General features: G+C 43.9%; 1 long non-coding RNA gene across 1 annotated transcript; it reads right to left on the reverse strand.

Moving 5' to 3' along the window:
* Positions 1 to 24206: 24206 nt before the first annotated feature.
* On the reverse strand, positions 24207 to 104122 carry LOC143818094 (uncharacterized). The gene is made up of 3 exons (XR_013224305.1): positions 103808 to 104122; positions 67964 to 68045; positions 24207 to 24341 (listed from the first exon to the last, which is right to left on the reverse strand). It is a non-coding gene; the product is annotated as an uncharacterized LOC143818094 (long non-coding RNA).
* Positions 104123 to 144179: the final 40057 nt, after the last annotated feature.

The following is a 144179-nucleotide window of genomic DNA, read 5'->3' on the forward strand; positions in this document are numbered from 1 at the left end:
CAGAGTGTCTGTCAGCCATATCCTTCTTCTTCTCCTCTCACTTCCTCAAACTCAATGTGGACAAATCTGAACTAATTATCTTTCCTCCATATCACACACCTTCCCTACCTGATCTATCTATCACAATAAGTGAATTCACACTTTCCCCTGTCCCTGTAATCCACTGACTTGGTAACCGTTGACTCTGCCCTGTCCTTCAAACCGCACGTCCAAGCTCTCGCCACCTCCTGTTGCCTCCAGCTCAAAAATATTTCCAGAATCCATCTTTCCCTCAATGCTCACTCTACCAAAATGTTTGTGCATGCCCTAATCATCTCCCACCTCGATTACTGCAACATCCTCATTTTTGGCCTACCTTCTAACACTCTCGCACCCCTCCAGTCTGTCCTTAACTCTGCTGCCTGACGAATTAATCTCTCTCATCACTACACTCCTGCTTACCCTCTTTGAAAATCTCTTCACTGGCTTCCAATTTCCCAGCGTATCCAGTTTAAACTACTAACACTGAGCTACAAAGCCATCCATAACCATTCTCCTCCTTATATTTCCAAACTAATCTCTCAATATCTTCCCTCACATAATCTTCAGTCCTCCCAAGACCTCCTTCTCTTCTCCATGCTTATTCGCTCCTCACCCAATCGCCTCCAAGACTTCTCTTGAATATCCCCAATCATCTGGAATTCTGTGCCCCAAGACTTTCGGTTATCCACCACATTTGGATCCTTCAAATGGAACCTGAAAACCCATCTCTTCAAAAAAGCTTACAACCTGTAATGACCACACGGCCACCTCAACACCATCGGATCTAATGCAACCCCCGGCCTACTGTCTCCTTCCCCATAATCCTGTAGAATGTAAGCCCGCAAGGGCAGGGACCTCTTCCCTCTGCACCAGTTTGCCATTGTTAGTTTTGTTTACTGTAAGTGATATTTGCATTTTGATGAAACCCCGTCTAATGTACAGCACCATGGAATTAATGGTGCTATACAAATTATTAATAATAATAATAATAATAATAATATGGTAAAAGTGATAAGACAGTGTATTTTCCCACGGTCCAGAGTTCACAGAGGTTCAGGCTGTAAGGGAATGCAGGCTCAGTGACATCACCACGAGTCACTGAAGCTTGACTCGCAGCATCTCCTCATTCACCAGCGGTTTTCAGCCAGGACGGTCTCATCTTGGCACCGGCCAGGTTGAAAACTGTATATTCCCCAGATATGGATTATTGCATGTGACACAACGATGGACAGGTATGGTATATTATTTTACTTTTACTTCAAGAGATCGAGGGCTTCGCAGGAGTTAGGTGTAGTTGTAAGTATGGTTTAATTAATAATATTAAAGGAGTCTGTGTGTTTCTTTCAAATAAAGGACTTTTTTCTGGGTGCCTGTGTTTTCTTACAGTACAATATGACTATGGGGTTTGTAATGGGGGCATCTTATTGACACCTCTCTATTACTAACCTTGTAGCTTGATGTCACCTGACGGTGACATCAACCCCACAAATATGAACCCCACTTGCCATCGCTACGGGGCAAGTGGGAAGCGTGAGGCCAAGTGACAGAATTGGCACATCTTAGAGATGCGCCTTTTCTGGGGCGGCTGAGAGCTGATGTTTTTAGTCTGGTGGGGCAATATCCATGGCCCTTTTATAGGCTATTAATATCAGCCCACAGGGGGACCCCACGTCATTTTTGGGGGGTCCCCCATATTAATAGCCAGTAAAGGCTAAGTATAAAGTTGTGAGCTGATATTAATAGCCTTGGAAGCTCACTGAATAGTATCCCCTTCCCAGGCTATAAACGTCTGCCCCCAGTCACTGGCTTTCCCTCTGCTGGATTTGAAGATTGCATTGGAGACCACTCCATTTTTTCTGGAAAAAAATACTTTAATTAATTAAATATATGGTGCAGCAATTTGCACACACACTGTACTAATTGTATTTGTCACTGACATCAATATATCTACCTATTCTATATGTAATTACTGTATGAAATCCATCTTTTCTATCCTTTCGGCTCCTGTTGTGATTTTACACTACCGCAGGTGCTGAATTACTGGCTTTTCTTTTATCTATGTAATATAAATACATATATATGTGTCACTGACATGTACAGTATATATATATATATATATATATATATATATACAGTGCCTACAAGTAGTATTCAACCCCCTGCAGATTTAGCAGGTTTAATAAGATGCAAATAAGTTAGAGCCTTCAAACTTTAAACAAGAGCAGGATTTATTAACAGATGCATAAATCTTACAAACCAAAAAAGTTTTGTTGCTCAGTTAAATTTTTATAAATTTTAAACATAAAAGTGTGGGTCAATTATTATTCAACCCCTAGGTTTAATATTTTGTGGAATAACCTTTGTTTGCAATTACAGCTAATAATCGTCTTTTATAAGACCTGATCAGGCCGGCACAGGTCTCTGGAGTTATCTTGGCCCACTCCTCCATGCAGATCTTCTCCAAGTTCTCTAGGTTCTTTGAGTGTCTCATGTGGACTTTAATCTTGAGCTCCTTCCACAAGTTTTCAATTGGGTTAAGGTCAGGAGACGGACTAGGCCACTGCAACACCTTGATTTTTTGCCTCTTGAACCAGGCCTTGGTTTTCTTGGCTGTGTGCTTTGGGTCGTTGTCTTGTTGGAAGATGAAATGACGACCCATCTTAAGATCCTTGATGGAGGAGCGGAGGTTCTTGGCCAAAATCTCCAGGTAGGCCATGCTATCCATCTTCCCATGGATGCGGACCAGATGGCCAGGCCCCTTGGCTGAGAAACAGCCCCACAGCATGATGCTGCCACCACCATGCTTGATTGTAGGGATGGTATTCTTGGGGTCGTGTGCAGTGCTATCCAGTCTCCAAACGTCACGTGTGTGGTTGGCACCAAAGATCTCGATCTTGGTCTCATCAGACCAGAGAACCTTGAACTAGTCAGTCTCAGAGTCCTCCAAGTGATCATGAGCAAACTGTAGATGAGCCTTGACATGACGCTTTGAAAGTAAAGGTACCTTACGGGCTCGTCTGGAACGAAGACCATTGCGGTGGAGTACGTTACTTATGGTATTGACTGAAACCAATGTCCCCACTGCCATGAGATCTTCCCGGAGCTCCTTCCTTGTTGTCCTTGGGTTAGCCTTGACTCTTCGGACAAGCCTGGCCTCGGCACGGGAGGAAACTTTCAAAGGCTGTCCAGGCCGTGGAAGGCTAACAGTAGTTCCATAAGCCTTCCACTTCCGGATGATGCTCCCAACAGTGGAGACAGGTGAGCCCAACTCCTTGGAAAGGGTTTTGTACCCCTTGCCAGCCTTGTGACCCTCCATGATCTAGTCTCTGATGGCCTTGGAATGCTCCTTTGTCTTCCCCATGTTGACCATGTTTCAGTGCTGTTCACAAGTTTGGGGAGGGTCTTAAATAGTCAGAAAAGGCTGGAAAAAGAGATAATTAATCCAAACATGTGAAGCTCATTGTTCTTTGTGCCTGAACTACTTCTTAATACTTTAGGGGAACCAAACAGAATTCTGGTGGGATGAGGGGTTGAATAATAAATGACCTTCTGAAAATACTTTTCCCAATTTAAAAAAAAAATAAACAAAGAAATAACATTCTTTTTTGCTGCAGTGCATTTCACACTTCCAGGCTGATCTACAGTCCAAATGTCACAATGCCAAGTTAATTCCAAATGTGTAAACCTGCTAAATCTGCAGGGGGTTGAATACTACTTGTAGGCACTGTATATATATATATATATATATATATATATATATATATATATATATATATATATATATATTCTATGTGTATATATCGATAGTATCTATTCTATTCTAACACGTCAGTGTGATTTTACTGTACCTGCATATGAATTACCAGCTTTTCAAATGTGAACGGTGTGTAAAAATCGGACAGCACTCGCATGGTCCAAGTGTTCTGCAATTTTTTTCTCTCACCCATAGGCATCTATTGCGGAATGCTATCCTAATTCTGATTACAATTGCAGCATGCTGCGACTTTTTTACAGTCCGATAGTGATCCAATCTGAGCTAGGAAAATAAAACGCAGATGGAGACACAATCATAGACCAACATTGGTCCGAATTCAATCCGATTTTTTATTGCATTCGTCCGATTTCATTGCAAGTGGGAATGAGCCCTTAAAATGGCATTATAGTTTTTAGGAATGTATAGAAGAAAAGTAATCTTTCTTTTTTCCTCCCTCTAGAATACAGATACATAGAACTACACTGTAACATTTTGTGGGCAGGTATGTAATAGGGTTAAATACGGGTATCTGTAGTCAGAAGAAAAATATTAGCTGGTGAATGACTACATATGAAGTAGCTGAAAGTAGGGCAGCAAAGCAGATGGATTAAGGGATCCAGGTTTGATGCCAGTGTTGCATCATATGGACACTACAGTTAGGGGCCCAATTTGGAGTTCCATTTCATGCTGGATAAACGTATTGCAAGTGGATAATTCTTGAAGATGATAACCTTCATTGATATACAATAAAAAATATGTTTTATCTACCAAGAAAATTCAAATAAATTACGTGAGAATTTTTTTTGTATATTGTGAGATATACCCCCTCTCTGTTTGAATGGGCAGCCAAGTAACCCATTAAAAAATGACTAAACACTAAAGTTTGGAAGCATTTTTTGTTCTGAAAATGTAAAGCTTCAATCAATTTCAATTGCATAGTTAAATATAAAAAAAAATAAAGACATTTTATTCAGTTTTATTTTAATTAGATTGCTTTTCTGAGTTAGATTGTAATTTTTCAATTAGCAATTAGAAGCTGAAATTCGTCAGAAAGGCTTACGTGATGCTTGAGATGATAATTACTTTGCTGGAAGTGGGGGGGGACATTTATGAGGAGATTGAAAATAAAGAGAGGAGGAGGTTGAACTAACAAATAGCCTAAAATATTACGAGAATGGTTGTGTTCCATAATCAGGCCTCTGATATGAATCTAATTAGACAGAGAAATCAGGAAAAAAAAGAATGATTAAAGAATGCATTATATTTAGATGCCCATGGGTTATAATTTGGATTTTAACACAGATTCAAGTTTTGTGCAGCATTCACAAATTTGAATGAAATTATTTAATAGTCTTTTTATACAGAATATTATAAAATTGTTGTTTCTGTATGCCAAGTTAATTAGAAAAATAGTATACAATTATGGTTTTAATTAGCCATTGGGGCCACTATTTATATAGATAGGAGCTAGTTATGCATGCATATGGATTGGAGCCTCGATGAGGTATAATAGGTAAAATCAATTAACTAAAGGAGAAATTTTGCTTCTTAGCAAAGTTAATAATATAGAAAGACAGACCAAATGCTTAAAAAAAACCTTAACGAAGGTTTTCTGGATTTTTTCCATAACTCACCATCAATGTAATGTTTCATCCAAGCTCAGTTGCATTTGTACTTATGACTACATGAAATGTAATCTCCCGTAGGATAGTCAGTCCAACAAATGCTCTACTTTGTAGATAAGATTCAGTCTCTTACTTCCTAAAGGCCCCGTCTCACATAGCGATTTACCAACGATCACGACCAGCGATACGACCTGGCCGTGATCGTTGGTAAGTCGCTGTGTGGTCGCTGGGGAGCTGTCACACAGACCGCTCTCTCCAGCGACCAACGATCAGGGGAAGGACTTCGGCATCGTTGAAACTGTCTTCAACGATGCCGAAGTCCCCCTGCAGCACCCGGGTAACCAGGGTAAACATCGGGTTACTAAGCGCAGGGCCGCGCTTAGTAACCCGATGTTTACCCTGGTTACCAAAAAAAACAAACAGTACATACTCGCCTTTCGGTGTCCCTTGCCGTCTGCTTCCTGCTCTGACTGAGCCGCCGTACACTGAGAGCAGAGCACAGCAGTGACGTCACCGCTGCGCTCTCACTGTACGGCGGCTCAGTCAGAGCAGGAAGCAGACGGCAAGGGACACCGAAAGGCGAGTATGTACTGTTTGTTTTTTTTGGTAACCAGGGTAAACATCGGGTTACTAAGCGCGGCCCTGCGCTTAGTAACCCGATGTTTACCCTGGTTACCAGTGAAGACATCGCTGGATCGGTGTCACACACACCGATTCAGCAATGTCAGCGGGGCCTCAACGACCAAAAAAAGGTCCAGGCCATTCCGACACGACCAGCGATCTCGCAGCAGGGGCCTGATCGCTGGTACGTGTCACACATAGCGAGATCGCTACTGAGGTCGCTGTTGCGTCACAAAACTAGTGACTCAGCAGCGATCTCGCTAGCGATCTCGCTATGTGAGACGGGGCCTTAAGAATCGGAAGTGACATAATCACTTCTCAGATCAAGAATAGCAGCTTCAGTCTTGCCCAACCTCATCCAGCTCCATTGTTCTTGTGACAAATATATGATTTACAAACTTATGATCATATTCCGACTACAAGTGCTCGGGTCTGCAGAGTTCCCTTTTACTAAGTGAGATTGAGCATGTCTAGTCTGCACGTGACTACATGTAAGCAAATTACATATTTGTGATTACATGACCACATGTTCTCACAGGCAATACCAGAGAGTCCTGACAGCATGTGGTGCATACTTTATAAGGATTCAGAAGTCTGCAGTCAAAAAAAGAGACATACTTGCAGACAACCCCTTTAAAGTACTCAAAAATCTTTTACACACTACATTAAAATTATTAACTGAAGAAATTAAAAGATTTTAATAATCATTATTACAGGAAAAAAAGCTTTCTAATATAGTATTTTAATGACATTTAAATATCAGATATTTCTTGAAGTTTATCAAGGAGCTTAATATGTTATAAAAATAGTGATCAGAAATTGGTGCATCTTATGTATCATTCCTGCAAAGTACAGACCTTTAGCTTTATAGGTAATATGAAGATTTTGATTCATACTTCTAAGTTTTATTTAATACAGTTTCAGTTAGCCATTAAAAGGTATCAACCACTGAGGACTCTCAATTCTAAAAAGTTTTATTTAAAGTTTTCTTGAATATATATATTTTTTTTTTAGAGTTTTTTTCTCCTGGTATTGATGTAGCTTTAATTTGTAGAATGTATAGAATGTATGTAGAATGTATAGAATGCAAAATATCAAGAATATCATCAGGCTTTAGTACAGTTCTTCTAGCCATATGAGCAATTAGAAAAACTGCAGGCCTTTTTCTACAGAAATTATGTAGTCCACTCGAGAGTTCACTGGTTGACTGACGGATGTCCTGTATATGTCCTGTGTATGTCAAGCATATTTGAAAAAATGCTAATTATTTTAAGTCAAAGCCAACATTTATTCTTAACATACAAGTAAATGAAAACTAAACGAAATAATAACATTCAGCGACAAGGACTTGAATAATATAGTAGGGAGTCAAAATGACTCCTTTTGGCAAGTAAAGGTAAATTTTGAACAAAAGGTACTTTTTTTTTATCCAAAACAATTTATTGTCACAAAATCTTTTTTCACATCCTAAATGAGCCGAAATTCAGAAAAATGGAGTCACAGAAGAGAAATAAAAATCGCTAGGAGTCAAAATGACTAGTGCAACTAGTTTAACACCTTAATGACTAGAGTTAAATTTGATTTTGCATTTTTATTTTTTGCTCCCCTTCTTCCCAGAGCCATAACTTTTTTATTTTTTTGTCAAAATGGCCATGGCCATGTGAAGGCTTGTTTTTTTGCAGGACAAGTTGTACTTTTGAAGAAGATCATTGGTTTTACCTAGGGTTGAGCGAAACGGATCGTTCATTTTCATAAGTCGCCGAGTTTTGGCAAAGTCGGCGTCTCATGAAACCCGACCCGATCCCTGTGTGGGGTCGGCCATGCGGTACGCGACTTTCGCGCCAAAGTCACGTTTCAATGACGCTAAAAGCGCCATTTCTCAGCCAATGAAGGTGGATGCAGAGTGTGGGCAGCGTGATGACATAGATCTCAGTCCCCACCATCTTAGAGAAGGGCATTGCAGTGATTGGCTTGCTTTCTGCGGCGTCACAGGGGCTATAAAGGGGCGTTCCCGCTGACCACCATCTTACTGCTGCTGATCTGAGCGTAGGGAGAGGTTGCTGCCGCTTCGTCAGAAGCAGGGAGAGCGTTAGGCAGGGTACATTCACCCCCAAACCGCTTGTGCTGTAGCGATTTCCACTGTCCAACACCACCTTTTGTTTGCAGGGACAGTGGAGGCTAGATTTTTTTTTTCCTCAGCGCTGTAGCTCATTGGGCTGCCCTAGAAGGCTCCCTGATAGCTGCGTTGCTGTGTGTACGCCGCTGTGCAAACCAACTGCTTTTTTCAAAGCACAAATCCTGTTGTTCCTTCCTTTCTGCGCAGCTATCATGTTTGTTTGTCCACACTTTTGTGTGCAGCAGTCCTTTTTATAGCTGCCTGCCATACTTTTCTGAGATTACTGCAGGGGGATAAAGATTGGCAAGTCTGCCTCTGTGCCATTGCTGTGTGTGGCATCTGTCTCTCATAGTGTGCCACAGAAAACCAGTGTGTAATACTGGGCCATTTTTTTTTTTTTTGTAAATTCTCCCTGAAAAAAAAAAAATAAATAGTGGGAAATAAAGATTGGCATGTCTGCCTCTGTGCCATTGCTGTGTGTGGCATCTGTCTCTCATAGTGTGCCACAGAAAACCAGTGTGTAATACTGGGCCATTTTTTTTTTGTAAATTCTCCCTGAATAAATAAAAATAAATAGTGGGACTGGGAGATAAAGATTGGCAAGTCTGCCTCTGTGCCATTGCTGTGTGTGGCATCTGTCTCTAATAGTGTGCCACAGAAAACCAGTGTGTAGTACTGGGCCATTTTTTTTTTTTTGTAAATTCTCCCTGAATAAAAAAAAAAAATAGTGGGAGATAAAGATTGGCAAGTCTGCCTCTGTGCCATTGCTGTGTGTGGCATCTGTCTCTCATAGTGTGCCACAGAAAACCAGTGTGTAGTACTGGGCCTTTTTTTTTTTTTTGGAAATTCTCCCTGAATAAAAAAAAATAAATAGTGGGACTGGGAGATAAAGATTGGCAAGTCTGCCTCTGTGCCATTGCTGTGTGTGGCATCTGTCTCTCATAGTGTGCCACAGAAAACCAGTGTGTAATACTGGGCCATTTTTTTTTTTTTTGTAAATTCTCCCTGAATAAAAATAAATAAATAGTGGGAGATTAAGATTGGCATTTCTGCTTGAGTGCCGGTCGTGTGTGTGCCATCTGTCTCAAATTATTGGGGCACAGAAAACCTAGTGTGTAACATTGGGCCTGGTTTTCCTTTCAGTGTCAGCCACCTATAAAGGTGTATATAAATCCTACAGAAGTTAGAGTTCACCTTATAAGTTGTTTTACAGTAACAAATACCGTTACTTTGGTTACGTTTTGCAAACAATGAGGAAGTCTGGTGGAAGAGGTCGTGGCCTTGGGCGGTCATTGTCAGCTGGTAATGATGGTAGTGGTGGTGGAGCATCAGGTGGTCATGGTAAAAGCAGTACAGCACCTAAGTCTCGAGTTGTTGAGCCAGGTTCGTCGTCTGGCTACACAAGGCCTCGAACGCTCCGTTTTCTGGGAGTAGGAAAACCGCTTTTAAAGCCGGAGCAGCAAAAACAATTTTTGGCTTTCCTTGCTGACTCAGCCTCTAGCTCTTTTGCCTCCTCTTCTGAAAGTGCAAAATGTAAAAGCAGCGCGTCGTTAGTGGATGTTCACGGTCAGGGACAAGTCGCTTCCTTGTCTTCTTTACCCAGAACAAGAGAGAAGGATGCATCAGGAGACACAACGGGTTACTCCATGGAGTTCTTTACACATACCGTTCCTGGGTTAGACAGTGAAACAGTTAACAGGCCATGCCCATTAGAAGTTGAATCGGACATGGAGTGCACTGATGCACAGCCACAGCCAGATTACTATGCTGTTCCTTTGACTCAGACCAGAACATTGCCCTCGCAGTGTACTGAGCCAGAATAAAACCCAGCTGAGACTATGGTGCCCCGTCACGAACGCTACACCACCGGCTTACACGGTGACACAGACGAAGTTGCACACGAGATAGAAGAGGAGGTCATAGATGACCCAGTTGTTGACCCCGATTGGCAGCCATTGGGGGAACAGGGTGCAGGCGGCAGTAGTTCTGAAGTGGAGGAGGAGCCGCAGCAGGAATCAACATCACAACAGGTTCCATCTACCGGGCCCGTATCTGGCCAAAAACGCGTGGCAAAACCAAAACCAGTTGGAGGACAGCGTGGCCATCCGGTTAAAGAAGCTCAGTCTGCAATGCCTGAAAAGGTATCCGATAGTAGAAAGAGTGCAGTCTGGCATTTTTTTAAACAACATCCAAATGATCAGCGCAAAGTCATCTGTCAAAAATGTTCAACTACCTTAAGCAGAGGTCAGAATCTTAAAAGTCTAAATACAAGTTGCATGCATAGCCATTTATCCACCATGCATGTGCAAGCCTGGACTAACTACCAAACGTGCCTAAAGGTTGCAGCACCCTCAGCCAATGAAGCTAGTCAGCAACGCTACATCACTTCCCTCACTGTAAGCCCATCATTTCCTGCAACACCTGCAGTATCTGTGCAGCTTTTGTCTCCAGGCCAAAGCAGTCAGGGAATCACCAGGTTCGTAGTAAGAAACACTGCATGTAGGGCACTGGCAAGAATACCATCTCCAACCCTCTCTGTCTGCCATGTCCACCGGCACCACCGCTAGTTCCACGATCTCCAGCTCTCCAGTCCAGCTCACCCTACATGAGACTCTTGTTAGGAAAAGGAAGTACTCATCCTCGCATCCGCATACACAGGGTTTGAACGCCCACATTGCTAGACTAATCTCATTAGAGATGATGCCCTACCGGTTAGTTGAAAGCGAAGCTTTCAAAGCGCTGATGGACTACGCTGTACCACGCTACGAGCTACCCAGTCGACACTTCTTTTCTAGAAAAGCCATCTCAGCCCTCCAAGAGCATGTTAAAGACCGCATCGTCCATGCACTCAGGCAGTCTGTGACTACAAAGGTGCACCTGACAACAGATGCATGGACCAGTAGGCATGGCCAGGGACGTTATGTGTCCATCACGGCACACTGGGTGAATGTGGTGGATGCAGGGTCCACAGGGGCCAGCAATATTGGGACAGTTCTGCCTAGCCCACAGTCAAGGAAAGAGTTGGCTGTAGGCGTTCGCCCCCCCTCCTCCTCTTCCTCGTCCTCCTGCAGAAGCGAGAGCTCGTCCAAAGACCGCAGTCGCACATCCACTCCATCCGCAGCTGCCACTGTTGCACACCAGGTGTGCCATTCTGGGACAGCTAGTGGCAAGCGTCAGCAGGCTGTATTGGCAATGAAGTGTTTGGGCGACTACAGACACACCACAGAAGTTCTGTCCAAGTTCTTGCAGAAAGAAACTCAGTCATGGCTGGGCACTGTACATCTTGAGGCAGGCAAGGTAATGAGTGACAATGGAAGGAATTTCATGGCTGCCATAGCCCTTTCCCAACTGAAACACATTCCTTGCCTGGCTCACACCTTAAACGTGGTTTTGCAGTGCTTCCTGAAAAGTTATCCGGGGTTACCCGACCTGCTCCTCAAAGTGAGCAGACTTTGCCCGCATATCCACCGTTCGCCCATACACTCCAGCCGTATGCAGAACTATCAGCGGTCTTTGAACCTTCCCCAGCATCGCCTAATCATCGACGTTGCAACAAGGTGGAACTCCACACTGCACATGCTTCAGAGACTGTGCGAACAGAGGCGTGCTGTTATGTATTTGTGGGAGGATACACGGGCAGGCAGTTGGATGGCAGACATGGAGTTGTCAGGTGTGCAGTGGTCGAAGCTACAAGACCTGTGTCAAGTCCTTCAGTGTTTTGAGGAATGCACACGGCTGGTTAGTGCAGACAACACCATAATAAGCATGAGCATCCCCCTAATGCGTCTGCTGATGCAAAGTTTGACGCACATAAAGGAGCAGGCGTCTGCAGCCGAGGAAGAGGAAAGCCTTGATGAGCGATGACGATTACTAGTTGGCCTGCATCCTTGACCCTCACTATAAAGGCAAATTGCAAAATATAATGCCACATGAGAACCTCGAACAAATATTAGCAACCAAACAAGCAACTCTTGTAGACCGTTTGATTCAGGCATTCCCAGCACACAGCGCCAGTGATGGTTCTCACACGAGCTGCAGGGGGCTACAGGGCAGAGGTGTTAGAGGTGCACAAATCAGAAGTGGCGTTGGACAGAGGGGTTTTCTGACCAGGTTGTGGAGTGATTTTGCAATGACCGCAGACAGGACAGGTACTGCAGCATCTATTCAAAGTGACAGGAGACAACATTTGTCCAGTATGGTTACAAACTATTTTTCATCCCTTGTCGATGTTCTTCCTCAACCGTCATTCCCATTTGATTACTGGGCATCCAAATTAGACACCTGGCCTGAATTGGCAGAATATGCATTGCAGGAGCTTGCTTGCCCAGCAGCTAGTGTGCTATCAGAAAGAGTATTCAGTGCTGCTGGTTCAATATTATCCGAAAAAAGGACTCGTCTGGCTACCCAAATGTGGATGATCTAACCTTCATTAAAATGAACCACTCCTGGATTTCAAATTATTTTGCCCCACCTTTCCCGGCTGACACCTAGCTTTCCTATAAAAAGGTCTTGCTTGTGGACTGGTCTTACTGAGTGTTCCAATCTCTTAATTAGCAGCAGCTGTTTGTCCAGCATACGACATGTTTACACCTCCCTCAATGGGGAAAACTCCCCCCACGGGGCTGTGGTCTCCCCACTTGGCGCAAGCACCCGTTAGAGTGCCGTTTGTCTGAAGAGGTGGGTGTGCCTTCTTTTGGTCGACGGCACTGCCACTGGGTCCCTCATAGTACAATAAAGTGTCTCTGGCGGTGGTGGCGCGCACCCAGTGTCAGACACACCGTTGTAAAATGAGGGGCCCTGGGACGGTACCGCCGGCCACAAGAGAGTTCACCCCCCCCAGCTCAAACTGTGCTCTACCACGTGCAAAATTATCTCTCACAGCTCCACCAATGTTTAGTCTATGCGCTGACATCATTCAATGCCTGGCACTGACAATACCAATATGTTGACATCTATGATGCTAGTTAAAGTAGTCTGGGTCAGTGTCCTATATTGACACCAGTAAATACTTACTGCCAAATTACTATGTCAGAAACTCAGCAGATGAGCCCACCCCTGTACCTAAGTATGCCACACTTTTTTTTTTGTTGTTGTTGTTTTGCGAGACATTAACATCTATTTATTTTTTGTGAGTACTAACTGTGTCAGACACTCCTTGCAATCGTCCTCCGCTGACCACACCAATGCTGCCTGTGTACCCCTGCGAGATAACTCTTAGCGCCTTGAGCCTATTTTTATTTATTTTAGGCCTAGTAAGCCTGTCTGCGGTCCCTCCTTGCAATCCTCCTCCACTGACCACAACAATGCTGCCTGTGTACCCCTGCGAGATAACTCTTAGTGCCTTGAGCCTATTTTTAGTTATTTTAGGCCTAGTAAGCCTGTCTGCGGTCCCTCCTTGCAATCCTCCTCCACTGACCACAACAATGCTGCCTGTGTACCCATGTAACCTATTTAAAACTGCATAGAGCCTATTTTTATTTATTTTAGGCCTAGTAAGCCTGTCTGCGGTCCCTCCTTGCAATCCTCCTCCACTGACCACAACAATGCTGCCTGTGTACCCCTGCGAGATAACTCTAAGTGCCTTGAGCCTATTCTTAGTTATTTTAGGCCTAGTAAGCCTGTCTGCGGTCCCTCCTTGCAATCCTCCTCCACTGACCACAACAATGCTGCCTGTGTACCCATGTAACCTATTTAAAACTGCATAGAGCCTATTTTTATTTATTTTAGGCCTAGTAAGCCTGTCTGCGGTCCCTCCTTGCAATCGTCCTCCGCTGACCACACCAATCCTGCCCGTGTACCCCTGGAACCTATTTAAAAGTTCATAGAGCCTATTTATATATTTTATTTAATATTAATAAAGCCATGATGGACTACGCTGTACCACCCTACAAGCTAACCAGTCGACACTTCTTTTGCGAGAAAAGCCATCCCAACCCTCCACCAGCATGTAAAAGACCGCATTGTCCATGCACTCTGGCAATCTGTGAGTATAAAGGTGCACCTGATAACAGACACATGGACCTGTAGGCATGGCCACAGAAGGTTACGTGTCCATTACGGCATAATGGGTTAATGTGGTGGATGCATGGTCCACAGGGGACAGCCTACTAAATCTGTCTGCAGTCCCTAATTCAAATTGTCCTCCACTGTATAAATCTGAGCTTCAACCTTCTGGCTCTCATTAAGTGCTGTTTTTTAAAAATTTGGTGGTTGGGGCCTACTAACGGTGTCTGCCGCTCCCTGGTGTTGACCTCCACTGTATAAATCTGAGCTTCAACCTTCTGGCTCTCATTAAGTGATTTTTTAAAAAAAATTGGTGGTTAGGGCCTACTAACGGTGTCTGCCGCTCCCTGGTGTTGTCCTCCACTGTATAAATCTGAGCTTCAACCTTCTGGCTCTCATTAAGTGCTGTTTTTTAAAAATTTGGTGGTTGGGGCCTTCTAACGGTGTCTGCCGCTCCCTGGTGTTGTCCTCCACTGTATAAATCTGAGCTTCAACCTTCTGGCTCTCATTAAGTGCTTTTTAACAAAAATTTGGTGGTTGGGGCCTTCTAACGGTGTCTGCCGCTCCCTGGTGTTGTCCTCCACTGTATAAATCTGAGCTTCAACCTTCTGGCTCTCATTAAGTGCTTTTTAAAAAAAATTTGGTGGTTAGGGCCTACTAACGGTGTCTGCCGCTCCCTGGTGTTGTCCTCCACTGTATAAATCTGAGCTTCAACCTTCTGGCTCTCATTAAGTGCTGTTTTTTAAAAATTTGGTGGTTGGGGCCTACTAACGGTGTGTGCCGCACCTTGGTGTTGTCCTGTGTTATTTTCCTGACCTTTAATCTTCAGGCTTTCGGCCTTCATTTGTAATATTAAACTGCATAGGGCCTACTAGTTGGGTTGGGCCTACTAACGGTGTCTGCCGCTCAAAGGTGTTCTCCTCCACTGAACAAAGCAGTGCCGCCTGTTTACTCCTGTTACCAATTTTGAACTTTATTTTGCCCACTTTATTATTTGGGCCTACTAACTGTGTCTGCCTCTCATTACAGTTGTCCTCCACTGAACTAAGCAATGCTGCCTGGTTAGTCCTGTTACCAATTTTGAATTGCATTTAGCCCACTTTATTATTTGGCCCTATATCAGTGTTTCCTCCTCATCCTGCCCATTGCCCAGCCGGTGCTACATGAGTCTTGTGGTACTTTGACCCAGACCACTACATTCCCCTTGCACGCTACACAGCCACAATCTGACCCTGCTGAAAGTCAAGTTCCCCTTCCCGCATACTATACCACCTTACACAGGGACAAAGAGGAAGGTGCAGATGAAAGTGCAGGTTTCTTTAACAGGTAGGGGGCATACTCGTTGGCGACGTCACAGGCACAGGGCCCCTCAGAGTACGCAAAAGTGTCCCTGCCGGTGGGAGGCGCCCCCACCGTGCAAACACACCGCTGTACTTTGAGGGGCCCTGTGCCAGTGCCAATGCGAATGAGTGGACCCCCCTGCTTGCTCAGGATCACAGCACTTGCAACGTTGAAATACTTACCTCTCCCTGCTCCACCGCCGTGACGTAGTCAACGTATCCTGGGCCCACTAAAACCTTGAACCAGCCCTACCCCCCACAACTTTGGCCAAATGACCCCCAAGTTCCATTGAACAACTATTATTATAAAGTTAATTAAGATTGACAAGCTTCAGAAACAAGAATGGATGTTTTTGGCATTAAAATGGGCACTGTAGGTGTTTTCCTGGCCTCCACTCACTGCCGACTATGCTTCCCCATTGACTTGCATTGGGTTTCGTGTTTCGGTCGATCCCCGACTTTTCGCAATAATCGGCCGACTGCACTCGACTCGACTTTGGACAAAGTCGGGTTTTGCAAAACCCGACTCGATCTTAAAAAAATGAAAGTCGCTCAACCCTAGTTTTAACATATCTTGTACTGGAAAACTGGAAAAAAATTCTAAGTGCTGTGAAATTGAAAAAAATTGCAGTCCCTCAGTTGTTTTTTTTTTTTACCATGTTCACTAAATGCTAAAACTGACCTACCAATTTGATTCTCCAGGTCTTTACGAGTTTATAGACACTAAACATATCTATGTTCATTTTTATTTAAGCAGTGAAAAAAATTCCAAACTTTGTTAAAAAAAATGAAATTGCGCCATATTCCGATACCCGTAGCGTTTCCATTTTTATGATCCCGGGTTGGGTGTGGGCTTATTTTTTGCGTGCCTAGCTGACATTTTGATGCAGATACGATCTTTTGATTACCTGTAATTCTGGCATTTTAACTTTTTTCTTATTACACCATTTAACGATTGGATTAATTATATTTTATATTGATAGATCGGGCGATTCGGAACACGGCGATACCAAATAAGTTTATGTTTGGTTTTTTTATTGTTTTATTTGAATGGGAAAAATGGGGGAGGATTTGAACTTTTATATTTTTTAAAATACAATTTTTTTAACTTTTTGCATACTTCAATAGTCTCCATGTGTTAGGCGCCATGATTCTTCTGCTGCACAGGGTAGATCCAAGTCTTTACTGCCTCGCCAGTCTCCCATTCAGGTTCAGTGCTGCTGAGCATAGACTTCGGTCCCAGCGTCTGGCTCAGGCTTGTAGTGTACCCTTGGTTACTGCTGGCTCTCCAGCCAAGCCCTTAGTAACCAGTAGTATTCAGGTGCAGTCCAGCACTCTGGAGTCTAAGCCTGGTGATCACTGTAATGAGCATGTCTGTGTGGTGGCATCTTCTCATTGGTGGTCAGACATCAGCTGCTCTGGTGATGTGGCAGTGCCAGATTGGTGCAAGGGCAAGGTTCTGTCCAACTGGACATGAGCCTAGTGTATAAAAGGCTCTCAGAGGCGCTCGCCAGTGCTCTAGTAGCATTTTTGTGTGGCAGTTGCCAGTGGATACTCTACCACTCTGTCTGCATGTGTTGTGTGTCTGTCTAGCCTTGGGACTGTACACGTAGGCAGGAAGCTAGCGTCAGTGGGGGCAATTAGCCTTGGCTTAGCATCTGGTTCCTACATTGGTGCGGTTAGCACAGAAGAGTTCCAGAGCACAACCCTAGTTAGAGTATTATGCAGAGCATCTGTTCCGTCTCTGTGTGTGAGTGGCACAGCTCAGTTGCAGAGCATTTCTTTCATTTCTGTGTGCGAGTGACACAGCTCAGTTTCAGAGCATCTCTTTCATTTCTTTGTGCGAGTGACACAGCTCTGTTGAAGAGCATCTGTTTCGTTTCCATGTGTGAGTTCAGTTCATGTGCTGTTCACACTGGCGTTCAACTCAGTGTGTACGGGTAAACGCTCGCTGTGTATTCCGTCATTTTTCACTAGCATCAGTTTCCCATCTCTGCACGGTGGACCCCGGGTTGCAATTGCGCTTTATAATTTGTTTTCCTTAGCGCAATCCGCTAACCCTAACACCATAGGAGACTAGAAGCTGAACTTGTCTGATCGGCTCTTCTACATTCAGGCGATGATCAGATCAACTGTATGTAGCAAAAATGCTCACTTTCTATGAGCGCCAACCACTGGGCTATGACAACCATAGAGTTCTGCTGAAGACCTCTAGTTGTCATGCCAACCCATTGGTAACACGCGATCACGTGACAGGGTCACCGATGGGTGGGATTTCTGGGGCGCTTGCCGGATGGGCAAGTTAAATGCCACTGTCAAAGATTGACAGCGGCATTTAACTAGTTAACAACCATGGGTGAATCGTGATTCAACCCAGGACTGTTGTGGGCACATGTCAGCTGTATATATCAGCTGTCATTTGCTTGAAAAGGTGTGGGCTTAGCGTCGGAGCACGGACAAAACATGAAGTCCAACATCGGTGTACCATTACGCCCGATGTCGGAAAGGGGTTAAAGTATATGTATCACCTTATGTAAATAAAAATAATAAACACAAACACCCTTTTGAAAAAATGTATAAGGAGGATTTGTGGATAATCTGCGCTGCTGTTATCCCATATGATTAATCCAAATCTAGACCCACAGACTAACGAAAATGCTTTTCCTATCCTGATGAAGAAGTCTGTAGTATTTTGAAAGGCATTGACTAAATAAAGATTTTTGTTTATTACTTGATGTATAAGCGATTGTAATATTGTGCATGCACAACTAAATCAAGTTAGTGTAACCTTACATAATGAAAAAAATATAAACAATAAAAGTACACATATTTGGTATTCCCGCATCCGCAACGACCCAACTTATAAAATTATCCCACTAATTAACTAATTAACCCCTTTAGTGAACACCATAAAAAAATAAAAAACAAGGCAAAAAACAATGCTTTTCCATCATACCGCCGAACAAAAAGTGGAATAATACGTGATCAAAAAGACGATATAAATAAACATGGTACCAATGAAAACGTCATCTTGCACTGAAAAAATTAAGCCACCATACAGCTCCAACAGCTGGAAAATAAAACGTTATAGCTTTCAGAATAAAGCAAAGCAAAAATAATTATTTTTTCTATAAAATAGTTTTTTTATTGTATAAAACCACCAAAACACAAAAAAAATAACATAAATGAGATGTCGCTGTAATCATACTGATCCATAGAATAAAACTGCCTTATCAATTTTGCCACACATGGAACAGCATAAACCCCCAAAGGAAATTCCTAAATTGCTGGTTTTTGTTCATTATGCCTCCCAAAAATCAGAATAGAAAGTGATAAAAAAATGTCATGTGCCCAAAAATGGAACCAATAAAAACTTCAACTCATCCTGCAAAAAACAAGAACTCACATGAGCCTGTGTGCCAAAATATGGAAAAATTATAGCTTTCAAAATGTGGTGATGCAGAAACTATTTTTTGCAATAAAAAGCATCTTTTAGTGTGTGACAGCTGCCAAACATAAAAACCCGCTGTAAGGCCTTTTTCACACTTCCTGATATTTCCAGTACCGGAGATGTCAGTGGCCATGTGTGCAAAACTTGCAACACATGTGTGGAATCTGTGTGCTGCCTGTGTGCCACATCAGTATCACACAGACAAGTGCCAGGGAACAAGGATACAGTAAGCGCTGTTCCCTGGTGCCGGGTGCTGAACACAGCTCTCATCATTCTCCCCTGCTTTGCCTGCGATCATTGCAAGCAGTGGAGGATGATGAGAGTTATATTTAAGTGTTAAAATAGACAGCAGGTGGTGGCTGATGGGACTATTACTTCCATCAGCCTACCCTTGCTGCCGCTAATAACAGTGACAGCAGGAGCAGCTGGTGGGGGTAATTGGAGCGGCCCCTAAATGCAGGGCAGCAGGGTACTCGGTACCGGGTCCCTTGGTCTCGGTTCTAGGGGTGTCACGGTGGCCCGACCCGGTCAGTGGCCCTGCCAAGGGGCGCCCAAATAAAGATGTAGGTGAAAGTTTGTCAAGTGTTCGTGACGCCACCTGTGGTATTCGGTCAGGGTGACCGACGCTGGTAGGGGTCCGCTGGGGTGGTGTAATGGCAGCTAGATGGTGTAACTTCCCACAGGTGAAGTATGTCCCCAGGGCTTCCCTTGATGAGTAGATGGTAATGGTGTAGGTCGCAGTAAATGACGAGGACACAGGGTTGCAGTCTCTTTACCGAAGGCTTCGGCATCCGCAATCCAGGGCACTGCTAACAAGGCTGGCTGAGACTGGCCGGTCCGAAGGCACATCCAGAGTTCCCTTTGCAGGTGGAAATCAGTAGCCTTCCTACTAGCGTCTGTGTGTTGTAGTACCTCCCTGCTGAGCACCACGGGATAGTCCTCACAACTGTTGTGTCTGTTTCTGATATTCCTTCTCTAAGTCCCCCAGATGGTTTGGATAGGACGCACCCGTATGATGGGGTAGGCCTGGAGTTATTTTATAGGGACCCTAGAGACGCCCCTCTCCCACAATTGCCTCCGTTGTCTTCATTAGGTGTAAAGGTGAGACAGCCAACCTAGAGTTAACTGCCCTGCCATAGTTCAAAGTAATGCATAGAGCCTATTACTTCCTCGGCGTTCCGGCCACCGGCTACGAGCCTCAGAAGGATCTTGCCGATCTTGGGGCACGACTCCTCCTGGTTCTATCTCCTTTGTGCTGTGATCTTGTTTCTCACTTCTCCACAATATACTTCGCTTCGTGTCCTTTCTTAGGATGCCGCCACAATGAGGTGCAGGCACGGCTCCATAACGATCTGTCTTGTGCTAGGCCACTGCCAGGATCCCACCCCTGACAGGGACCTCCCTGAATCTTCCCAAGCAACTCTCTCTCTCACTAGATGTTACCTGGGCAAAACCCAGTCAGCTTCTCTCTAACTTCCTATCCGACTCCCAGTTTTACCAGAGTGTGAGGAGTGGCCTAATACATAGAACCTTTTGCTCCCCCTGGTGGCCGGAGTGTGAAGTGTAGTGTGTGACTGTGATACCTGGTCAGGTGAACTCCTTTAGTGCCATCAGACGTACCATCACTCCCCCTTGTGGCAGAGCGACAATACTGCAACGACCAGGACTCTGGGGCGCTGCACTATCATCAGCAGAGGCTTGCGCTATTTAGAAATAAATAAATTTAAAAAAGTCTTGGATTCCCCTGTATTTTCTAGAACCAGCCAGGCAAAACTAACAGCTGGGGGCTGCAACCCTCATCTGTCAGCTTCAGCAATGTTGGTTATTATTTATTTAAATAAATTATTTAAAAAAAGGCTTGAGGTCCCCCCCATTTTTGACAACTAGCCTTGCTAAGGCTCACATCTAGGGGCTGGTATTCTCAAGCTGGTAAGTGGCAATAGATATTGACCCCCCAGCCTAAAAATAGCAGCCCGCAGACGCCCAGAAAAGGCACAACTATTAGATGTACCAATTCTGACGCTTTGCCCAGTTCTTCCCATTTGCTGTGTAGTGGTGGCAAGTGGGGCTCATATTTGTGGGATTTCTGTGACCTTTGTATTGTCAGATGACATCAAGCCCACGGCTTAGTAATGGAGAAGCGACTATAAGACACCTATCCATTACTAATTGTTTAGTTATATGGTAAATAAAGACACAGTCAGAATAAAGTATTTTTTTTATAAATAAAACAAAACACGCTTTATTTGAAATAAGACTAAACACAGTTTTCCATTTTTATTTAAAAATAACAAACACAGTAATACTCACCTAATGCCTATTCCACCAAAGCCCTTGCTCTCCTGTAATAAAACATAAATAAAAACAACCATATCCCTCACCTGTCAGTCATTCTGTCACATGCCGTAATACATGTCTGGGGGATAAACAGTTTTATACCTGGATGGTGCCAAGATGTGACAATCCAGGCTGAGAACAACTGGTGAATGAACTGCTGCAAGTGCAGCATCAGTGACCGGCGGTGACGTCATAGTGATTACCACTGGTCACTGAGACTGCACTCCCAGCCTGTCTGAACTGCTGTGAGATCTGGTGAGATCCCCGCTAGCACCGTGAGCACTCACAAAATGGGGTCACTTGTGTGGGGTATTTCCATTGTTTAGGCAAATCAGGGGCTCTCCAGATGCTACATGGCGTCCGATCTTAATTCCAGCCAATTTTGGTTTGAAAAAGTCAAACGGCACTCCTTCCATTCTGAGCTCTACATTGCGCCAAAACAGTGATTTACCCCCACATTTGGGGTATCATAGTACTCAGGACAAATTGAACAACAACTTTTCAGGTCCAGTTTCTCCCGTTACCCTTCGTAAAATAAAAAAATGATGGTAAAAAGATCATTTTTGTGGAAAAAATATGATTTTTTATTTTCGCAGCTCTAAGTTATAAACTTCTGTGAAGCACTTGAGAGTTTAAAGTGCTCATCACACATCTAGATAAGTTCCTTATGGGGTCTAGTTTCCAAAATATGGTCACTTGTGGGGGATTTTCACTGTTTAGGTACATCAGGGACTCTCCAAACGCAACATGGCATTCGATCTCAATTCCAAACAATTTTGCGTTAAGAAAGTCAAACAGCACTCCTTCCCTTCCGAGCTCTACCATCGCCCAAACAGTAGTTTACCCCCATATATGGGGTATTAGCATACTCAGATCAAATTGCACAAAAACTTTTGGCATCTAATTTCTCTTACTACCCTTGGAAAAATAAAAAAATTTGGATCTGAATTAAATATTTTGAGAAATTTTTTTTTAATTTTCATTTAAAACATTCCAGAAAATTCATGTGAAGCACCTGAAGTTAGAAAACTTCTTGAATGTGGTTTTGAGTACCTTGAGGGGTTCAGTATAATTTTTAGAATCGTGTCACTTTTGGGTATCTTCTATCATATAGACCCCTCAAAGTGACTTCAAATGTGTGATCCCTAAATAAATGGTGTTGTAAAAACGATAAATCACTGTTCAACTTTTAACCCTTATAACTTCCTAACCAAAAAAAATGTTGGTTCCAAAATTGTGCTCATTTAAAGTAGACATGTGGAAAATGCTGCTTATTAAGTATTTTGTGAGACAGTACTCTGTGATTTAAGGGCATGAAAATTTAAATTTGGAAAATTGAGAAATTTTCCACATTTTCGTAAAATTTCCAATTTTTTAAACAAATATATGCAAATCTGTGGCACCTCAGGAGTTCGGGTACCACAGTGGTGCTGCCTTCCTCTTGGAGACGGAAATGCCATTCCTGGAGACAGGAGGGAATCCATTGGCAGGTAATCTTACATGCAACACTTTCTGACTCCAGGCCAGAAGGGGGAGCTCTAAACCTGGTTTAAGGGGAACTTCCTTATATACATCCTGGTCTGGAGGAGGAGTTAGACAGTTTGGTAGCAGATAGTGAAGGAGCACAAAAGGACCTAAGAGCTGGAGGAGGGCTGCGATTGGGCCCCTCTAGCTGAGCGCAGAAACCGGGCACCGGGAGCCCGAGGCTGTGTGGAACTGCAAGTCCCACAGCCGAAACGGAGGGCAGGAGGCTAAAAGTGACTTGTCCACATAATACCTGAGGTACAGCAGCATCCAGGGCCTGGAGTCACCATGTATAGAGACCCCACGAGACGGCTCAAGTTGCCTACCATGCCTGGACTGTCCCAGGACAGAGAGTAATCGAGGACCTTGTCTTGACACTACAGGCAGCAAGGGACTAGTAACCAGGGCTCCCAAACTGACCTGGCAGGTCAAGACTGCTACCCTGTGTCCTCCATTTATTTGCCAGCATTCATCATCCCTGCCAAACACACCGATAGCCCTGGGGACCCCGCTTCACCTGTGGGTAGCGTCACCATCTTTGCTGCAGTAACATTGCCCCAGAGGACCCCTTTTATCAGCATTGGTCCCCTCTGACCAAGAACCCAAGGTGGCATCACGAATACAAAGTTTATTCCTACAACTCTCTTACAAGACTTTTCCCCTTTTATTTGGGCGCCCAGGGTCACGGACTGAGTTGCTGCCACCGTGACCACACCTTTAATTGTGACCGGACCCGGTACCAAGTACCCCCAGGCCCTGGCGGGCGACTCAACTCATATCAAATAAATTTAGCCACTATTTTGAAGTACAATATGTCACGAGAAAATCTCAGAATCACCAGGATCTATTGAAGCATTCCAGAGTTATTACCTCAAAGGGACAGTGGTCAGATTGTAAAAATTGGCCTGGTCATTAAAGTGCAAATCGCCCTCAGGGGTAAAGGGGTTAAACAAGGTAATTTAAATTTCAAAATATTCAACTCTCTTTAACAGAAAATATTCTATTTTTCTTCTACTTTTTCCCTTTACATCTTTCTACATACAGTTTTTGTTTAAAATATTTTCCTGCTATTTTATTCGTCATACTGAAAAAATATGTAAAGAGAGGGTTTTAAAACATATTAATACATTCAGGCCATGAAACTGAACATAAGAATGAGAATGCATTTTTATGCTGATGTCTGGCATTTGAATGTCCAAGGATCTGTTTTTCTCAATCTAGACCAAATAGTTGAGTTTTGTTTAAATATTCTTTCATTTTACTTTTCAAAAACTTTAAAAAATAACTGACATAACAATGTCTAACACAGACTGTTTCAATAATACAAAAGAAATAATCATAAACATTCATTATAAACTCATTTAATAGTAATTTAATAATTAATACCATTTAATCTCTTATTTGAATAGTCTTACTGCTTCACACCTTCAATTTTTCCATGTTATTTTCTTTTTCTGTATTTCATTGAGATTTAGTGTTTGTTTTTCCTCATCAGCTTTTCTTCTCATTACCAGTCTGTGATTATGACTTGTAATTTTTGATTATTTTCCTGTGAAAACATTACCACAATCAATTTTCAGGTCAGAGCAAAAGGACAAATCTAGACAATAGCCTCTATTATGAATAATATACTGATATTTCACATTTGTGAATGTTCCAGGAGCATTATTTTTAATGAAAATAACACATACAATCCATCCTTCTGCTTTCTTACTAGTAAGGCCGGAGACACACTGGTGCGAGATACGGCCGAATCTCGCTGGTTAAAAGCAAGCTGTGGCACCTGCACTCCGGAGCGGAGCGTGCAGCTGCATAGCAATACATGGAGCTGCACGCTCCGCTCCGAGCGAGACTCGGCCGTATCTCGCACCAGTGTGTCTCCGGCCTAACAATGAGTTAGCATTCATTAACAAGATATTCCTCATCATAGACATGGATTTAGGGTTGAGTGAAACGGATCGGTCATTTTCATAAGTCGCCGACTTTTGGCAAAGTCGGGTTTCATGAAACCCGATCCGATCCCAGCGTGGGATCGGATATGCGGTACACGATCTTCGTGCCAAAGTTGCATTTCCTATGATGCTTAAAGCGCCATTTCTCAGCCAATGAAGGAGCACGCAGAGTGTGGGCAGCGTGATGACATAGGTCCTGGTCCCCACCATCTTAGAGAAGGGCATGGCAGTGATTGGCTTGCTTTCTGCGGCGTCACAGGGGCTATAAAGGGGCGTTCCCGCCAACCGCCATCTTACTGCTGCTGATCTGAGCTTAGGGAGAGGATGCTGCCGCTTCGTCAGAAGCAGGGATAGTGTTAGGCAGGGTAAATTAACCCCAAAACCGCTTGTGCTGTAGCGATTTCCACTGTCCAACACCACCTTTTCTTTGCAGGGACAGTGGAGGCTCAATTTCTGTGCAACAGCTCTGTAGGTTATAAGGCTCCCTGATAGCTGCATTGCTGTGTGTACCCCGCTGTGCAAACCAACTGCTTTTTTCAAAGCACAAATCCTGTTGCTCCTTCCTTTCTGCACAGCTATCTTGTTTGTTTGTCCACACTTTTGACTTTTGTGTGCTGCAGTCCTTTTTATTGCTGGCTGCCATACTTTTCTGAGATTACTGTAGGGAGATAGTAATTGTAGTACAGTTTTTTGTTTTTTTTTGCTATATCTCTTCAAGCCACTTTCTGCCACAGAAAATATAATACAGTGGCCCAGATTTATTCACTAGTCTCCCTGAAAAAAAAAGGGGCAGATTAAGATTGGCAAATCTGCATCAGTGCCAGTCCTGTGTGTGGCATCTGTCTTTGTTTTTCAGCCACAGAAAACCTACTGTATAACAGTGTGCCTGATTTCTTCACAATTCTCCCAGCAAAAATAAAACAAGTGGGAGATTTAGATTGGCAAATCTGCATCAGTGCCAGTCCTGTGTGTGGCATCTGTCTTTGTTTTTCTGCCACACAAAACCTACTGTATAACTGTGGGCCTGATTTCTTCACAATTCTCCCAGAAAAAAAAAGTGGAAGATTAAGATTGGCAAATCTGCATCAGTGCCAGTCCTGTGTGTGGCATCTGTCTTTCTTTTATTATTATTATTATTATTATTATTATTATTATTATTATTATGCTGTTCCTTTGACTCAGATCAGAACATTGCCCTCGCAGTGTACTGATCCAGAATCAGACCCCAATGAGACTATGGAGCCCCGTCACGAACGCTATAGCACCGGCGTACACGGTAACCCAGAAGAAGGTGCACAGGACATAGAAGAGGAGGTCATAGATGACCCAGTTGTAGACCCCAATTAGCAGCCATTGGGGAAAAAAGGTGCAGGCTGCAGTAGCTCTGAAGCGGAGGAGGAGGAGCCGCAGCAGGCATCAACATCGCAACAGGTTCCATCTGGCAGGCCCGTATCTGGCCAAAAATGTGTGGCAAAATCAAAAGCAGTTGTAGGTCAGCATGGCCATCTGGTTAAAGTTGCTCAGTGTGCAATGCCTGAAAAGGTATCCAATAGTAGGAAGAGTGCAGTCTGGAAATTTTTTAACCAAGATCCCAATGATCAGCGCAAAGTCATCTGTAAGAAATGCTCAAGGACCTTCAGCAGAGGACAGAATGTTAAAAATTTTAATACAAGTTGCATGCGTAGACATTTAACCACCATGCACTTGCAAGCCTGGACAAACTACCAAACGTCCCTTAACGTTGTAGCACCCTCTCACAAATAAGCTAGTCAGCAACGCGACATCCCTTCCCTCACTGTAAGCCCACCGTTTACCACAACACCTGCAGGTAATGTGGCAGTTTCGTCGTAAGGCCAAAGCAGTCAGGGAATCACCAGGTTCATGGTAGGAAAAACTGTATGTAGGGCAACAGCAAGAATACCATCACCAACCCTCTCTCAGTCACCCATGTCCACCGGCACCACGGCTAGTTCCACCCTATGCAGCTCTCCAGTCCAGCTCACCCTACATGAGACTCTCGTTAGGAAAAGGAAGTACTCATCCTCGCATCCGCGTACACAGGGTTTGAACGCCCACATTGCTAGACTAATCTCGTTAGAGATGATGCCCTACCGGTTAGTTGAAGGCAAAGCTTTCAAAGTCCTGATGGACTAGGCTGTACCACGCTACGAGCTACCCAGTCGACACTTCTTTTCTAGAAAAGCCATCCCAGCCCTCCAACAGCATGTTAAAGACCACATTGTCCATGCGCTCAGGCAATCTGTGAGTAGAAAGGTGCACCTGACAACAGATGCATGGACCAGTAGGCATGGCCAGGGGCGTTATGTCTCCATCACGGCACACTGGGTTAATGTGGTGGATGCAGGGTCCACAGGGGACAGTAATATTGGGACAGTTCTGCCTAGCCCACGGTCTAGGAAACAGTTGGCTGTAGGCTTCGTCACCCCTCCTCCTCCTCGTCCTCCAGCAGAAGCGAGAGCTTGTCCACAGACCGCAGTCGCACGACCACTCCATCCGCAGCTGCCACTGTTGCACACGAGGTGTCCAATTATGGAACAGCTAGTGGAAAGTGTCAGCAGGCTGTATTGGCAATGAAGTGTTTGGGTGACAACAGACACACCGCGGAAGTTCTGTCTGAGATCTTGCAGCAAGAAACTCAGTCATGGCTGGGCACTGTACATCTTGAGGCAGGCAAGGTAGTGAGTAATAACGGAAGGAATTTTATGGCTGCCATAGCCCTTTCACAACTGAAACACATTCCTTGCCTGGCTCACACCTTAAACCTGGTGGTGCAGTGCTTCCTGAAAAGTTATCCGGGGTTACCCGACCTGCTGCTGAAAGTGCGCAGACTTTGCTCTCACATCCGCCGTTCGCCTGTACACTCCAGCCATATGCAGAACCATCAGCGGTCTTTGAACCTTCCCCAGCATCGCCTAATCATCGACGTTTCAACAAGGTGGAACTCCACACTGCACATGCTTCATAGACTGTGCGAACAGAGGCGTGCTGTTATGTATTTTTGGGAGGATACACATACACGGGCAGGCAGTTGGATGGCAGACATGGACTTGTCAGCTGTGCAGTGGTCGAAGCTCCAAGACCTGTGTCAAGTCCTTCAGTGTTTTGAGGAATGCACATGGCTGGTTAGTGCAGACAACACCATAATAAGCATGAGCATCGCCCTAATGCGTCTGCTGATGCAAAGTTTGACGCTCATAAAGGAGCAGCCGTCTGCAGCCGAGGACGAGGGAAGCCTTGATGACAGTCAGCCATTGTCTGTTCAGGGAAGTCTACAGGACGAGGTGGCGGGCGAAGAGAAGGAGGACATGGAGGATGATGGGGATGAGTATTTTTTGGATGAGGAAGCTTCTCAGGGGGCAATAGAAACTGCTGGCGGTGCAAGGCCGGGTTCAGGGTTTTTGAGGGAGACAAGTGACGTTGATTTGCCAGAAAGTGCTCCTCAACCCAGCATATGCACTGACTTGACAACTGGAACATTGGCCCACATGGCGGATTATGCCTTGCGTATCCTCAAAAGGGACCCACGCATTATAAAATTGATGACCGATGACGATTACTGGTTGGCCTGCCTCCTTGATCCTCGCTATAAATGCAAATTGCAAAATATCATGCCACATGAGAACCTCGAACAGATATTGGCAACCAAACAAGCTACTCTTGTAGACCGTTTGATTGAGGCATTCCCAGCACACAGCGCCGGTGATGGTTCTCACACGAGCTGCAGGGGGCAACAGGGCAGAGATGTTAGAGGTGCACAAATCAGAAGTGGCATAGGACAGAGGGGTTTTCTGACCAGGTTGTGGAGTGATTTCGCAATGACCGCAGACACGACAGGTACAGCAGCATCCATTCAAAGTGACAGGAGACAACATTTGTCCAGTATTGTTACTAACTATTTTTCCTCCATTACTGATGTTCTCCCTCAACCGTCATTCCCCTTTGATTACTGGGCATCCAAAATAGACACCTGGCCTGAGTTGGCCGAATATGCATTGCAGGATCTTGCTTGCCCAGCAGCTAGTGTGCTATCAGAAAGAGTACTCAGTGCTGCTGGTTCAATACTGACAGAAAAAAGGACTCGTCTGGCTACCCAAAATGTTGATGATCTAACCGTCATGAAAATGAACCACTCATGGATTTCAAATTATTTTGCCCCACCTTTCCCGGCTGACACCTAGCTATCCTGTAAAAAGGTCTTGCTTTGGGACTGGTGTTACTGACTGTTCCAATCTCTTAATTTGCAGCTGCTGTTTGTCCAGCATACAACATGTTTACACCTCCCTAAATGGCCTAATTTCCCCCACGGGACCGTCAGAGTGCCGTTTGTCTGAAGAGATGGGTGTGCCCACTTTTGGTTGACGGCACTGGCACTGGGTCCCTCATAGTACAATGAAGTGTCTCTGGCGGTGGTGGCGCGCACCCAACATCAGACACACCGTTGTAACATGAGGGGCCCTGGGCTTGTACCGCCGGCCAGGAGAGAGTGTCCCCCCCAGGGCAAACAGTGCTCTACCACTTGCAAAATTATCTGTTGCTGCTCCACCACTGTTTAGTCTATGCGCTGAAATCCTTCAATGCCTGGCACTGACAATAACAATTTGTTGACATGTATGATTCTAGTTAAAATAGTCAGGGGCTCTGTACTACATTTACACCAGTAAATACTTTGCGCCAAATTACAATGTCTGAAAGTCAGCATAGGAGCACACCCCTGTACCTAAGTATGCCACCTTTTTTTTTTTTTTTTTTTGGTTTTGTTTTTTTTTGGGATACATTAACATCAATTTAGTTTTTGGGACTCGGAGTACTTACTGTGTCAGACACTCCTTCCAATTGTCCTCCGCTGACCACACCAATGCTGCCTGTGTAACCCTGTAGCGAAATTTTAGCTGCATAGAGCTTATTTTAGTATTTTGGGCCTAGGAAGTCTGTCTGAGGTCCCTCCTTCCAATTGGCCTCCGCTGACCACACCAATGCTGCCTGTGTACCCCTGTCACATAATGGAAGCTGCATAGAGCCTATTTTATTATTTTGGGCCTAGGAAGTCTGTCTGCGGTCCCTCCTTCCAATTGGCCTCCGCTGACCACACCAATGCTGCCTGTGTACCCCTGCCACATAATGGAAGCTGCATAGAGCCTATTTTATTATTTTAGGCCTAGGAAGTCTGTCTGTGGTCCCTCCTTCCAATTGGCCTCCGCTGACCACACCAATGCTGCCTGTGTACCCCTGCCACATAATGGAAGCTGCATAGAGCCTATTTTATTATTTGAGGCCTAGGAAGTCTGTCTGCGGTCCCTCCTTCCAATTGGCCTCTGCTGACCACACCAATGCTGCCTGTGTACCCCTGCCACATAATGGAAGCTGCATAGAGCCTATTTTATTATTTTACGCCTAGGAAGTCTGTCTGCGGTCCCTCCTTCCAATTGGCCTCCGCTGACCACACCAATGCTGCCTGTGTACCCCTGTAACAAATTTAAAAATGCATCGAGACCACTTTTTTAGTTAACACATACTACCTTTGTCTGTCTGCGCCACTCAATCACGCTGTCCTCCACTGAAAAAGCTGAGCTTCAACCTTCAGGCTCGCATTAAGTATTTTTTTAATGTAACACTGCAGTTGCCCTACTACTTTGGTTGGGGCCTAGTAACGGTGTCTGCCGCTCCTTGGTGTTCTCCTCCTCCTTGGTGTTCTCCTCCAGGTTCCCTTGTCTGAGCTTCAACCTTCAGGCTCTCATTAAGTAGTTGTTTATATAAGACAGCAGTTGCCCTACTACTTTGGTTGGGGCCTAGTAACAGTGTCTGCCGCTCCTTGGTGTTCTCCTCCAGGTTTCCTTGTCTGAGCTTCAACCTTCAGGATCTCATTAAGTATTTTTGAATGTAACACTGCAGTTGCCCTACTACTTTGGTTGGGGCCTAGTAACGGTGTCTGCCGCTCCTTGGTGTTCTCCTCCAGGTTCCCTTGTCTGAGCTTCAACCTTCAGGCTCTCATTAAGTAGTTGTTTATATAAGACAGCAGTTGCCCTACTACTTTGGTTGGGGCCTAGTAACGGTGTCTGCTGCTCCTTGGTGTTCTCCTCCAGGTTTCCTTGTCTGAGCTTCAACCTTCAGGCTCTCATTAAGTAGTTGTTTAGATAACACTGCATCAGGCCTACTAGTTTGGTTGGGGACTTCTAACGGTGTCTGCCACTCCTGGGTTTCCTCCTGTTTGTTTTTCTTGACCTTCAACCTTCAGGCTCTCATTAGGTAGTTGTTAATGTAACACTGCAGTTGGCCTACTAGTTTGGTTGAGGCCTAGTAACGGTGTCTGCCGCTGCTTGGTGTTCTCCTCCTCTGAACAAAGCAGTGCCACCTGTTTCCTACTGTTACCAATTTAGAACTGCATTTAGCCTAGTTACTTATTTGGCCCTACTCACTGTGTCAGCCTCTCATTACAGTTGTCCTCCACTGAACAAAGCAATGCTGCCTGGTTAGTCCTGTTACCAATTTTGAACTGCATTTAGCCCACTTTATTATTTGGGCCTAGATCTGTGTTTCCTCCTCATCCTGCCCATTGCCCAGCCACTGCTAGATGAGTCTGCTGGTACATTGACCCAGACCACTACATTCCCCTTGCACTCTACACAGCCAGAATCTGACCCTGCAGAAAGTCAGGTTCCTCTTCCCGCATACTATACCACCTTACACGGGAACAAAGAGGAAGGTGCAGGTGAAAGTGCAGGTTCCTTCATCAGGTGGGGGGGCATACTCGTTGGCGACGTCACTGGCACAGGGCCCCTCATAGTACGCAAAAGTGTCGCTGCCGGTGGGAGGCGCCCCCGCCGTGCAAACACCGCCGTACTGTGAGGGGCCCTGTGCCAGTGCCAATGCGAACGAGTGGGCTCCCCTTGCTTGCTCAGGATCACAGCACTTGCAACATTGAAATTCTTACCTCTCCCTGCTCCACCGCCGTCCACGTTTCCTGGGCCCACTAAAAACTTTAACTAGCCCTACCCCCCACAACTTTAGCCAAATGACCCCCAATTTCCAATGCCTAACTTTTTATAAAGTAAATTATTTTTTGACAAGCTTCAGTAACAAGAATGGATGTTTTTGCCATTAAAATGGGCACTGTAGGTGTTTTCCTGGCCTCCACTCACTGCCGACTATGCTTCCCCATTGACTTGCATTGGGTTTCATGTTTCGGTCGATCCCCGACTTTTCGTGATAATCGGCCGACTTCACTCGACTCGACTTTTGACAAAGTCGGGTTTCGCAAAACCCGACTCGACCCCAAAAAAGTAAAAGTCGCTCAACCCTACATGGATTATTTCTACATTACTCTTAAAGCACACCACTATCATTAATGCAATAATTGCTGATATTGTGTGAATATGACATATTGTAAATGTCTAAAAAATTGTGGGTTTACTCCTATGATTTGTTGGGGATCCAGTGTACAATACGCTGCAGGAAACTATTTATAAAGAACTAGATGGTGGCCTGATTCTAACACATCGGGTATTCTAGAATATGTATGTAGTTTATTTATGAAGTTTTCAGAATAATGAAATTTATACACAGGATTCGGCAGTCCGGGCTCGACCAATTAGCGAAGCGTGGTTCAAATTACGTGCCAATTCGCGGCTGGACTGCGCCTGTCACTGATTGTTCGCGGCCAGCCGGGCGTGACCAATCAGTGAAGCCAGGGCCATCTCCAGGTTTTTGAGGGCCCCGGGCGAAAGAGTCTCAGTGGGCCTCCCTCTTTAACACATAACACGATTCATGATGCACAGATACAACACAGAAATATACCACAGCCAAGTAGCATATAAAACATCCCACATAGCATATAACACAGCCCATGTAGCATATAGCACAGCCACGTAGCATATAGCACAGGTCACATAGTGTATAGCACAGGTCACGTAGTATATAACACAGCCCATGTAGCATATAGCACAGCCCATGTAGCATATAGCACAGCCCATGTAGCATATAGCACAGCCCATGTAGCATATAGCACAGCCCACGTAGCATATAGCACAGCCACATAGCATATAGCAAAGCCACATAGCATATAACACAGCCACGTAACATATAGCACAGCCACGTAGTATATAGCACAGCCACATAGTATATAGCACAGCCACATAGTATATAGCACAGCCACATAGTATATAGCACAGCCACGCAGTATATAGCACAGCCATGCAGTATATAGCACAGCCCACGCAGTATATAGCACAGCCCATGCAGTGTATAACACAGCCCACGTAGTATTTAGCACAGCCCACGCAGTGTATAACACAGTCCATGTAGTATATAGCACAGCCCACGTAGTATATAAGTATATAACACAGCCCACGCAGTGTACAACAGCCCACGTAGTATGTAGCACAGCCCACGCAGGGTATAACACAGCCCACACAGTATATAGCACAGCCCACATAGTATATAACACAGTCCATGTAGTATATAACACAGCCACGTAGTATATAACAGCCACGTAGTATATAACAGACACGTAGTATATTGCCAGCCATGTATATTGCACAGCAATATAGTATACAGCACAGATCATGCAGTATATAACACAGCCACGTAGTATATAACACAGCCACGTAGTATATAGCACAGCCCACGCAGTGTATAACACAGCCCATGTAGTATATAGCACAGCCCAGGCAGTGTATAACACAGCCCACGTAGTATATAACACAGCCCACGCAGTGTATAACACAGCCCACGCAGTGTATAAAACAGCTCACGCAGTATATAGCACAACCCACACAGTGTATAACACAACCCATGCAGTGTATAACACAGCCCATACAGTAAATAGCACAACCCATGCAGTGTATAACACAGCCCATGCAGTACATGGCACAACCCACGCAGTGTATAACACAGCCCACGTAGTATAAAGCACAGCCAAAGCAGTATATAGCACAGCCCATGTAGTATATAACACAGACCACGTAGTATATAACACAGCCACATAGTATATAGCAGAGCCACGCAGTATATAGCACAGTTCACGCAGTATATAACACAGCCCACGTAGTATATAACACAGCCACATAGTATATAGCACAGCCCATGTAGTATATAGCACAGCTCACGCAGTATATAACACGGCCACGTAGTATATTGCCCAGCCATGTAATATATTGCACAGCCCACATAGTATATAGCACAGAGACGCAGTTTATAACATAGCCATAGTATATAGCATAGCCACATAGTATATTGCCCAACCATGTATATTGCACAGCTATATAGTGTATAACACAGCCACATAGTATATTGCCCAGCCACATAATATATTGCACAGCTACGTAGTATATAGCACAGCTCACATAGTATATAACACAGCCACGTAGTACGTTGCCCAGCCATGTATATTGCACAGCTACATAGTGTATAACACAGCCACGTAATATATTGCACAGCTACGTAGTATATAGCATAGCTCACACAGTATATAACACAGCCACGTAGTATATTGCCCAACCATGCAATATATTGCACAGCCCACGTAGTATATAGCACCGAGATACAGTATATGACACAGCTCATGCAGTATATAACACAGCCCACGTAGCATATAGCACAGCGATATAGTATACAGCACAGCCCACGTAATATATAGCACAGAGACGTAGTATATAACACAGTCCACGCAGTATATAACACAGCCCACGCAGTATATAGCACAGCCCACGTAGTATATAACACAGCCCACGTAGTATATAGCAATGTGGGCACCATATCCCTGTTAAAAAAAGAATTAAAATAAAAAATAGCTATATACTCACCTTCAAGCGGCCCCCGGATCCAGGTGAGGCGTTTAGCGATGCTACTCGCGACGCTCCGGTCCCAAGAATGCATTGCAGTCTCGCAAAATGATGACATAGCGGTCTCGCGAGACCGCTACGTCATCATCTCGCAAGACCGCAATGCATGGCCCGGAGCATCGCAAGGAGCGAGAAAGGCGCCGGTAGGTGAGTATATAATGATTTCTTATTTTTTAATTATTTTTAACATTAGGTCTTTTTACTATTGATTCTGCATAGGCAGCATCAATAGTAAAAAGTTGGTCACACAGGGGTAATAGCAGCAATAACAGACTGCGTTACACCGTGGCATAACGCGGTGTAACGCAGCCATTAACCCTGTGTGAGCGCTGACTGGAGGGGGCACTGACAGAGAGTAGGAAGGGGCGCATTCGCGGCCGGACTGTGCCCGTTGCTGACTGGTCAATCAGTGACGCGGGATTTCCATGACAGACAGAAAAACAGACGGAAGTACCCCTTAGACGATTATATATATAGATTGCAAATATAATTTTATACACATTGGTTCACTTAGATGTTGAGTTGCAATAGAATGTAAGCGAAGGGCCACAATTAAATAATATGCACTCCTTTTGTCTAGTTTTTGATGTTTTTTTCCTGATTTTTATTTACTCCCTAATCTTCTTTTAATCTTCACCTTTTTAAATGTCTATGTCACATGTGTTCATCTGTTTTGCATTTATTATTTTGTCATTTGTGGGTAGAGCATGGGATTTCCAGATGTTTTTATTTAATTAATCAATTGCAACTTTTCAAAAATTCACAAACTTTTTACTGCAGTTTTCCTTTGCGCTGTTTTATCTATGCCTGAATTTTAATTTTTCCACAAATCTTTTGAAATTGTGTTTTTCATCTTGCTTTATTTGTGCCATATTCATATTTTAATTTATGACCTTTTAAACACTTTTTTATGTGTTTGTTTGGTGATTATATTTGTCATTTTGATCAGGTTTAAAGTTTTCAAAAATATTCGGCTGATTGATTAATTGCAGCTTTATAAAAAGTTAAAGAAATCTAAAATGCATTATTTAGTAACTTGAATTTTATAGGCTTAGATTTTGCTTTGACGTTAAAGGCCCCCTTGAGATTCTGCTTAGGTGTTTCAACACTGAAGATGCACCTTTCTTAAAACATATGTGAACCTATTCTTGATGTCTCAAGAAGCCACAGATCTTTTCAGATTTCAATGCAAGCTTTGAAAGATCAGCAAGGCTTTTGAATATATATCAGTATGTGTATTGCCCATGTCGTCTCTTGAATTTACAATGTAAATCCTTTCCAGTGTGGTTTTAAAGAGGAAAACATATAAAAACACTGAATAAACAGCTGACTACATATTTCAATAGCCTTGATTAGTGAAACATTTTAAAATCCTCTTTCATTTTTTAAATTGCAGTATAGTTCTTGTGAATTGTATAACAGAACCCTTTTTACTATTTTTTTATTCTTGAACTTTTGTTTTCTACTCTTTTTAAAGAGCCATATGAGGGCTTGTTTTTTCATCATAAGGTGTAGTTTTGAATGACACTACTCATTTAAACATACATTGTGCTGAAATATGGCAAAAAATACAGATTAAGGGAAATGATGAAAATGCAATTTTTGCTTTGTTTGCATGGTGTACATTAGGTGGCTAGAATGATCTGGCAACATGATTATTTAGAATCATATAATTATCAGTCTTTTATTGCTTTTTTATTAAGTGGTGAAAAAAATAATCTATTATGGCAAAAATTAACATAGAAGAGCATATATTATCCACAACCACTCCAATTGCTAAACATTTCAAGAAAGAGTATACCGCATTTTTCAGACTATAAGACGCATCGTACCATAAGATGCACCTAGGATTTAAAGAAGGAAATAAGAAAAAAGATTAAGCAAAAAGTGTGGTCAATTCTGCACTTAATATCCCATATCTTGGTATATATGGTCCCCTCATCCCCATTATGGTGTGTATTGCCCCCTCATCGCTACCCTGGTATGCATGCCTTCTCTGGCATCCATTTTCCCCCTCATCTCTATGCTTGCATGCAAGGCCCCCATATCTGTCCTGGTATACATCGCCCCATCCTTATCCTGGTATTATTAGACCACCGTTGCCATTCTGTTATGCATGGCCCCCTCATCCCCATCCTGGTATGCATGGCCCCCACCTCTGTCCTGGTATGCATTGCCCCATCTTTATCCTGGTATGCAGGAACCCCATCTCTGCCCTGGTATGAATGGCCCCATCTTTATCCTGGTATTATTGGTCCCTATCCCTATCCTGGTATGCAGGGCCCCCATCTCCATCCTGGTATGCATGGCCCCATCGCTAAACTGGTATGATTGGTCCCCATCCCCATCCCTCATCAAAAAAATGAAAAAAACATAAACCATTATACTTACCTTCCTGTGCTCCCTCACAGCGTTTTGTTCTAATGTCAGCAGCTGCTTTATGCTTGTAAGCAGCACATGGCAGAAATGTCATACGCTGCTTACAAGCTGAGGGCAGCTGCTGAAATACTCACTGCTTGCCATGCTGAGACTATGCGTGTGGTGGACAGTGAGTATTCATTGCTCTTTAACAGTCAGCACAGTGTTATACACAGCCGCCAGCTTCTTGCAGCTGCCAGGAGTTCACGTGTGCTACTACTAAAGGGAATGAATATTCACTGCATTCCAAACCTATAGGAGAGGAGAGCAGTGAATATTCATTGTCTTAAGTAGCAGGCACACGTGAAAGCCCGTTAGCTGCATGAAGATGACAGCTCCAACAAACAGCATGTCCGAAATTAAAGAAAAATGAATATTCACTGCCCATGGGCGTGGAATGCAGTGAATATTGATTTCTCTTTAGCAGTGGGCACATGAGGCTCCTGCCTCCCATGACCCGCTGCTCCACTGCTGCCGCTCCCCCACCTCCCACCACAGCCAGACAGGTACATCCTGACTATAACACACACACACCCATTTTCCTTCAAATTTTAGGAGGAAAGAGGTGCACCTTATAGTCCAAAAAATATTGTAATCTATATTGGAAGGATTTGAAAGGATGTGCCATATGCCAAATATAATTGAGAATGAGAGGAAGTGATGTATAAGCATTTTTATTAAAAAAAAGAAAGCAAGTAGATTTTTAACTTAAATGTCAATTAAAGCATGATCCTTAAATGAACACATACCTAGCCAATACCACCGCTAGAAAAAGAGGGGGCACCCCAGAAAAACATGCATCGTTCCTGATATTAGTGCTAAGATGAAAAAAGGGTTGGATGTTTTCCTTGCTACACATAACATTATGAATAACAGTTAAATTAGTGATAAAACGTACAATTGGTGGAGAAAGTTTGAACTTGATGGACCTATGTCCTTTTGTAACCTATGTAACTATTAGGAATGAGCGAATATTTTTGGTACTATTCATTATTCACACGAGTAGTATGCTATTTGGGCTATTAGTTACCCAGCAAATAATTTGGTATTCGCCTCAGTATATTCTAGTGACCCACCAAGCATGTTTGGCAATTTATTTGCAGCCAATAAACATCCTGGGCTGGCTTGCCAATCACAATAATGCCAGCGCCATCTTTGGTGTCTCATTACTGTGATTGGCTGGCCTTACAGCGTCATAGGGGATATTTAATCCCTGCCGGTACCATCTTGCGCACATTGCAGCCAGAAACAGTGCAGGAAGTATGTAGTGTGAGCGTAGGGAAAGTGAAAAGATCATATAGGGAGATTTTTTTTCCAAAAAGCACTTTTAATATTAGTCCTTTGTTGGGTGGAGATAGCGTAGGGAGAGATTTAATGTGAGGGAGAGTGAAAGGCAGGCACCTGGGTCTTATCAGTTCACATTATCATTGCAAGTACATGCTGGAGATCTCTGCTATTTTGCATTGTGTTGTATAGTTTAAAGGTACCTTCACACTGAACAACTTAACAACGATATCGCTAGCAATCCGTGACGTTGCAGCGTCCTGGATAGCGATATCGTTGTGTTTGACACGCAGCAGCGATCTGGATCCTGCTGTGATGTCTTTGGTCGGAGCTAGGAGGCCAGCACCTTATTTCGTCGCTGGATCTCCCGCAGACATCGCTGGATCGGTGTGTGTGTGACACCGATCCAGCGATGTCTTCACTGGTAACCAGGGTAAACATCGGGTTACTAAGCGCAGGGCCGCGCTTAGTAACCCGATATTTACCTTGGTTACCAGCGTAAAAGTTAAAAAAAACAAACACTACATACTTACCTTCCGCTGTCTGTCCCCCGGCATTCTGCTTCTCTGCACTGTGTAAGTGCCAGCCGGAAAGCAGGGCACAGCGGTGACGTCACCGCTCTGCTTTCCGGCCGCTGTGCTTACACAGTGCAGAGAAGCAGAATGCCGGGGGACAGACAGCGGAAGGTAAGTATGTAGTGTTTGTTTTTTTAACTTTCATGCTGGTAACCAGGGTAAACATCGGGTTACTAAGCGCGGCCCTGCGCTTAGTAACCCGATGTTTACCCTGGTTACCCGGGGACCTCGGCATCGTTGGTCGCTGGAGAGCTGTCTGTGTGACAGCTCTCCAGCGACCAAACAGCGACGCTGCAGCGATCGGGATCATTGTCTGGATCGCTGCAGCGTCGCTAAATGTGACGGTACCTTAAGCCAGGGATGGACTGGGACTAAAATTCAGCCCTGGCATTTGAAAAAACACAGGCCAAAGACGTACCCGCCTGGTTCCCCAGATTAACGTCTCTATTCCTTATAGCACCATGCATGCAGGAAATGAAAGCTACCGTCAGTGTCTATATTTCAAATAATAACTTCATATAAGATTTAATAATGTTGTAATATAACAGATAAATATCACCAGATATACAGTTGTGCGCAAAAGTTTACATACCCCAGCAGAATTTTTGCTTTCTTGGCCTTTTTTCAGAGAATATGAATGATAACACCAAAGCTTTTTCTCCACTCATGGTTAGTGGTTAGGTGAAGCCATTTATTGTCAAACTACTGTGTTTTCTCTTTTTAAATCATAATGACAACCCAAAACATCCAAATGACCATGATCAAAAGAATACAATGGCCATATATTATTAATATTAGTTCTTAAGGAAATTAATATTCACTGCTCTCCACTGTCATTGGCATGGAAAGCAGTGAATATTCATTACCTTTAGTTGCGGGCACAAGTGATCACCCCGCCGCTGCAGTAAGTCAGCGACTGAGGTTACTGTGCCCACTTTTTAGGAGCAATGAATATTCACTGCTCTCCACACACATAGGCCTGGCATGGAGACCAGTGAGCATACTGGCAGCTGTCCTCTGCTTGTAAGCAGCACATGATGTGTCTGGTTACAACCATAAATCAGCTGCTGGCATCGAAGAGAACGCTGTGAAGGAACACAGGAAAGGTAAGTAGGATTTTTTAAATATTTTTCCTTTAGGGGTCATATATACCAGGATGAGAATGAGGGGGGCATGCATGCCAGGATAGTAATGAAGGGGCCATGCATAGAAGAATGGGATGAGGGGGTCATGCATATCAGGATAGGAATGAGGAGCCATGCATACAAGGATAAGGATGATGAGGCCATGCATACCAGGATGGGGATCATGAGACCAGGCATACCAGGATAGGGATGAGTAGGCCATGCTTACCAGGATGGGGATGAGGAGACCATGCATACCAGGATAGGGATGAGGGGGCCATGCATACCAAAATTGAGTTAAGGAGGCCAAGCATACCAGGATGGTGATGAAAGGGCCATGCATACCAGGATGGGAATGAGGTGGCATGCATACCAGGATAGAGATGATGGGCCATGCATACCAGGATAGAGATTATGGGCCATACATTCCAGGACAGGGATAAGGGGGCTATGCATAGAAGGATAGGAATGAGGGGGCAAGCATACAAGGATAGGGATGAGGGGGCCATGCATAGAAGGATAGGGATGAGGGGGCTATGCATAGAAGGATGGGGAGGAGTTGGCCATGCATACCAGGATGGGAATAAAGGGGTCGTGCATACCAAGATAGGAATGAGAAGCCATACATACCAGGATAGGGATGAGGGGAGAATTCTTACCAGGATGGGGATGAGGAGACCATGCATACCAGCATATGAATGCGGAGGCCATGCATACCAGGATGGGGATGAGACCATGCATACCATGATAGGAATGAGGGGGCCATGCATAGCAGGATAGCAATGAGGGGCCATGCTTACAAGTATGGGGATGGAGCCATGCATACAAGGATAGGGATGAGAGGGCCATGCATACCAGGATGGGGATGAGGAGAGCATGCATACCAGGAGAGGGATGATGGGGCCATGCATATGAGGATAGGGATGAAGGGGCCATGCATACCAGGATGGGGATGAAGGTGCAATGCATACCGTTTTAGGGATGTGGGGCCATGCATTCCAGGATAGGGATGAAGAGGTTCTGAATACTAGAATGGTGATGAGGAGACCATGCAAATCAGGATAAGAGATTATGGGGCCATGCCTACCAGTATAGGGATGGGGCATGCATACCTGGATGGGGATGAGGAGGCCATGCATACCGGCATGGGGATGAGGGAGCCATGCATATCAGGCTTATACTCAAATCAATAAATTTTTCCATTTTTTTGTGGTAAAATTAGGTGCCTCGGCTTATATTCGGGTCAGCTTATCCTTGAGCATATGCAGTAATTCCCCTCTGTGCCCTGTACAATAATCACTCTCCTTTCATGCCTCACAAAATAGCAGTGGCTCCTACACAGTAATAATATTCCCTCTAGAGTTCCTCACAGTGACAATATCCCTCTCTACAGTTATACAGCACCCTATAGTATTAATGTCTGTTGTGAAATTGGATTTTGGGCTCCCCCGGTGGCCACTGGTGGAATTGAACTGGTGTGCATCATCCCCTCTGTTCACCTGTTTCCATCAGGATGTGGGAGTCGCTATTTAACCTTGCTCCTCTGTCACTTCCATGCCGGTCAACATTGTAATCAGAAGCCTTTCTGTGCATGTTCCTGCTGCTAGACAACTCCCAGCTAAGTTGGACTTTGTCCTCGTTTGTTTTTGCATTTTGTTCCAGTTCACAGCTGTAGTTTCGTTTCTGTGTCTGGAAAGCTCTTGTGATCTGAAATTGCCACTCTGATGTTATGAGTTAATACTAGAGTCTTAAAGTAATTTCAGGATGGCGTTTTGATAGGGTTTTCAGCTGACCATGAAAGTGCCCTTTCTGTCTTCCTGCTATCTAGTAAGCGGACCTCAATTTTGCTAAACCTATTTTCATACTACGTTTGTCATTTCATCTAAAATCACCGCCAATATATGTGGGGGTCTCTGTCTGCCTATCGGGGAAATTTCTCTAGAGGTGAGCCAGGACTATATTTTCCTCTGCCAGGATTAGTTAGTCCTCCGGCCGGCGCTGGGCGTCTAGGGATAAAAAACGTAGGCAACGCTACCCGGCTACTGTTAGTTGTGCGGCAGGTTTAGTTCATGGTCAGTTTAGTTACCATCCTTCCAAGAGCTAGTACTTATGTTTGCTGGGCTATGTTCTCTTGCCATTGAGAACCATAACAGTTTGACCGGCCAAAAAGGGTTAAATTAATTGACAGAGAAAGGAGAGAAAAGAGAAGTCTGCTGAAGATTTTTTTTTTTTTTTTTTCCCTTCCCTTCAGTTCTGAGTGTGCTTGTAATTGAATCTCTTGCAAGTCTGCCTATATTGCAGCCTTTCTCTCTCTCTCTCTCCTTCTAATCCTGGAATGGCTCTGTGTTCACCTGTTTAAAATGGATATTCAGAGTTTAGCTGCAGGTTTGAATAATCTCACCACGAAAGTTCAAAATTTACAAGATTTTGTTGTTCATGTTCCTATATCTGAACCTAGAATTCCTTTGCCTGAATTTTTCTCGGGAATAGATCTTGCTTTCAAAATTTCAAAAATAATTGCAAGTTGTTTTTGTCCCTGAAATCTCGCTCTGCTGGAGATCCTGCTCAGCAGGTCAGGATTGTGATTTCCTTGCTCCGGGGCGACCCTCAGGATTGGGCTTTTGCATTGGCTCCAGGGGATCCTGCGTTGCTCAATGTGGATGCGTTTTTTCTGGCCTTGGGGTTGCTTTATGAGGAACCTCAGTTAGAGCTTCAGGCGGAAAAGGCCTTGATGTCCCTATCTCAGGGGCAAGACGAAGCTGAAATATACTGCCAGAAATTCCGTAAATGGGCTGTGCTTACTCAATGGAATGAGTGCGCCCTGGCGGCGAATTTCAGAGAGGGTCTCTCTGATGCCATTAAGGATGTTATGGTGGGGTTCCCTGTGCCTGCGGGTCTGAATGAGTCCATGACAATGGCTATCCAGATCGATAGGCGTCTGCGGGAGCGCAAACCTGTGCACCATTTGGCGGTGTCTACTGAGAAGACGCCAGAGAATATGCAATGTGATAGAATTCTGTCCAGAAGTGAACGGCAGAATTTAAGACGAAAAAATGGGTTGTGCTTCTATTGCGGTGATTCAACTCATGTTATATCAGCATGCTCTAAGCGTACTAAGAAGCTTGATAAGTCTGTTTCAATTGCCACTTTACAGTCTAAGTTTATTCTATCTGTGACCCTGATTTGTTCTTTATCATCTATTACCGCGGATGCCTATGTCGACTCTGGCGCCGCTTTGAGTCTTATGGATTGGTCCTTTGCCAAACGCTGTGGTTATGATTTGGAGCCTCTTGAAACTCCTATACCCCTGAAGGGGATTGACTCCACCCCATTGGCTAGTAATAAACCACAATACTGGACACAAGTAACTATGCGGATTAATCCGGATCATCAGGAGATTATTCGCTTTCTTGTGCTGTATAACCTACATGATGTGTTGGTGCTTGGATTGCCATGGCTGCAATCTCATAACCCAGTCCTTGACTGGAAAGCTATGTCTGTGTTAAGCTGGGGATGTAAGGGGACGCATGGGGACGTACCTGTGGTTTCCATTTCATCATCTATTCCCTCTGAGATTCCTGAATTCTTGACTGAATATCGTGACGTTTTTGAAGAACCTAAGCTTGGTTCATTACCTCCGCACCGGGAGTGCGATTGTGCCATAGATTTGATTCCGGGTAGTAAATACCCTAAGGGTCGTTTATTTAATCTGTCTGTGCCTGAACATGCTGCTATGTGAGAATATATAAAGGAGTCCTTGGAAAAGGGACATATTCGTCCTTCGTCATCTCCCTTAGGAGCCGGTTTTTTCTTTGTGGCTAAGAAAGATGGCTCTTTGAGGCCGTGTATTGATTATCGGCTTTTGAATAAAATCACGGTTAAATATCAATATCCGTTGCCACTGCTGACTGATTTGTTTGCTCGCATAAAGGGGGCCAAGTGGTTCTCTAAGATAGATCTCCGTGGGGCGTATAATTTGGTGCGAATTAAGCAGGGGGATGAGTGGAAGACCGCATTTAATACGCCCGAGGGCCACTTTGAGTATTTGGTGATGCCTTTTGGTCTTTCAAATGCCCCTTCAGTCTTTCAGTCCTTTATGCATGACATTTTCCGTGATTATTTGGATAAATTTATGATTGTGTATCTGGATGATATTTTGATTTTTTCGGATGACTGGGACTCTCATGTCCAGCAGGTCAGGAGGGTTTTTCAGGTTTTGCGGTCTAATTCCTTGTGTGTGAAGGGTTCTAAGTGCGTTTTTGGGGTTCAAAAGATTTCCTTTTTGGGATATATTTTTTCCCCCTCTTCCATCGAGATGGATCCTGTCAAGGTTCAGGCTATTTGTGATTGGACGCAACCTTCTTCTCTTAAGAGTCTTCAGAAATTTTTGGGCTTTGCTAACTTTTATCGTCAATTTATTGCTGGTTTTTCTGATGTTGTTAAACCATTGACTGATTTGACTAAGAAGGGTGCTGATGTTGCTGATTGGTCCCCTGCTGCTGTGGAGGCCTTTCGGTAGCTTAAGCGCCGCTTTTCTTCCGCCCCTGTGTTGCGTCACACTGATGTTGCTCTTCCTTTTCAGGTTGAGGTCGACGCTTCTGAAATCGGAGCTGGGGCGGTTTTGTCGCAGAGAAGTTCCGATTGTTCCGTGATGAGACCTTGTGCCTTTTTCTCGCGTAAATTTTCGCCCGCCGAGCGGAATTATGATGTTGGGAATCGGGAGCTTTTGGCCATGAAGTGGGCTTTTGAGGAGTGGCGTCATTGGCTTGAGGGGGCTAGACATCAGGTGGTGGTATTGACTGACCACAAAAATCTAATTTATCTTGAGTCCGCCAGACGCCTGAATCCTAGACAGGCGCGCTGGTCGTTGTTTTTCTCTCGGTTTAATTTTGTGGTGTCCTACCTGCCGGGTTCTAAGAATGTTAAGGCGGATGCCCTTTCTAGGAGTTTTGAGCCTGACTCCCCTGGTAACTCTGAACCTACAGGTATCCTTAAGGATGGAGTGATATTGTCTGCCGTTTCTCCAGACCTGCGGCGGGCCTTGCAGGAGTTTCAGGCGGATAGACCTGATCGTTGCCCACCTGGTAGACTGTTTGTTCCTGATGATTGGACCAGTAAAGTCATTTCTGAGGTTCATTCTTCTGCATTGGCAGGTCATCCTGGAATCTTTGGTACCAGGGATTTGGTGGCAAGGTCCTTCTGGTGGCCTTCCCTGTCTCGAGATGTGCGAGGCTTTGTGCAGTCTTGTGACGTTTGTGCTCGGGCCAAGCCTTGTTGTTCTCGGGCTAGTGGATTGTTGTTGCCCTTGCCTATCCCGAAGAGGCCCTGGACGCACATCTCGATGGATTTTATTTCGGATCTTCCTGTTTCTCAGAAGATGTCTGTCATCTGGGTGGTGTGTGACCATTTCTCTAAGATGGTCCATTTGGTTCCCCTGCCTAAGTTGCCTTCTTCCGAGTTGGTTCCTCTGTTTTTTCAAAATGTGGTCCGTTTGCATGGTATTCCGGAGAATATCGTTTCTGACAGAGGAACCCAATTCGTGTCTAGATTTTGGCGAGCATTCTGTGCTAGGATGGGCATAGATTTGTCTTTCTCGTCTGCTTTCCATCCTCAGACTAATGGCCAGACCGAGCGGACGAATCAGACCTTGGAGACATATTTGAGGTGTTTTGTGTCTGCAGATCAGGATGATTGGGTTGCTTTTTTGCCTTTAGCGGAGTTTGCCCTCAATAATCGGGCCAGCTCTGCCACCTTGGTGTCTCCTTTTTTCTGTAATTCGGGGTTTCATCCTCGATATTCTTCTGGTCAGGTGGAATCTTCGGATTGTCCTGGAGTGGATGCTGTGGTGGAGAGGTTGCATCAGATTTGGGGGCAGGTAGTGGACAATTTGAAGTTGTCCCAGGAGAAGACTCAGCTTTTTGCCAACCGCCGGCGTCGGGTTGGTCCTCGGCTTTGTGTTGGGGACTTGGTGTGGTTGTCTTCTCGTTTTGTCCCTATGAGGGTTTCTTCTCCTAAGTTTAAGCCTCGGTTCATCGGCCCGTACAAGATATTGGAGATTCTTAACCCTGTGTCCTTCCGTTTGGACCTCCCTGCATCTTTTTCTATTCATAATGTTTTTCATCGGTCATTGTTGCGCAGGTATGAGGTACCGGTTGTGCCTTCCGTTGAGCCTCCTGCTCCGGTGTTGGTTGAGGGCGAGTTGGAGTACGTTGTGGAAAAAATCTTGGACTCCCGGGTTTCCAGACGGAAACTCCAGTATCTGGTCAAATGGAAGGGATACGGTCAGGAGGATAATTCTTGGGTGACTGCCTCTGATGTTCATGCCTCCGATCTGGTCTGTGCCTTTCATAGGGCTCATCCTGATCGCCCTGGTGGTTCTGGTGAGGGTTCGGTGCCCCCTCCTTGAGGGGGGGGTACTGTTGTGAAATTGGATTTTGGGCTCCCCCGGTGGCCACTGGTGGAATTGAACTGGTGTGCATCATCCCCTCTGTTCACCTGTTTCCATCAGGATGTGGGAGTCGCTATTTAACCTTGCTCCTCTGTCACTTCCATGCCGGTCAACATTGTAATCAGAAGCCTTTCTGTGCATGTTCCTGCTGCTAGACAACTCCCAGCTAAGTTGGACTTTGTCCTCGTTTGTTTTTGCATTTTGTTCCAGTTCACAGCTGTAGTTTCGTTTCTGTGTCTGGAAAGCTCTTGTGATCTGAAATTGCCACTCTGATGTTATGAGTTAATACTAGAGTCTTAAAGTAATTTCAGGATGGCGTTTTGATAGGGTTTTCAGCTGACCATGAAAGTGCCCTTTCTGTCTTCCTGCTATCTAGTAAGCGGACCTCAATTTTGCTAAACCTATTTTCATACTACGTTTGTCATTTCATCTAAAATCACCGCCAATATATGTGGGGGCCTCTGTCTGCCTATCGGGGAAATTTCTCTAGAGGTGAGCCAGGACTATATTTTCCTCTGCCAGGATTAGTTAGTCCTCCAGCCGGCGCTGGGCGTCTAGGGATAAAAAACGTAGGCAACGCTACCCGGCTACTGTTAGTTGTGCGGCAGGTTTAGTTCATGGTCAGTTTAGTTACCATCCTTCCAAGAGCTAGTACTCATGTTTGCTGGGCTATGTTCTCTTGCCATTGAGAACCATAACAAATGTCCCTGTGTGCCTCCTTATAATAATTGCCCTTTACCCCTGTGCATTCCTATAATAATACCTCCTATGTTCCTCCTTTAATGTTATTATAGGCGCACATAGAAATCACAGGAATATTTTGCAAAAGTCCTATCACAGAACATAGGCTCAGTCACAGCAGGTCAGACTTTCCAACTTCAGGAGAAACAGATGTATTTCAGCCCTTACACAGTTATTTTGCCCCTACTGAATCCCCTTACCATTCTTGCCCACTATGTTATCCTTTCCATTGCCACCATGAAGTATGATACCCCAAAAATGCCCCAACACAGAATAATGTTCCCACATTCCTCCACATACACCACACAATAAGATGGTCACCCCTGCCCCTCCACACAGTACGATGGTCCCTACACAGCATGATGGTCTCAACAGCCTCAAACACAGTATGATGGTTTCCCAACACATGATAATGGTTAACCCACAGTCCCCCACAAAGTTTAATGGTCTCTACACACAGTGTGATGGTCATCATACACATAATGGTGGTCCCCTCTACAACCTTCCATATAGAATGATGAACCCCCCACAGAGTAAAATTGTCCCAGCACGACCCTTCACATAGTACGATGGATCTCCAAAGATCCAATACAGTATGATAGTTCACCACTGCCCCAATACAGGATAATGGGTCCCCAATACCCCCATATAGTATAATGGTCCCACCACAACACTAGATAATATTATGATTCCCCCATAGGCCCCTATATAGCATATGATAGTCTGCCCACAACCCCAATCCAGTATGATTGTCCCCCACAATACCAATACCGTATGATGGAATCCCCACACAGTATTATGTGCCCCCGCATCCTACCATATAGTATATTGGTCCCCCACAGCCCCAATACAGTTTGATAGTCCCCCCACAGCCTTCCCTATGGCATGATGGTTCCTCCACAGTCCCTCATATAGTATTATGGTGCCCCATACAGAATGATGGTGCCCCATAACCCTAAAACAATATGATTATCACTACAGCCCCTCATATATTATTATAGTCCTCCTCAGGCCTCTATATAGTATGATGGCCCCCCGCAGAACGCTGTATAGTATTATGGTCCCCTAACAGGCCCCTATATAGTTTAATTATCCCCCACAATTTTCATTTAGTATAATTGTCCCACCCATAAGACCCTATGTAGTATGATGATCCCCCACAGCTTTTAATATAGTATAATGGTCCCCTTATAGGACCCTATATAGTGTAATGGCCTCCCACATCTTTCCATATAGTATGATGTTCCTCTCCCAGGCCCCTACATGGGTTAATGATCCCCCACAGCTTTTCATATAGTATGAATATCCACCTCACAGGCCCTATAGAGTATGATGATGTACTACACAGTATTATGGGCACCATAGCGCACAAAATAAATAAATAAAAACTAATACTCACGTAATCCAGCCTATGCTTCAAATGCAGCCACTGTCTCCTCTTTAATCCTGTTTTGTAGCACATGTCAGTGTCGCAATGTAGTGACATCATTTCGCTGCAAGATTATACCTGTGTGGGGATTGCCTCCAGCAGGCAGGAAGAAACTTGAGGCCTTCCAGAGTAACTGATGGAGTATGGAGTCAGTAGCTCCATGCTCCACCACAGCTGCTAAAAGTAACTAAGTCACAATTCATGCAGCACACACCTGGACCAGCCCATATGTGGCATTTACCAGAATTGCCAGATGGCCAGTCCGGCCCTGGATTAGGATTAGGAATAGACTGTGGGATTAGGGAGAGATAGGCAGACTATCTTCCACTACCATAATATACAAATTAGCTCTTTTTAGAGGCAAATAATATTAGGTAGTACCAGTATATACAAAGCCAATTTTTTTGGAGCTAGATAATATTCATGCGTGGCAGAATACTTCTATTTGCAGCTAAATAATATTCCTCAGTGCCAACATATAGTAAAATGTTTATTTAAAGCTAATTGCTACTTAATATTCCTAGCCTATTGCTTAAATAGCTATTTATCTAGCAGTTGTGCAAATGGTGCAAAACATGCTAAGCTGCAAAAAAGTCACTATTTACCAGTAATTTCCCTGAGTCTGCTGTTGACGTGTTTCATAAAGGCAATAAAAAAAAAAAAAAAAAAAAAATTCTATTGGTTAAATAAATAGCATATTTTTATCTAGCAGTTGTGCAACTGGCGCAAACCGTACACAGATACACAAACAACACAATTTACCAGAGGCAGAAATTTTCATTAGTCCAGTGTTGCAGTTTGTTAGCAAGGTGATGTAAAAAACACAAATTTTTTATTTGTTTAATAAACAGCGTAATTCTAGCAATTGTGCGACTTGCTCAAAGCCTGCAAAAACACGCAAACGTCACAATTTACCTGTAATTTATGTCAGGCTGCTGTTGCCTAGTGTAATAAAGCTGATATAAAAAAATAGGCACACATTGCTAGATACAGTGAATTTGTACATAACACCTCTGTGAGGGTACTGGAGAAAAATAAAGACAGGACATTTTTTTCCATAAGCCTAATGCGTTCAATATGAGAAAGGGTGACATTAAGGGACGAGGATGTGGTGGTGCCGGCCAAGGCCATGTGACAGATCAGAAGGTGACTGAATCTCATTCTAGCTTGCTGTCAAAATTTGGTCAGCGCGCTACACCACTGACGAACCCAGACAAGTGGATGTTGTGGGTCGGATAGCAGACAAAGGCTTCAGGGTGTTGACAAGAAGCACAAAGAAGTCTCCCACACTGTCCAGTCTCAGTAGCCAAGAGGCTGGGCCTTTGAATACTCAACCTGGTACTCTTTCCATCCACCATCAAGAGTCCAAGGAGACATATGACCCCAATGCTGGCCACTCTGAGGAACTGTTTACATTCCCTTGTAATTTATCAGGCCTCTCAAAGTCCACTATTTAATGAGGATCATGAGGAGGCGGAATGCAATGACGCCCAAACATTTGAGCACCTACAGGCAAGAGAAAGCCACATTGGGGAAGGTCAATTGATGTCTGAAGAGGTGTAGGATAATCGTGAAGCACAGTCAGTTGCCATCAGGTCAGTCTCAAATCGCAGCTCAGAAGGAGGATGAGATTGAGGAAATAGAAAATGACATGGTTGATGATCAGACCACTGATCCAACATGGCACGGTGGCAAGCCTAGTGAGCACAGCAGTGCATAGAGGGATTGATCCATAGCATGAAAACAGGCAAGAAGAGGTAGTTGTTTGACCAGAGGGAAGTATGGCAGGTTTTTCTGAAATTCCTTCAGACAAAACAACTGTAATTTGCAGCATCTGCCAAGTCAAGTTAAGAAGAGGCAAGAACACTGCCAACCTGAGCACCACCAGCATGCAAAAGCACATGGCAGCCAAGCACCCCAGTAGGTGGGCGGAACACCTGCGTAAAAAATCTGTATCTAAGGGTGAAACCACTGCCCCTTCCCCTGTGTTACGGCCTTCCCAATCTGCTGTCCATGAAGCAGGCACTGATGCCCCCTGCCCACAAACTGTAGTTGCACATATACAACAGTCAGCCACCACGTCCAGTTCGTTGTCCCAGTGCAGTGTTCAATTGTCCTTGCCCCAGGCGTTTAACAGAAAGCAGAAATATCCATCCACAGGCCGAAAGGCTAAACACCCACAATGACAGATTGCGAGCACTGGAAATGTTGCCATTTTGACTTGTGGGAACTGAGTCTTTCCGTGACCTCTTGGCAGTAACAGCCATACTTTACTTGATTTCCAGCCACTGATATTTTTCCCTGTGTGCCATCCCCACGTTACATAAGCATGTGCTAGAAAATGTCAGCCTTGCTCTGGCCAATGCAGTCACAGGGAAGGTCCACCTAACAAATGACATGTGGACAAGATCTTGTGGACAGGGACACTACATTTTTCTGATGGCACACTGATTTAACCTGGAGGAGTCTGGGACAGTCAGATGCTGGAACATCACACATCTTACCTACACCAAGAATAGTGGGCCCAACTTCCATCAGGGTTTCAGTCTCCTCATATTACAGTTCCTGTCTCCTCTTCCTCCTTCTTATCCTCAGCAGGACTATCCTCCCCATCACTACCCAGCTGGAAAGTCTGCAGCATAGGCTTGGCAAAGTGGCAGCATGCTCTGATGAAGGTCATCTGTTTAGGTGATAAAGTTCAAACAAGCTATTGAAAGTGATAAAAGAACAGACCAATCATCGGCTCTCCCCGCTGAACTTTCAGCCAGGTCTGGTTGTGCGATAATGGGCGTAAGTTGGTGGCAGCTTTAAAGCTTGGCAAGTTGGTACATGTTCCATGCATGGCCCACGTGCAGAACTTAGGTCCAGCAAGTCAGGGTATGTGTTTAAAAACCGCTGTACGACTACTTGCCAAGGTATGCCATGTCAGCACACATTTCTTAACCCCTTAAGCCCCGAGGGTGTTTTGCACGTTAATGACCTGGCCAATTTTTACAATTCTGACCGCTGTCCCTTTATGAGGTTATAACTCTGGAACGCTTCAACAGACCTTAGCAATTCTGACACTGTTTTCTCGTGACATATTGTTCTTCATGACAGTCATAAAATTTCTTCAATATAACTTGCGTTTATTTGTGAAAAAAGCGGAAATTTGTCAAAAATTTTGAAAATTTTGCAATTTTACAACTTTGAATTTTTATGCCCTTAAATCACAGATATATGTCATGCAAAATACTTAATAAGTAACATTTCCCACATGTCTAATTTACATCAGCACAATTTTGGAACCAAAATTTTTTTTTGTTAGGGAGTTATAAGGATGAAAATTTGACCATAAATTTCTCATTTTTACAACACCATTTTTTTTTAGGGACCACATCTCATTTTAAGTCATTTTGAGGGGTCTATATGATAGAAAATACACAAGTGTGACACCATTCTAAAAACTGCACCACTCAAGGTGCTCAAAACCACATTCAAAAAGTTTATTAACCCTTCAGGTGTTTCACAGGAATTTTTGGAATGTTTAAATAAAAATGAACATTTAACTTTTTTTCACACAAAATTTATTTCAGCTCCAATTTGTTTTATTTTACCAAGGGTAACAGGAAAAAAAAATGGACCCCAAAACTTGTTCTATAATTTGTCCTGAGTACGATGATACCTCATATGTGGCAGTAAACCACTGTTTGGGTGCATGGCAGGAAGGAAAGGAGCGCCATTTTACTTTTCAATGCAAAATTGACTGGAATTGAGATGAGACGCCATGTTGCGTTTGGAGAGCCCCTGATGTGCGTAAACATTGAAACTCCCCACAAGTGACACCATTTTGGAAAGTAGACCCCTTAAGGAACTTATCTAGATGTGTGGTGAGCACTTTGACCCACCAAGTGCTTCACAGAAGTTTATAATGCAGAGCCGTAAAAATAAAAAATCATATTTTTTCACAAAAATTATCTTTTCACCCCCAATTTTTTATTTTCCCAAGGGCAAGAGAAGAAATTGGACCCCAAAAGTTGTTGTGAAATTTGTACCGAGTATGCCGATACCCCATTTGTGGGGGTAAACAACTGTTTGAGCGCATGGCAGAGCTCGGAAGGGAAGGAGCACAGTTTGACTTTTCAATGCAAAATTGACTGGAGTTGAGATGGGACACCATGTCGCGTTTGGAGAGCCCCTGATGTGCCTAAACATTGAAACCCCCCACAAGTGACACCATTTTGGAAAGTAGACCCCCTAAGAAACTTATCTAGATGTGTTTTGAGAGCTTTGAACCCCCAAGTGTTTCACTACAGTTTATAATGCAGAGCCGTGAAAATAAAAATTCTTTTTTTTCACAAAAATGATTTATTAGCCCCCAGTTTTGTATTTTCCCAAGGGTAACAGGAGAAATTGGACCCCAAAAGTTGTTGTCCAATTTGTCCTGAGTACGCTGATACCCCATATGTGGGGGGGAATCACTGTTTGGGTGCATGGCAGAGCTCGGAAGGGAAGGAGCGCCATTTGGAATGCAGACTTAGATGGATTGGTCTGCAGGTGTCAGGTTGCATTTGTAGAGCCCCTGATGTACCCAAACAGTAGAAACCCCCCACAAGTGACCCCATATTGGAAACAAGACCTCCCAAGGAACTTATCTAGATATGTTGTGAGAACTTTGAACCCCCAAGTGTTTCACTACAGTATACAACGCAGAGCCGTGAAAATAAAAAATCTTTTTTTTCACACAAAAATGATTTTTAGCCCCCCAAATTTTTATTTTCCCAAGGATAACAAGAGAACTTGGACCCCAAAAGTTGTCCAATTTGTCCTGAGTATGCTGATACCCCATATGTTGGGGTAAACCCCTGTTTGGGAGCACGGGAGAGCTCGGAAGGGAAGAATCACTGTTTTACTTTTTCAATGCAGAATTGGCTGGAATTGAGATCGGACGCCATGTCGCATTTGGAGAGCCCCTGATGTGCCTGAACAGTGGAAACTCCCCAATTCTACCTGAAACCCTAATCCAAACACACCCTTAACCCTAATCCCAAAAGTAACCCTAACCACACCCCTAACCCTGACACACCCCTAACCCTAATCCCAACCGTAAATGTAATCCAAACCCTACCCCTAACTTTAGCCCCAACCCTAACTTTAGCTCCAACCCTAAACCTAGCCCTAACCCTAACCCTAACCCTAGCCCTAACCCTAGCCCTAACCCTAGCCCTAACCCTAGCCCTCACCCTAGCCCTAATCGTAATGGGAAAATGGAAATACATTTTTTTAATTTTATTATTTTTCCCTAACTAAGGGGGTGATGAAGGGGGGTTTGATTTACTTTTATAGTGTTTTTTATATTTTTATGATTGGCAGCTGTCACACACTAAAAGATGCTTTTTATAGCAAAAAAGTTTTTGCGTCTCCATATTTTGAGACCTATAATTTTTCCATATTTTTCTCCACAGAGTCATGTGAGCTCTTGTTTTTTGCGGGACGAGTTGACGTTTTTATTGTTAACATTTTTGGGCACATGACATTTTTTGATCGCTTTTTATTCAGATTTTTGTGAGGCAGAATGACCAAAAACCAGCTATTCATGAATTTCTTTTGGGGGAGGCGTTTATACCATTCCACGTTTGGTAAAATTGATAAAGCGGTTTTATTCATCGGGTCAGTACGATTACAGCGATATCTCCTTTATATCATTTTTTTATGTTTTGGCGCTTTTATACGATAAAAGCTATTTTATAGAAAAAATAATTATTTTGGCAGCGCTTTATTCTGAGGACTATATAACTTTTTTATTTTTTTGCTTATGATGCTGTATGGCAGCTTGTTTTTTGCAGGACAAGATGACGTTTTCAGCGGTTCCATGGTTATTTATATCTATCTTTTTGATCGCGTGTTATTCAACTTTATGTTGAGCGGTATGATAATAAAGTGTTGTTTTTTTGGCTCGTTTTTTTTTTCTTACGGTGTTCACTAAAGGGGTTAACTAGTGAGACAGTTTTATAGGTTGGGTCGTTACAGACGCGGCGATACTAAATATGTTTACTTTTATTGTTTTTTTATTTAGATAAAGAAATGTATTTATGGGAATAATATATATATTTTTTCTTTATTTAGGAATTTTTTTTTTTTTTTTTTAACCCCTTTCTGACATCGGACGTACTATCCCGTCGAGGTGGGGTGGGCCCCCATGACCACGGACGGGATAGTACGTCCAGCGCGATCGGCGGCGCTCACGGGGGGAGCGCGGCCGATCGCGGCCGGGTGTCAGCTGCCTATCGCAGCTGACATCTGGCACTATGTGCCAGGAGCGGTCACGGACCGCTCCCGGCACATTAACCCCCGGCACACCGCGATCAAACATGATCGCGATGTGTCGGCGGTGCAGGGAAGCATCGCGCAGGGAGGGGGCTCCCTGCGGGCTTCCCTGAGTCCCCCGCAGCAACGCGATGTGATCGCGTTGCTGCGAGGGTCTTACCTCCTTCCCTGCCTGCTCCAGACCCGGATCCAAGATGGCTGCGGATCCGGGTCCTGCAGGGAGGGAGGTGGCTTCACAGAAGCCTGCTCAGAGCAGGCACTGTGAAGCAGCCTGCGCTTCTCTCAGATCGGTGATCTGTCAGAGTGCTATGCAAACTGGCAGATCACCGATCTGTATTGTCCCCCCCTGGGGCAAAGTAAAAAAGTAATAAAAAAATTTCCAAATGTGTAAAAAAAAATTAAAAAAAATATTCCAAAATAATGAAAAAAAATATATATATATTATTCCCATAAATACATTTCTTTATCTAAATAATAATAAAAAAACAATAAAAGTACACATATTTAGTATCGCCGCGTCCGTAACGACCCGACCTATAAAACTGGCCCACTAGTTAACCCCTTCAGTGAACACCGTAAGAAAAAAAAAAAAAAACCGAGGCAAAAAAACAACGCTTTATTATCATACCGCTGAAAAAAAAGTGGAATAACACGCGATCAAAAAGACAGATATAAATAACCATGGTACCGCTGAAAGCGTCATCTTGTCCCGCAAATAAAGAGCCGCCATACAGCATGATCAGCAAAAAAATAAAAAAGTTATAGTCCTGAGAATAAAGCGATGCAAAAATAATAATTTTTTCCATAAAATAGTTTTTATCGTATAAAAGCGCCAAAACATAAAAAAATAATATAAATGAGGTATCTCTGTAATCGTACTGACCCGAAGAATAAAACTGCTTTATCAATTTTACCAAACGCGGAACAGTATAAACGCCTCCCCCAAAAGAAATTCATGAATAGCTGGTTTTTGGTCATTCTGCCTCACAAAAATCGGAATAAAAAGCGATCAAAAAATGTGACGTGCCCAAAAATGTTACCAATAAAAACGTCAACTCGTCCTGCAAAAAACATGACCTCATATGACTCTGTGGACCAAAATATGGAAAATTTATAGCTCTCAAAATGTGGTAACGCAAAAAATATTTTTTGCAATAAAAAGCGTCTTTCAGTGTGTGACGGCTGCCAATCATAAAAATCTGCTAAAAAACTCGCTATAAAAGTAAATCAAACCCCCCTTCATCACCCCCTTAGTTAGGGAAAAATAAAAAAAATGCATTTATTTCCATTTTCCCATTAGGGCTAGGGTTAGGGTTAGGGTTGGGGCTAGGGTTAAGGCTACAGTTCGGGTTGGGGCTAAAGTTACGGTTAGTGTTTAGATTACATTTACGGTTGGGAATAGGGTTGGGATTAGGGTTAGGGGTGTGTCAGGGTTAGAGGTGTGGTTAGGGTTACTGTTGGGATTAGGGTTAGGGGTGTGTTTGGATTAGGGTTTCAGTTCTAATTGGGGGTTTTCCACTGTTTCGGCACATCAGGGGCTCTCCAAACGCGACATGGCGTCCGATCTCAATTCCAGCCAATTCTGCGTTGAAAAAGTAAAACAGTGCTCCTTCCCTTCCGAGCTCTCCCGTGTGCCCAAACAGGGGTTTACCCCAACATATGGGGTATCAGCGTACTCAGGACAAATAGGTCAACAACCTTTGGGGTCCAATTTCTCCTGTTACCCCTGGGAAAATACAAAACTGGGGGCTAAAAAATAATTTTTGTGGGAAAAAAAAAAGATTTTTTATTTTCACGGCTCTGCGTTATATACTGTAGTGAAACACTTGGGGTTCAAAGTTCTTACAACACATCTAGATAAGTTCCTTGGGGGGTCTAGTTTCCAAAATGGGGTCACTTGTGGGGGGTTTCTACTGTTTAGGTACATTAGGGGCTCTGCAAACGCAATGTGACACCTGCAGACCATTCCATCTAAGTCTGCATTCCAAATGACGCTCCTTCCTTTCCGAGCCCTCCCATGCGCCCAAACAGTGGTTCTCCCCACATATGGTGTATCATCGCTCTCAGGACAACTTGGACAACAAATTTTGGGGTCCAATTTCTCCTGCTACCCTCGGGAAAATATAAAACTGGGGGCTAAAAAAATAATTTTTGTGGGAAAAAATTTTTGTTTTATTTTTACGGCTCTGCATTATAAACTTCTGTGAAGCACTTGGTGGGTCAAAGTGCTCACCACACCTCTAGATAAGTTCCTTAGGGGGTCTACTTTACAAAACGGTGTCACTTGTCGGGGGTTTCAATGTTTAGGCACATCAGGGGCTCCCCAAACGCAACATGGCGTCCCATCTCAATTCCAGTCAATTTTGCATTGAAAAGTCAAATGGCGCTCCTTTGCTTCCGAGCTCTGTCATGCGCCCAAACAGTGGTTTACCCCCACATATGGGGTATCGGCGTTCTCAGGACAAATTGTACAACAACTTTTGGGGTCCATTTTCTCCTGTTACCCTTGGTAAAATAAAACAAATTGGAGCTGAAGTAAATTTTTTGTTAAAAAAAGTTAAATGTTCATTTTTATTTAAACATTCCAAAAATTCCTGTGAAGCACCAGAAGGGTTAATAAACTTCTTGAATATGGTTTTGAGCACCTTGAGGGGTGCAGTTTTTAGAATGGTGTCACACTTGGGTATTTTCTATCATATAGACCCCTCAAAATGACTTCAAATGAGATGTGGTCCCTAAAAAAAAAATGGTGTTGTAAAAATGAGAAATTGCTGGTCAACTTTTAACCCTTATAACTCCCTAACAAAAAAATTTTGGTTCCAAAATTGTGCTGATGTAAAGTAGACATGTGGGAAATGTTACTTATTAAGTATTTTGTGTGACATATCTCTGTGATTTAATTGCATAAAAATTCAAAGTTGGAAAATTGCGAAATTTTCAAAATTTTCGCCAAATTTCCATTTTTTTCACAAATAAACGCAGGTACTATCACAGAATTTTTACCACTATCATGAAGTACAATATGTCACGAGAGAACAGTGTCAGAATCACTGGGATCCGTTGAAGCGTTCCAGAGTTATAACCTCATAAAAGGACAGTGGTCAGAATTGTAAAAATTGGCCCGGTCATTAACGTGCAAACCACCCTTGGGGGTGAAGGGGTTAAACATGTGGAATTTTATTTTTTTTTTTACTTTCCCGGGGGGGACATCACAGATCGCAGATCTGACAGTTTGCACAGCACTCTGTCAGATCAGCGATCTGACTGACAGCACTGCAGGCTTACCAGTGCCTGCACTGGACCTGGAAGTAATCCCTGTAGGACCCGGATGCAGCCCTGCCGCCATTTTGGATTCGGGGCCTGCAGGATAGGAGGTAAGAGACGCTCGGAGCAACGCAATCACATCGCGTTGCTCCGGGGGTCTCAGGGAAGCACGCAGGGAGCCCCCTCCCAGCGCGATGCTTTCCTATATCGCCGGAACACTGCGATCATGTTTGATCGCAGTGTGTCGGGGTTAATGTGCCGGGGGCAGTCCGTGACTGCTCCTGGCACATAGTGCCAGATGTCAGCTGCGATAGTCAGCTGACACCCGGCCGCGATCGGCCGCGCTCCCCCCGTGAGCGCGGCCGATCGCATATGACGTACTATCCCGTCGGTGGGAATTAAGGCCCACCTCACCTCGACGGGATAGTACATCATATGGGATTAAGGGGTTAAGTCATAGCAGACCACGTGTTTTTTATTTCCCGCGGGACACACCATTGCTTGGCTGCATTCAGCCCCTCCGTTGTGAAAGCCTGGAAGTTTGGGGTTATTCTGCACTGTTATTTATGCTTTTTTTTATGGAGAGTGTATATTTGTGCACTTTGCACTTTATCCAGTCAGTCTGTTTGTTCCCCCCCATTTAGCTTAGCAGCCTCTGTATTTTATCCACTAATTTTAATATATGTCTAATAAAACTTAATATTTTAAGATTATACTCCATGAGCATGTAAATATATATTTTTTAAAATCAAAGAGACCTTCTAAAATGAAATCTTTGTGTGTGATTGACAATCTCTGGTCCATTGTAAGGAATTAATTAAAACATAGTAGTCCAATTTTGTGGGGAATGATTGAATAAAGGGATGCCACGTCTAGAGTTAAAAATAAAAAAGACGGGTTCCATTGTATATTTTTTAAAATCTCAATAAGCTGGGTGGAATCCCTCAGATAATTGGGTAGATTATTGACATGGGGGTGCATGATTATATCAATGTATTCCTAAAGACCACTGGTCAAAGACCCGATCCCTGAGATAATCGGTCTGCCAGGTGGATCTATTAGTTTTTTATGAATATTGGGGAGGTGATATAGGAAATGAATAGCAGGATGGCGGAGAGGTTAAAACTTTATTTCATGATAATTTATTATGTTATTGCTGTGTGCCCTTTTAATCATAGAGTTATATATGGGAATGATCTGAGGGAAAGGGTCCTGTGGAATGTTATTGTAATAATTTGGATCTGAGAGTATTCTTGTAGTTTCTTTGGATTAGCTAATTGGCCCTCCAGACTGCACCACAATATTAGGACTAACGATATTTAAGTGGAAATTTGGCCTTTTGATTTGCCACTGAAACACAGTTTTAGCACAAACGATTTGGTTTAGCTAATTGGATTTCAAGGAAGCACCCCAATATTATGCCTAACTATTTTTAAGTGGAAATCTGGCCCTCTGAGGGAAAAAAAGATTATTCTCATCTTCCTGCGTTCCCCAGGCATCCTTTTATGGCTTCATATTTGACGTGTTGATTCAAAAGACCGCCAACTGCAGCTATGAAAGAATTCTCTGCACTGTGACAGGCCACGCACTGATGTCACATAGCAGTAACCATGAAAGCCCACCTGCCTATCAAAGGCTGCAGGCATTAGTGTGCGACCTCTGAAAGGCCAGCAGCCATTTAACTTCACTGCTATGTGATGTCGGCACGCAGCCTACCACTGTGCTTCCCCAACTCACGGGTCCTATAGAGTGCTGATGCCCCCTTGTTTGGCCAGGGCTCCAACGCTTGCCTAGGTGTGTCGGGTTGTGACACCAGTCCTGGTTTTTGCAGCGGTTCAAAGTCAGCGTGCACACGCCCCTGCCCCATGCGCTTTCAAAGGGCCTGTGTATCTAAAACTTTTTTTTTCTTCACGCGCTCGAGTGACGAGCCCATGGGGCATTTCACCGGTCCACCGCCAGGCCAGTCCAACCGTATGTCCACCCATGTAAAGCCTGTTACATTATGTTCAACTGGTTATGAATTCAGTGATAGAGCTTTTATAAATTCATAAATTATGCCATATAATTGTGATCTCATGCTAAAAGACTTTTAAGGCTTATCTTTAGGTTTATTTAATAACAAGATACTATAACTTCTGTTTCCATATTTGTACGGTATGCTACAAATTATATTAATACAGTATATGATCAATAGTGTCTCCAATTGAGGTTGTACTGTATTCGTTCGGCTGCTGCATTCTCAGCTAATTATTCCTTTTTTGTGCTAATCTACTGGGTGCTTCCAGACAAGGAATGTAATTGATCGTATATGAAAAAACATCATTAATACAGAATTGCTCCAGACGTGCTTTATCAAGCTGTTCTTTTTTCATTAGTGATTTCACCCCTAGTGCTTAAATTACTGAGGCACTTCACACATCAGAGACGAGACAATTATATAGAGAAGGGAGGAGGAGAGGTTTCCAGAGCATAAAGAAATAGAGGTTCTTTTTAAATGGCTGCAAACCCCCCAAATTTCTTCCCTTCCCCTTAAGTGTATTTTTCATCCTATCTAATAAGACAGTACAATAGCATCACCAATATGTCTTCTTTGATTTGTAACCTTTGTTACTATCACAATAAGAACTGACTGCTATAGAAAAAGATTAGCAAAGCGAAGAAAAAAAATCTCTCCATTTAAAATTCAGCTGTTGCAACATATGCTTGTCGGGGATTGGAAATTGCCTTTGGAAGTTTTTGCTTGGTCTCCTCTGCTATTTTTCATACATAATGAGTTTGTCAGCACTTTGGAAAGTTGGTGATAAATATTTTTAAATTAGGAGTAGGAGTAAAAAAAAAATGAAAGGCGAATTTAGAAGCAGAGTTACTGTAGACAGTGAAAAAGAGAATATCCAAAGGCAAACATAAATGAAGAGAACTTAAATGATGGCCGTTACGTGATGGTTGGTTTACAGGCAAGAACAAAACATTTCAGAGATGTGTTTTAGAAAATGTAGTTGAAAGTATGAAATGTGGATATAAATTAATTACATCATGAATAGATTGGCAGAAAGACAAACAGACTGATGGACAGACAGACAGACAGATAAAAGAGATAGGTAGATATCCATTGCCATAAATAAAATAGTGATACCTTTGTATGTTCAATAACTAACTTATGGTTGATCTACCGTGCAACTACTGGGACTAATAAAATAAATTGTCGTTGGCATTTTTTTCGCTGATCCTTGCATGTTCAGGGACATCTAATACCTAGCTGCGGTTGAAAGTCGCGACCTAGTATGAAGATGTCAGGGGTTTCAGATACAAAGGGGCATCGAGAACCCTATGATCAGTAGAGGTGAGAGGTAGGTATTGGTTGTTTAATTTTTTCTGCATATCTTCAGAAGATTATAACAGATATTCAATTCATAGAGAATACATTTGCTGCAAATCAAATTTCCAGGTCTCTGTAGAGGTATATAACTGGATATGGGTACTGCCCCAAAGACTAACATTTGTCCAAGTGAAATTCAATGTTTCTTCGGATGACATTCGGAGCGAAAATACACTCTTCTGCACCTGCCCGATCACTGGTCAATCACACTGAATCTGGCACCTCTCCAACCCATGCTCACCACCAATATTAACTGTATCTTTGTAATTTCCCCAGACTACCACTCTTATTATCTTCAACGCACAACCTTAATGTAGGTACTGCTGCAAAAGTAAACTTGTAAGCATATTTTACTATTATAGCTATACTATTATAGGGATTAACAAAATCTTTGCACACAATCTTTATGTATTCACAGAAAAAACAATTATTATTTGAAAAATTATGTATGGACCCAAATAACCTATTGGTAGTTAACAAATTATATTAACTTTCCAAAAACCCCAAAACACATGTCCAGCCTTTGTGCACACAAGAATATATTATATGATGTGTTGCATCTCTCGTCCTTTAAGAGTCTTTTACAATTTTTACTTTTCCCTTTGCAGCTCTATTCTCTCCCTTTGCTGTAGGCTGTATTACGAGCAGAGACAGCGGGATGCTTTGTAATTAGTCACTAGCTTGAAAATATGAATTGAGGAAGACAGGGACAAACTGGATTTGTTTTGAATCATCAGTTTCCCAGCTCTTCCTTGCTAAAGGCACATGGCTGGTTACATTACATTTGTTCATTTTATTGGCTATACGCTGATAACTATATTGTGGAAGACATGCTTCTTGTTTTGATTCTATGGAGATAGGTCTCAATGAGTGCAAGAAGGTTGTTGTCCAGACGATTGAAAATTTTTAAGGTTTTAGGTAATTAAATATATATTTTTTAATTTGGGCAATGAGTTATTTTTATACTTAATCTATAAGCTTGTCCTTTTTTTCATTGCTTGAAAGAAATAGAAACTCAATTGAAAAACACATGGAAAAAATAACTCATATTGATAGCATTCTATGCATGAAAAATAAATGCCCCAAAATTGTAGATACATTCTATGCAAAAACTCCAAACTTTCAAATATAGTCCATTGGTTTTATACAAATGTATTTATTTCAATCATCAAGGAATTGTATAGAGGATGTGCGATGCTTGGGAATTAGCTTCAATGTCAATTAGTGGGCTGATCATTGCCATCTCCTTGCAGATTCTACAGGAATATTGAACCTGCTCATCATTATTGTGGATAGCATCATGGATCAAAATTCACTTGGGTCTTTTGTATTGTATTTCAATGGGGATTTAGAAACACCACTAACATAACAGGCAGATTGTGCATTGACTGTTACACCAAGTGAATGTTCCCAAAATTTTGCATATACAGTTGCATTGAAAATAATTACTACCATAAGTTTTTTCTTATTTTGTTGAAGTTTATATTAACATACAGTATATGACATAATTTCTTAAATTGTGCCAATATTAAATTCTTGTGAAATATATTTTAATAATGATGTGCATGTGCATGTCTACCACAGAGGTGAACAACCTTTTTTGGTCCGAGTGCCAAATTTTGTGATTGGTCCACTCTCAATAAGCATATAAAATTTGAAAGAGAAATCATTGACAGCACTCCAGTATGGGTAGATGAGATGCCTCATTAGAGTTCCAATCTGTATGTCAAGTACCAGTAAAACTTGGCACTTAAGGGGATACATAGCAAAAAATGGGGGTGGAATTGGGGGTGGGGTTAGAACAGTTAATAATTTAAGAAAAAAGAGAGGTACAGAGAGATACATAAAGTGCATGTATACTAATGCCAAAATCCCCACCAACAAAATGGAGGAATTAGAATTAATTTTGTTGGAGCATAATTATGACATGATGGGGATTTCTGAAACATGGCTGGATAAGAGCCATGACTGGGCTGTTAACTTACAGGGCTATAGTCTGTTCAGAAATGACCGTACAGATGAGCGAGGGGGAGGGGTGTGTCTGTATGTAAAATCATCCTTAAAATCCATCCTGCATGATAATATAGGTGAATCTAATGAAAATGTAGAGTCCCTGTGGGTGGAAGTAAGGGGAGGGGGAAAAAATAAATTACTGATAGGGGTTTGTTATAAGTCCCCAAAAATAATGGAAGCAATGGAGAATATCTTCGTAAAGCAAATAGATGAAGCAGTGACTCAAGGAGAAGTCATTATTATGGGGGACTTCAACTACCCTGAAATAGATTGGGGAACAGAAACCTGCAGTTCCAGCAAAGGTAATCGGGTTTTGACAACTATGAGAGACAATTACCTTTCACCATTGGTTCAGGACTAGTGTTGAGCATTCCGATTACCCGATACTTGCGGTATCGGAATTCCGATACCGAGATCCGATACTTTTGTGGTATCGGGAATCGGAAGTTCCCAGTGTATGGTTCCCAGGGTCTGAAGGAGAGGAAACTCTCCTTCAGGCCCTGGGATCCATATCCATGTAAAAAATAAAGAATTAAAATAAAAAATAGGGATATACTCACCCTCTGACGCGCCCTGGTAGTAACCGGCAGCCTGCTTTGCTTAAAATGAGCGCGTTCAGCACCTTCCATGACGTCACAGCTACTGATTGGTCGCGTGCCACTCATGTGACCGCCACGCGACCAATCACAAGCCGTGACGTCATTCTCAGGTCCTAAATTCCTAATTCTAGGAATTTAGGACCTGAGAATGACGTCACGGCTTGTGATTGGTCGCCTGGCAGTCACATGAGCGGCATGCGACCAATCAGAAGCCGTGACATCATGGAAGGCCCTAAACGCGCTCATTTTAAGCAAAGAAGGCTGCCGGTTAACAGCGGTGAGGTGCAGGGGCCTCCGGAGAGGTGAGTATATCAATATTTTTTATTTTAATTCTTTATTATTTTACACATTAATATGGATCCCAGGGCCTGAAGGAGAGTTTCCTCTCCTTCAGACGCTGGGAACCATCAGGATACCTTCCGATACTTGGTGTCCCATTGACTTGTATTGGTATCGGGTATCGGTATCGGCGATATCCGATACTTTTCGGGTATCGGCCGATACTATCCGATACCGATACTTTCAAGTATCGGACGGTATCGCTCAACACTATTCAGGACCAACAAGAAGGGGGGCACTGCTAGACCTAATATTAACCAACGGGCCAGACCGCATATCAAATATAAGGGTTGGAGGTCACTTGGGGAATAGTGATCACAAAATAATAAGTTTTCATGTATCCTTCAATAAGATGTGAAGTAGAGGGATAACAAGGACACTAAACTTCAGGAGGGCAAATTTCCAACGGTTGAGAGATAATCTTGGTGCAATTAACTGGGACGATATCCTGAGACATAAAAATACACAAAGAAAATGGGAGACGTTTATTAGCATCCTGGATAGGACCTGTGCACAGTATATACCGTATGGGAATAAACATACTAGAAATAGGAGGAAACTAATATGGCTAAATAGAGCTGTAAGGGGCGCAATAAGTGACAAAAAGAAAGCATTTAGATAATTAAAGGAAGTAGGTAGTGATGAGGCATTAAATAAATACCATTAAATAACAGGTGTAACAAGCAAATCAAGGCAGCAAAGATTGAGTCAGAGAGACTCATTGCCAGAGAGAGTAAAAATCATCCCAAAGTATTCTTTAACTTCATAAATAGTAAGAAACTAAAAAATGATAGTGATGGCCCCCTTAAAAATAGTCTGGGTGAAATGGTGGATGAAGATGAGGAAAAAGCCAATATGCTAAATGACTTTTTTTCAACATTATTTACACAAGAAAATCTCATGGCAGACAATATGATCAGTGATAACAAAAATTCCCCATTAAATGTCACCTGCTTAACCCAGCAGGAAGTACGGCGGCATCTAAAAATCACTAAAATTGACAAATCTCCGGGCCCGGATGGGATACACCCCTGAGTACTGCAGGAATTAAGTACAGTCATTGATAGACCATTATTTTTAATCTTTAAAGAGTCCATAATAACAGGGTCTGTACCACAGGACGGGCGTATATAGAAAATGTGGTGCCAATATTCAAAAAGGGGACAAAAACTGAACTCGGAAATTATAGGCCAGTAAGCTTAACCTCTACTGTGGGTAAAATCCTGGAGGGCATTCTAAGGGATGCTATGCTGGAGTATCTGAAGAGGAATAACCTCATGACCCAGTATCAACATGGGTTTACTAGGGACCGTTCCTGTCAGACAAATCTGATCAGTTTCTATGAAGAGGTAAGTTCTGGACTGGACCAAGGACATGCAGTGGACGTAATGTATATGGACTTTTCAAAAGCTTTTGATACGGTGCCACACAAAAGGATAATACATAAAATGAGAACAATGGGGATAGGGGAAAATATGTGTAAGTGGGTTAAGGGCAGGCTCAGGGATAGGAAAGAAAGGGTGATTATTAATGGAGTACACTCGGACTGGGTCACTGTTAGCGATGGGGTACCACAGGGGTTAGTATTGGGCTCGCCTCTTTTTAATATATTTATTAATGACCTTGTAGGGGGCATTCAGAGTGGAATTTCAATATTTGCAGATGACACTAAACTCTGCAGACTAATCAATACAGGGGAGGACAATTTTATATTACAGGAGGATTTATGTAAACTAGAAGCTTGGGCTGCTAAATGGCAAATGAGCTTTATTGGGGATAAATGTAAGGTCATGCACTTGAGTAGAGCAAATAATATGTATACTTATGTGCTTAATTGTAAAACACTGGGCAACACTGTCAATGAAAAAGACCTGGGTGTATGGGTGGATGACAAACTCATATTCAGTGGCCAGTGTCAGGCAGCTGCTACAAAGGCAAATAAAATGGGATGCATTAAAAGAGGCATAGATGCTCATGAGGAGAACATAAATTTACCTCTATGCAAGTCACTTGTGCGACCACACTTAGAAAACTGTGCACAGTTCTGGTCTCCGGTGTATAAGAAAGACATAGCTGAACTGGAGCGGGTGCAGAGAAGAGCGACCAAGGTTATTAGAGGACTGGGGGGTCTGCAATACCAAGGCAGGCTATTATACTTGGGATTATTTAATTTTAAAAAACAAAGGCTAAGGGGTGATCTTATTTTAATGTATGAATATATGTGGGGACATTGCAAAGACCTTTCTAATGATCTTTATACTCTTAGACCTTAGACTGGGAAAAGGGGGCATCCTCTACGTCTGGAGGAAAGAATTTTTAATCATAATCACAGATGCGGATTATTTACTGTAAGAACAGTGAGACTATGGAACTCTCTGCCGTATGATGTTGTAATGAGTGATTCCCTACTAAAATTTAAGAGGGGACTGGATGCATTTCTTGAAAAGTATACTGTTACAGGTTATATACACTAGTCTCCTTCAAATTGTTTTGATCCAGGGAACTAGTCTGATTGCCTTATGTGGAGTTGGGAAGGAATGTTTTCCCCAATGTGAAGCTTACTCTTTGCCACATGTTTTTTTTTGCCTTCCTCTGGATCAACATGTTAGGCCATGTTAGGTTAGGATATGGGTTGAACTAAATGGACTTAAAGTCTCCCTTCAACCTTAATAACCATGTTCTTATGTCACTATGTTACTATAGATTGGTTCATAGAAAACAGCTGGTACAGATGACGTTTCGGTCCTATATGGACCTTTATCAGATAAATGCTGTACAAGACAATTGCATAAGGATACAACAATATCCACGATAAAAAGGAGAAGTTTGTGGATGATTTCTGTGCTTGCTGCTCAATGATGAGACTTATATCCCAGATTGTCAAATTGATGGTGATTTATTCTACGAGTTTCAAAGTACAAAAGACTTCTTCATCAGGAAAGACCAGAAGTATCCTTGTGCTTTTTTCCTAATGAAGAAGTATTTTGTACTTTGAAACACGTAGAATAAACCACTATCCATTTGACAAACTGGATATACGTCTCATCATTGATCAGCAAGTGCAGAAATCATCCACAAACCTCTCCTCTCTTTCCTGGATATTGTTTGGTCATTTACTGACCCGTGGATCTAATGCAGCTGATGTGCTTTATTACATGCTTTATAGATACTCATAAAAGGTGAGGGTAATTTTGATTTTATCGCCTGCCATACTCCTCGAATAAGACCCTATGTTGGGCTAATCTCTCCTACAGCTCTGCAACTAAAGATACAACAATCTCATTAATTATACAGTGTAGGTAAATAATTGACAGTCAAAGAAATATTACAACATAATAATTATTATAGAGTAGCAGTAAAACTACTCAGTAGTTTTACTGCTACTACACATATAAAATTTGAAGCGGTATTCTGATCCAAGGTTATATTGACAGTACTATACATACCAAAACTTATTAAGGGGGTTTCTATTCTGGAAATGTCACTATAATAGACAAATTGTGTCTTCTGCTCCCATATTTAGCACTCCTGAAAAAAAAACAGTCGAGATTACCATACAATGAACGCAGCTGTGCCTATAGTTTATTAGAATTATTCAACACAGAGGAGTCCTAGATGACTGAGGGCCACACTAAATGGCATCATGGGCCACATTTGATCCCAGGCCACAGTTTGTTCACCTCTTGTATATGGACTACAATGCAGCGGTGTTCACACCGTGCAGTAATGAGGCAGTGACCAAGGAGAGTTCAAAGCAAACGTATTTAATGTCCAAAACTCAGAAAATAAACAGCATACAGTATCTTCAGATCACAGCTGGGGCATCACAACAGTCCACCTCTGAGACCGGTTGAAGAGGGTGACTACACCACCATGTCATGCTGAGGGGTGCCTCACACTAGCCAGCTGTTGCAGAGCCACCTGCTCTGCCACTTCCAAACACACACTGACACACCCAAACCATTTATTTCAGGGTTTTTAAATGTAATCTGTGGCCATTGGCCACTTGTAAGAACGGGCCTGGAGGGAGCGAACTGTACCACTACCATCCTGAAGTTTGCTCCAAAATTAAAAGCCCATGCTGGGTTTTCTTAAATCTGCCTTGGGCAAATAACTTGTCCAAGACCACACTTACTTTTTTTCTACATTGCAACCACAGCTATTCATGTGATTGCAATGTACTCCAGCTGCCTCAATATGCTTCTATCAGCATCCTGGGAGATACATAGTATCACTCTCATATAATACCCATCACTGCCTCACAGAACTTCGCATGCTATTACACCAAGCAAAGAATGTGTCCAAACATAAATCTAAAAAAAAAAAAAAAATCACAATTTAGTTTCTTTTTTAATAATACATATCTAACAAATTTCAAATTTATCATTGAATTCCCACTTACACATTTAACAAAACCCACACCGCTACAATGTAAAAAGAACTACTAAATTTAATCATTATTTAATTTGACAAGATGAAGAGCAAGAACAATACAAGGCCTAACAGATTTGACATACCATCGACAGCACATCATGAGTAAGATACAATTTCATCCATAATAGTTGTGGTCAGACAGTGCATGAACAAAACATATGGAACCGTTTTATCACTGGTACCTACAGAAGCTGTATGTCATCCAGTGTTTGCAGGTCTTCCAGATCACACACATCCTTCATAATGATAGTATCAGTGGAGGAGCATTTTGATGGATTCATCTGTCTGAGAACATTTCTCTGGTTTCTCAAACCAGTTAATGAGATTAGTTAAACTGTTTTTCTCTTCTCCCATCTAATGAGAATTAGATAGAATATCCCGGTTTCAAAATGATTTAGTCACGGCAAGCTTCCATTAGTCTTTTTTTGATTGCTGTCAAACTATGGAAAATTGTAATATTAGTTTTCTATTTCTCATCATCAGCCATACTTTAGCTGCCGGTCTTATGTCAAATGAGGTGGGAAGAATCCGGAGGTGTCCGTAAGGCAGATATTTTTCATACTGAGGAAGACAAATAACAATGGCACTGTGGCATTTGGAGAGGTGAAGAGACAAAGACTTGTTACTGCTAGAGAACAATTGCATTGCAAGCCATTTATTTTAGTGCACAGTAATTATATAAAAAGAGAGAGACCAAGTGGCCTTCTGAACGGAAGCTAAAGTTTTGTGCACAATAGAAATGTTCCTTTCTGCAAAGAAATTACCTGTGTAATCAGTGGATGATATTGGATAAAAAAAATGGTGTCTCATTTATAAGACTTTGAGACAAATACCCACAGTTACACAAAGGATGCCGTATACTAAAATTATACTGTATGTTATTATTGTGTTGTAAAACACATAAATGAATACCTAATATAGCATTATTAAAGACATATTTATTTATATAAAAGATGAATTAGATTGAATGTGCTAGTTTTGACTACGGCAAAGGCTATCATTAATTTTACAAAAATATGTGCCCATATTATGTCTTGAATTAAGACAGAATTCTAGCTTACATACCATATACCACATTTTTAAAGTATTTAAGCAATTTTTCTGCCTGATTAGACACTGTTATAAAATGTCTATTATGGATACATCTATGGAGCTGTAGGAGAAATCAGCGCAAGTAGGGTCTTATCCAATAGACACAGTAAAGTTTTTATCAGATTATACTAACCTGATGTATCTGTTGTTAAGGCATAGAGTGTGGATATCAGCTGCAGCAGATCCATGGGTCAGCAAGTGACCGTTTAGCATCAAGGTAAAAGGCTTTCTGTGGACAGTTTCCACGTTGCTGAATATACTGAGATGTAGATCCAGCTAGGATTTGTGGTCATCTCCTTATGAAGAAGTAACTTTAAACTTTGACATTTGTTGAATAAACCACTACTTTTCTATCAAATCATACCTGGATCTGCATCTTAGTATATTCAGCAGTGCAAAATTGTCTACAGGAATCCTTTCACCTTAGTATGGATACATTTATTTTTAAAAAACTAAAAATATATTACTGGAATGTACCAATATGTTGGTAGAAAACATGGACTTAAAAAAGCAGGCTAAAAGGAGGTGTGAACTTCTGGAGGCAAATTATCATTTATTTTTTGCCTTTCTTGGAGATTTTATTTTATTTTTAAATTTGGCGCTCATTTTTTGCTTTTCTGTTTAGCTTGATCTATCATTAGTGACATTGTGACATTTAAAAAAACTAGCAAATTTACTCCACACACTAGATGGCATAAAACAGTGCTCAAACATCCTTCAACATGAGTAATCCAGTGTCCAAGTCCCATGCAGCAATGATCAATTTTGCGCTTGCTCGGTAGGTACTCTCAACTAGGCCACAAACAGTAGAATATCCAAGAATCCCTAGGCACCAGAGGATAATCCTTAAAAAGTTAGATCTTTATTAGTGACTAGATGGCAGCCCGATTCTAAAGAATCGGGAGTCTAGAATCCATATATACTTTATTTATTCAAATGTAAGAATAATACAATTAATAATTAATAGTAAGAAAGAACAAAAAATGGCTGCACTCACCAGCTCTTGACAATTCTTGACAGTACGGCACATTTCTGATTGGTTGCTCGCGGCAGGCGGCAACCAATCAGAAAAGTGCTGCGCACCACGAAGGCATATATCTTTGTCCACCCTGAGCGGGTGTAGGACGCTGGTGACGTCACTTATCTCCGGACATTATCTCCGGACAAAGCCACGGAAGTTGGCACAAATTGCCGGAAGTAGTATTCTAGGCAATTATATATTAGATTTTAATGTTATCAGTGTTTACCTTTGAACGTTTATATTGTATTGTCCTGTCACCAGCCATGTGTACGATTATCGGCCGAAAGCCTCTCTGGAACCAATAATCACCCCATGTAAAGGTATCTTTATAAGTTAAAGATTCAGAATACTATGACTTTTATCATATCCTGAACAGTCAAGTTTTTTATGAACCGTTAAGGTTTTCTGGTTGAAGTAAAAAAAACTCTGAGTGTTTACAGTTTGAAACCATAAAATGTTGAAAAATTATGTCATTCTTGAGTATATCACTTAATGGTGCTCATAAACGTGTCAAATTTGATCTATAATATACTTTAATATACGTTACTTTAATCTTTAATATACTTAAGAACAGGGCCCCAGACATCACACAGGGGGTCTGAAACACCGCACAGTGGTCCAAAATATCGCTGTGCTCTTCCTGGGGCCCCATATGCTGTCTGGGGCCCCTGTGCTCTGCCTGGGGCCCCATATGCTGCCTGGGGCCCCTGTGCTCTGCCTGGGGCCCCTGTGCTCTGCGTGGGGCCCCATGTTCTGCCTGGGGCCCCTGTGCTCTGCCTGGGGCCACTGTGCTCTGCCTGGGGCCCCATATGCTGCCTGCGGCCCCTGTGCTCTGCCTGGGGCCCCATATGCTGCCTGGGGCCCCTGTGCTCTGCCTGGGGCCCCATAGGCTGCCTGGGGCCCCTGTGCTCTACCTGGGACCACTGTGCTCTGCCTGGGGCCCCATATGCTGCCTGGGGCCCCTGTGCTCTGCCTGGGGCCCCTGTGCTCTGCCTGGGGCCCCATGTTCTGCCTGGGGCCACTGTGCTCTGCCTGGGGCCCCATAGGCTGCCTGGGGCCCCTGTGCTCTGCCTGGGACCACTGTGCTCTGCCTGGGGCCCCATATGCTGCCTGGGGCCCCTGTGCTCTGCCTGGGGTCACTGTGCTCTGCCTGGGGCCCCATATGCTGCCTGGGGCCCCTGTGCTCTGCCTGGGGCCCCATATGCTGCCTGGGGCCCCTGTGCTCTGCCTGGGGCCCCTGTGCTCTGCCTGGGGCCCCATGTTCTGCCTGGGGCCCCTGTGCTCTGCCTGGGGCCACTGTGCTCTGCCTGGGGCCCCATGTTCTGCCTGGGGCCACTGTGCTCTGCCTGGGGCCCCATAAGCTGCCTGGGGCCCCTGTGCTCTGCCTGGGACCACTGTGCTCTGCCTGGGGCCCCATATGCTGCCTGGGGCCCCTGTGCTCTGCCTGGGGCCACTGTGCTCTGCCTGGGGCCCCATATGCTGCCTGGGGCCACTGTGCTCTGCCTGGGGCCCCATATGCTGCCTGGGGCCCCTGTGCTCTGCCTGGGGCCCCTGTGCTCTGCCTGGGGCCCCATGTTCTGCCTGGGGCCCCTGTGCTCTGCCTGGGGCCACTGTGCTCTGCCTGGGGCCCCATATGCTGCCTGGGGCCCCTGTGCTCTGCCTGGGGCCCCATATGCTGCCTGGGGCCCCTGTGCTCTGCCTGAGGCCCCTGTGCTCTGCCTGGGGCCCCATATGCTGCCTGGGGCCCCTGTGCTCTCCCTGGGGCCCTGTGCTCTGCCTGGGGCCCCATGTTCTGCCTGGGGCCCTGTGCTCTGCCTGGGGCCCCTGTGCTCTGCCTGGGGCCACTGTGCTCTGCCTGGGGCCCCATATGCTGCCTGGGGCCCCTGTGCTCTGCCTGGGGCCCCATATGCTGCCTGGGGCCCCTGTGCTCTGCCTGGGGCCACTGTGCTCTGCCTGGGGCCCCATATGCTGCCTGGGGCCCCTGTGCTCTGCCTGGGACCACTGTGCTCTGCCTGGGGCCCCATATGCTGCCTGGGGCCCCTGTGCTCTGCCTGGGGCCACTGTGCTCTGCCTGGGGCCCCATATGCTGCCTGGGGCCCCTGTGCTCTGCCTGGGTGTAGGACACTTGTGACGTCACTTATCTCCGGACATTAGCTCCGGACATTAGCTCCGGACATTATCTCCGGACATTAGCTCCGGACATTATCTCCGGACATTAGCTCCGGACAAAGCCACGGAAGTTGGCACAAATTGCAGGAAGTAGTATTCTAGGCAATTATATATTAGATGGGCATTTCCTGAAGGAAATACATGGTGCTTGAACAGCGCTACCAGCTTTACAGCAGCACTTTTCACACACGGGACTGGGGGGCGCTTACTTTTGCACCCGGGGCCGGGGGCACGCTTACTTTTGCACCCGGGGGCGCCCTTACTTTTGCACCCGGAGGCGCACTTACTTTTGCACCCGGGGGCTCACTTACTTTTGCACCCGGGGGCGCACTTACTTTTGCACCCGGGGGCGCACTTATTTTTGCACCCGGGGGCGCACTTACTTTTGCACCCGGGGGCGCACTTACTTTTGCACCCGAGGGCGCACTTACTTTTGGGGCCACACTTACTTTTGGTGGGCGGGGCTCCTCGGCCTCCGATTTGGTTGGTGGGGCCCCTCGTCCTCCGATTTGGTGGGTGGGGACCCTCGGCCTCCGATTTGGTGGGCGGGGACCGGCCTCCGATTTGGTGGGCGGGGACCCTCGACCTCCGATTTGGTGGGCGGGGACCCTCGGCCTCCGATTTGGTGGGCGGGGCCCCTCGGCCTCCGATTTGGTGGGCGGGGCCCCTCGGCCTCCGATTTGGTGGGCAGGGACCCTCGGCCTCCGATTTGGTGGGCGGGGACCCTCGGCCTCCGATTTGGTGGGCGGGGCCCCTCGGCCTCCGATTTGGAGGGCGGGGCCCCTCGGCCTCCTATGTGGTGGGCGGGGCCCCTCGGCCTCCGCTTTGGTGGGCGGGGCCGGGCCCCTCGGCCTCCGCTTTGGTGGGCGGGGCCGCTCGGCCTTCGATTTGGTTGGCGGGGCCCCTCGGCCTCCGATTTGGTTGGCGGGGCCCCTTACCCTCCGATTTGGTAGGCGGGGACTCTCGGCCTCCGATTTGGTGGGCGGGGACCCTCGGCCTCCGATTTGGTGGGCGGGGCCCCTTGGCCTCCGATTTGGTGGGCGGGGACCCTCGGCCTCCGATTTGGTGGGCGGGGCCCCTCGGCCTCCGATTTGGTTGGCGGGGCCCCTCGGCCTCCGCTTTGGTGGGCGGGGCCCCTCGGCCTTCGATTTGGTGGGCGGGGACCCTCGGCCTCCGATTTGGTTGGTGTGGACCCTCGGCCTCCGATTTCGTGGTCGGGGACCCTCGGCCTCCGATTTGGTGGGCGGGGACCCTCGGCCTCCGATTTGGTGGGCGGGGCCCATCGGCCTCCGATGTGGTGGGCGGGGCCCCTCGGCCTCCGATTTGGTGGGCGGGGACCCTCGGCCTCCGATTTGGTGGGCGGAGACCCTCGGCCTCCGATTTGGTGGGCGGGGACCCTCGGCCTCCGATTTGGTGGGCGGGGACCCTCGGCCTCCGATTTGGTGGGCGGGGACCCTCGGCCCCCGATTTGGTGGGCGGGGACCCTCGGCCTCCGATTTGGTGGGCGGGGACCCTCGGCCTCAGATTTGGTGGGCGGGGACCCTCGGCCTCCGATGTGGTGGGCGGGGCCCCTCGGCCTCCGATTTGGAGGGCGGGGACCCCCGGCCTCCGATTTGGTGGGCGGGGACCCTCGGCCTCCGATTTGGTGGGCGGGGACCCTCGGCCTCCGATTTGGTGGGCGGGGCCCCTCGGCCTCCGATTTGGTGGGCGGGGACCCTCGGCCTCCGATTTGGTGGGCGGGGACCCTCGGCCTCCGATTTGGTGGGCGGGGACCCTCGGCCTCCGATGTGGTGGGCGGGGACCCTCGGCCTCCGATGTGGTGGTCGGGGACCCTCGGCCTCCGATGTGGTGGGCGGGGCCGGGCCCCTCGGCCTCCGCTTTGGTGGGCGGGGCCGCTCGGCCTTCGATTTGGTGGGCGGGGCTCCTCGGCCTCCGATTTGGTTGGCGGGGCCCCTCGGCCTCCGATTTGGTGTGTGCTCTGCCTGGGGCCACTGTGCTCTGCCTGGGGCTCCATATGCTGCCTGGGGCCCCTGTGCTCTGCCTGGGGCCCCATATGCTGCCTGGGGCCCCTGTGCTCTGCCTGGGGCCCCTGTGCTCTGCCTGGGGCCACTGTGCTCTGCCTGGGTGTAGGACACTGGTGACGTCACTTATCTCCGGACATTAGCTCCGGACATTAGCTCCGGACAATAGCTCCGGACAATAGCTCCGGATAATAGCTCCGGACAATAGCTCCGGACAAAGCCACGGAAGTTGGCACAAATTGCAGGAAGTAGTATTCTAGGCAATTATATATTAGATGAGCGAATATACTCGTTACTCGAGATTTCTTGAGCACGTTCGGGAGTCCTCCAAGTATTTTTTAGTGCTTGGAGATTTAGTTTTTCTTGCCGCAGCTGAATGATTTACATCTGTTAGCCAGCATAAGTACATGTGGGGGTTGCCTGGTTGCTAGGGAATCCCCACATGTACTTATGCTGGCTAACAGATGTAAATCATTCTGCTGTAGCAAGAAAAACGAAATCTCTGAGCACTAAAACATACTCGGAGGACCCCCGAGCATGCTCGAGAAATCTCGAGTAACGAGTCTATTCGCTCATCACTAATCTTTATTAGATTATTTTTTAAAAAATCACAATAATGGGAGGAAATTATTTGTATATAATTGTATGACCCCTGTATAAACTATTTTGCTGCTTTATATGTGAACTAATTGTTATGTGTTTTTCAAAGTAATAACTTGACTGTTTGTGTTTAGGCTGCAATCAGCTTTTCTTTTTTTTTCTTTTTTCTTAATTTGTATTATCCTTATTGTGAACCAAATTATTTGTATTGATTTACATGGCTATCATGAGTTTTAAGAAAGTTTTACAGATTTAATTAATCAACAAACCAATTAGTTCACTGGAACTAAAAACATTCAAGAAATCACTTAGAAATGTTGTACATCATAATTAATGTTGTGTGGTCATTTGAAACGCGTTGATGTCGTCATTCTCGATGTTACCATCATCATGAAAATTTAGTTTTTAATCCTTTGTTATGCATCTTTGTGAATAAAGACCATTTGCTGCTCGTGAGCTGGGTCCCTCTTCTTTTTAGGTTCTGTGAAATAGAACTTCTAAGTTATACCAAACAATGTACTGGCTATTTTCTTCATGAAAATGGTACCAATAAAAATGTTAACTCGTCCCACAAAAAACAAGCCCTCACATGACACTGTAGACAGAAATATACAAAAATTATAGCTATCAAAATATGAACATGCAAAAGCTTTTTGTAATTTTTTTGTAATGAAAAAGTGTCTTTTAGTGTGGTAGTAGCCAAACATAAAAAAAATATAAATTTGGTATAGCTGTAATGCACCAACCCAAAGAATAAATCGGTCTAATCACTTATACCGCACGAGGAGCAAAGTAAAAAATAGATAAAAACAATACTTCACCTAATATTGATTTGTTCATTCTGCCTCCCAAAGATCACAGTAATAATAATAATAATTTTATTTCTATAGCGCCAACATAATCCACGTCAATTTACATTTTAAAGGGGACTTGTACAGACAATAAATTACATTACAGAATAACAATAATCACATAAATCAACAGATAACAAGAGGAGTGAGGGCCCTGCTTACAAGATTACAACTTGTGAGAGACTCATCTCACATTTATCCTGCGCTCTGTGTTAAGCGTTTACACCGGGCTTTCTGGGTAAATCTTGGAAGTATATAATTCAGATGGAACCCCTGGCAGAATATTCCCTATTATGAGGCAGATGGAGACATTGTGGATGCCGTCCAATCTGTGAACCAGCAGTGCCCATCTTTTTAAGGGGTGCAGAATAGTGTAGTCGTTCAGCTGTGTCTGTTTTTTCAGACGTACACAAAACTGTGAACAGAGACCAGACGGAGCCTAGAGTAACTATGCTGCCTCATTATAGTGAATAAACCAGTCAGGCTTTCATCAGAAACAGATAATTTGGAGATTTAGATGAAAACCCAGATGTAAGAGCTCAGCGTAAAGCAAAGAATAAATGTGATACAAAATGTTATGTAAAATGTTCCCATTGAAAGCTTTAACTCAATCAACAAAAAAGCAGGTCCCCAGTGAGGTCAGTCATTATCAATGGAAATATAACGGGCTTCCACGTTATTGATAGTTCAAAGGCTCTGCAAAAGCAACTCTCAATTCCTAATGCACTCCCTCCTATCTGAGCCCCACAGTAAGCCTAAACCATAGGTAGTCTTCACGATTGGCATTTCTGTACCTATGAGAGCTTGCTTAATTTATTGGGTCCATGTCTTCAGAAGCGTAAGCTGTGCACAATGTATGGGCACAAAAGGACTACAATGGAATATTTGCCATTTTCACTCAGTAACATCTATTGCTGCTTGTTTTTGGAAAACACACATGGAGTCAAAATTGTCACTACATCTATAGATAAATTCCCACATGGGTGTAATTTCCAAAATGTGGTCACTTGAGGGGGGTTCTGCTCTTCTGGCACTTAGGGGCCCTACTGTATATATGGAGTCTGCTATTCTATGATAATTTGTTCTCCAAGTGTCAAATAGCGCTCCTTTCCTTCAGTGTCTTGCATTGTGGCTCTAAACAGTACTGCACAGCCACACATGGGGTAGTGTCATATTCAGCAGATATTGTATAACACATTTTAGTGCCATTTGTAACTATTTCCCCATGTCGAAATGTAAAATGTGTTGCCAAAACAATTTTTTTGTTGAAAAAATGAAATTATTTTTTCTTCACTGCCCAATGGTATAAAATTCTGTGACACATTTGTGCTTTCAATATGATCACTGCACCCTCACATGAATTCATTGAGAGGTTTAGTTTGTAAAATGGGGTCACTTATGGGCGGTTCTGCTGTTCTGGCCAATATGACATTGCACTCACAAACCATAACAATAAAATCTGAAGTATAGTATGGAGCTCCTACCCTTCTGAGCCTTCCACTGTGCCTGAAAAGTATTTCCCAATAACATGTAGGGTATTGGTGCATTCAGAAGAAATGCACAATAGATTATGCAGTGTATTTTTTTCCTATTAGCCCTTACAAAAATGAAAAACTTGGGGCTAAAATAACATTTTAGTGGTAAAAATGTAATTATTCTTTCTTCATCACCCAAAGGTATAAAACTCTGAGGCACATGAGCTGTCAACATGCTCACTTCACCCCCAGATTAATTAATTGAGAGGTATAGTTTGTAAAATAGGGTCTCTTATAGAGGGGTTTTCCTATTATGGCACCTCAGGGGCTTGCCAATGTGACATGGCACCATCAAACCATTGCAGCAAAATCTGAACTCCAATATGGCACTCCTTCCCTTCTAAGCTTTGCAATATTCCTCAAAGGTAGTTTTTGATCACATATGAAGTAATTACATACTCAAGAGGAATTGCCTAACAAATTTTCCTTTTCATTGCCTCCTAATATCCCTTTTGAAAATTGAAACTTGGGCCAAAGCAATTTTAATGGAAACAGTTGTAATTTTCCATTGATTCAGCCCAGTTTTATACAATTCTGTGAATCGCCTGAGGATTAAACATGCTCACTACACCACTAGATAAATTCCTCAAGAGATATAGTTTCTTCAATGGGCTCATTTGTCAGCATTTCTGCTGTTTTGGCATGTCAGGGGTTCTTCAAATGTGACACAGCATCCGCCATCTATTCCATTCAAAATTGCGCTTCAGAATATAATTGGTGCTCTATCCTTTCCAAACTCTGATGTGTGCCCAAACTGTAGTTTTCCACCACATATGGCATATTGGTGAATTCAGAAGAAATAGCGCAACAAATTATGTCTATTTTCTCCTGGTAGCATTGCGACAATTAAAAATTTGGGTCTGAAAAACCATTTTTGAGGGGAAATTGTACATTTTAATTTTCACAGCTCAATGTTTCAAATTTCTGTGAAGCACTTGTGGGTTCAAGGTGGACTTAGGAGAAATTTCACAACAAATTGTACAGTCCACTTTCTCCAGTTTTTCCTCCTGAAAATATTTGTGAACTTTGAAATGCGTTGACTTATAAAACCGCAGTTCTCCACACATCGCCTCCTGGATTTCCTTTTGCATCATATGGTGTCTTCGGTAGTGCAGTTAAAAATCCACCCGCCATAGTTTTACTGTCCTTTTACAGAGATAGTAATAACAGTAGCAAAGCTAGAGAGGAAGGCAATGGAAGCCAAAGAAGTGGGGCTCAGCCAGGCAAATGCCACTTTCAGCTACGTGGGAATGGAAAGTATTCAGACACCATTAAGTTTTTCACTCTTTGTTTCATTGCAGCCGTTTGGCAAATTCTAAAAAGTTTATCTTTAATCATTAATGTACACTCTGCACCCCATCTTGACTGAAAAAAAACAGAAATGTAGTAATTTTCTCAAATTTATTAAAAAAGAAAAACTGGCGGCTGACAGAGGCAGAAGCTGCCAAAGAGAAATGAATATTCATTTCTCTTATAGTGCGCACAGCGACACCTGCAGCCGACAGCTTGTGGAAGGCATCCTACTCACCATACAAAAAGAGCTGCCGATGCCGGGACCAACCAGATGCTGCAAGGGCACGTGGAAGGTGATGGATTTTTTTTTTTAATAGGAACCATTCATACAAGGCTAGGGGATAAGGAACCATGTATACCAGGACAGGATGGGGAGCCATGCATACCAGGACAGTACGGGGTGCCACTCATACCAGGACAGGACAGGGGAGCGATGCATACCAGGACAGGATGGGGGAGCCATGCATACAAGGACAGGGATCAGGGGACAATGCAGACCAGGTTTATACTCAAGTCAATAAGCTTACCCAGTCTTCCATGGCAAAATTAGGTGCCTCAGCTTATACTCATGTCGGCTTATTCTCGAGTATATATGGTATGTTGTTTTCAGGGGTGCTGGCTGGGGACCAATTATAAAAAGTGTTCTGCCTTTCCTGTATTGTACTCAGGGGTGCAGTTAGTCAGTTAGATTTGGGCTTGAATCCCAGATCAAAAGTGAGATGTCCCGAACCTCCTGAAGGCACCTTCTTTTAGTGCAGTCTGACAGCAGTTTTGCTTTTCCGAACTCCTCTCCTGCACCTGGTGGGGGTACAAAACCATAGCTGTGGACATGACTGCATGTGATTGTACTACATGAAGTAGAGGAGCAGGGCCAGATATATGAGCATCCAGAACTGCAGCAGTCAGTGTCTTGCTCTGCTGCTTCTTCGGAAAGGGTAGACTACGTCCAAAGCCTCTTTCAGAGCAGACTAGTGATTCTGGGGATGAAGCCTCCTCTCTGCTGGGCCAAAGGTTAGTGCTTCTAAAAGGATGGGGGATAAAAATATCCCCAGCTCTCTATTCAGCACTATTGCTTCTCACCAACCATACAGCAAACATTATACCTCTCCCTACTGCCTTTCCAGCATTGCTAGTAGTCAATAAACAGGGATAGGAGGGGAAGCAATCCACTGTGCACAGAGCTGCACATGGAGAATTTAGTCAGGGTCCAGTGCTCCCCCATAGCTTTCCTGGTTTATGACAGGAGACTGAAGAGGCATAGAGGGCCCCTGATGTGCTGAAAGTTTAAAACTCCCCCATAATTGACACCATTTTGAAAACTAGACCCCCTAGGTAACTGATCTAGATGTGTGACCCTCAGGTGCTTCACAGAAGTTTACAACGCTGAGCCGTAAAATAAAAAAAATCACATTTTCCTCACAAAAATGTTTTTTAGGATCAAATTTTGCATTTTCATAAAGGTGAAATTACACTTACAATTTGCAGTGAATTTCTCCTGAGTACGCCAATACCCCATATGAGGAAGAAAACTACTGTGTGGGCACATGACAGAGCTTGGAAGGGAAGGAGCATCATTTGACTTTTTGAATGTAAAATTCCGTGCAATCATTAGCAGATGCCATTTCCCATTTAGAATGCCCCTCATGTGCCTAAACAGTGAAAACTCCCCACAAGTAACCCCATTTGGGAACTAGACCACTCAAGGAATGCATTTAGATGTATGGTGAGCACCATGAACATCCAGGTGTTTCACAGAAGTTTATAATGTTGAGCCGTGGAAATATTTTAAAAAAATCACCTTTTCCCCACAAAAATGCAATGTTAGCACCAAATTTTGCATTTTCATAAGGGTAACAGGAGAAATCGCACCACAAAATTTGTTGAACAATTTTTCTTGAGTATGCTGAAACCTCATTTGTGTGGGGAAATTACTGTTTTCTGCGTACAGCAAGGCTTGGAAGTGAGGAAGAGTCATATGACTTTTTGAATGTAAAATTTGCTGGACCAATTAGCATAGGCCGTGTCCCATTTGGAGAGCCCCTAATGTTCCTAAACAAAGGAAATCCCCACATGTGACCCCATTTTGAAAATTAGACCCCTCAAGGAACATATTTATATGTGTGGTGAGTACCTTGAACCCCCAGGTACTTCACAGAAGTTTATATAACTAGAGATGAACAAATATTTCAATATTCGGTTCGGCTCACGATAACAGAGAATTTGCATTATTTACCAATTTAATCATCGATTTAATCACCGAATATAGCCAGACATACACAGCACAAAAGTCGGTGTTCCCCACGCTATGTGACAGCATTGGAACCACTAGTGTAGCGCTTCTGATCAGCGTTGAAATCATTCCCACCGGTCAGAGAGCCGTGGTTCCCACGCTGTCAAAAAACAGCGTGAGTGCTCAGCTGTGATCATAGGTATAAAGTTTACCTCCGGTCACTGGTGTCAGCTGATGGGACTTCAGCTCCTATCATCCGACACCTGCTGCCACTAATAACAGTGAGAGCAGGAGAGGCGAATGGGAGTATTCATCAGCCACTCCTGTGCTGTAAATATATAATTTAAAAAAAACAGCATGGGTTCCCCTGTATTTTAGATAACCAGCCAGGCAAAAATCACAGCTGGGGGCTACAACCCTTAGCTGTCAGCTTCAGCAAGATTGGCTATTAAGAATATGGGAGTCCCCACACCATATCTTTTTAATTATTTAAATAAATAATTAAAAAACAATGTGGGGTCCCCCCATTTTTGGCAACCAGTCTTGTTAAAGCAGATAGCTGGGGGCTGGTATTCTCAGGCTGGTAGGGAGCCATGGATATTGACCCCTCCAGCCTAAAAATAGCAGCCAGCAGCTGCCCAGAAAAGGCACATCTATTAGATGCACCAAATCTGGTACTTTACCCGGCTCCTCCCATTTGCCCTGTAGCGGTGGCAAGTGGGGTTCATATTTGTCGGGTTAATGTCACCTTTGTATTGTCCGGTGACATCAAGCCCAAGGATTACTAATGGAGAGGTATCTATAAGACACCTATCTATTACTAATTCTATAGTTGTATGGTAAATAAAGACACTGCCAGAATAAAGTCCTTTATTAGAAATAAGACTAAACACACTTTTCCATTTTATTTAAAAATAACAAACACAGTTTCCACCAAAGCACTTGTTCTCCTGTAATAAAACTAAAATAAAAAACAATATCCCTCACCTTTCCACCTTCTGTCCCATGCCGTAATCCATGTCTGGCTGATCAATAGTTTTCAACCTGAAGGGTGCCAAGTTGCAACTGTCCAGGCTGAAAACCACTGGTGACTGAAATGCTGCAAGCGCAGCATTAGTGACAGGAAGTAACCTACAATCTTTGGAAGGCAGAATGAACAAAACAGCAGGTGAAGGTTTGGTTTTATTTATTTTTTACACCGTTCCTAATGTGGTATAAGTGATTAGGCAATATTATTCTTTTAGTTGGTGCGATTACAGTGATTGTTATGGACCTGGTGGTTAGGAGCACCCGGAATGACCTGATGAGTAAACTCAAAATCGGGACTATGTTATGATCCTAGTGGTAGAGGATCTCAGGAGTTCCAGCTAAGTCCGCAAACACAAAAACCAGCTCATAGGGAAGTGGTAACTTGGCTGACCGCATATCTGATCCTGGCACAACAACTAGAAGTAGCCGGGGAACGTACCTACGTTGATTCTAGACGTCTCGCACCAGCCGGAGAACTAACTAACCCTTTCAGAGAAAATAAGACCTCACTTGCCTCCAGAGAAAAGACCCCAAAGTTATTATACAAGCCCCCAACAAATAATAACGGTGAGGTAAGAAGAAAAGACAAACGTAAGAATGAACTAGATTTAGCAAAGGGAGGCCCACTAATTAATAGCAGAAAATAGGAAGAGGACTTATGCGGTCAGCAAAAAACCCTATAAAAATATCCACGCTGAAGATCCAAGAACCCCCGCACCGACTAACGGTGTGGGGGGAGAATATCAGCCCCCTAGAGCTTCCAGCAAAAACAGAAATCACATTTTGAACAAGCTGGAACAAAATAAGAGCAAATGCAAAAGGACAAAAATAAGAAAGCAGAACTTAGCTTATCTTGCAAAACTCAGGGACCAGGAGTCAGGAGGAAAACAGACATAGACTGATTACATCGATTCCAGGCACTAGACTGAGTTTCCAGGAAGTCTAAATAGGAACACCCAAGGCCTAACGAACCAGGTGAGTACCAACCTGGGGAAGGATAATCCAAGTGCCATACCGCTAGTGACCACAAGAGGGAGCCAACAAATATAGTTCACAACAGGACTAGCTCTGGGGAAGTGGGAACTCTGCTGACCGCAAACCCTACTCCTACTACACACACTAGAAATAGCCGTGGAGCGTACCTAACTCTCCCTAGACGCCTCTTCACAGCCTAAGAGCTAACTACACCTAAAGATAGAAATAGAAGCCTTACCTTGCCTCAGAGAAATTCCCCAAAGGTAAAGGCAGACCCCCACATATATTGACTGTGAGTTAAGAGGAAAGTCACAAACACAGGAATGAAACAGGTTTTAGCAAAGGAGGCCAGATTTCAATAAATAGTCAGAGGATAGAAAAGGGAACTATGCGGTCAGCACAAAAGACTACAAAAAACCACGCAGAGTAAGCAAAAAGACTCCCCACACCGACTCACGGTGTGGAGGTGCCACTCTGCACCCCCAGAGCTTCCAGCTAGCAAGGGAATATCATAATAGCAAGCTGGACTGGAAATTAGCAGTACTAAGAAATATATTCAGGAAGCAGTAACAACAAATGAACTAGCAAAGACTCAGCTTCTGCTGGAGTAGACAGGTCCTCAGAGAAGTCCAAGAGAGATCTGAACCAATACTGACACATTGACAGCTGGCATGAAGTAACAATCTGAGTGGAGTTAAATAGGGAAGCCAGCATAGAAATAAACGAGAGCAGCTGATAAAGCCAACCTCAGTGACCAGCAGTTCCGCTCGAAGCCACCAGAGGGAGTCCAAGAGCAGAACTAACCAAAGTACCATTCATGACCACAGGAGGGAGTCCGAGAACGGAATTCACAAGTGATATCAGATTTATATTGGGTTTTTATATTTTGCTGCTGTCATACACTAAAAGACACTTTTTATTGCAAAAATTAGTTTTTGAATAGCAATATTTTAATAGCTATAATTTTTCCGTATTTCAGGGCACAGAGTCATGTGAGGGTTTGTTTTTTTGTGGTACGGGTTGACGTTTTCATTGGTATCATTTTCAGACACATGACATTTTTTGGTAATTTTCTATTCTGATTTTTGGGAGGCAGAATGAACAAAAACCTTCAATTCAGGATTGTTGGGGGTTTGTGTTCTGTGTATGGTAAAATTGATAAGGCAGCTTCATTCTTCAGGTCAATACGGTTACAGCGATAACACATTTATTTCATGCTTTATGTTTTGGCGCTTTAACACAATAAAAACTTTTCGAGAAAAAATAATTACTTTTGCTTTGCTGTATTCTGAGCACTATATCTTTTTATTTTTCTTTTGATGGCTTTTTTTTGCAGGACAAGATGATATTTGTGGGACAAGTTCTGGTTGTCAACTGTCAGAATGAGGCTAGTTTCACACTTGCGTTTTGATCTGCAGCGTTTAAAAAAAAACGCAGGTGGTGAAAAAATGTATGTAAACGCGTTTAAACACTGCGTTTTTTTGACGCATGCGTTTTTGCATTGGGTAAAAAAAACGCTGCGTTTTGCCACGTTTACATGCGTTTTTTCATGCATTTGCATTTTTGAAACGCATGCAGAGAAGTGTGTGACAGCTGCCAATCATCAAAATCAACTAGAAAACCCACTATAAATAGAAATAGCTAGGGTTAGGGTTAGGGTTAGGGATAGGGTTAGGGTTAGGATCCCTAGGGTTAGGGTTAGTGTTAGGGGTAGGGTTAGGGTTTGGATCCCTAGGGTTAGGATTAGGGGTAGCTTTTTATTAGAAGAATGTCCTGGTCACTAGGTCACTGATAAGCCACCCCCCACCATCAAGATGATAAAGGGATCCAAACCCTAACCTTAACCCTAACCCTACCCCTAACCCTAACCCTACCCCTAACCCTAACCCTGACAAGCCACCCCCACCATCAAGGTGATAAAGGGATCCAAACCCTAACCCTAACCCTAACCCTGACAAGCCACCCCCCATCATCAAGGTGATAAAGGGATCCTAACCCTAACCCTAACCCTAACCCTGACAAGCCACCCCCCACCATCAAGGTGATAAAGGGATACAAACCCTAAAACTACCCCTATCCCTAACCCTAACCCTACCCCTAACCATAACCCTACCCCTAACCCTGACAAGCCACCCCCCACCATCAAGGTGATAAAGGGATCCTAACCCTAACTCTACCCCTACCCCTACCCCTAACCCTAGGGATCCTAGGGATCCATAGGAATTGGCTATTATGTTGACCTGGTGACCAGGACATTCTTCTAATAAAAAGCTTTGTTCAATGAGAGATTGTTTTTTGCAGGACAACTTGTACTTTTGAATGACACCATTCATTTTGCCACACAGTGTACTGGAAAATGGGAAAAAAATCTAAATACGGTGAAACTGAGAAAAAACATTGACATTGTTTTTTTGGGGAATGGATTTTACAGTGTACATTGCGTGGTAAAAATGGCCTAGCAGTATGATTCTGCTCATTGGTACAATTAAAGCAAATCCAAACATGTTAATTTATTTTATTATTTTAGTGGTGAAAAAAATTAGAACTTTGAAAAAATATTTTGGGAGGTTGTCACGGTTGCAATTGCGTATTTTTGCTAGGCAAGACAATATTTTTATCAATACCATTTTAGGATAGGTATGACATTTGTATTGCTTTTTACAGCTTATTTGGAATTGGAGTGACCAAAAAATGCAATTTTGACATTTATGAATCATGTTTTTTATTTTTAGATTTTGATAGATAAGACTTTTCTGATATCACAAGTGTTTATTATTTTTATTATCTGTATTTTTAATGGGGGTGATTTGAATGTATATGTTTACTTATTTTTTCATATTTTGCCAAACTTCTTTTTACTTTTCACTGTATTTACAGTATTGGTCCACTTAGGGGACTTGAAGCTGCGACCGTCTGATCGCTTGTGCTATATAATGCAATACCATTAGTATTCTTGCATACAGTAAAAATCACGGTCTTATTTGAAGCCCAGCCACTGGCTATATTCACATGACAGCAATAGACTCATTGTGCAGTCATCATCATCACATCTGCTTTCCACCGCTTGCACTAAAATCCCCAGGACTCTCACAGAAGATCAAGACCTTCATTTCTGAAGAGCCTTGGGATGGTTTTTGCATTCAAGCAAAGTCACAATGCATTTTATATAGTCATGGCTTTGGGACTTTGTGACCTTTTGTGAGCTTGCGGGGGTTTTGATTGGAATGGAAGTGACCAGAAGAAGTATTGAGGACCAAATGTAGGGGGGTGAGGAGCGGAAGGGCTGGAGATGTGAGCGATAAGATGAGTATAAGGATTTTTTCTTTTCACATCTTACATTTATTATGCTTTGTGGTCAGTAGAGTCTACTGAGAGCCCTAAGCATAATAAGGACACTAAATTAATGGAGAATTAAATTTCAAGAGAAGGGAGAGAGTAGTTTAAGTTTGAAGTTCGGTCGAGTACCAGAACCCAAACTTCAATGGGTCCGCTCATCTGTTTTTCTAAATATTACCCCTGCAGTGCTCAGTTAAGAGAATGGCTTTCCATGTAATGCATTTATAAATTAGCTCCTCTTACCAAAGCTGCTCATAAAGAGTATAAGCACAAATTGCTCTTCAAAATAGTATATTTGAAATGAAAGTGTACTAGACCATGAACAACACATATCCCTTTGCTTCTTTTCTGGTTCTTATTGATTCATGATTCAATTACTCTTGCAGCCCTGTAGAATATTTTGTGCAAAATCAATTATATGTGGTAATTTAATGAATCATTAGGAAAGTTTTGACTGTCCCTCTGCTTCACCTCACAATAATATTTGTAGAACAGAATATGCGAGAAAAAGTAATCTGTTTTTATTGCTAACTGTCCAAAGCATCTTTAATCAATACAAATATTTGAGGAAAATATTTAGAAGGAAATATGTTTTCCACACTATACACCCAGAACCATTATATTGCTAAATAATATGAAATACATTACCTGCTCTTCTTCACTTCTCTTTCTAAATATCTACTTAACCCCTTAGTGACAGAGCCCACTTTGACCTTAATGACCATGCCAATTTTTATAATTATGACCACTGTCACTTTATGAAGTTATTGGTCTGAAATGCTTCAACGCATCCCACTGATTCTGAGATTGTTTTTTGTGACATATTATACTTCATGCTAGTGTTAAAATTTATTCGATATGACTTGCATTTATTTATGAAAAAATGGAAATTTGGCAAATATTTGAAAAATGTAGCAATTTTCAAACTTTTAATTTTTGTACCCTTAAATCCCCAAATTCTAACTCAAACCCGCCAATTCTAACTCCAACTCTAATACAGCCCTACCCCCAACCCTAACCCCAACACACCCCTAATCCTAATCCCAACCCTAACCACAACCATAACCCCAACACAACCGTAACCCTAATACCACCATAACCCCAACACAACCCTAACTCCAACACAACCCTAACCCCAACACCACCCTAACCCCAACACCACAACCGTAGCCCCAACTGTAATACCAACCCTAACCCTAACCCCAACATCACCATAACCCCAACACAACCCTAACTCCATCACAACCCTAACCCCAACACCACCCTAACCCCAACACCACAACCGTAGCCCCAACTGTAATACCAACCCTAACCCTAACACCACCATAACCCCAACACAACCCTAACTCCAACACAACCCTAACCCCAACACCACCCTAACCCCAACACCACAACAGTAACCCCAACTGTAATACCAACACAACCCTAACCCCAATATGAACCTAACCCCAACACAACCCTAACCCCAACAAAACCCTAACCCTAACCCTAGCTCCAACCCTAACCCAAGCCCCACCCCTAAACCTAGCCCCCACCCTAATGCTAACCCAACCCTAACCATAGCTCTAACCCCAATCCTAACGTAGATCTAAGCCCAATCCTAATCCTAATACTAGCCCCAACCCTGTAGTGCAAAGAATGGAAAAAATACTTTTTTAATTTTATTATTTTTACCTTACTGAGAGGCTGACAAAGGGGGATTTGATTTACTTTTTTTTATTTTGATCACTGTGATAGGGTCTATCACAGTGATCAAAATGAACCAATAGGAAAAATCTCCTATTGTTGCTGAGTGCACATGCGCCCGCCATTTTCTTCCAGGAAAATTAAACGGAAGGACGGGAGTGGAGCCGGAGGATCCAAGGATGTCATAGGTACCGGGTAGGCTCGGGGGACCCCATTTTGGTCTCCTCTGGTATGGTAGATCATATGAGAGGAGAGAGAAATGAATGGGAAATCGATCTTTATGGTTTTTTTTGCAATCACTGTTATTCGGTGAATAATGGCGATCATAAGACTGGGGATGGTAAAAAATGACCCGAATCATGCTCTCTGGGGTCTCAGCTACCCCCAGTAGCTGAGACCCTGGAGATTTTCTGACACTGGGGGGCACTATACACTTATTTCTCAGCATTGTTAAAAAGCTGTGCTAAGGAATAAGTACCCTTAACTGCCACTGTTAAAAGGCATATCGTCTATCAGTAAGGGGTTAAAGGGTTTGCTCACTACTATGATATTTATGACCAATCAATAAAATATGTACAGGTACAGGTCCGACACCTGACACCTCGACCAATCAGCTGTTCATAGCACTCACAGTGACCAGATCCAAATAATGTTCAGAATCAAACACCACAGCTCCATACACTGTTGAGTAGTTCTTCTAATGTACTGTAAGTCAATGCCTATTAGAGACAACTGAGTCTTTTAAAATTTAAATATACTAGGCTTGACAAATTAAAAAAACTATGCTCTGTAAATAAATTTGTTGCAAATAGCAGGTACTCCAATTGTCCTGAAAAAATAGTACTCCGAGGTCTCCTAGAACAGTATCCATCATCCATCATCTACCAAACTCTTATAATCAAACATAACCTAATTAATGTCAAATTGTCCTCAACATAGAAATGGATGAGAACCCGATAGTAACCAACAATCCATTTAATGATACACAGCGCTATAAAGTGAGATGTGCCATCCCTGTCCACAAGTGCTTGTCCACGTGTCCGTGGTTAGGTGCCCTTTCTCTGTAACAGCATTGTGGAGGGCCCGGGTAATGTTGTTGGACACGTGCTTGCTTGTGTAATGTCGTGAAGGCAGACGGGGAGAAATTTTGGCGGCTGGGGACCTAGTACCTTGTGACAGTCACCGCCATCAGGTTGCGGAAAGCTTCCATCTCCCACAAGCCTAAAATGCAACATTTTGAGTGCAAGCAGATCAGAAATGTGTGAATTTTGTGCTGTGGCATTGGCTGCGTATTTATGCTTGCATTCCAAGGACTAGGGTATGGACAACTGAACGCTGGGCTGGGACGCGGACGCGGACGTGCTTGTTGATAGTGCTAGCTGAGTTTGTGTGCAAATACAGATGCAGGGCAGGAGGCATCTTTGCATGCAGCATGGACAGAGGATTGACTTGCATGCACAACATCAGAAGAAGCAGTGGTATCACCCGCAGACACTGTTCATTGAGCTTTGTGTTTAACCAACAAAGTCGGGTGCTTTACTGCCATGTGCCTGATCATGCTGGTGGTGGTTAGGCTGGTAGTTTTGCTATCCTTGCTGATGTGGGCATGGCTGGTGGTGCAAATGGCCTATTTGGGGTTATCGGCAGAGTCTTTAAAAACAACCAGACTGTCATGGGGACATTCAGTGTCTTCCTCTCCCACACCACCTCCTCACCTCAACCCCTGTCTTTCAGTGTTCCCCGAGGCTCAGTTCTAGTTCAGTCCCCTACTCTTCTCCATCTATACCTTTGGCCTGGGACAGCTGATGAAATGGCACGGTTTGCAATATCATCAGTACGCCAATGACATAGTTATTAAGGTTGAAGGAAGACTGTAAGTCCATCTAGTTCAACCCATAGCCTAACCTAACATGCCCTAACATGTTGATCCAGAGGAAGGCAAAAAAAACCCCATGTGGCAAAGAGTAACTCCACCATGGGGAAAAAAATTCCATCCCGACTCCACATACGGCAATCAGACTAGTTCCCTGGATCAACGCCTTATCAAGGAATCTAGTGTATATACCCTGTAACATTATACTTTTCCAGAAAGGTATCCAGTCCCCTCTTAAATTTAATTAATGAATCACTCATTACAACATCATACGGCAGAGAGTTCCATAGTCTCACTGCTCTTACAGTAAAGAATCCGCGTCTGTTATTATGCTTAAACCTTCTTTCCTCCAGACGTAGAGGATGCCCCCTTGTCCCTCTCTCAGGTCTATGATTAAAAAGATCATCAGAAAGGTCTTTGTACTGTCCCCTCATATATTTATACATTAAAATAAGATCACCCCTTAGTCTTCGTTTTTCCAAACTAAATAGCCCCAAGTGTAATAACCTATCTTGGTATTGCAGACCCCCCAGTCCTCTAATAACCTTGGTCGCTCTTCTCTGCACCCGCTCCAGTTCAGCTATGTCTTTCTTATACACCGGAGACCAGAACTGTGCACAGTATTCTAAGTGTGGTCGAACTAGTGACTTGTATAGAGGTAAAATTATGTTCTCCTCATGAGCATCTATGCCTCTTTTAATACATCCCATTATTTTATTTGCCTTTGTAGCAGCTGCCTGACACTGGCCACTGAATATGAGTTTGTCATCCACTCATATACCCAGGTCTTTTTCATTGACGGTTTTGCCCAGAGTTTTAGAATTAAGCACATAGTTATACATCTTATTACTTCTACCCAAGTGCATGACCTTACATTTATCCCCATTAAAGCTCATTTGCCATTTATCAGCCCAAGCTTCTAGTTTACATAAATCATCCTGTAATATAAAATTGTCCTCCTCTGTATTGATTACCCTGCAGAGTTTAGTGTCATCTGCAAATATTGAAATTCTACTCTGAATGCCCCCTACAAGGTCATTAATAAATATGTTAAAAAGAAGAGGGCCCAATACTGACCCCTGTGGTACCCCACTGCTAACCGCAACCCAGTCCGAGTGTGCTCCATTAATAACCACCCTTTGTTTCCTATCCCTGAGCCAGCTCTCAACCCACGTACACATATTTTCCCCTATCCCCATTACTCTCATTTTATGTATCAATCTTTTGTGTGGCACCGTATCAAAAGCTTTGGAAAAGTCCATATACACTATGTCCACTGGGTTCCCTTGGTCCAGTCCGGAACTTACCTCTTCATAGAAGCTGATCAAATTAGTCTGACATGAACGGTCCCTAGTAAACCCGTGCTGATACTGGGTCATAAGGTTATTCCTCTTCAGATACTCCAGTATAGTATCCCTTAGAATGCCCTCCAGGATTTTACCCACAGTAGAGGTTAAGCTTACTGGCCTATAATTACCGAGTTCAGTTTTTGCCCCTTTTTTGAATATTGGCACCACATTTGCTATACGCCAGTCCTGTGGTACAGACCCTGTTATTATGGAGTCTTTAAAGATTAAAAATAATGGTCTATCAATGACTGTACTTAGTTCCTGCAGTACTCGGGGGTGTATCCCATCCGGGCCCGGAGATTTGTCAATTTTAGTGATTTTTAGACGCCGCTGTACTTCCTGCTGGGTTAAGCAGGTGACATTTAATGGGGAATTTTAATCACTAGTCATTTTGTCTGCCATGGGATTTTCTTTTGTAAATACTGATGAAAAAAAGTCATTTAGCATATTGGCTTTTTCCTCATCCTCATCCACCATTTCCCCCAGATTATTTTTAAGGGGGCCAACACTGTCATTTTTTAGTTTCTTACTATTTATATAGTTAAAGAATATTTTGGGATTATTTTTACTCTCTCTGGCAATGAGTCTCTCTGTCTCAATCTTTGCTGCCTTGATTTGCTTTTTACAGAATTTATTTAATTTTCTGTATTTATTTAATGCCTCCTCACTACCTACTTCCTTTAAATCTCTAAATGCTTTCTTTTTGTCCCTTATTGCGCCCCTTACAGCTCTATTTAGCCATATTGGTTTCCTCCTATTTCTAGTATGTTTATTCCCATACGGTATATACTGTGCACAGGTCCTATCCAGGATGCTAATAAACGTCTCCCATTTTCTTTGTGTATTTTTGTGTCTCAGGATATCGTCCCAGTTAATTGCACCAAGATCCTCTCTCATCCGTTGGAAATTTGCCCTCCTGAAGTTTAGTGTCCTTGTCACCCCCCTACTACCCATCTTATTAAAGGTTACATGAAAACTTATTATTTTGTGATCACTATTCCCCAAGTGACCCCCAACCCTTATATTTGATATGAAGTCTGGCCTGTTGGTTAATATTAGGTCTAGCAGTGCCCCCCTCCTTGTTGGGTCCTGAACCAGTTGTGAAAGGTAATTGTCTCTCATAGTTGTCAAAAACCGATTACCTTTGCTGGAACTGCAGGTTTCTGTTCCCCAATCTATTTCAGGGTAGTTGAAGTCCCCCATAATAATGACTTCTCCTTGAGTCGCAGCTTCATCTATTTGCTTTACGAGGATATTCTCCATTGCTTCCATTATTTTTGGAGATTTATAAGAAATCCCTATCAGTAATTTATTATTTTTTCCCCCTCCCCTTATCTCCACCCACAGGGACTCTACATTTTCATTAAATTCACCTATATTATCACGCCGGATGGGTTTTAAGGACGATTTTACATACAGACACACCCCTCCCCCTCGCTTATCTGTACGGTCATTTCTGAACAGGCTATAGCCCTGCAAGTTAACAGCCCAGTCATGGCTCTCATCCAGCCACGTCTCGGATATCCCCACCATGTCATAATTATGCTCCAACAACATTAGTTCTAATTCATCCATTTTGTTGGCGAGGCTTCTGGCATTAGTATACATGCACTTGATGTTACTCTCTGTACCTCTATTCTTTCTTAAATTACTAACTGTTCTAACCCCACCCCCCATGCCACCGCCACCCCCAACTTCCTTATTTGTGCCCAGGTCTCTATCTGCACTATCTTCCCCTCCTATAAAATGAATACCCTCCCCCCAATCCCTAGTTTAAACACTCCTTCAACCTTCTAACCATTTTCTCCCCCAGCACAGCTGCCCCTTCCCCATTGAGGTGCAGCCCGTCCCTAGCGTAGAGCCTGTAGCCAACTGAGAAGTCGGCCCAGTTCTGCAGGAACCCAAACCCCTCCTTCCTACACCAATTCTTGAGCCACTTATTAACCTCCCTAATCTCCTGTTGCCTCTCTGGCGTGGCACGTGGTACAGGCAGTATTTCGGAAAATACCACGTTGGAGGTCTTTGCTTTCAGCTTGCAGCCTAATTCCCTGAAATCATCTTTAAGGACCTTCCACCTACCTCTAACTTTGTCATTTGTGCCAATGTGCACCATGACCGCTGGGTCCTCACCAGCCCCTCCCAGTAATCTGTCCACCCGATCAGCGATGTGTCGGACTCGAGCGCCAGGTAGGCAGCACACCGTCCGACGATCCCTGTCTTTGTGACAGATTGCCCTATCTGTTCCCCTAATAATTGAGTCTCCCACTACCAGCACCTGTCTGGCCTGCCCTGCTCTCCTATTTCCCTCCTTACTGGAGCAGTCACTCCTCCGGCTTTCAGAGGACATGCCTGGCTGCAGCAGTGCTACCCCTGTACTGGCACCCCCCTCATCCACCAACTTAGCAAACGTATTGGGGTGTGCCAGATCAGGACTAGCCTCCCTGGCACTCTTCCCTCTACCCCGCCTTCTATCTGTCACCCAGCTAACTGCCACACTGTCCTGCAGCTCCATCCTACCATCCCCCTCCTCATCTATCCCATTGAGCGTCTGCTCTGTGAGCAGAAGACTCCTCTCCATATTGTCTATGGATCTCAGTGTTGCCAGCTGCACATTTAGATCCAGTATCTGGGTTTCCAAATGCACAATGTGCTCACATCTCGCACAGCAGTATGCACCCTCGACCAGCTGGTCAAGGACTGCATACATGTGGCAAGATGTGCACTGGATGGCATTAACAATTGTGGAGCACATTTCCTAATGGGGATTGCACCACACAGAAACGTTAATTAAAAATAAATACAAAGTATTAATTTAAAAAAAAAAAAAAAAAAACAGAAGCAATTCCTCCCTTGGAAACTCCCTGATTCCAAAGTCACTGAATCACAAGTCACACACTTACCGCCGTTCACACTTACGCTCAGGTCACACTCAGCTCGCTCACACTCGCTGTGCTGAAGATTTATAGATTTTTTTTTTCTCTCTATCTCCCCTCAACAGCAATCCACCTTGCTATTCAGATGCACTTCCAAAAAGGACTTGAGCCCCAAACAGCTGCCCCTTATATCCCCTTAATTATGAGCCCCCACCCTAAGTTAACTCCTTATGAATATAGCTACTCCCAATTCAGCAACTCACACAAATTCACACAGGTATTTGTTAAAGGCCTTCCAAATACCTCCTCACTGAATCACAAGTCACACACTTACCGCCGTTCACACTTACGCTCAGGTCACACTCAGCTCGCTCACACTCGCTGTGCTGAAGATTTATAGATTTTTTTTTTCTCTCTATCTCCCCTCAACAGCAATCCACCTTGCTATTCAGATGCACTTCCAAAAAGGACTTGAGCCCCAAACAGCTGCCCCTTATATCCCCTTAATTATGAGCCCCCACCCTAAGTTAACTCCTTATGAATATAGCTACTCCCAATTCAGCAACTCACACAAATTCACACAGGTATTTGTTAAAGGCCTTCCAAATACCTCCTCACTGAATCACAAGTCACACACTTACCGCCGTTCACACTTACGCTCAGGTCACACTCAGCTCGCTCACACTCGCTGTGCTGAAGATTTATAGATTTTTTTTTTTCTCTCTATCTCCCCTCAACAGCAATCCACCTTGCTGTTCAGATGCACTTCCAAAAAGGAAGTGCTGATCTACCTAATTATACCTGACATCACCTCCTTACTGACGAAAATCACACCTCTTCCCACTATTTCATCCTTTTCTGCTTGCTTTCAAAAAGTGGACATGGACAAAACAGAATACATCATCTTTCAACCATCTCACACTAAATTGACATGAAAGCTGTGTATGTATTTTTCGGTATCAATTTAGTAAGAGGTAAAGTTTGCCCAAGAGAAAATTATTTTCCAGACATTCATTGCCTTTTTTGCACATTTTTTGCAGGTGTGATCTTCATCATCTTGGTGTGGATGTGGTAAATTTCAAAGTCATCATCAATGCCTTCATCAGCCATATCTTGTAGAGAGCAAATCTGGTGTTTCCCAGGGTCATGGTTATCTACGTTTAGTTGCATTCCTTTAATAATGTTCGTTACACTAGAACAAATAATTTTCAACTGTGACATTTGGATATTATTAGTAATATGTATTGGTGAAGATGAAAAAGCTTGTGCCACGGGTGTGTTTATAGTTACGGACGGTGCACTCCTCTTCAAACTTAGTTTTTCACAAGCATCCATCAGTTTGTTTGTTTTTTTCCTCCAACACTGATCTGCTTTCTCTAGTTCAGCATCTCACGAACATGTTCAACTTGGCCCTTTAGCCAGACACATGCATCTTTGGCAACATATTTTTGATGGGCATTTTTTAGGCCGAGTTTCACACGCATCTATTACACCGATCTTCTGACGGGCATGAAACACATTCTGGTAATTGGTGGTGGCTAAACGACTAATCATTGTAGGCTGTATCCTGGATCTCATACCTCCCTTAGCCACCGCTGTTATTAATCATGTACGTTCCCATTCCTGTCATCACCATGCCCCTTTTCCTGATCACTTCATCTAACGATTCGTCCACCATATTTTTTTAAAAAATTTACACACTACGTTGATATGTACTCCCAGGGAGAAATGATTGTCAGCCCCTACACTTAGTGTATTGGCATTCCAAGTATAGGTGAAACCCTCCTTTGTAATGTGATTTTTTTTTATGAAACCCTCCTCCACGTTTCTTCCAAGGGGGATTGTGGTGCGTGCAAATTAGGGCCAGCCTTGCATTCACTTCATGAACAAACTTTATGGTAATAAAAAGTAAAATAATAATAATAATAATAATAATAATAATGTGGCCATCCAGTACATGGTTTCAAAGGCTTATTGGGTGCATGTAATATTGGTGCAGGGCAGGCCTTGCAGTCAAGGCATAAGAAAACAGTATGGAAGTACAAAATGAATAATGTGAAGTGGATTTTCTTGTGCCCATCCAGTACCTGGGTTCAAAGACTTATTGGGGTGCATATGACTTGGTAGCAGGGCAGGCCTTGCATTCAATGCAACATTTTTTTGGGAAGCCCTCCTGTACCTGTATTGGGGTGCGTCATAATTCTTGGCAGCCCAGCCACTCATTGCATAGGCAATAACAGCATTAGAGATCCACTGTTTAATAATGGCCCTTTAAGAATATTAATGCCACCTGATGCCCCTCTAAAAATAGACTTTGTGACTTTAAGAATCTCTCCTTCATAAATGAAACAAGATGTGTGTGCTTATGTGTCACACACCACATGGCCAGCTAAGGTTGTTAAATGTTACAATGACATTTCCCAGTGAATGGATTTGTATTGGTTAAAAGCAATGTTAAAGTTGAAAAACGCATAAAAAACACTGCGTGTGAACATAGCCCAAGTGGTGGAGGAAAATTTTGGTCTGGAGTTAATTATTTTGCCTTATATACAAGTCATTAACCTGGAAAGGATGTACGTGAACATATTTCCCAGCAAAATCCATTTTGGTTTAGTTTTTGCATGTTTTTTGGTGCACCTGCAAAAATGGCGTAAAACTCTGACAACATTGTTTACCGCTGTGACCTAGAAGTCAGAAATGCCGGGGGTGATCCCCATTATGATCCCGTGTCATTCGAGCAGTGTTTCCATCATTTTCAGAAATTTTTAGGCCTTAAAAGGACCCTGGGGAGATCGCGGTAAAAATGCTCGGGTCTCCCCTAGACTTACAATGGGCTCATTATTCTGTCCGAGTACCCGAGTATTCCAATTTGCTAGACGCGAGCAATGAGCACCTGAGCATTATGGTGCTTGCTCATCACTACTTCTAAAATGTGTTCAAAGTGAGGCTTATTGTGTTGGATTGTCAATGCAACCCTCTTCTCTCACTCTTGACACACTGATAGCAGCACCGAAGAAGAAATGCTAGCACAGGCTTCCAGTATGCCTTGTTTCAGATGCTGCACATCATGTATCTTCACAGCATAGACAGCTGCCTTCAGATGACCCCAAAGATAAAAGTCTAAGGGGGGTCAGATTGAGAGACCTTGGTGGCCATTCAACTGGCCCATGATGATTATCTTGCTTGAGAAAGGCTCAGTGGAGCTGAAACGTCGCATTTATGTGGGTCTGATTAAAACCTACACTTTCTGAAGAAATGGAGTGCTGCCTTCTTTTTTGATACTATGGAATGAGGACGACCATTGGACGGGTTGTGTGGAGGCTTTGCACCCAGAGATAAGTAGTAGTGGTGTGCTGTTCCTTTTTTACAAATATATCTATCTATCTATATATATATATATATACAGAGAGAGAGCGAGCGAGATTTATTTTGCCTAAAGTAGAAAGGATAGGTGTGATCTTTAACTTTGGGCCTTATAGAAATAATTTCATCTTCAACTTGCCTAACTGTCCACAATAACAGTAATTTTGAGCAGGGGTGTCAAAACTTTTGCCATGGTATTAGATTTATTATTTTCTGATTGTATAACAACAAGAAGCAGTGCTTTGATTCCGGGACTTCAACCACCACATTGTCTCACATGATCTTGAGTGTGTATTGAGTAATATACCTAGTATACCAAGGTACGTGTCAGTATGGGTCACTACTACGCTGCCAATTCAGAACAAAGCAAGATTGTTCAATATTGCGTCATATATTCTCTTTACAGGACTTTGCACCTCCATAAGTGTGAGAAGTGTTATATAATCATCTTTCATTGACCTTCATGCATGCTTATGATCCAAAGGAAGCTGGTCATGCTTTCTGTATCTTCACCAAAGGCTTAGGCTACTTTCACACTAGCGTCGTACTCGGGCCGACGTACCGACGCTAGCAGTGAATGCGCCGCACAACAGGGGCAATGGATGCATTTTTCCAGCGCATCCGCCGCCCCATTGTGAGGTGCGGGGAGCTGCGGGGAGGTGGGGGCGGAGTTCCAGCCGCGCATGCGAGGTCGGAAATGGCGGTCCGTCGGCAGCAAAAAACGTTACATGTAACGTTTTTTGTAGCCGACGGTCCGCCACAACACGGAGCAACCGTCGCACGACGGTTGCGACGTGTGGCAAAGCATAGCAATGCGACGCTAATGCAAATCAATGGTGAAAAAACGCATCCTGCAAGCACTTTTGCAGGATGCGTTTTTTCAACCAAACGACGCATAGCGACGTGCAGTGCACGACGCTAGTGTGAAAGAGGCCTTATAATTTGACATCAATTCTTGACATCTTTTTCAGAGTACAGACCAATTCTACCACTTGCTAGGATAGGTGATAACTTGCTGATTTGCTAGGGGTTCAACAGCCGGGAGTCCTTCAGAGCACCCTTCTGGAAATTAGTGAGTGTTCCAGCGGTTGGACCACCTGTGATTAGCAAGTTATCATCTATCCATAGGGTAAATGTCAACGTTTCAAGGTAGAACATCATCTTTCAAGTCATTTTTTTTTTTTTACACTTTTTATGAACATTAGTATCATGAATGCTGTAGATAGATTACAATTAACATTACATTTTTTTGTTTCAAACGTTGCAGTTCTCTTTATTCTATTTTGCATTTTTTTAAATAAATTGCTAATACAATTATCAATGCATTGAGCTACCTACTTATTTTTCTCTCTAATGTAACTTTGATCAAAGATTTTAGAAATCTCATGCACACGCTTGCCTATTCTTTCAGCATTTTTGCAGGTTTTTTTTCATCCCTTGAAAGTAATGAGACAGTGCAAAATCGCTGCAAAAATGCAACTAAGCATTTTTTTACTTTTCGGTGAATAGTGAAAAGACTAAGATTTTTTTTTAACATGCGCTGTACACAAATCACACAAGTATTCTGCACCAAACAAGGCAGCAAAAACATTGTAAAAACACATAGAAGACGCTGAAAAATGGATGTTTTGAAACAGCATTTTTACTGCCTAGCCCCTTTCTGCCAGCTGACGGAATAGTACGTCAGCTGGCAGATCCCCTGCTTTAAGGTGGGCTCCGGCGGTGAGCCCACCTCAAAGCCGCGACATGTTAGCTGTTTTGTACAGCTGACATGTGCGTGCAATGAGCGTGAGCAGAATCGCGATCCGCCTGTGCCCATTAACTAGTTAAATGGCGCCGTCAAACGCTGACAGCGGCATTTAATTAGCGCTCTCGGCCGCGTGGCCGGATGTGCTCTCACCGCTGACCCCCGTCACATGATCGGGGGTCATCGATGCATTGCCATAACAACCAGAGGTCTCCTTGAGACCGCTGTGGTTGTTGATGGCCGATTGCTTTGTGCGCCACCCTGTGGTTGGCGTTCAAAGCAACCCTGCATTTCTGCTATATAGAGGTGATCCGTGCTTCACCTCTATGTAGCAGAGCCGATCATGTAGTGCATGCTTCTAGCCTCCTATGGAGGCTATTTAAGCATGCCAAAATAAAAAAAAAGTGTTTAAAAATATAAAAAAATAAAAAATATGTAAAAGTTCAAATCACCCCCCTTTCGCCCCAATCAAAATAAAACAATAAAAAAAAATCAAACCTACACATATTTGGTATCGCCGCATTCAAAATCGCCCGATCTATCAACAAAAACAAAAGATTAACCTGATTGCTGAATGGCGTAGCGAGAAAAAAAATCAAAACGCCAAAATTACATTTTTTTGATCGCCACGACATTGCATTAAAATGCAATAACGGGCGATCAAAAGAACGTATCAACAGCAAAATAGTATCATTAAAAAAGGACAGCTCGGCTCGCAAAAAATAAGCCCTCACCTGACCCCAGATCATGAAAAATGGAGACGCTACGAGTATCGGAAAATGGCGCAATTTTTTCTTTTTTTAGCAAACTTTGGATTTTTTTTTTACCACTTAGTTAAAAGAAAACCTAGACCTGTTTGGTGTCTATGAACTCGTAATGACCTGGAGAATCATAATGGCAGGTCAGTTTTAGCATTTGGTGAACTTAGCAAAAAAGCCAAGCAAAAAACCAGTGTGAGATTGCACTTTTTTTGCAATTTCATCGCACTTGGAATTTTTTTACTGTTATCTTTTACACGACATGGTAAAACCAATGATATCGTTCAAAAGTAAATCTCGTCCCACAAAAAATAAGCCCTTACATGGCCATATTGATGGAAAAATATAAAAGTTGTGGCTCTGGGAAAGAGGTAAGTGAAAAACGAAACGAAAAAAGCTCCGGGGGTGAAGAGGCTAGAGAGAGCAGATTTTGGCTTCTAAAATATGCTGCACATACACGTTTGAACATAGACTTTGGATTATCACAGGCAAATCATTTACTGACAAGATTGCAAAGAACTTACAGTAGCTTTAAAATACTTTTTCAGCCTGAAACTCGAAAGTCTGGGCCACTATGTGTCTCCTTTCTGTCTAAATCTTCGGTTTGGATTTAAAGGCACTGGCCACAGGGACTGCATTATTTGTCAGCGTGCCGTTCATGCATGGATGTGGAATGCATACCAAGAACATTGAATGTGCCTCATCCTTATATGCACGGTGTGAGGGAAAAAGGAAATCTTGTACAACATATTTCAAATTCTTTCCAATTATCAAAGTTCTACCTGTACTGCGTATCATCTAATACATCAGCTTTACGCAGAAATAGTTATTTGAATTTTCATTCTGTTCTGCTCTACAAGGTCAAGCAGTTAATGAATGGCAAAGCTGAGCCATGAAAAATGGATCTTAATGAAGTGTAACCTAGGGTAATAAAGCTATGAGCACCCTGCAATACCAAACAAGCTTTCTAATAAGATTTGCAATTATCCTCTATAATGTGTATGCAGACAACCCTGTACAGAAATGTTCAGCACCACAGACAGAGGCACAATTAGTCGGCAGGAGTTGCCTGCCTCCCTTAATTCATCCAGCAAACTGTTTATTGATGGAAGACTTAAACGGTAATAATGGGCATTTATCTGAGTTAGTCAATACCTTGTGCTTCATGCACAACAGCAAACCCGCAACAAAATGAAACAGATGTCAAATAGACATGTATCAAATGCTCTGTGTTCATGAAGTAATGATGACTGAATATGAAGAATAATTTCATTTTGGCAAGCACAGGCAAGGGAATGAACATTGTGCAAATAATAAAATAAGCAGTAATAACCTAAATCAACTCAGAAGTAAGTAAATGTAAAGGAATGGAAGAATCCAAATCAATTTTGTTTGTACTGGACTGTGATTCAATTTAAAGTTCTTCCTTATACCGATGTGGAGTTTTTTTTACTATGTCTTGATGTCCCCTTTTAATAGGCGCATAAAGCTGAAATTGATGCAAGTTAGAGCACACAGTGACTCCGTCTGCACCATTATAATCAATTGGGCCTTGGACACATACACCCAAATCCTATTTTATGTGGTGTTCAGACTTATGTCCTAATGGGGCAATTGAACTTAGGAGAAAATGCTATGTTATAGAGGCCTAAGAGGTAACACTATAAAAATACCTGATTCAGGATTTTGTGAAAATATTCAGCATTTTATAATAATTAGTGATGACCGACTGTTAGGTGTCAAGTTCCCGCCGCTGCACAGGTGGAATCTCGAACCATGTCTGCTGCGGTCTCACATTCTCCTCCAACCATAGTGGAGCCTGCTCAGCAGAGACGTTGGTCCCAGTGTCTGGCTCAGGCTGATATTGGACGACTGTTAACTACTGCCCTTCCAGGCTCTACCTTTGTATCCAGCAATGTTCAGCAGCAAGCAGGTCTTTCTGGGACTAAGTCCTGGTTTTCCCATACTGAGCATGCCCATGGGACGACCTCCCATTGGAGGTCAGGGGTCACATGTTTAGGTCCTGTTGCGGTTCCTATTGGACCACTAGGAAGGTCCTTGTCTGCTGCAGGTATAAAAGGTTTGCATGGCCGCACAGCCATGCGCTAGTATCAACCTTTGTTATGAGCTCTGCTGCTTTAGTGGTCATGTCTGCATGAGGTCAGGTTTGGCTGAAATTAGCCCCTAGAATACCGGCACCTCCGTTCAGGAGTTTTGTGTTTAGATTCAGGGCTTGGCTGAAATAAGCCCCTAGAATACCGGCTCCTCTGGTGAGGAGTTTTGTGTGCTTTGCTGACTGCATGACCACTGGTTGCTCTCTGCTCAGTTAGGTAGCTGTAATCCTCTGTAAGGTTAACAGGGCACAGCGTTCCCTTATCTATGCGATTCTATGAAATAACAGAGTTCGCTTATACTGCCAAATAGTGCCGCCAATTCTAACAGCGACTGTGCTTGTTACTCGGGTTTCTCCGAGCATGCTTGGGTGGTCTCTGAGTATTTCAGCATGGTTGGAGATTTAGTTTATGTTGACGCAGCTGCATGATTTGCGGCTGCTAGACAGCTTGAATACATGTGTGGGATTGCCTGTTTGTTAAGCAATCCCAACATGTATTCAAGGTGTCTAGCAGCCAACTGCGGGCAAAGCCGAAAAGCATTAGTGCGCAAGCACCGGCACACTATGTCCCGGAAGTATGTGTTCCAGGACATAGTGCACCGGCGCATGCTCACTAATGCTTTTCGGCTTTGCCCGCTGTTGGGCAAAGCATACTGCGCGTGCGCAAGGCAAGATTGCCTTGCGCAGGCGTGTACTCTGGAGGACACAGAATGAACTTCAATCCAATATTGCGGCCAGCATGCAGCCAGCGGGTAAGGAAAGGGTGAATCAAACACCCGAAAACTTTGCCCATATGACCCAAAACCGATCCCGCCAAATTCAGGTGACAGGTTCCCTTTAAGTATGACTTGCCATTGTCTGTCAGCTGGATACGTTTGGGCCATGTCTAGCAGACTACTGAAAATGTGTCTGTATGGCACGAATAGGCAGCTAAACACTCACTCAGTTTAAATGGATCCATGAATATCCTGGTATAGTGATGTGGCTGCAGTCTCCTCCAAGTTAGTGATGTCATCCCATTGTCCATTAGTTGCTCCTGCACTGTTGTCTCCCCTTAACACTGATCACTCCTCAACTGCCTGCTCCCCATTTCGTACTCTTCAATAACTGCTATTGAAATTTAAATATAGAGTCCTCTTGATGGAAGAATAACTAGATGTCTGCATGGTTATGGTGGACACTAAGTACTGTACATCCCAGATTTTGAAAGATGGTGGAAAACATGCAGCCTGAGATTTCACATACAACTATTAAAGAATCACTTCCACTAGCTTTTTTATGCATGAAATATGTGTGTACATGCATGTTATGAAGAGTGAGCGCCCAACCCCATTCTTCTCTGCTTCTCTGTGATGTCACCACAATTCTGTCTAGCCAGCTCCTTCTATTCTGTATGCATGAGCCGGAAGCCTATCTTACAATTAAAGTCTATGGAGCCTCGTTCTGACACTCCATAGGCTTTCACTATTTTTTAGAGGCATTTATTTTTTTTTAATTATTTTATAGTACTTTGAATCAGTAATGAACTTAATAATCAAAAGAATGGTTTTAATTTATTAGGAGATGTTCAAATTTTTTGAAATTCAAATTCACCAGCTTCCCCGAATTTTCCCCAAAAATTTGATTTGGGCAGTTCTAAATACTGGATATGGGAAAGACAGAAAGACAGAGAGAGTGAAAGGGAGAACAAGATACTGAAGGAGCACGAATTTCAGGAAAATCGACTTGAACTCGATGCTCTGAGGATCGGTCTGGTCATTTCTAATTATAATGTGCTACCATCTCATCTTACAAATTACTGGGTTGCTAAATCTTGAAAACATGTGAGAAGTTATAAATAGCTACCATTGTTATATGGTCTTATCAAATACAATGCTGAATACAGGAACTATATAAATTGAATACAAGGTAAAAATAATTGAGCTTCCAAATCATTAGAAAACAATAGATATTGGAGCATTTTCATCTGCAAAACTGGGATGACATAATAGTCATATGTTTAGATGGATGTTAAAGGGATATTCTTTAACAGTTCATATCTCCTTACTTCCTAGTTGCTGATGGTGATGGAGATACTTGGCCTGGCTCCTCTGGTGGTTGACTTCCTTGGAAACAAGCTGTCTACTATGAAAGATAAAAATTATCACAGCAAGAGAATGACAGCAGATAGTAAAAGCAAATTAATTGCAAACTTGTCTATTTTCACGTTGTCTAAATAACTAAAGCATTTTAATAACATGAGAATAACTCTTTACGTGGGTAATTCCTATAGGTTTGTACATTTGTTTTAGAAAAAAATATTATGTTTCTGTGAAAATATGATTTGCCTTCTGAATTTCAATTCCCCTGAAGTGGCTGACGCAAGTATATTTTTCCTGAGCTAATATATCTATCCTCTGCTGGTTACAGCTAGAAGAAAAAGGAGAGAAATGAAGTTGAGATGTTATTGAACTGTGACCCACAAGAGGCTAAGATCTTAATTTTCAGCTTTGTCAAGGCACATTCCTTTGATATATTGCCCCAGAGCAAAGGTATGACACTTCTAATGACGATATAATGCATGTATTGCACCACTTTCCTGCCTCTTGCTCTGTGTGTATTCATTAACCTTGACTTCTACAAGTGCATATGGAGCTGTCTCATGATGAATCAGTTTTACTGTAGCTAAGAATCTCATTTTCAGAGCATGTTATGATTGGTACTTTTATTTTATTCTCTTATAATATAGAAATACATACATCTGTGTAGTGAAAGAACTGAATTTAGCTGATTAAGCTTCAGTGGATGCTCAAAAATAGGAGGGAGCAAGAAGCCCAAATGATAAACTGCTAACATTAAACCTGTTACCATCTATTTTTCAATGTCTTTGACCAAATATCTCATAGGAGTAGAACATACAGAAGAAGAACTAGTATCCTAAAGAAAGGTGAAGCATTGGAATGTTTTTGCAAAGTAATTAAAACATAAAATAGTGCAATCTGATAGACATGATAAGATGGGTTACAAAATCTGCAGAGATAAACAATGATCTATAAATAACATTTAAGCCCTTAGTGACGGAGCCAATTTGCTGCTTAATGACCAAGCCAATTTTTACAATTCTGACCACTGTCAATTTATCTGTTTATAACTCTGTAACGCTTCAACAGATACCACTGATTCTGAGATTGTTTTCTCGAGACATTGTACTTAACGATAGTGGAAAAATTTTTTCGATATGACTTGCGTTTATTTATGAATAAACTGGAAATATGCCGAAAATTTTGAAAATTTTGCAATTTTCAGACTTTGAATTTTTATATCCTTAAATCAGAGAGTCATATCTCACAAAATAGTTAATAAATAACATTTTGCACATGTCTACTTTAGAAAAGCACAATTTTGGAAACACATTTTTATTTTGTTAGGACGTTATAAGGGTTTAAATTTGATTAGGAAATTATCATTTTTCCATCAAAATTAGCAAAACCTTTTTTTAGGGACCACCTCACATTTGAAGTGATTTTTGGGGGTAAATATAACAGAAAATGCCCAAAAGTGACACCATTCTAAAAACTGAACCCCTCAAGGTGCGCAAAACCACATTCAAGAAGTTTATTAACCTTTCAGGAGCGTCACAAGAATTAAGGCAATGTGTTGGAAAAAAATAACATTTTACTTTTTTCACCAAAAATTTACTTTGGAACTCACTTTTTTATTTTAACAAGGGTATCAGGAGAAAATGGACCACAAAATTTGTTGTGCAATTTCACCTGAGTATGCAGATACCCCAGATATGGGGGAAAGCCACTGTTTAGGTGCATGGCAGGGCTCAGAAGGGAGGGAGCACCATTTGACTTCTTGAACGTAAAATTGGCTGGAATCAATTGTGGCGCCATTTTGCGTTTGGGCACCCCCTGATGTACCTAAACAGAGGAAACCACCCAATTCTAACTCCAACCCTAACCCTAAGATACCCCTAACCCTAATCCTAACCCTAACCATTACCCTGCCCACAAACCTAACACCAACACACCCATAACCCTAATCTCAACCCTAACCATAACCCTACCCACAAACCTAAACCTAACACACCCCTAACCCTAGCCCTAACCCTAAGCTTAACTTTAGCCCAAGTCACTTTACCCAAACTCTAACTCTACTGGAAAAATGGAAAGAATTTTTTTTATTTCATAATTTTTCCCTATCTAAGGGGGTGATAAGAGGTGTTTTTACTTACTGTTTTTCTTATTTTCATCACTGTGATAGTGTCTATCACAGTGATCAAAATGAACCAACAGGAACATTTTCCTTTTGTTGCCAGGGGCTGGCAGGCAGATCTCGGCAGGTGCACTGTGAATGCATCTGCCATTTTCTCCCAGAATAACATGCTGGCGGCCTGGGGGACATCACGGGCGAATTCCTGGACACCAGAGGTACAGGGGGGTGATAGGGGGACCGGGGACTCTATTTCTCTCTCATCTGATGTGCGATCATATCAGAGATAGAAATTTACTGAAAATTGGACTTGTTCTTTTTTTTTGCTTTCACTGTTATATTGCTAATAACGGCAATCGCAACACTGGGGTCAGTAAAAACCAACCTGAATCATGTTCTCTGGGGTCTCAGCTACCCCGATAGCCGAGACCAGGCAGAAATTCCGACTCTGGGGGGCGCTATACACTTTTCCCACAAGGCTTCCATCAGGCCACTCTGCCATAAAGACTGTTGGAGGGCTGCACTGATAGTTGACATTGTGGAACTTTCTCCCATCTCTGTACCTCCCTACTGCACCTCTGGAGCTCAGCCACAGTGATCTTGGGGTTCTTCTTTACATAGTTACATAGTTACATAGTTATTAAGGTTGAAGGAAGACTGTAAGTCCATATAGTTTAACCCATAGCCTAACCTAACATGCCCTAACATGTTGATCCAGAGGAAGGTAAAAAAAACCTCATGTGGCAAAGAGTAAGCTCCACATTGGGGATAAAAATTCCTTCCCGGCTCCACATACGGCAGTTAGACAAGTTCCCTGGATCAACGCCCTATCAAGGAATCTAGTGTATATACCATGTAACATTATACTTTTCAAGAAAGGCATCCAGTCCCCTCTTAAATTTAAGTAACGAATCACTCATTACAACATCATACGGCAGAGAGTTCCATAGTCTCACTGCTCTTACCGTAGATGTAGAGGATGCCCCCTTGTCCCTGTCTCAGGTCTATGATTAAAAAGATCATCAGAAAGGTCTTTGTACTGTCCCCTCATATATTTATACATTAAAATAAGATCACCCCTTAGTCTTCGTTTTTCCAAACTAAATAGCCCCAAGTGTAATAACCTATCTTGGTATTGCAGACCCCCCAGTCCTCTAATAACCTTGGTCACTCTTCTCTGCACCCGCTCTAGTTCAGCTATGTCTTTCTTATACACCGGAGACCAGAGCTGTGCACAGTATTCTAAGTGTGGTCGAACTAGTGACTTGTATAGAGGCAAAATTATGTTCTCCTCATGAGCATCTATGCCTCTTTTAATACATCCCATTATTTTATTTGCCTTTGTAGCAGCTGCCTGACACTGGCCACTGAATATGAGTTTGTCATCCACCCATACACCCAGGTCTTTTTCATTGACGGTTTTGCCCAGAGTTTTAGAATTAAGCATATAATTATACATCTTATTACTTCTACCCAAGTGCATGACCTTACATTTATCCCCATTAAAGCTCATTTGCCATTTATTAGCCCAAGCTTCTAGTTTACATAAATCATCCTGTAATATAAAATTGTCCTCCCCTGTATTGATTACCCTGCAGAGTTTAGTGTCATCTGCAAATATTGAAATTCTACTCTGAATGCCCCCTACAAGGTCATTAATAAATATGTTAAAAAGAAGAGGGCCCAATACTGACCCCTGTGGTACCCCACTGCTAACCGCGACCCAGTCTGAGTGCGCTCCATTAATAACCACCCTTTGTTTCCTTTACCTCTCTCAATAAGACTCTTGTCCCACGATTGCTCAGTTTGACTGGACGGCCAGGTCTAAGAAGACTTCTGGTGGTCCCAAGCTTCTTCCATTTAAGGATTATGGAGGCCACTGTGCTCTTAGGAACCTTGAGTACTGCAGAAATTATTTTGTAACCTTGGCCACATCTGTGCCTTGCCACAATTCTGTCTCTGAGCTCTTTGGCCAGTTCGTTTGACCTCATGTTTCTCATTTTGTCTGACATGCACTGTGAGCTCTGAGGTCTTATATAGACAGGTGGTTGCCTTTCCAAATCATGTCCTATCAGTTTATTTAAACACAGCTGGACTCCAATGAAGCTGTAGAACCATCTCAAGTAGGATCACAAGGAAATGGACAGCAAATATGAGTGTCTGAACAAAGGGTCTTAATACTTATGACAGTGTGATATCTCAGTTTTTCTTTTTTAATAAATATGCAAAAATGTCTACATTTCTGTTTTTTTCAGTCAAGATCGGGTGCAGAGTGTACATTAATGAGAAACAAAATGAACTGTTTTGAATTTACCAAATGGCTGAAACAAGGAGTGAAAAATGAAAAGAGGTCTGAATACTTTCCGTACCCACTGTATATCATAAAGGAGACAGCCATCCAATCAAAACAAGATGAGATTGAAAAAAGGGGACTTTATTAAGTCCAAATGGCAACGTTTTGGTTCATAGAGCTTTTCTCAAGACTAGTGTCACGGCTTTTCCACAACAGATAGGAGCCACAAGACCGCAGCATTTGATTTCTCCTACTCCTGCATGGATTAGAAGCACTTCACCTTTTTATTAAAAGGTCTAATTTTCTTTTGGCAGTGCAGGAGTTAATCTGCTCTATTGAGAGTTACTGAACTTAAGGCTCTCAGCTATGCACTGTTAGCCACTCCCATCCCCTATATAAACTGAGTTTTGGCCAGCACTCTGTTGGAAATAGTTTTTGCTACATGTCTGGAGGTTGTTGCTGATGGTTATTGGAGAAAGTCGTTTGGTGGATTTATCTGTGCCTATTGCTAGGTTTTGTGTGTGTGATAATTTCCTTTCTTCTCCTACTTTGGATTTACAACATACTCTACTCCCCGGTGCATACCTCTGTTGTTTATGTGAGTATATTTATATGTTTGGTATTTTTCGCTACCCCTGTTCATATTACCTTGTTAGTCTGGTTGGTGTATTTTGGCACACTGCTACTTCCCTCTTCCCTGCATGGGGGAAGGGTACAGACTGAGGGCAGATTGAGGAACTAAGGTGAATGGCCCTAGCATCTTCACCATCAGAAGTAACCTGGGGAGCAGGGAGAGCTATGGTGCCCCCTAGTGTTAGGGATAGGGAAAGACCAGGACACCCGACAACAGAGTCATGACACTAGGCTTGTGAAAGGTTCTATGAACTGAAACGCTGCTATTGGCGCTTAAAGGGAACCTGTCACCCACAAAATCGAGTTTGAGCTGCGGTCACCAGCATCAGGGGCTTATCTACAGCATTCTGGAATCCTGTAGATAAGCCCTCGATGTATCTTGAAAGATGAGAAAAAGAGGTTAGATTATACTCACCCAGGAGCGGTCCCGGTGCGGTCCGGGTCCAATGGGTGTCATGGTCCGGTCCGGGGCCTCCCATCTTCTTACGATGACGTCCTCTTCTTGCATTCACACTGCAGCTCTGGCGCAGGCGTACTTTGTCTGCCCTGTTGAGGGCAGAGCAAGGTACTGCAGTGTTTCAGGTGCCGGGCCTCTCTGACCTTTCCCAGCGCCTGCGCATATCATAGAGGATTCCTTTTGTCAGGTAAAATACTTCACTGACTGTTTTTAAACAATATTTTACCTCACAAAATGTATCCTCTGCAATCTCCTGCTGTAATGTCAGTATTGTCTTTGATGGGAGAACACAGCACAGAAAGAAGAGAGACAGCAGACAAGGGGGATAGCACATGGGGTAGACAGGTCAAAGATGAGAGCACAGACGGGAGAAGTCAGAATATGGGGAAAGAGAGAGTGGATAGGTGGGTGAGCACATGGGGGGAGAGATTTTCAACGCTGCAAAGCCTGCCCCCATCATGACATTACCGCCCTCCTGATGCGATAGCATCGAGTCTCCATCTAGTGTTATATATTCAATGTTTGCATACATCTTAGTGCTTAAAGAGTACTGCTCTATTCTTTTGTTTATATATTATGCATCCATAACAGCACACTGTTCATCATAGCTAACGTGCAAAGCACTCTCTCTCTCTCTTCCTGCAACAGACTTCTTCCAAAACTCCAAACATTGCGGGGAAAGTCCATGTTTGGCATATGAACGCCAAACTTTTAAGATTAGGTTACCTCATCTCTAATCAGGAACTTAGCACACTTTTTGCTGTAAAATCTTCAAATGAATAACATATTTTAAACTGTGAATGTTAATTACCAGTATCTTAGTGCTACTTTTGGGTAGCTTTAATTATTCCTAGATTTTTTTCTTTGACATGAACAATATTAATAGGTAATGAGAAACTCTCTGGCATCCTACTATGAATATTAGAACTACATTCATAGAATGTACCCTAAATTAACATTCTCAGTAGTATTTCCTACTATTCTGTTACAATCATCAGCAATATGATTAAATTGTCACTTTCACTATTTGTTTCCCATGTGAGAAGTGATGTAATATGATATGAATGTGAAAACTTCTTAAGCTTAATCAATTAGCAGGTTCTCTCATTAAATCTTAAGTGCATTAAAATAATTGAATCAGTTTCTCTTAAGAGCTTATTACCATTTACTATTTGCTGCGCTGAGACACTCGCCTTATCCTTGGTCTATTGTGAATAAAATATAAATAACCTTATTATTCTAGCTATCTTTATAAAACAATTGTATATTGAAGTACAGTAGGTGGAAGCAATGAATATAACTTCAGCTTAAAGTCTTACCTATAAGTACAATATTCATTGCTGCCTTCAGTTTGGGTAAATAATTCAACTTGGCTCATAAATAACATTATAGTGAGGTTGTTTCATGTTTTCTACTTTTTACATGTCTTAGTAGGGTATGTGGAAATCATAGACAGGGTATCATCACTAAGTTCCCCCCTTTAATAGCAAGAGTTTAGAGAAGCGTACAGGCACTAAAGGTACCTTCACACGAAGCGACGCTGCAGCGATAGCGACAACGATGCCGATCGCTGCAGCGTCGCTGTTTGATCGCTGGGGAGCTGTCACACAGACCGCTCTCCAGCGACCAACGATGCCGAGGTCCCCGGGTAACCAGGGTAAACATCGGGTTGCTAAGCGCAGGGCTGCGCTTAGTAACCGGATGTTTACCCTGGTTACCAGCGTAAAAGTAAAAAAAACAAACACTACATACTCACCTGCGCGTCCCCCAGCGTCTGCTTCCTGACACTGACTGAGCTCCGGCCCTAACAGCAGAGCGGTGACGTCACCGCTGTGCTTTCACTTTCACTTTAGGGCCGGCGCTCAGTCAGTGTCAGGAAGCAGACGCTGGGGGACGCGCAGGTGAGTATGTACTGTTTGTTTTTTTTACTTTTACGCTGGTAACCAGGGTAAACATCGGGTTACTAAGCGCGGCCCTGCGCTTGGTAACCCGATGTTTACCCTGGTTACCAGTGTAAAACATCGCTGGTATCGTTGCCTTTGCTTTCAAACACAACGATACACGGCGATCGGACGACCAAATAAAGTTCTGGACTTTATTCAGCGACCAGTGACATCACAGCAGGATCCTGATCGCTGCTGCGTGTCAAACTAAACGATATCGCTAGCGAGGACGCTGCAACGTCACGGATCGCTAGCGATATCGTTACAAAGTCGTTTCGTGTGAAGGTACCTTAACTCACTCTGATGGCTCAGCCTGTTCCTATATTACAAGAACGGTCATTATTTGATATTAGAATCACCCATTTAATGAGCAAGAGTGATTCTTAAAGAAGAATACGATATCAGGCAAAATAATATGCCAATGTCGGACATACCCCCTTTGACCCTGCTGCGGTGAGCCCACTTCTTTTCCGGCACATGTCAGCTGTTTTGAACAGCTGACATGTGCTAGTAACTGCTGTGAAGAGGAATCACGATCCTCCCGCGGCTGTTAACCCGTTAAATGCCACTGTCAAACTCTGACAGCATCATTTAATACGCGCTGCCAGCAAGCGCTTTGGAAATACCACCCATCGGCGCCTTTCTCACATGACCGCGGGTTGCTGATGGGTTGGCATGACAACCAGAGGTCTCCAGCAGACCTCTATGGTTGTCACTTCTGGAATACTATGAGCACCGCCTGGTGGTCGGTGCTCATAGCAAGTCAGCAATTCTGCTTCACAATGACGATCTGATCATCACCTGTATGTAGCAGAGCTGATCAGGTTATGGCAGCTTCTAGTGTCTCATGGAGACTAGTGAAGCATGCCAAAAGTAAAAAAAAATATTTTTAAAAATATTAATAAAATAAAAAAATATAAAAGTTCAAATCACCTCCCTTTTGCTCCATTCAAAATAAAACAATAAAAAAATCAAACATACACATATTTGGTATCGCCGCATTCAAAATCACCTGATCTATCAATGTAAAAAAGAATTAACCCGATAGCTAAACGGTGTAACGAGAAAAAAAGTCAAAACGCCAAAATTACTTTTTTTTATGGTCATAACATTAAAATGCAATAACAGGCGATCAAAAGATCGTATCTCCACCAAAATGGTAACTTTAAAAATGCCAGCTCGGCATGCAAAAATAAGCCCTCACCTGACCTGAGATCACTAAAAATGGAGATGCTACAGGTATCGGAAAATGGTGCATTTTTTTTAACAAACTTTGGAATTTTTTTTCTACACTTAGAAAAAAAGATTCTAAACATGAACTCGTAATGACCTGCAGAATTATAATGGCAGGTCAGTTTCAGCATTTAGTGAACATAGTAAAAAAGCAAAACAAAAAACAATTGAGGAATTGCACTTTTTTTGCAATTTCACCGCACTGGGAATTTTTTTCCCGTTTTCCAGTAAACGACATGTTAAAACCAATGGTGTCTTTCAAAAGTACAACTCATCCCACAAAAAAGCAAGCCCTCACATGGCCAAATTGATCAAAAAATAAAAAAGTTATGGCTCTAGGAAGAAGGGGAGCAAAAAATGAAAATGCAAAAACAAAAAAAACCCCTCCGGTCATGAAGGGGTAAATATTAGAAATCTATGGTAAATATTATTCTCTAATATTAAGTGCACTTATAGGTTCATAGCAGGTGGACATATACTGTAAGAAATCCTAGACTGAGTTAAAACATTTACAACTTGTGATGAGCGAGTATACTCGTTGCTTGGGTTTTCCCGAGCACGCTCAGGTGATCTCCAAGTATTTTTAACTGCTCGGAGATTTAGTTTTCGTTGCCTCAGCTGCATGATTTACAGCTGCCAGACAGCTTGATTACATGTGGGGATTACCTAGCAACCAGAAACCTCCACATGTACTCAGCCTGGCTAGCAGCTGTAAATCATGCAGCTGAGGCAATGAAAACTAAATCTCCAAGCAGTTACAAACACTCGGAGACCACTCGAGCATTCTTATGAAGCATAAACCCGCAAATAACGGATAATAAATTATCCGAAAAACACCACTTCGCAAAAGAATAAAAACCATCAATCTTTATTCAACAATGTTCATACAAAAAATATACATGAATCAGGGGTGACCATAAAACATGTATGAGGTATAGAAAAAGGCGAATCAAGTCCAAATTCAGTGACACAGCTATAGATCTGGCTGCAAATATTGGGTAATCATGATCAATCAATTAATACATTCAAAAAATTCCTATAGGTAACTATAAATAGATCACCAGATAAATAAAAACAAGTAGATTATAATCAAATTCTAACCTATAGAAAGAAAATTAGAAAGTGCATCATACCCATATCACTGTAGGCCACCTGACTGCAACACTATAGGACATCCCGACACGCGTTTCTCAAGGGGAAAGCACATCCGCGAAATGCGCGTCGGGGCATCCTATGGTGTTGCAGTCAGGTGGCCTACAGCGATATGGGTATGATGCACTTTCTAATTTTATTTCTGTAGGTTAGAATTTGAATTTTTCAACCTGTTAATTGCTAATGCCAATCATTAGTAGATATGGGAAACAAGGAAAAACAGAGTTTTAACTGATAACACAATAAGGTGCAGAGAAAAAAGGAATCTGCTCACCCGATGAAGCTGCTCCTAAGCAACATATTTAGCACATATCAGCCGCTGCAAGACACAGGTACATAAGGAAAGAGTGGTACAGGATCCGGGTGACATGTCAGTGGATGTGCTGCTTATGAATATATTCAACAGCAGCGCATCCACTGACACTTCACCCAGATCCAATGCCAATCTCTGACAGTTGCATTTAAAGCCCAGAAAACATGGCAGCTACAGGATCAACGGGGGCCAAAAGGTTGCCATGTCAGCTGGTAGTTTCATGAAAACACCTGCACCTGTCATGATGGTACTCTGATGAAAATTAGCCTGTAACTGGTGTTCATCGAAAATGGATTTTTTTTTTTTTTTTACTATATATTGCAATACTGCAATTACGTGAGTGATTGGGCAATCACAGGTTTAAGTCCTCTAAGGGGACTAACAAACTAAAAAGTAAAGCGAAGTTTTAAAAAATATAAAGAATTTAAAAAATGATGTAAATTTGAATATATTCCCTTTCCCCTATTACAAATGAAGAAATAAAAAAAACCTATTTGGCATCTTCACTTCTGTTAAATTTTAATCTATCAAAATATCAAATTAATTATCCCAATTAGTAATCACAGAATTGCATTTTTCTTTTATCGCCACAACACCGCAAAAAAAAAATAAATACATACAATGGTGTTCAAAAGTCCTGCATAGGCGTGAAGAAAACTATATGTTTCATACTTCTGCATCTCTACAGTGAAACTGGTGGAACATATATGTTTTTGTAATCCCTCATTGTATGCCATACTTATTTTTGAATGTCCCAAGTGTATAAATTGTTATGGTATGCGCATTTTTGATAAAAAATTTTACAGCATAACCATACCTACACCAGTACAGTGTGTAGAATGGTGAACAGGTTTCCAAGTTCATTAATTTCCAATGCAAGGTAACACAGACTTAAATTTTACTTTTTAAGATTTATTATTTTTTATTTAATTCAGAGTCCTGAAAACGGCCTTTTGAGTGCATCTTTAGCTTCTAATACTTTATTGGCCAGCTTCTGCTCTTGAGCACCAGCTTGCATCTCTGTGGCATTGAGTGAACAAGCTTCTGCAGATGTTCACGAGTGATGATGTGGTTCCAGGCCTGTATCAGAGCCTCAATCAACTCACTCTTGGTCCTTTGCTGTTTTCTAGATATCTCTAATGATACCTTGTGCCACAAATTTTCAATTGGATTGAGGTCCGGGGACTGAGCTGACCAGTCAATAGTAGCCACCTTGTTCTTTTTTTACCATTCCGTTACTGTCTTAGCTCTGTGACAAGGAGCATTATCATCCTAGAAGGTATAATCCCCTGAAAACAGGTGTTGAGCAGAAGGCAGCATTTTATTATTAAGGATGTCTATGTATTTTTTTGCATTAACCATACCCTCCACAATATGAAGCCTTCCAACACCATTGGCTGCCATACAGCCCCATCCTCCCTTTTAGTTGACTTTCTGGGCCGACCAGATCTGGGCCTGTCCTGGGTAATTCCAAGCTGCTTATGTTTCTGCAAAATTCTTATGACTGTACTCTGATTACAGCCGACCTTCCTTGCGATCTGGGGGCCAGTTCACCCTCTTCATGTAGCACCACAACTCGCACACGATCCTCCGCTGACAAAAATCTGAAGGCTCCCATCATAAAACTCTACAGTATGATTCACTAGATAGACCAACAGATAAAACAAACAAACAAAGCAGCAGATGTGATGCAATGTAATGCAATGTGATTGGCTGCCATATCCAGGTTATGATTGGTCACAAGAACCTCATCTGTGATTGGCTAATTTTGGATCTGAAGCTGTACAATATTTAGTTGTGCTTTCAGTTCCTATATTGTTGCAATAATTTCAGGCAAAACTGCTTCAAAAGCTAAAAATATTACAGGGAGAGAATGCAAAATTGTATTCTGAACAAAACCATATATAATATGTCATATTAGCATCGAAGATATTCGACAGAAAACATTTAAAACTTGAAAAATCAATTAATCCTATGCCTATTCAGGACTTTTGAACACCACTGTACCTTGATAAAATTGTTACATCTACACCAAAATGATATCATTACAAACTTCAGCTTGCCTAACAAAAAACAATTTCTCACACAGCTCTATCGACCAAAAAATAAAAACATTACGGCTACGTTCACACGTTCAGTTTTTTCATCAGTTTTTTTTCCTGTCCTGTTTTGAAAAACCGCAGCTAAAATTCAGCGCTGATTTTAGCTGCGGATTTTGATCCTTTTTCTTCTGCGGATTCCACTGCGGGTTTCCAAATGCAGTTTCCTATTGGTGCTGCTGGAAACCCGCAGCGGAATCCGGAGAAAGAATTGACATGGTACTTCTTTTTTCCGCAGGCAAATCCGCGCGGATTTTCCTGGGGAAAAAAGGATCGTCGGCACAGCGGATTTTGTTTTCCATTGGGTTACATTGTACTGTAACCTACATGGAAAACGGATGCGGATCCGCAGCTGAAATTCCGCTCCGGATCCGCACCAAAAAACGCACCGTGTGAACATAGCCTACAGGTCTCAGAAAATGGTGACACAAGCTTCATTTTTCGTGTGAATTTCCTAATATTTTTTGCCACTTGGTTCACTCCAAATATACAGTACAAGTTTGATATCACTGTAATCGCACTAATCTGGAGAATCATATTTCTACCACAAAATGAACGCCTTAAAACAGAACCAAAAAAACAATTGTGAAATGTATTTATTTTTTGTGCAATTTCACTGCACTTTGACTTATTTTCCTGATTTTGTAATATGTTGAATGGTAAAATAAATGGACTAATTCATAACTGCAACTTGTCCCACAAAAAACTAGCCCTCACATGGCTACATGAAGAGAAAGATACAAAAGTTATGGCTCTTTGAAGAAGGGAAGATAAACTATAAATGCAAAAATGGAAAATCACCATGTTGGGAAGAATAAAAATTTGATTTATTGTAAACAGAGATTAACAGAACTGCTGAAATTCAACTTTGCTCAATATTATCCAAAAATTTGATATGCTGCAAATAAATGTGTCCTGATTTCAATAGTGGAAAGCTTGCAATTGCTCGTAAAATACACTTGAGGGAAAGTAGAGAGACAAACAGAACCTCACTGATCATAAGATCTTACACTTTATAGACAAGTGAGTGGGGGAGAGGACCCCGGCTGACCATAAGGACTTTACCTTTGTAGACAAGAGAGAACCCTGTCAGCCGTTACAGGTTACACTCTAAAGGAGAAAGCGAGGACCCCACTTATTGAGCTTACACTCTACGGAAGAGAGACTTACCCAGTGACTCTAGAGATGAAAGATTACTTTGCCGTATAAACTATATTCCACTGGGAACCACTGAACTCAAATGGCCCAAGTGCTGACCACCACTGTATAAAATATGATAATCCGTAAGATGTCAAAGCTGCAGAGCATTTTGGGGAAGCCCATGTGGCAATGGAAAATGACTTTTGCTTGCTCTCTGATACTTGAGCAGTGTGGAAGTAAGTTCCTATAGTTTGTGAACTGTGACTTAAATTTCAGACTGTTCAAATTTGAGTGAAACAGCAAATTTCAGAAAATTCATCTCAAACTCGACTGATCAGCTCATCTCTTGTTATAAACAAAAAATTTATAAGCATGTGGAGAGGGGAATCTAAGGAATAAGGGTACAAGACAAGGAAAAAGGTAGCGGGACACAACAGAAGAAAGTGGCAAGTACCTCAGTAGTTTAATATGCTACCTTTTATATAATAGCCATACATTGAAAAACAATTATTTGCATTCTTGCAACACCTCTGCATAATAGCGCCATCCAATTAGGTCAATGTATTAAGTTCTCCAGAAATAGACACTGCTGATGATGTTACCCGTTCTCCTAAAGATGGCAATTTGAGCTCCAAAGTGGATTAAAATTGTAGTGGTCATCATCCCGTAAATGAAGTCTTTGCATTTCAGAATAGTGTTTATGACAAAAGTCTGAGACCAGCTGTTCAGTAAAAGCATAGGAATCCCCAGCATTGCCAGAACAATTAAATGGAAGTATGTACTATGTATGGCTTCTGCAAACTATATAGCAATGGTCAACAAAGTTAATCATGGAAATGTTCCACATTCCACATATTAAGCCTTCTACTGTTTTTTATGACCTATACCGGCATGTTGTAAAAGTCTTTGATATTCTAGTTCACTTGAAGACATTTGAAGTTCTACGAAGCTCAGTGATCATATTGTAAGTCTAATGCTTGACATTACAGGTATTGCTCTTGTTGTTTTCAACTGCATTGTGAAGTGTGGTTCAGCAATACTGTGAGAGGCTTTGCACTTCTTAACGAATCATGCCAGCCACTATAGGGCACTCCCCAAGGCTTGAGACTTTGACATCCACACTTGCATGCACACAGTCAGTCATATAAATAGTGTTTTTTATTAACAAGAAAACAGACAGGTAAAGAACTCCCCTATTGGCTTTCACTGACTAGGCCTCATATGTCGCCATGATGTGCACTGCAATATCTCCTCAGACTGGACTGAAACTGTAGATAGGAAGACCAAACAACTAAGCATATGAATTAGGAATGCAGGATGACCAAATTTAAACTAACAATCTTTACTAAAAAAAAATATATGAATAAAAAGACATACAAAAAAAAAAAATCAGTACAAAGAAAAAGAAGTGGAACAACTTGAAATTCTATAGATACAAATACAATGCTGGAGGCATCTATGGCTATGATAATAAGTTACAAATGCATGAAATGAATTCATTAACAGTGAGTAATACTCAGTACTAGTGTTGAGCGATACCGTCCGATACTTGAAAGTATCGGTATCGGAAAGTATCGGCCGATACCGGCAAAATATCGGATCCAATCCGATACCGATACCCGATACCAATACAAGTCAATGGGACTCATGTATCGGACGGTATTCCTGATGGTTCCCAGGGTCTGAAGGAGAGGAAACTCTCCTTCAGGCCCTGGGAACCATATAAATGTGTAAAAGAAAGAATTAAAATAAAAAATATCGCTATACTCACCTCTCCGACGCAGCCGGGACTTCAGCGAGGGAACCGGCAGCGTTGTTTGTTTAAAATTCGCGCTATTACTTGGTTACGTGAATTCCCGGCTTGTGATTGGTCAGGTCGGCCATGTTGCCGGGACGCGGACCAATCACAGCAAGCCGTGACGAAATTACGTCACGGCTTGCTGTGATTGGTCCGCGTCCCGGCAATATGGCCGCCCTGACCAATCACAAGCCGTGACGTCACGGGAGGCTGGACACGCGCTCACTTTAAAATTGGCGCGTGTCCAGCCTCCCGTGACGTCACGGCTTGTGATTGGTTGCGCCGCGGTCAACCAATCACAAGCCGGGAGGCTGGACGCGCTCATTTTAAAATGGGCGCGTGTCCAGCCTCCCGTGACGTCACGGCTTGTGATTGGTTGCGCCGCGGTCAACCAATCACAAGCCGGGAGGCTGGACGCGCTCATTTTAAAATGGGCGCGTGTCCAGCCTCCCGTGACGTCACGGCTTGTGATTGGTTGCGCCACGGTCAACCAATCACAAGCCGGGAGGCTGGACGCGCTCATTTTAAAATGGGCGCGTGTCCAGCCTCCCGTGACGTCACGGCTTGTGATTGGTTGCGCCGCGGTCAACCAATCACAAGCCGGGAGGCTGGACGCGCTCATTTTAAAATGGGCGCGTGTACAGCCTCCCGTGACGTCACGGCTTGTGATTGGTCAGGGCGGCCATATTGCCGGGACGCGGACCAATCACAGCAAGCCGTGACGTAATTTCGTCACGGCTTGCTGTGATTGGTCCGCGTCCCGGCAACGTGGCCGACCTGACCAATCACAAGCCGGGAATTCACGTAACCAAGTAATAGCGCGAATTTTAAACAAACAACGCTGCCGGTTCCCTCGCTGAAGTCCCGGCTGCGTCGGACAGGTGAGTATAGCGATATTTTTTATTTTAATTCTCTCTTTTACACATTTTAACATTAATGTTGTTGCGATACCCGATACCCGATACCACAAGAGTATCGGAATCCCGGTATCGGAATTCCGATACAGCAAGTATCGGCCGATACCCGATACTTGCAGCATCGGAATGCTCAACACTACTCAGTACCAATGACTAAAACAATAATAACCACTGCACAATAAGCCACCATGCATAAACTATTACAAAAGACAATAAGAATGTGGAAATAGCTGAAGAATGGTATAAGCAATATATATTACAATATCTGCTACATGCAATTTGCAACTTTTTTCCACCTCTTATTCTTTATGCTCTTCATTGTGCAAATTTGTTTTTTCATCTCTTTTTTATATTTGATTTTATTCATATATTTTGGTAATAAAAAACTTGATTTTATAATTTGATCATCTTTCGTGCATTATTCAAAAATTTTGTGTATCTCTGTTTATGAAACCTCATATACAGAGTATGTTCTTGGACTATATTATTGTCACAGTTAGTTGTGAAAAACATTTTTCATTGCTGAAAACTTCCATAGAATTCCAAGAAAGAGGCAGCACTCCATTGTTTCAGTGGAAAAATGTGCAGGATTTTAATCAACCCACATGTCTGGGTCACGTTTCGGCTACAAATGAGCCTTTCTCAAACTTCCATACCTTTTGTTATATTGCTTCCTTTTCAATCATTTTTTTTAAATGATGTTGCTCTGGCAGGCCTCTGCTTGAAAAATACAAATCATTATGCAAATTGGATTTAAGTATCATAAAGATGTATTTTTTAGTTTTTTACATAAACTCATGGCTGTTAGTGTCTAAGGGCTCTTTGAATTACTGAAATCAGTCTCAAACACCTGTGACAATTACCATATATACTCGAGTATAAGCCGACCCGAGTATAAGCCAACCCCCCTAATTTTGCAACAAAAAACTGGGAAAACTTATTGACTCGAGTATAAGCCTAGGGTGGGAAATGCAGCAGCTACCGGTAAATGTCAAAACTAAAAATAGATACCAATAAAAGTAAAATTAATTGAGACATCAGTAGGTTAAGTGTTTTTGAATATCCATATTGAATCAGGAGCCCCATATAATGCTCCATACAGTTCATTATGGCCCCATAAGATGCTCCATATACAAATATGCCCCATATAATGCTCCATACAGTTCTTTATGGCCCCATAGATGCCCCATATAATGCTCCATACAGTTCTTTATGGCCCCATAGAAGCTCCATATAATGCTCCATGCATTTCTTTATGGCCCCATGTAATGCTCCATATAATGCTCCATGCAGTTCATTTATGGCCCCATAGATGCCCCATATAATGCTCCATGCAGTTCTTTATGGCCCCATAGATACCCCATATAATGCTTCATGCAGTTATGTCCAAATAGATGCTCCATATAATGCTCCATGCAGCTATGGCCCCATAGATGCTCCATATAATGCTCCATGCACTTCTTTATGGCCCCATAGATGCCCCATATAATGCCCCATATAATGCTCCATGCAGTTATGGCCCCATAGATGCCCCATATAATGCTCCAAGCAGTTATGGCCCCATAGATGCCCTATATAATGTACCATGCAGTTCTTTATGGCCCCATAGACATTCCATATAGCATTGTGCCACATGTAATGCTGCTGCTGCTCCTGCACTAAAAAAAAAAAAGACATACACACCTCTCGTCGTTGCCCGCTGCTCCTCAGCGTCCCGTCTCTCCGCACTGACTGTTCAGGCACAGGGCGGCGCGCACACTAATACGTCAACGCACCCTCTGACCTGAACAGTCACTGCAGTAGACGCAGAGGAAGAGGTGGCGGTGGAACGCGGAAAGGTGAATATGACATAGTCACCTGCTCCTGGCGTGGTCCCTGCATGTCCCATGTCTTCGGGAGCAGCAGCTTCTTCCTGTAGTGAGCGGACACGTGGCAGCACTCATTACAGTAATGAATATGCGGCTCCACCCCTATGGGAATGGAGTCCATATTCATAACTTTAATGAGCAGTACCAGTGACCGCTGAACAGGGGAAGAAGCTGCCGTGCCCGAACGCTGTGGGACATGCGGGAACCGCGCCAGGAGCGCTGGGAGCAGGTGAGTATTTGACAGGCGTTGCTTCCCCTCACCCGCCGACCCCCCCCCCGCCTTCCATTACTCGAGTATAAGCCAAGAGGGGCACTTTCAGCCCATTTCTTTGGGCTGAAAATCTCGGCTTATACTCAACTGTATACGGTAGTTTGCCAAGTGAGTCAAATTAAATGAAAACTACTTAAGAAGGACAGTTACATTATTAAAGAGGTCACAGGTTTCGAAAATCAAGGAAATAAAAATGATCCCTCTGCTGCCGAAGAGCGTCTAATAATGCAATGCCTTGGATAAGGTATGAAAACAATAGATATTTCAGGAAAATCTAAGTATAGTGGTCGTACTGTGAAGAGATTTGTGGGTGATACAGAGCACAAATAGAAGTATGCAAAGAATTTTATTAATAAATATATAACACCATAGCAAACAATTTATATATAGTAGTATATAGTAGTATAGTTTGTTTGGCGACGAGGGCCCACGGGCCGCCTCCCATGTGCTGTGCTGGCATCGTTATATAGACGATATTTTCTTTTTGTGGGATGGGACAGTGCAGCAGCTCGGGGAATTTATGGGGACACTTAACCAAAACGCTCTAAACATCCGTCTAACTTATACTTACGATATCAAGAAAGTAAATTTCTTGGATGTCACTTTTGAGGTGGACAATAGTGGCTGTATCCAGACGGATGTTTACCGCAAACCAACATCGGTTAATGCACTTATTCATGCATCCTCAGCCCATAATCCATCCACAGTCAGGGCCGTCCCGGTCGGTCAGTTCTTGAGGATGAGGCGGATCTGCTCGTCTGATGCAAAATTTGAGAGCCAGAGTGCGGACCTCAAACAACGTTTTTCCGCACGTGGCTACTCGAATAGATGCATTAAACGTGGATACCAACAGGCTAGAGCTACCTTACGCAATGACCTACTACAGCCCTCAAGGACTAGAAATGTGACCCGTGACAATGGCCCGATTAGGTATATTTCAACATATAATCATGAATGGGAGGAGATGCGAAACATTTTTAAAAAACATTGGTTTATTCTGGGGGCTGAACCCTCTCTGCATGCCATGGTAGGGGTAGGCCCATTCATGACCGTTAGGAGATCCAAAAATCTAAAAGACCTCCTGGCGAAAAGCCATTATGTTCCATCTTGAATCAACCCTTTTGGGTCGAGAGGGCCTACTGTTGGATCTATACCCTGCGGTCACTGCCTGGCCTGCGCGAATGTCCTGCGATGCACCACATTTAAATCATCCGACGGTAAAAGGGAGTTTAATATAAGGCACCGTATTTCGTGCGGGAGTACTAATATTATTTATTATGCCACTTGTGGCTGCTCCAAAATTTACGTCGGTTTGACTTCAAGAGAACTTAGAAAACGTGTGCGTGAGCATGTGCGGGACATTGACGCGGCCAGGACAGTGACCGACCTATCCCTCCTCAAAACTATCCCACGCCACTCTAAGCAATTTCATGGCTGTGACCCCACATCATTCATGGTGCGGGGCATTGATGTAATCCACTTGGGGATTAGAGGGGGGAATTATAAAAGAACACTCGCACAGGTAGAGGCCAAGTGGATTGTGGTCCTAGATACCATGACCCCAAGAGGATTAAATGAGTCACTTTCCTTTTCCTCATTTCTTTAAATGTACATTGTAGATATTGATATTTATTATACTTCTTGAAGGGGGAGAAAAAAAGAAATAATATGTCTTCTGATGTCCTGTCCTTCCCCTAGGGTTTGGGTGTGTTCGTGTTTTTAATTTACTGTTTTTAACTTCCTTTTTTCTTTTTTATTACCTCTCTTGTTATCCCAGGCATGATATCTTTATTGGTCTTTATCCATTCATCACTGTTTCGCCAGTAATCTCAATACTATGGTCCTCAGAATGTCCGATTACAAGCTACAAAGATGGGACATCACGCAGCGCTATATATCGATTTGGACTGTATTGGACTATTATATCCCTTATATTGCTGCTATCTTTATGTCCAATGTGTATACCTCTGTCTATGAGCTCGTATCCCTGTAAAATGTCACATATCTTATGTTTGTTTACTTTATGAAATTTACCATTGGTGACACAGTGGGTGTGCGTGTGCGTGCCGCGGTGCTGACCCTCGGCTGTGTAGCGGCGCGTCTTCATCCTTGTCCATGGGATGGGGGATTGCTCCTCCTCCCCCCTTCCATGTGATGACGATGACGCTCTGCTCCTCCGGCCGGGGGTTCCATAACCGCGGTGCGCATGCGCCACTAATCCCACTTGTGATTGGCCGGCCGATGTCACATGCCGGTTCAAAGGGTAATATAAGGTCCTGCCTGGGCTGACACAATATGATATTCCCTTGAGAAAGCGGGGCTTGTTACCCGCGAAACGCGCGTCGGGGTCCGCACACCTGACCCAGGACCTCCTAACTCTGACTGCCCGGTAAGCATTTCACCCTAAGGGGCTATTTACCGCCACAGTATTGCGCTGCGACGCATGGGGTTATATATTGACATGCTGCCTGGATGCGGCTCTGATCTAGCACTGTGCACTTTATGCCATGCTTTGAAATTATGATGTGCTTAGCATCTGATAACCGGGCTTGTTTGTTTGGGAGTCCTGTGTTTCCTTTCTTGGGGTTCTCCCCTGCTATCTACTATATATAAATTGTTTGCTATGGTGTTATATATTTATTAATAAAATTCTTTGCATACTTTTATAAAAAACCGGGTTACTCTTTTTTCTCCTGAATTATACTATATCATATTGAGTGGTTTGTTTTTCCCTTTTTTGTCTTGTCATATGCCTTTAATGACATGTGTGGCATTGATATTATGCCATTAAGGTTGTGTTATCTACTAATTTTTTCTGTGTTTTTCACAGCTGACCTTAAATCTAAGATGGACTTCCGCGCACGTGACCATGCGTGGCGCACTATAATTAATGATGTGATGCAGGATGACCCCGAGGGGTATGCTGGGGGAATTGACAGGAATGTGCAGGATGACATTAATAAATTTAAAGAGTTATATAGAAAAAGAATTCGTGTCTGGTGGAACCATGCGTTCCTAGAGAAGTATATTTAAAAAGATTTCATACCAAGAGGGCTCAGAGTGCAGGTTTTCCCGTCGTTTCCTATTCAGGACAAGGATTTTAAGAACAAATGGGAGAACTATGCTAACATTTGCTCTAGAGGATTTCTCGAACTCCTCAGAGATATGAATTCTGCAACTCTAATTTCCCTCGAAAAAGAAATTGAGGATATACAGGTGACACTTCATCGTGGATTGAGTAATGATGCTCTAAAAAAATTCAATGAGGAAATTGACGTCCTCTCTCAAAAATGGGTGCAAGAGGTACAGTCGTTTAAAACCAAGAAATTTCAAAGAGACGTGGAGGACAAGAAACTCCAACGCGTCTATAGGTGGCGAAATGCGTATGGTCGGTCAAGACAGCAGTCGAGAAACTCCTCCTATTCCAGATCTCGATCAAACTCTAGGAGATCCAATATGTCGGGTGAGGATGAACCAGTGGTGAGGGGTCCCTCACAAGGTGTCTCGACAGCAGATATATCCACCATGAGATGCTAGGGTTGAGCGACTTTCATTTTTTTAAGATCGAGTTGGGTTTTGTGAAACCCGACTTTGTCCAGCGTCGAGTCGAGTGCAGTCGGCCGATTATCGCTAAAAGTCGGGGATCGACCGAAACACGAAACCCAATGCAAGTCAATGGGGAAGCATAGTCGGCAGTGAGTGGAGGCCAGGAAAACACCTACAGTGCCCATTTTAATGCCAAAAACATCCATTCTTGTTTCTGAAGCTTGTCAATCTTAATTAACTTTATAATAATAGTTGGGCATAGGAAATTGGAGGTCATTTGGCAAAAGTTGTGGGGGGAGTAGGGCTGGCTCAAGTTTTTCGTGGGCCCAGGAAATGCGGACTACGTCACGGCGGTGTTGCAGGGAGAGGTAAGTATTTCAACGTTGCAAGTGCTGTGATCCTGAGCAAGCAGGGGGGGCCCACTCGTTCGCATTGGCACTGGCACAGGGCCCCTCAAAGTACGGCGGTGTGTTTGCATGGCGGGGGCGCCTCCCACCAGTAGCGACACTTTTGCGTACTCTGAGGGGCCCTGTGCCAGTGACGTCGCCAACGAGTATGCCCCCCCACCTGATGAAGGAACCTGCACTTTCATCTGCACCTTCCTCTTTGTCCCTGTGTAAGGTGGTATAACATGCGGGAAGGGGAACCTTACTTTCAGCAGGGTCAGATTCTGGCTGTGTAGAGTATAAGGGGAATGTAGTGGTCTAGGTCAATGTACCAGCAGACTCATCTAGCAGTGGCTGGGCAATGGGCAGGATGAGGAGGAAACAGATATAGGGCCAAAGAATAAAGTAGGCTAAATGCAGTTCAAAATTGGTAACAGGACTAAACAGGCGGCATTGCTTTGTTCAGTGGAGTAGCAAACCCAAGAGCAGCAGACACTGTTTCAAGGGCCTAACCACACTAGTAGGCCAAATGCAGTTTAATATCTGATAGTATAGGCCGAAAGCCAGAATGTGGAAGCTCAGCTTTGTTCAGTTGAGGACAACACCAGACAGGGGCAGACACCTTTAGTAGGCTGGAACAGCCAATTTCATTTTTAAAAATCGTAATTTGGAACAGAAGGTTGAAGCACAGCTTTATTCAGTTGAGGACAACACCAGGCATGGGCAGACACCTTTAGTAGGCCGGAACAGCCAATTTCATTTTTAAAAATCGTAATTTGGAACAGAAGGTTGAAGCACAGCTTTATTCAGTTGCAGCTTCTTGGCAATAATATAAAGAAGACGCGACAGGACAACACTCGGTGGATGCCATATCTGTGTTTTCAATGGAAAAAAACCTTTCAGTTAACTACTTGCAGGAGAAAGTTTTTGTAGCTGGTGGCCAATTTTTGTACTGTACCATTTTTTGGTTGTATGTTTGGAACAGAAGGTTGAAGCTCAGCTTTATTCAGTTGAGGACAACACCAGGCAGCGGCAGACACCTTTAGTAGGCCGGAACAGCCAATTTCATTTTTAAAAATCGTAATTTGGAACAGAAGGTTGAAGCACAGCTTTATTCAGTTGCAGCTTCTTGGCAATAATATAAAGAAGACGCGACAGGACAACACTCGGTGGATGCCATATCTGTGTTTTCAATGGAAAAAAACCTTTCAGTTAACTACTTGCAGGAGAAAGTTTTTGTAGCTGCTGGCCAATTTTTGTACTGTACCATTTTTTGGTTGTATGTTTGGAACAGAAGGTTGAAGCACAGCTTTATTCAGTTGAGGACAACACCAGGCAGGGGCAGACACCTTTAGTAGGCCGGAACAGCCAATTTTTTTAAAAAACAGCAGTTAATAAGAGGCAGAAGGTAGAAGCTCAGCTTTATTCAGTTGAGGACAACACCAGGCAGGGCAGACACCTTTAGTAGGCCGGAACAGCCAATTTCATTTTTAAAAATCGTAATTTGGAACAGAAGGTTGAAGCACAGCTTTATTCAGTTGAGGACAACACCAGGCAGGGGCAGACACCTTTAGTAGGCCGGACCAGCCAATTTTTTAAAAAAACAGCAGTTAATAAGAGGCAGAAGGTAGAAGCTCAGCTTTATTCAGTTGAGGACAACACCAGGCAGGGGCAGACAGACACCTTTAGTAGGCTGGAACAGCCAATTTCATTTTTAAAAATCGTAATTTGGAACAGAAGGTTGAAGCACAGCTTTATTCAGTTGCAGCTTCTTGGCAATAATATAAAGAAGACGCGACAGGACAACACTCGGTGGATGCCATATCTGTGTTTTCAATGGAAAAAAACCTTTCAGTTAACTACTTGCAGGAGAAAGTTTTTGTAGCTGGTGGCCAATTTTTGTACTGTACCATTTTTTGGTTGTATGTTTGGAACAGAAGGTTGAAGCTCAGCTTTATTCAGTTGAGGACAACACCAGGCAGGGGCAGACACCGTTAGTAGGCCGGAACCACCATTTTTTTTTAAAAACAGCAGTTAATCAGAACCAGAAGGTAGAAGCTCAGCTTTATTCAGTTGAGGACAACATGAATTAGGGACTGCAGACAGACTTAGCAGGCTGTCCCCTGTGTGGACCATGCATCCAATACATTAACCCATTGAGCCACAAAGGACACGTAACCTTCCGTGGCCATGCCTACAGGTCCATGTGTCTGTTGTCAGGTGTACCTTTGGACTCACAGATTGACAGAATGCAAGGACAATGCGGTCTTTAACATGCTGGTGGAGGGGTGGGATGGCTTTTCTCGCAAAAGAATTGTCAACTGGGTAGCTCATAGCGTGGTACATCGTAGTCCATCCTGGCTTCATTAATATTAAATAAAATAAAAAAATAGGCTCTAAGCACTGTAAAATAGGTTCCAGGGGTACACGGGCAGCAGTGGTCTGGTCAGTGGAGGCCTAGTGGAAGGAGGGACCGCAGACAGGCTTCGAAGGCCTAACATAATAAAATGGGCTGGCTGTAGGCACTTTATAATTGGTTCCAGGGGTACATGGGCAGCAGTGGTCTGGTCAGTGGAGGCCTAGTGGAAGGAGGGACCGCAGACAGGCTTCGAAGGCCTAACATAATAAAATGGGCTGGCTGTAGGCACTTTATAATTGGTTCCAGGGGTACACGGGCAGAAATGGTCTGGTGAGTGGAGGCCTAGTGGAAGGAGGGACCGCAGACAGGCTTCGAAGGCCTAACATAATAAAATGGGCTGGCTGTAGGCACTTTATAATTGGTTCCAGGGGTACACGGGCAGCAGTGGTCTGGTCAGTGGAGGCCTAGTGGAAGGAGGGTCCGCAGACAGGCTTCGAAGGCCTAACATAATAAAATGGGCTGGCTGTAGGCACTTTATAATTGCTTCCAGGGGTACATGGGAAGCAGTGGTCTGGTCAGTGGAGGCCTAGTGGAAGGAGAGACCGCAGACAGGCTTCGAAGGCCTAACATAATAAAATGGGCTGGCTGTAGGCACTTTATAATTGGTTCCAGGGGTACACGGGCAGCAGTGGTCTGGTCAGTGGAGGCCTAGTGGAAGGAGGGACCGCAGACAGGCTTCGAAGGCCTAACATAATAAAATGGGCTGGCTGTAGGCACTTTATAATTGGTTCCAGGGGTACACGGGCAGCAGTGGTCTGGTCAGTGGAGGCCTAGTGGAAGGAGGGACTGCAGACAGGCTTCGAAGGCCTAACATAATAAAATGGGCTGGCTGTAGGCACTTTATAATTGGTTCCAGGGGTACACGGGCAGCAGTGGTCTGGTCAGTGGAGGCCTAGTGGAAGGAGGGACCGCAGACAGGCTTCGAAGGCCTAACATAATAAAATGGGCTGGCTGTAGGCACTTTATAATTGGTTCCAGGGGTACACGGGCAGCAGTGGTCTGGTCAGTGGAGGCCTAGTGGAAGGAGGGACCGCAGACAGGCTTCGAAGGCCTAACATAATAAAATGGGCTGGCTGTAGGCACTTTATAATTGGTTCCAGGGGTACACGAGCAGCAGTGGTCTGGTCAGTGGAGGCCTAGTGGAAGGAGGGACCGCAGACAGGCTTCGAAGGCCTAACATAATAAAATGGGCTGGCTGTAGGCACTTTATAATTGGTTCCAGGGGTACACGGGCAGAAATGGTCTGGTGAGTGGAGGCCTAGTGGAAGGAGGGACCGCAGACAGGCTTCGAAGGCCTAACATAATAAAATGGGCTGACTGTAGGCACTTTATAATTGGTTCCAGGGGTACACGGGCAGCAGTGGTCTGGTCAGTGGAGGCCTAGTGGAAGGAGGGTCCGCAGACAGGCTTCAAAGGCCTAACATAATAAAATGGGCTGGCTGTAGGCACTTTATAATTGCTTCCAGGGGTACACGGGAAGCAGTGGTCTGGTCAGTGGAGGCCTAGTGGAAGGAGAGACCGCAGACAGGCTTCGAAGGCCTAACATAATAAAATGGGCTGGCTGTAGGCACTTTATAATTGGTTCCAGGGGTACACGGGCAGCAGTGGTCTGGTCAGTGGAGGCCTAGTGGAAGGAGGGACCGCAGACAGGCTTCGAAGGCCTAACATAATAAAATGGGCTGGCTGTAGGCACTTTATAATTGGTTCCAGGGGTACACGAGCAGCAGTGGTCTGGTCAGTGGAGGCCTAGTGGAAGGAGGGACCCCAGACAGGCTTCGAAGGCCTAACATAATAAAATGGGCTGGCTGTAGGCACTTTATAATTGGTTCCAGGGGTACACGGGCAGCAGTGGTCTGGTCAGTGGAGGCCTAGTGGAAGGAGGGACCACAGACAGGCTTCGAAGGCCTTACATAATAAAATGGGCTGGCTGTAGGCACTTTATAATTGGTTCCAGGGGTACACGGGCAGCAGTGGTCTGGTCAGTGGAGGCCTAGTGGAAGGAGGGACCGCAGACAGGCTTCGAAGGCCTAACATAATAAAATGGGCTGGCTGTAGGCACTTTATAATTGGTTCCAGGGGTACACGGGCAGCAGTGGTCTGGTCAGTGGAGGCCTAGTGGAAGGAGGGACCGCAGACAGGCTTCGAAGGCCTAACATAATAAAATGGGCTGGCTGTAGGCACTTTATAATTGGTTCCAGGGGTACACGGGCAGCAGTGGTCTGGTCAGTGGAGGCCTAGTGGAAGGAGGGACCGCAGACAGGCTTCGAAGGCCTAACATAATAAAATGGGCTGGCTGTAGGCACTTTATAATTGGTTCCAGGGGTACACGAGCAGCAGTGGTCTGGTCAGTGGAGGCCTAGTGGAAGGAGGGACCCCAGACAGGCTTCGAAGGCCTAACATAATAAAATGTGCTGGCTGTAGGCACTTTATAATTGGTTCCAGGGGTACACGGGCAGCAGTGGTCTGGTCAGTGGAGGCCTAGTGGAAGGAGGGACCACAGACAGGCTTCGAAGGCCTTACATAATAAAATGGGCTGGCTGTAGGCACTTTATAATTGGTTCCAGGGGTACACGGGCAGCAGTGGTCTGGTCAGTGGAGGCCTAGTGGAAGGAGGGACCGCAGACAGGCTTCGAAGGCCTAACATAATAAAATGGGCTGGCTGTAGGCACTTTATAATTGGTTCCAGGGGTACACGAGCAGCAGTGGTCTGGTCAGTGGAGGCCTAGTGGAAGGAGGGACCGCAGACAGGCTTCGAAGGCCTAACATAATAAAATGGGCTGGCTGTAGGCACTTTATAATTGGTTCCAGGGGTACACGGGCAGAAATGGTCTGGTGAGTGGAGGCCTAGTGGAAGGAGGGACCGCAGACAGGCTTCGAAGGCCTAACATAATAAAATGGGCTGACTGTAGGCACTTTATAATTGGTTCCAGGGGTACACGGGCAGCAGTGGTCTGGTCAGTGGAGGCCTAGTGGAAGGAGGGTCCGCAGACAGGCTTCAAAGGCCTAACATAATAAAATGGGCTGGCTGTAGGCACTTTATAATTGCTTCCAGGGGTACACGGGAAGCAGTGGTCTGGTCAGTGGAGGCCTAGTGGAAGGAGAGACCGCAGACAGGCTTCGAAGGCCTAACATAATAAAATGGGCTGGCTGTAGGCACTTTATAATTGGTTCCAGGGGTACACGGGCAGCAGTGGTCTGGTCAGTGGAGGCCTAGTGGAAGGAGGGACCGCAGACAGGCTTCGAAGGCCTAACATAATAAAATGGGCTGGCTGTAGGCACTTTATAATTGGTTCCAGGGGTACACGAGCAGCAGTGGTCTGGTCAGTGGAGGCCTAGTGGAAGGAGGGACCCCAGACAGGCTTCGAAGGCCTAACATAATAAAATGGGCTGGCTGTAGGCACTTTATAATTGGTTCCAGGGGTACACGGGCAGCAGTGGTCTGGTCAGTGGAGGCCTAGTGGAAGGAGGGACCACAGACAGGCTTCGAAGGCCTTACATAATAAAATGGGCTGGCTGTAGGCACTTTATAATTGGTTCCAGGGGTACACGGGCAGCAGTGGTCTGGTCAGTGGAGGCCTAGTGGAAGGAGGGACCGCAGACAGGCTTCGAAGGCCTAACATAATAAAATGGGCTGGCTGTAGGCACTTTATAATTGGTTCCAGGGGTACACGGGCAGCAGTGGTCTGGTCAGTGGAGGCCTAGTGGAAGGAGGGACCGCAGACAGGCTTCGAAGGCCTAACATAATAAAATGGGCTGGCTGTAGGCACTTTATAATTGGTTCCAGGGGTACACGGGCAGCAGTGGTCTGGTCAGTGGAGGCCTAGTGGAAGGAGGGACCGCAGACAGGCTTCGAAGGCCTAACATAATAAAATGGGCTGGCTGTAGGCACTTTATAATTGGTTCCAGGGGTACACGAGCAGCAGTGGTCTGGTCAGTGGAGGCCTAGTGGAAGGAGGGACCCCAGACAGGCTTCGAAGGCCTAACATAATAAAATGTGCTGGCTGTAGGCACTTTATAATTGGTTCCAGGGGTACACGGGCAGCAGTGGTCTGGTCAGTGGAGGCCTAGTGGAAGGAGGGACCACAGACAGGCTTCGAAGGCCTTACATAATAAAATGGGCTGGCTGTAGGCACTTTATAATTGGTTCCAGGGGTACACGGGCAGCAGTGGTCTGGTCAGTGGAGGCCTAGTGGAAGGAGGGACCGCAGACAGGCTTCGAAGGCCTAACATAATAAAATGGGCTGGCTGTAGGCACTTTATAATTGGTTCCAGGGGTACACGGGCAGCAGTGGTCTGGTCAGTGGAGGCCTAGTGGAAGGAGGGACCGCAGACAGGCTTCGAAGGCCTAACATAATAAAATGGGCTGGCTGTAGGCACTTTATAATTGGTTCCAGGGGTACACGGGCAGCAGTGGTCTGGTCAGTGGAGGCCTAGTGGAAGGAGGGACCGCAGACAGGCTTCGAAGGCCTAACATAATAAAATGGGCTGGCTGTAGGCACTTTATAATTGGTTCCAGGGGTACACGGGCAGCAGTGGTCTGGTCAGTGGAGGCCTACTGGAAGGAGGGACCGCAGACAGGCTTCGAAGGCCTAACATAATAAAATGGGCTGGCTGTAGGCACTTTATAATTGGTTCCAGGGGTACACGGGAAGCAGTGGTCTGGTCAGTGGAGGCCTAGTGGAAGGAGGGACTGCAGACAGGCTTCGAAGGCCTAACATAATAAAATGGGCTGGCTGTAGGCACTTTATAATTGGTTCCAGGGGTAAACGGGCAGCAGTGGTCTGGTCAGTGGAGGCCTAGTGGAAGGAGGGACCGCAGACAGGCTTCGAAGGCCTAACATAATAAAATGGGCTGGCTGTAGGCACTTTATAATTGGTTCCAGGGGTACACGGGCAGCAGTGGTCTGGTCAGTGGAGGCCTAGTGGAAGGAGGGACCGCAGACAGGCTTCGAAGGCCTAACATAATAAAATGGGCTGGCTGTAGGCACTTTATAATTGGTTCCAGGGGTACACGAGCAGCAGTGGTCTGGTCAGTGGAGGCCTAGTGGAAGGAGGGACCGCAGACAGGCTTCGAAGGCCTAACATAATAAAATGGGCTGGCTGTAGGCACTTTATAATTGGTTCCAGGGGTACACGGGCAGCAGTGGTCTGGTCAGTGGAGGCCTAGTGGAAGGAGAGACCGCAGACAGGCTTCGAAGGCCTAACATAATAAAATGGGCTGGCTGTAGGCACTTTATAATTGGTTCCAGGGGTACACGGGCAGCAGTGGTCTGGTCAGTGGAGGCCTAGTGGAAGGAGGGACCGCAGACAGGCTTCGAAGGCCTAACATAATAAAATGGGCTGGCTGTAGGCACTTTATAATTGGTTCCAGGGGTACACGAGCAGCAGTGGTCTGGTCAGTGGAGGCCTAGTGGAAGGAGGGACCGCAGACAGGCTTCGAAGGCCTAACATAATAAAATGGGCTGGCTGTAGGCACTTTATAATTGGTTCCAGGGGTACACGGGCAGCAGTGGTCTGGTCAGTAGAGGCCTAGTGGAAGGAGGGACCGCAGACAGGCTTCGAAGGCCTAACATAATAAAATGGGCTGGCTGTAGGCACTTTATAATTGGTTCCAGGGGTACACGGGCAGCAGTGGTCTGGTCAGTGGAGGCCTAGTGGAAGGAGGGACCGCAGACAGGCTTCGAAGGCCTAACATAATAAAATGGGCTGGCTGTAGGCACTTTATAATTGGTTCCAGGGGTACACGGGCAGCAGTGGTCTGGTCAGTGGAGGCCTAGTGGAAGGAGGGACCGCAGACAGGCTTCGAAGGCCTAACATAATAAAATAGGCTGGCTGTAGGCACTTTATAATTGGTTCCAGGGGTACACGAGCAGCAGTGGTCTGGTCAGTGGAGGCCTAGTGGAAGGAGGGACCGCAGACAGGCTTCGAAGGCCTAACATAATAAAATGGGCTGGCTGTAGGCACTTTATAATTGGTTCCAGGGGTACACGGGCAGAAATGGTCTGGTGAGTGGAGGCCTAGAGGAAGGAGGGACCGCAGACAGGCTTCGAAGGCCTAACATAATAAAATGGGCTGGCTGTAGGCACTTTATAATTGGTTCCAGGGGTACACGGGCAGCAGTGGTCTGTTCAGTGGAGGCCTAGTGGAAGGAGGGTCCGCAGACAGGCTTCGAAGGCCTAACATAATAAAATGGGCTGGCTGTAGGCACTTTATAATTGCTTCCAGGGGTACACGGGAAGCAGTGGTCTGGTCAGTGGAGGCCTAGTGGAAGGAGAGACCGCAGACAGGCTTCGAAGGCCTAACATAATAAAATGGGCTGGCTGTAGGCACTTTATAATTGGTTCCAGGGGTACACGGGCAGCAGTGGTCTGGTCAGTGGAGGCCTAGTGGAAGGAGGGACCGCAGACAGGCTTCGAAGGCCTAACATAATAAAATGGGCTGGCTGTAGGCACTTTATAATTGGTTCCAGGGGTACACGAGCAGCAGTGGTCTGGTCAGTGGAGGCCTAGTGGAAGGAGGGACCGCAGACAGGCTTCGAAGGCCTAACATAATAAAATGGGCTGGCTGTAGGCACTTTATAATTGGTTCCAGGGGTACACGGGCAGCAGTGGTCTGGTCAGTAGAGGCCTAGTGGAAGGAGGGACCGCAGACAGGCTTCGAAGGCCTAACATAATAAAATGGGCTGGCTGTAGGCACTTTATAATTGGTTCCAGGGGTACACGGGCAGCAGTGGTCTGGTCAGTGGAGGCCTAGTGGAAGGAGGGACCGCAGACAGGCTTCGAAGGCCTAACATAATAAAATGGGCTGGCTGTAGGCACTTTATAATTGGTTCCAGGGGTACACGGGCAGCAGTGGTCTGGTCAGTAGAGGCCTAGTGGAAGGAGGGACCGCAGACAGGCTTCGAAGGCCTAACATAATAAAATGGGCTGGCTGTAGGCACTTTATAATTGGTTCCAGGGGTACACGGGCAGCAGTGGTCTGGTCAGTGGAGGCCTAGTGGAAGGAGGGACCGCAGACAGGCTTCGAAGGCCTAACATAATAAAATGGGCTGGCTGTAGGCACTTTATAATTGGTTCCAGGGGTACACGGGCAGCAGTGGTCTGGTCAGTGGAGGCCTAGTGGAAGGAGGGACCGCAGACAGGCTTCGAAGGCCTAACATAATAAAATAGGCTGGCTGTAGGCACTTTATAATTGGTTCCAGGGGTACACGAGCAGCAGTGGTCTGGTCAGTGGAGGCCTAGTGGAAGGAGGGACCGCAGACAGGCTTCGAAGGCCTAACATAATAAAATGGGCTGGCTGTAGGCATTTTATAATTGGTTCCAGGGGTACACGGGCAGAAATGGTCTGGTGAGTGGAGGCCTAGTGGAAGGAGGGACCGCAGACAGGCTTCGAAGGCCTAACATAATAAAATGGGCTGGCTGTAGGCACTTTATAATTGGTTCCAGGGGTACACGGGCAGCAGTGGTCTGTTCAGTGGAGGCCTAGTGGAAGGAGGGTCCGCAGACAGGCTTCGAAGGCCTAACATAATAAAATGGGCTGGCTGTAGGCACTTTATAATTGCTTCCAGGGGTACACGGGAAGCAGTGGTCTGGTCAGTGGAGGCCTAGTGGAAGGAGAGACCGCAGACAGGCTTCGAAGGCCTAACATAATAAAATGGGCTGGCTGTAGGCACTTTATAATTGGTTCCAGGGGTACACGGGCAGCAGTGGTCTGGTCAGTGGAGGCCTAGTGGAAGGAGGGACCGCAGACAGGCTTCGAAGGCCTAACATAATAAAATGGGCTGGCTGTAGGCACTTTATAATTGGTTCCAGGGGTACACGAGCAGCAGTGGTCTGGTCAGTGGAGGCCTAGTGGAAGGAGGGACCGCAGACAGGCTTCGAAGGCCTAACATAATAAAATGGGCTGGCTGTAGGCACTTTATAATTGGTTCCAGGGGTACACGGGCAGCAGTGGTCTGGTCAGTAGAGGCCTAGTGGAAGGAGGGACCGCAGACAGGCTTCGAAGGCCTAACATAATAAAATGGGCTGGCTGTAGGCACTTTATAATTGGTTCCAGGGGTACACGGGCAGCAGTGGTCTGGTCAGTGGAGGCCTAGTGGAAGGAGGGACCGCAGACAGGCTTCAAAGGCCTAACATAATAAAATGGGCTGGCTGTAGGCACTTTATAATTGGTTCCAGGGGTACACGGGCAGCAGTGGTCTGGTTAGTGGAGGCCGATTGTAATGAGTGTCTGCCAGTTAGTAGTCCAAAACAACAAATAAGTGTGAATGTCTCGCATTAAAACAAAACAAAAACACTAACGGGTGCAATCATTAGGTCCAGGGGTGAGATCCTCTGCGTTGTTTCAGACCTAATAATTTAGCGCAAAGTATTTACTGTGGTAAATAGAGGACACTGCCCCTGACTATGTTAAGTACCATCATACATGTTAACACAATGGTATTGTCAGTGGCAGGTATGGAAGGATGTCAGCGCATAGACTAAACATTGGTGGAAGTGTGAGAGATAACTGTGGAAGTGGTAGAGCAATGTTTGACCTGGGGGTGGGTGAACTCTCTTGTGGCCGGCGGTACAGGCCCCGGGCCCCTCATGTTACAACAGTGTGTCTGACATTGGGTGCGCACCACCACCGCCAGAGACACTTTATTGTACTATGAGGGACCCAGTAGCAATGCCGTCGGCCAAAAGCGAGCACACCCACCTCTTCAGACAAACAACAGTCTCACGGGTGCTTGCGCCAAGTCGCGATACCAAGGCCCCGTGTGGGGAGTTTGGCCATTTAGTGAGGTGTAAACATGTCGTAGGCTGGACAATCAGCTGCAGAAAATTAGACATTAGAAAAGTAATTCACAGTAGTCCACAGGTAAGAGCTTTTCATAGGAAAGCTAGTTGTCGGCCGGGCAAGGTGGGGCAAAAGATTTCGAAATCCAGTTGTGGTTCATTTTAATGAATGTTAGATTGTCAACATTTTGGGTAGCCAGACGAGTCCTTTTTTCGGTTAATATTGAACCTGCAGCACTGAATACTCTTTCTGATAGGACACTTGCTGCCGGGCAAGCAAGCTCCTGCAATGCATATTCTGCCAATTCTGGCCAGGTGTCTAATTTTGATGCCCAGTAATCAAATGGGAATGACGGTTGAGGGAGAACATCGATAAGGGATGAAAAATAGTTAGTAACCATACTGGACAAATGTTGTCTCCTGTCACTTTCAATTGATGCAGCAGTACCTGTCCTGTCTGCGGTCATAGCAAAATCACTCCACAACCTGGTCAGAAAACCCCTCTGTCCAACGCCACTTCTGATGTGTGCACCCCTAACACTCCTAGTCTGCTGCCCCCTGGAGCTCGTGTGAGAACGATCACGTGCGCTGTGTGCTGGGAATGCCTGAAGCAAACGGTCAACAAGAGTTGATTGTTTGGTTGCTAATATTAGTTCCAAGTTCTCATGTGGCATAATATTTTGCAATTTGCCTTTATAGCGTGGATCAAGGAGGCAGGCCAACCAGTAAACTTCATCGTTCATCATTTTCGTAATGCGTGTGTCCCTTTTTAGGATACGTAAGGCATAATCCGCCATGTGGGCCAAAGTTCCAGTTGTCAAATCTCCAGTTGTGATTGGTTGAGGGGCAGTTTCAGGCAAATCTACGTCACTTGTGTCCCTCAAAAAACCAGAACCCGGCCTTGCCACGCAACCAATTTCCAGTGCCCCCGGGAAAGCTTCTGCATTAAAAATATACTCATCCCCATCATCCTCCTCGTCCTCCACCTCCTCTTCGCCCGCTACCTCCTCCTGTACACTGCCCTGACCAGACAATGGCTGACTGTCATCAAGGCTTTCCTCTTCCTCTGGTGCAGACGCCTGCTCCTTTATGTGCGTCAAACTTTGCATCAGCAGACGCATTAGGGGGATGCTCATGCTTATTACGGCGTTGTCTGCACTAACCAGCCGTGTGCATTCCTCAAAACACTGAAGGACTTGACACATGTCTTGTATCTTGGACCACTGCACACCTGACAACTCCATCTCTGCCATCCTACTGCCTGCCCGTGTATGTGTATCCTCCCACAAAAACATAACAGCCCGCCTCTGTTGGCACAGTCTCTGAAGCATGTGCAGTGTTGAGTTCCACCTTGTTGCAACGTCTATAATTAGGCGATGCTGGGGAAGGTTCAAAGACCGCTGATAGGTCTGCATACGGCTGGCGTGTACAGGCGAACGTCGGATATGTGAGCAAAGTCCACGCACTTTGAGGAGCAGGTCGGAGAACCCAGGATAAGTTTTCAATAAGCACTGCATCACCAGGGTTAAGGTGTGAGCCAGGCAAGGAATGTGTTTCAGTTGGGAAAGGGAGATGACAGCCATGAAATTCCTTCCGTTATCACTCACTACCTTGCCTGCCTCAAGATCTACTGTGCCCAGCCACGACTGCGTTTCTTGTTGCAAGAACTCGGACAGAACTTCCGCGGTGTGTCTGTTGTCGCCCAAACACTTCATAGCCAATACAGCCTGCTGACGCTTGCCATTAGCTGGCCCATAATGGGACAACTGGTGTGCAACAGTGTCATCTGCCGATGGAGTGGTTGGCCGACTGCGGTCTGTGGAAGAGCTGTAGCTTCTGCAGGAGGACGAGGAGGAGGAGGGGGTGCGAACGCCTACAGCCAACTGTTTCCTAGACCGTGGGCTAGGCACAACTGTCCCGAAATTGATGTCCCCTGTGGACCCTGCATCCAGCACATTCACCCAGTGTGCCGTGATGGACACATAACGTCCCTGGCCATGCCTACTGGTCCATGCATCTGTAGTCAGGTGCACCTTTGTACTCACAGATTGCCTGAGTGCATGGACGATGCGCTGTTTAACATGCTGGTGCAGGGCTGGGATGGCTTTTCTTGAAAAAAAGTGTCGACTGGGTAGCTCGTATCGTGGTTCAGCGTACTCCATCAGGGCTTTGAAAGCTTCGCTTTCAACTAACCGGTAGGGCATCATCTCTAACGAGATTAGTCTAGCTATGTGGGCGTTAAAACCCTGTGTACGCAGATGCGAGGATAAGTACTTCCTTTTTCTAACCAGAGTCTCATGTAGTGTGAGCTGAACTGGAGAGATGGAGATCGTGGAACTTGCGGGTGTGCCGGTGGACATGGCAGACTGAGAGACGGTTGGAGACGGAATTGTTTCCGCCGGTGCCCTAGATGCAATATTTCCTCCTACAAAACTGGTGATTCCCTGACCCTGACTGCTTTTGGCTGTCAAAGAAACCTGCACAGATACTGCCGGTGGTGCGGAAAATGGTGGCCTTACAGTGACGGAAGGGATGTTGCGTTGCTGACTAGCTTCATTGGCCGAGGGTGCTACAACCTTAAAGGACGTTTGGTAGTTAGTCCAGGCTTGAAAATGCATGGTGGTTAAGTGTCTATGCATGCAACTAGTATTGAGACTTTTCAGATTCTGACCTCTGCTTAAGCTAGTAGAACATTTTTGACAGATGACTTTGCGCTGATCAATTGGATGTTGTTTAAAAAAATGCCAGACTGCACTCTTCCTAGCATCGGATCCCTTTTCAGGGATTGCAGACTGAGCTTTAACCGGATGGCCACGCTGTCCTCCAACAGGTTTTGGCTTTGACACGCGTTTTGGGCCAGATAGGGGCCCGGCAGATGGAACCTGTTGTGATGTTGATGCCTGCTGCGGCCCCTCCTCCACCTCCGCTTCTGAACTACTGCCGCCTGCACCCTGTTCCCCCAATGGCTGCCAATTGGGGTCAACAACCGGGTCATCTATTACCTCCTCTTCGAGCTCGTGTGCAACTTCGTCTGTGTCACTGTGTCGGTCGGTGGTATAGCGTTCATGGCGGGGCAACATAGTCTCATCAGGGTCTGATTGTGGATCTGTACCCTGAGAGGGCAATGTGGTGGTCTGAGTCAAAGGAGCAGCATAGTACTCTGGCTGTGGCTGTGCATCAGTGCACTCCATGTCAGAATCTACTTGTAATGGGCATGGCCTGTTAAGTGCTTCACCTTCTAAGCCAGGGACGGTATGTGTAAAGAGCTCCATGGAGTAACCCGTTGTGTCGCCTGCTGCATCCTTCTCTCTTGTTGTAGTTTTTGCTGAGGAGGACAAGGAAGCGACTTGTCCCTGACCGTGAACATCCAAAAGCGACGCGCTGCTTTTACATTTACCAGTTTCAGAAGAGGAGGCAAAAGAGCTAGAGGCTGAGTCTGCAATGTAAGCCAAAACTTGCTGTTGCTGCTCCGGCTTTAAAAGCGGTTTTCCTACTCCCAGCAAAGAAAGCTTTCGAGGCCTTGTGTAGCCAGACGACGAAACTGGCTTCACAGCTCCAGACTTAGGTGGAATATTTTTATCCCCACGACCACCTGATGCTCCACTACCACTACCATCATTACCAGCTGACAATGAACGCCCACGGCCACGACCTCTTGCACCAGACTTCCTCATTGTTTTAAAAACTTAACCAAAGTAACTTTATTTGTTGCTGTCAAACAACTTACACGGTGAGCTATAACCTCAGTATGATTTCTATATCCCTTAACAGGTTGGTGAGACCACATGGAAAATCAGGCACAATGTTACACACTCTGTTTTCTGTGGCACCAAATCACAGAGATGACACACACACAGGACTGTCACTCATGCACAAATGTCAATATTAATCTCCCACCTTTTTTTTTTTTTTTTTCTCAGGGAGACTTTCGAAACCAAATAAGATAAAATGTTTTTTTCAGGGAGACTTTAGAAACCAAATAATAAAAATAAATAGGCTTTCTATGGCCCACTGAGTGAGAGATGGCACACACAGGAGTCAGGAGTGGCACACAAGCCCTGAGGCCAATATTTTTCTCCCACTGATTGATGTAGTGATTTTTTTTCAGGTAGATTTTAGAACCCAAATCAAGCAAAAAAAAAAAAAGGCTTTCTATGGCCCACTGAATGAGAGATGGCACACACAGGAGTGGCACACAAGCCCTGACTGAGGCCAATATTTTTCTCCCACTGATTGATGTAGTGTTTTTTTTTAAGGTAGATTTTCGAACCCAAATCAAGGAAAAAAAAAAATAGGCTTTCTATGGCCCACTAAGTGAGATGGCACACACAGGAGTGGCACACAAGCCCTGACTGAGGCCAATATTTTTCTCCCACCGATTGATGTAGTGTTTTTTTTTTAAGGTAGATTTTCGAACCCAAATCAAGGAAAAAAATAAATAGGCTTTCTATGGCCCACTAAGTGAGAGATGGCACACACAGGAGTGGCACACAAGCCCTGACTGAGGCCAATATTTTTCTCCCACTGATTGATGTAGTGTTTTTTTTAAGGTATATTTTCGAACCCAAATCAAGGAAAAAAATAAATAGGCTTTCTATGGCCCACTAAGTGAGAGATGGCACACACAGGAGTGGCACACAAGCCCTGACTGAGGCCAATATTTTTCTCCCACTGATTGATGTAGTGTTTTTTTTTAAGGTAGATTTTCGAACCCAAATCAAGGAAAAAAATAAATAGGCATTCTATGGCCCACAATTTGAGAGAGAGAGGTGGCACACCCAGGAGTCAAGACTGGCACACAAGCTGAAAGGGCAATATTAATCTCCCACTGTTTTTTTATTTATTTATTTTTTTTAAGGGAGACTTTAGAAACCAAATAATAAAAAAAAAAAAAAAAAGGCTTTCTATGGCCCACTGAATGAGAGATGGCACACACAGGAGTGGCACACAAGCCCTGACTGAGGCCAATATTTTTCTCCCACTGATTGATGTAGTGTTTTTTTTGTTGAGGTAGATTTTAGAACCCAAATCAAGGAAAAAAATAAATAGGCTTTCTATGGCCCACAATTTGAGAGAGAGAGGTGGCACACCCAGGAGTCAAGACTGGCACCCAAGCTGAAAGGGCAATATTACTCTCCCACTGTTTTTTTATTTATTTTTTTTTTTTTAAGGGAGACTTTAGAAACCAAATAATAATAATAATAAAAAAAAGGCTTTCTATGGCCCACTGAATGAGAGATGGCACACACAGGAGTCAGGAGTGGCACACAAGCCCTGAGGCCAATATTTTTCTCCCACTGATTGATGTAGTGATTTTTTTCCAGGTAGATTTTAGAACCCAAATCAAGCAAAAAAAATAAATAGGCTTTCTATGGGCCACTGAGTGAGAAATGGCACACACAGGAGTGGCACACAAGCCCTGACTGAGGCCAATATTTTTCTCCCACTGATTGATGTAGTGTTTTTTTTTAAGGTAGATTTTCGAACCCAAATCAAGGAAAAAAATAAATAGGCTTTCTATGGCCCACTAAGTGAGAGATGGCACACACAGGAGTGGCACACAAGCCCTGACTGAGGCCAATATTTTTCTCCCACTGATTGATGTAGTGTTTTTTTTTAAGGTAGATTTTCGAACCCAAATCAAGGAAAAAAATAAATAGGCTTTCTATGGCCCACTAAGTGAGAGATGGCACACACAGGAGTGGCACACAAGCCCTGACTGAGGCCAATATTTTTCTCCCACTGATTGATGTAGTGTTTTTTTTTAAGTAGATTTTCGAACCCAAATCAAGGAAAAAAATAAATAGGCTTTCTATGGCCCACTAAGTGAGAGATGGCACACACAGGAGTGGCACACAAGCCCTGACTGA

This window comes from Ranitomeya variabilis, chromosome 3, assembly GCF_051348905.1.
Source record: "Ranitomeya variabilis isolate aRanVar5 chromosome 3, aRanVar5.hap1, whole genome shotgun sequence".
In the NCBI taxonomy this organism is placed as follows: domain Eukaryota; kingdom Metazoa; phylum Chordata; class Amphibia; order Anura; family Dendrobatidae; genus Ranitomeya; species Ranitomeya variabilis.